We start from the raw sequence: 144,179 nt of genomic DNA, 5'->3' as shown, positions 1-144,179 counted from the left end.
TATTCACAAGGCCTCACTAATGAAAAGTGTGTGTGTGTGTGTGTGTGTGTGTGTGTGTGTGTGTGTGTGTGTGTGTTTAAGTTGATTTTCACAAAAGAGAACAGGTGAATCAACTTGAAAAGAAATCTAAAGTGAATGGCAAGTGGACATAAAAATCATAATGGATGCTTATCCACCAGCTCATGAACTCCCGGTCTGTTGTCCAAAAAGAGCCCGCCCACCTCCTGCTTCATGTTCCTACATGTTTCCCGCTCTACCTCCTTGTTCCCGGAGATGTCCTCTATTCCTCCTTTGTTCTGTCCAACTTCTGTTTTACTCTCGCTTCTCTTCCCTGTAACCTCTGTCATTCTTCAGCAGACTCTTGCTCTGTGCCCTGACCTTGCCCGTGTCCTTTCAGATCAGAGCTCCTTGAACTTCTCCCTGACCCTGAGTCCTGTCCTGGCTTTATTCTTGTCCTAAGGAGCTGCTTGCCAGAGGGCTCCCTGGCAGCCTCGTCTGAAAACTGGGGGCAGTGTCAGCACGGTGAACAGCCTGATCCGTGCACATAAGCCCTTTATGGACAGCGTCTTCCCAGAGGTGGGAAGCGTGAGTCAATTTTGAACTTGAACATTTTGCATGGTTTCCAAATGTCCTGAATGTATTCTCCTGTCTCATGCGATTATCACTTTGCGGCATGCTGCTGGCTACCTAAATCCCATGCAAATCGCTTGGAAAATGTAGGCTCAGTGAAAGACATGCTCCCCCATGTGCAATTAGAACCAAGCATTATTTCCTACAACCTAGCTCTAAGAAATGAAAAAGGGGGGGCTTTATTATTTTTAATATTAATAGCAACTATTAACCGTTAATTTAGCCTAAATCATCTGCAAGGGAAATCTGTGCTGCTTGCCTGTTAGATGAGTGGAGGGCATGATAATATGCTGTTGTGTGCTATGTGGCATACTCGGTTGCTAGGTTACCCGGAGCATCAGGAATTCAGGGAACAATGTACTTATATCTTTTTCAATTTTGAAAAATAAAATAGGTATTGACATAAAATACAGTGTGGCACTGAAGTAATTTTGTAGTGGAGAGATCAGAGGAAGGGGGCCTTTCATCTCAGTGACAGCAGTTTACTCCTCGTGGTGACTTACTGAGGGCAGTGACAGGACAGCACAACAGGATGTCGGTCTCTGCAAGAATGCTTGTGGTCCTGTACCCCAGCAACTGCTCCTTGAGTCAGGCTCCCCCAAGCCATCCAGCAGCTGCTGTTCTGAGCTGTGTCAACTGGTCCTACAGAAACCCATGACAGGCCCAGTGATGTATGGGCCTGCAAGGGAACAGCCAAGCCTTTCATGTTCAGAACAAATATGACAGATCCGGCTAAGGTCCTCGGCCGGCTGGGGCCATGCCGAGAGATTTTTTTTTTTAAATGATTATTATTATTATCACCTTCCTACTCAGAGATAATGTCATAATTTACAGTCAGGCATTGTGTGACCCCGATGATTGATGCCACTTGGACATGAATGGGTGGGGTTAATAATGGTCTTTCCGCGGGGCCCAGCGTGGGAGGAAGCGCTCTCAGAAAGGCGCCTTCGCTTTGATATTCTGCTCAAGACAGGAAGGTGGACTTCTGGGAGCCAACGCTCCATCATGCTCTCCTTCTGAAAGCATCCCCTGGGCCCCGGTGAAAACCAGGGGTGGGGAAAACTCAGAGCTCTTTGCTGTTCGCTCCAGAAGTACTTTTGATTTTGTTTAACCTTCAGCAGTGAATGTCACCATAGAAGCTCCGCTGAGATGTGCAGCCTTAATTCTCTGATGAAACAAATACCCTTGGAAGGCGTATATCAAGACTCCAGACGAGGAATCTGCCCCATTCCAAATTGCCCCATTCATTAGGAACCCAAATTAGAGTGGGTTGCTTCCATGTTTTTCAATCTATTCATTATGCCATTATATCGAATGGCTGCAGTTGGACATTGGGCTAAATGCTGAAAGGCAGTCAACAATGATTAAGAGGTTGTTTTTTTGTTGTTGTTTATTTTAAAAAATGATTAAGATAAGACTCTAATCTTTAAAGTGACTAAATCCAATTGGGGGTGCTATAATAAATTTCTAAAAAAAAAAAAGGCAGAATGAGGGAGATTAGCATTCATTTTATACCTCTGTGGGAAGTACTTCAATGCAATTTTGCAAAACTTAAAGAAATTGAAGTTGAAGCCTAAGTGATGTTAAGTACGCTGTCCAAGATCACACTATTAGTGGGAAATCAGGATTCTAACCCAGATCTCTCTGACTCTTTCCCCTGCTCTATAAATCAGTTGAAAGATAGCAGTAAATGATGAGAATCCTTTTTCAAAATCTACTATAAAGTACCACAGAAGTTAAAAAAAGAAACTATGCCTTCGGCTAAAGCCATCAGAGAAGTTTCTGAGGAAAGAATGGTGAAAATGTGGACCTTGAGAGATAAGAGAATTTTGACAGATGGAGAAGAACATATCTAGCTCCATAAAAATCAAGTTGTGAGCCATTTTTCTGTTTGGAGAGTCACTACACCTTTGTTTCTACCACTGACAAAAAGGAGAACTACTCTTTAAAATGACTAAAAGTGGACAGCTCATGCTATTAAGTAGCAACATTCATTTTTCTCAAACACTGCAGTTCACCTGTCCCTCTGAAACACATTATTAAGCTATCACCATATAAGCATCATTCATCTTGAATTTCCTTTTTAACTTTATATCTACTTCCATAATACCTTTCTTCCAAAGGCCCTACCACACTTTAAAAACAAATGATATTATTTGCCTTCTTGAGTAGGCCCTGAGCATTCCTGGTGCTAGGCTGGATTTAGATATCCTAGACCCCAGTTCCCCGGATCATGGGTGCAAGACATCTCCATCAAGTCTTGTTGCGGTGAGAGGGCATCTGCTGTCGGCCAAGTCTCTGTTACCTGGGTCCCGATTTGAGCTGGGCATGTGAAGCTGAGCAGCCATGGGGGCAGGAGATCTCCTTCAGCAGGGGTGAGGGTTCAGGCCCCTGCAAACTTGGGGGGGTGAAGGTCTGTGCCCCACCTCTGTTGACCCCCAAGTTCTCTCCTGATGGCCCCTGTGCGACTGTGCCTGTCTTAGGTTGTTCCTTCCCTGAGGAATCTTACCCGTCTCTGGCTAACCAGCCATCCTCCAGGGCCAAGCAGGGTGATGTGAAGTTTAGTTCTGTCTCCTTGGTCGCCTATGCCCCCATGGCCTCCGCGCCCAGCACCTGTCTTGGGATCCCCTCGCCTGCTGGCAGGGTCCCAGCACTGATCACATATCTTGTGGAACCCAGGTTTCTTCTCCAGGGAGGCCCAGCTCACCCCACTGGGCGAGAGACACATCCATGGTACCAGCCATCATGAGGTTTCACCCTTGGCATGAACAGAAGCTCAGGCAATAGCTGTGGACAATTGGATTGTGAGAAGCAGGTCCCTCTTGGCTAAAAGGGCAAGCGGGGCCAATTTAGAATGCTCAGGTGCCTTCCCAGGGGGCCCTCTACATAGTGGAAGGGATTAAACCCTTTCATGTCCTTTTAAAATTGCTGCCAGACATTCAAAGAATTAGTTTGTAAGTTTGTTTGGGGTAATTATATAATATGCTGTTGTAATTCTAAAATATCTAGAGATGTGTTACGTTTGTCTCCAAGCACCAAACAGATGATTCCCCCCACCCCATGGGTGTGAGGAATTATTATATGTAATGGGGGTGATCCAAGTCTGGGAAAATTTTTAATGACAGTGTAGAATAATATCATGTAAGGATATTCTTTGTTCCAGTCCATGGCAATACCCTTTCAAACTGGCTGTCTATTTCTTTTTGTATAGACAAGGTCTTGGTTACATTTTCTGCACTCTACCACGGGCAAGTAGTGATAGTAGTGACACCCTTTCTTTGGTGTCCACACAAGCCAGAAACCTCTCTTTAATTTTACACACAAAGGGGCATTGTTTTGATTTTGTGTCATACAAAAGGGAAGCTGGGTGGAGACCCCTGTGTATTTATACTTTCTTGCCCCCCCCCCCATGGACCTCCTGGATAACCAAGGTGTTTGGTATTATTGGTGACTACGTTAGTCAGGGGATCAGCCTATATGAGTGGTCTTACCCATGAAGAGTCAGGAGCATAAGTCCAAAATACTTACCCTCTTGTCCCGGGTAAAATTACCTTACATCTGATGATTGCTACTCAAGAAGGCAAATAATCCTCTCCACTAATAATTACAGGGTAAAACAAGATGGTTGTTAGAATATTAAATTTGACAGTAAAATAGTAGTCAAGTTTTCAGACTAATTTAAATTGGCCAACCAAAATAAGCAAATACTCTAGAAAAATCAATTGTACTGGACAAAAAAGCTGTTACTAAAGTGTTAACTAAAATTTTTATTGGTAGTTCATCTCATGGTAAAATTGCATAACATATAATGAACCTAAAGCAGTCACATTTTAGTGCAAAAAAGTAAAATTTAAAAGCTATCAAGATTACAGCATAAAATTTCCAAAAGCCTCCCAATATTTAAACCAAAAAAGGGGGGATAGTAGAAGAATATCATGTAAGGAAAAATATCCTGCAAATAAATTACATCTAGAAAATTTTTACTTTAGAAAATTAACTTTCATTTGTAATGCTAACAGCAAGTCACCCAGGTAAAACATACATGGTGTCAAAACAAGCCAAAGGAAAATCATTTGGGCAAAAAAATGAAAAAGGATCGCAAATCAAATTCATAGAAAATGTTCCTTTATTAACTTTTGGTCGAGAGTGTGTTTGTATGTTTTCAGAGAACAGCTCCGAGACATGTGGATTCCTGCGATAGAGGGGAATTGACAGGAGTGCTCCAGCCATGAAGTCAGGGGAGAGACAGTCCAGAGATGGAAGACGCTGACGATGCCTTGCCATACTAGCAGTCAGCAGATGTGCGTCACTGCAGATTGCCCAGGACCAAACCGGAGAGGGTCGGACCTGCAATACCGCCGTTTGTCCACCATCCAGAACTGAAGTATCATTGCTGTTATGAACACATTAACAACTGTTGGACATAGAAACCGGGACTCAAAAGAACTGTTGGCCCAGAAAGAAACTCACTACAGACTGATTCATTTGCCTCTCAGCATAACCATTATTGCTTGTCTCATTTTCAGTTCCTATAAGTGTATTCCTAGTATCACATGAGCTCACTCATCTAGGGGAAAAGATGAACAACATAGACTGAAGAACAAGAATAGCATCCATCAGACTGTCAGACCTCAGAGGGAAAGTAGGGGAGGGTGGGGACAAGGGAGATAGATCAACCAAAGGACTTGTGTGCTTGCATATGAGCCTAACCAATGATCACGGACAACAGGGGGAGGGGGGCTTGTGTCGGGGGGGGATTGGGAAGGGAACGGGGGGAGGGGGTTGAGGACAAATATGTGATACCTTAATCAATAAAGTAATTAAAAAAAATGATATTATTACTATTTTACTGGCAATGACACTGAATTGTATCTACGGTGTCTAACACTCTGTCCCTGGAATTATCAAAATCTACTGGTGATAACAATTATTCTTTATGAACAGAAAAACAGAAATGCAGTGAGCAGCAAGCTTTCCTAAGTAATGAGAGGAGGCAGAATTGATTTACAAATACACAGTAGGTGTGCAGTAAATAGTGAATAAAATCCACTCTAGCAACATATCAACATCCTCAAAAGCAATTTAGCGAGGGTCCTACGGCTTTCAATTCTGAATCTATCAAGCTTGTCAACTTTCCACCAGAGCCAACACAGAAAAGCCCAAATTCACCAGCCTGGCATCCATGGTCCCTCCATAATTTGACCCTATTCTTAGACCTACATTTCCCAAAGTCTATATCCTGTGTGACTCTGGGTAAGTTGACCACATGAGAGTTTCATGGGATTTGGAAGCCAAAAGTAAAATGGGAGTAATTATGTTCCAGAAGGCAGTCAATGTAGGAGCCTTCTGCAGAGTGCTCACTGTCAAGGTTAAAGGCAGTGATAACTGCAGCTTTCTTTTTTTCATTAATTCTCACTTGAGGATATTTTCCCATTGATTTTTTTAGAGAAAGTGGAAGGGACGGGGAGAGACAGAGAGAGAGAAACATCGATGTGATGTGATATAGACACATTGATTAGTTGCTCCTCCATGCATCCCGACCAGGGACATGCCCTTGACCGGAATCAAACCCAGGACCCTTCAGTGCACAGGCCAATGCTCTATCCACTGAGCCAAACTGGCTAGGGTGATAACTGCAGCTTTCAATGCAACATTTGTCTTTGCTCTCAGCCTCTTTATATTCAGCTTCTCTGCTCAATTGCCAGCCCTGCTGACCTTCAGGCCCCAAAAGCAGAAGAGATCTTCCATTCACTCCTTCCCCAGCTCCCAACATTATGTGAAGTCCAATCCCTACAATAAATCTTGTATTTCATATAACTTTTAGTGTGTCTCCTTACCTAATCAAACCCAAGCAAAAACACTAACCTACATACCCTGACCATCTTTATATCCCACTCCTACTTTCACACACCGTACCTCAAAGAGAACTTGTCATCCCAATCCATTCTATTACTTCCCCATTCCTTCCTTCCCTACTTCTGAGATAATAATAATAATAGGCAATACTCACATAGAACTTACTATGTCCTAAAAAGTGCTCTAAGTGCCTCCCATATTAACTTACTTAATCCTCACAGCAACCCTACAAGATAGGTACTATTGCTACCCTGATTTTAGAGATTAAGAAAGTGAGACTCAGAAACATTAAAATGAAATTGCCAAATATTTCACAACCGGTAAGTAGTAGCACTAGGATTTGAACCCAGTCAATCTGGTTCCAGAATTCCTGCCTTTTGTGACTATTCTATGCTGCCTCTTGCCTTTCATATAGCCTCTGCATAAAGGATATGGTGTTAACAATTACAAAGTCTCAGTGGTTTTACACATGAAGTTTATTTCTCATTCACCCAAAATCAAATGAGGTCTCCTCCTTACCATCTGGCCCCCAAAAGATTGCTATCTCAGAGAAAGAAATGGCCACAGAATTTTGCAGGACTTAAAATTAAGGGTCACGCCTACAAATTCCTTACATCTCTTCCACTCACATTCCAGAGGGGCTCCCTCTGCATCCCCCTGGTGTCTGGCTTTTACCTGAGCCTCTCCCTAAAACTACCAGCCATTCTTTTAACCACCCTGGAGTCCTCTCCCATGCATTGGACCAAATGAAATAATAAAGCTTTTTGCAGGGGGAAAAAAACAAACACATTATTTATCTTAACTTTATAGTTGATCAAATTTTAAAAAGAACCTGAATGTTTTAAAGGCAGTTGATTATGCCACTTTAGAGTGAAAAATTATGGGCCCTTGCCCCAGCTCTTCTAGAACCCTCCATCCCCCTCCTCCTTTCTAGACTTTTATCCTGTAGTTCTGCTTCTCTGTTGTCATCCCAGCTATTCCCTTGCCTCTCCTTGGTGGAATCTGTGTCCTAGTTTCCATGTCTTTTTCTATCTTAGTTATGCCTTCATTTTGTTAGCGCTTTCATAAGTAGCTTCTATAAAAGGATGCTTTGGAAGCAAATTTTCTGAGATCTTGTATGCAAAATGTGTTTGTTTTTCTGTGTACTTAATTTATAGCTTGAATGTCTATAGAATTCTAAGCTTCCATTGTTGCTATTAAGAAGTTTGATGCCATTATAATTTTTGATCCTTTATAGATGAGCTACTTTTCTCTCCTACATTTTAAAGAATCTTTTTATATTCTTATTGTCCTAAAATTTCCCCATGGGTTGTATTGGTGTAGATCCTTTGTCAACAACCTTCATGCTGGGCACTCAGTGGGTTCTTTGAATGTGGAAATATATGTCCTTTAGTTCTGGAAAATTTTCTTACATAATTTCTTTTTAAAAAAATATATATATTCCATTGATTTTTTTACAGAGAGGAAGAGAGAGGGATAGAAAGTTAGAAACATTGATTAGCTGCCTCCTGTACCACTCCCCTCCCCACTGGGGACGTGCAACCAAGGTACATGCCCTTGACCGGAATCGAACCAGGGACCCTTGAGTCCGTAGGCTAACGCCCTATCCACTGAGCCAAACTGGTTAGAGCTCTTACACAATTTCTTTGTTCATTTTCCCCATTGCCTTTCTGAATATTTGTTGCATAAGATATTGGCCTTTCCAGATTGGTCTTCTAATATTCTTATCTTTTCTCACCTTTTGTCCATGTATTTTTCTTTTTCTTCTGCTTTATGGAAAATAGCATTAATTCCTAAACTTTTGATTTTTTTTTATTTTGGCTATCTTATGCTTAATTTCCAAGAGCTCTTTTGTTTTCTAAATGTTCTTTTTGTGTCATCTTGTTCTTGATTCACAGATACAGTATGTTTCCTCAGCTTTCTAAAGATTTTATTAATGGCTTTGAGGTTGGAGAAGGGTGCATTTCTTCTGTTTCCTGTCTTATCTATATTTTCTTTTGAGTTGTTTTGATTTTCTTTTTCTCTCTCTCCTCTGTCTTGCCTTTTGGGGGTTACCTTCAGATATCTGCTGAGTTGTTGCCCATTCACACTGAAGAGTGAAACACTAAAAAGTTATTTGGAAACTGGGTAAGGTGAAATTTGTCAGTTGGTGGATTTCACTGCTGGGTACAGACATCACCCTTTAGATGAGTGATTTAGATCAGTTTCTGTAGAGAGAGATAGGTACTCTATGACAGTTCAGAACCTCCAGAGACAACTCCACTTTCCTACAGTAAGCTGCTTCTTCTTCTTCTTCTTTTTTTTTTAAAAGAAAAAGGTCTTTCTTTTTTAAGAAATATATTTTATTGATTTTTTTACAGAGAAAAAGGGAGAGAGATAGAGAGAAATATCGATGAGAGAGAAACATCGATCAGCTGCCTTCTGTACACCCCCTACTGGGGATGTGCCTGCAACTAAGGAACATGCCCTTGACCGGAATCAAACCTGGTCCCTTCAGTCCACAGGCCAACGCTCTATCCACTGAGCCAAACCAGTTAGGGCTATAAGTTGCTTCTTACAGCCAAGCAGTTCAAGATCAGAGAGTATTACCATTCAGTATGAAGGCTCTCATTTAGATCTGTTTTCAATCTAGTACCTTACATTCCACCATTCACATTAGTCTCTTCAGTTCAATTTTTTTTATTAAATAAAACTCCTACTTTACATTAACACTGAAGAGGGAAAGAGGAACAAGGAGTTCTAGCTTCTTGTTATAGGAATGTTTAAACAATTCCCCTGCTTTCAATTCCATGATTTACTCCTGTCTTCAATTATACCAACTTTCTGAGTCCAAGACTCTCTGAGCAAAATGTGACTTGTTTCTCGTTGCCATTACCATTTGTAGGCCCTTAGAGTCAATTTTCCACCTCTGCCAATGTTTTCATCCATTTCTATCTTCTAAAAAAGCTTTGCTCTGCTGTTGTATAATCTCCCATTCTGGTTATGCTTGTCAGTCCATATCTTTCTAATTCCTTTATTCTCATTTTAGTCATATTTCAAGAGAGTACAAGATATATATGTGTGTACAATTCACTATGTTTAACCAGCCAGTATTTTTTTTTTCAGGTACATACATTCTTTACTTCAATGGAGTATGAACTCCTTGAAGGCAGGTACCAAAGTTTATTCTGCCTTATATCTCCCCTGGGGCCTTGCATGTAGAGGCTCTCGATAAAATGTCTCTTTTATTAAAGAGTTAGAAAAGTATCTGAAATTCTATCCAGAAGCTCACAAAACCTACTTCACTTCAAGGCATTTGAACATTTTTTAAGAATAAAATGTTTAGACATAAACATTCTGTTTAGATTTTTAGATTTGCTAGAAAAATGTCTTTCACTCAACTTCTACTATTTAACTAGAAACCCAGAACAGCATGATTTATAGTAAAATAAGAGGCAAAGATCTCGGCTTATCTCAAAATATCAAAGATAAAGCCAGCCAGAATTTCAGGAGAAATATAATTCTTACTTGACAGGACAAATGTAGTTCCCTCCATAAAGGATTCCACTCTCAATCTTTAGGTTTCTATTGGCATCCTCCTGTTGTAATTGGAATGTCCCTGCCATCAAAAAACTTAGAAGATGGTGACCCAATATCTCTGTGGTGTGTGTTTTTTTTAACAATGGTATGAATATTGACTGCTTATACAATTAGGAATGATATAGTGCACACAAAATAAGACATAATGATTTAAAAGAGTAAAGTATAACTGCACATTTTCTATGACACACAAAAAGACTATTTCCAAATCATTAAGATTTTCTTCATAGCTTCTCGTGTGTGTGTGTGTGTGTGTGTGTGTGTGTGTGTGTGTGTGTGATTTTTTAAATTACACTTCCCCATAGGGGCATGATTTTAAGCTGAGATTTTTCAAATATGTTATTTTAACTGCTGCTGTTTAGTTTTATGTATTTTAATTGAACTTTTAAATTTTGTTCTGGCACCCTATGGAGTATTAACCACAAAGGATACAATTTTATAATTGAAAAAAATAAATTCCAAAATAATGTGCTAAATAAGTTAGATAACTATGTTAGAGATGGACTTCCAAGAGATATATGGATATAAATGTTAGTGCCTGTGTGAATCTTTTCATAATAATAGTAAAATTAAAGTCTAAACTACTTTTTTAAAAGCATTATAGTCTTAAACTAATTGAGCTACAAGGTTTTTTAAGTAATAATTTCACAAGCATCGTAACATTATTGTTCGTTCACAATCATTGTGGAACTACTGTATGATGATACTATGCTTGCACTAGAAAAAAAGAAATGGCCCCCAAAAAGTGATTTGCTTTCATGGAGTTTGTGATCAAAAGACAGACACACAAACAGTTGCAAAACAATGTGCAAACTGCTAGAGCATGGATAGGTGTGCAGTTCTACAGGAGCTGAAACAGAAACGAGGGAACCCTTGAGTTGAGACTTCCAATACAGTTAAACATTATCTATCAAGGTTAACAGCTGTGGTGGACATTCCAGAGCGGGGAATACAAGTGTGCAGAGCACAGAACAAGAAACCATTCAGTGTAGCTGGGAAACAATGAGAGGTGGTGAAAGAAGGAGCTAGAAAGGTAGGCAGGGGCCAGACTAAGGAGCTTGGACAGTGGGCAATGGGAAATATTTAAGATTTTATGTAATGAAGTAACAGATTCAAATCCATATTTTAGAGAAGTCACAAAGATGTGAAGGATGAATTGCAAGGAGATAAAAAATAGAGTTGGTTGCACTGCCCAAGAAAGAAATGATAAGGGCCTGAACTAAGACATTGCCAGAGAGGCTAGAGGGCATATCTAAGAGATGGAATTGAGAGAAATTGGTGACATACTAGATAAAGGGCAGGAGGAGTTGAGGATGACTGTGACAATTCTGGCTTGGGTGCCCATGTAGACGCTCCCATTTGCTGAGATAACATATAAAGAGAAGGTGGTGAGTAAGAGATAACGTATGGAGTTCAGAATTAGATCTGTTCTGCTTAATGTGGTCAAGCCCAGGTAGAGATTCCAGTAGATGGTTGGCTGTGTGTTCTGGCCATGATCTACCTCTATGACTGCCTCATTTCCTCCCATTTTACCTGCACTCCAGTCATGCTAACATTCCCCTGTCATTGGGACAGTCAGGTTGGTTCCGGCCCTAGGGCTGCTGGGCTTCTTGTTCCTTACTGGAGGAGACCTTGCATGTTTCTATTCAAAGCGTTCCCAGAAAGGCTTTCCTTGCCACCTGATATGAAATAACCTCCAACCCTGACATCACTCTTTAGCCCCACCCCGTTTTCTTTTCCTTTATAACAGTTATGACTGCCTGAAATTACATCATTCATGTATTCACCTTCTTGCTTTTTCACTATTTGCTCTAATAGAATCTTCATATGGCAGTATCTTAGTTACACAACACAGAAAGGAACATTATATGAAATGTGGTTCTTTCACATAACTCTTTCACTGCTCTCTAAATTTGTTCAATCTATCCATGCTAGCATCCCAAACTATAACTGTTATATTAAAATTTAAATAATAAAAAAGAGATGGAAAATCCTTACCTGTAAGACAGGTACTTTTACTTTTTGTGGGTAAAAAAGCAGGAGAGGGGGAGAGGGGGAGAGGGGACCTATTCTCTAGTTAACTAAGATTTCTTTCTCCAATATATTAAATATATATTTTTAATTGATTTCAGAGAGGAAGGGAGAGGGAGGGAGAGATAGAAACATCAATGATGAGAGAGAATCATCAATCAGCTGCTTCCTGCACACCCCCCACTGGGGACTGAGCCCGCAACCCAGGCACGTGCCCCTGACCAGAATTGAACCCTGGACCCTTCATTCCGCAGGCTGACGATCCATCCACCGAGCCAAATCAGGTAGGGTGATTTCTCCAATACATTAATCAAACATCAACTCAGCATCTACTAAGGGTATGACACTATAAAAACCGTGTATGCAAACTATCGTGGTTTCTTTTTTCAAGGAGCTTACAATAAAACTGGGCAGATGGTATATGTGTATAATACCTAGGGTGAGGTAGTATTTGCTAAGTCCCATAAAAGATAATAAAAAATCACATAGATGTTTACAATAAATTGGGACCTCTCTCAGAGGAGAAAAGCCTGTGTAAATTAGGTGGCATTTTCATTGAAGATAACAGAGAAAGGTATAAAAGGATGTGAAATTTGAAAAGCACAAGGCAAAGGGTTTTGGGGAGAAATAAAAGATGAAACTGGAAAGGTATTTTGGGGTCAAATCTGGAGCAGGGCTTGAATCTTAAAGAGAGTTGGAAATGTTTGGAAAAACTGCTGTGTGGGATGAGCAGTGAGTCAGCAAGAGATGAATAAAAGAAGTGCTGAGCAGAAATGACAGCTTGGTTAAAAGGAAAAGAGCGTGAATTTGTGGCAGACTCAATCAGCACAGCTTTCTCTAGCAGCACTCTGCAGCCCAGCAAGGAAGCAATTGGAAGATCAAGGTCAGAGAGGAATTTTAGGCAATAAGCAAAGGCACAGCTGAGTTGGCTAGTCATGGGAAGCAGGGTAGACAGGAACGAAAGGAAGTTAGAAATAAGCTAACAGACCACAGGAATAAAAGGGCAGAGGCAGGGTTGTGATGAAAGTGAAGATCAGAGTCAGTATGACTCTATAACAAATTAAAAGTGACTAACATTAAAGAGATTATGACAAGAGTTGGAGATTGTGAAGACAGATGATGAAACCCAAGGATGGAATTGGGGATCATTAGTATAAAGAAGGTAAGGAAGCATGGAGTCATTCACATGATAATAAGTGACAAACAAGTTAAATTCATTTAGCATAAGAAAAAAAGTACCATGGGGTTTATGATAGACTAGTGTTCCCATTGCAGGAAAAATTCTGCAACAGGGTTTCCTGCTGCACTCTACCCCGCCCCGCCTGCTCTCCTCCCTTGTCCCCCACCCCGCCTTCTCCGCCAGCCCCCCTGCTTTTCTCCCTTCTCTCCTGGCCCTGCCTTTGCTCCTCCCTTCTCCCCTGTCCCGCCTTCTCCACCAGCCCGCCCGCTCTCCTTCCTTCTCCCCCGGCCCCGCCTGCTCTCCTCCCTTGTTCCCCGCCCCGCCTTCTCCGCCAGCCCCCCTGCTTTTCTCCCTTCTCTCCTGGCCCTGCCTCCGCTCCTTCCTTCTCCCCCGGCCCCACCTCCACTCCTCCGCCCCGCCTTCTCCGCCAGCCCGCCCACTCTCCTTCCTTCTCCCTCAGCCCTGCCTCCGTTCCTCCCTTCTTCTCCCGCCGGCTTGCTTGCTTCTCCACAGCTTTGCTCCCTTCTGCAACTCTTGGCTTCTTTCTACGCTGTCTTGATATGCAAATTAGCCGCCATTTTTGTTGGGGTAATTTGCGTACTCGTCCTGATTGGTTGGTGGGCGTGGCTTGGGCATAACGAAGGTGCGGTCAATTTGCATATTTGTCTATTATTAGATAGGATACCATAGCATCAAGGATGGAGGAAGGTTGGTGTGAAATAGCTGTAAAGAGGAGAGATTGCTGAATTTCAAGCCAGAGCAATACTCTAGAATTGGCAATGGAGAACAGAGGATGTTAACCCTTTCCTTTGTCCTCTATGTTGGTGATAAAGAAAGGGAAAAGGCTGAACTGGGAGGAATTTCATGGAAAGTAACAACATTAATGAGAAAGCCAGGTTCACTTGTAAAAGACTGGCAAAAAAAAAAAAAAAAAAAAAAAGCAGCAGTGAGAAAGAAACAAGATATAGGAAAGTTTCATGAAAATAGAGAGGAAATCACGGTGTATAACCATAGGACCTATACCACAAAAAGGCAAAGGTCATGTCTAGGACTGATTAGGGTTATTCACAGATATTCTGATTCACAAAGCAGATATAAACACGGACTTGCTTTGACCAAGTACTAGTAAATGAGACCAAATGACATGTGTCACTTCTGGCGGAAACTTTATAAGCTGGTACACATTTTCTTGGCCTAAGGCAATCTAGAAGCATGTGTTATAAAGGAGCTCCAGTCATCTGGGTCCCTGAGTGGCTCTGAAAAGCAGAGCCCCTTGTCAACCTATGACATACACGTTGCATGAGTAAAAAATAAATGTTGATGTGAGCAACTGAGACTTAGGGGATGTTTGTTTCTACAGTCTATCTGTCCTGAATGATATACAACCCACGTAACTAACCAAGAAGCTTTTCTAGAAAGAGTTTGAGATATGTTATCCTCATGAGTCTCATAAAATGCAACAGTATTTAAAAATCACAACATTTTCATCAAGATAGAAAGAACTATGAGAGTTTAGGCAAGGATACTCCCATATTAGGATACCCTAGTGCTCACTGATAGTTTAAGACCAGCAGCAGCCCCTGGGACCCTCTCTCTCCTCCTCTAAACCCACAGCTACTCCAGTCTATTAGCACCATTAAGCCACAGAAAACAGGGATAAGGCAGGTAAAAAAGAGTCATTTTGGGGGAAAGACCTAGTCTGAGCTAGAGATGAAGGAGATAGCAGAAGGAAACAGTTTGTGCCTGGATGGTGTACAGAAAACAGACAAGAAGTTAGCAAGAAGTTGGTATAAAGGCTCACTAGACATAGAATCTAGAATCTCAAAATGAAAAAGGTAATTAGAGCTCATCTAACCAATATTTCACAATTTGGCAGTGATTAGAAGGCAGAATTTGGAGACTAGAGGATTTCAGGAACTGATAGGATCTACCAACTTCAATATCAGATGGGTAATCAGCTATTTGTTTTTGCTTTTGTTTCTATCTTTATTTAGTTTTCACAGACTGAGAGACATGCTGAGCAAGATTTATCTTGCCTATAATGGTTTCAGTTATACCTGCCAACACCTATAGAAAATTTTAGCCATTTACAACATTTTAATTTTTTTAATAGGATGTGAAGGATTTTGTCTCCTAAATCAAAGAAGCTCTGTCTATCTGTCTGTCTGTCTACCTATCTATCTATCTATCTTCCTTTTTTCATTTTTAATCAACTTTTTTAGGCCTCCTCTAATTTCTAGGCTCATGACCCTGGCTCATCTACCTCACAGCGTACATGTTTGGTGAGGTGTCAGTTTCTTCCTGCTACAGGATGACTCCAGTGGAACGTGGCAGACTCTCAAGCAGGATAGTCTCACTCAGCTTGCATTTATGGCTTATAATATATGATAAAGTAATGACTTCATGACACTGTTATTCCTTTTCTTGGGTTCTCAAAGGAGAGCTGGCTCAACTGAATGACTAGCTTATTTTGTCTCACAATAGGTCATCCTGACCCTTAGAAACAGAATTGAAGAGAGGAGGGAGCACCATGCAATTGTCACACCATTAGTGCTAGCCCTGGAAATGCAATGATACAGAAGTTCAGAGATGCAAAATAGACTGCTGGAAAGGTTGGCTACTTTCTTAGATCTGACAAGGATAATTCCAGAGCCTATGGCTTCTAATAAAAAGGTTTCAAATTGGCAGCATTTAGGTACATATGTTATTGACAATTTTCTTTAGGTTACACTTAAGGCTCTCAGGAGTTAACACTACAAGCCACAGTCCAGAAGATAAAAATGAGACTCATTTATGTATTTCAGTGAGATGTGCATCAATGAGATAAAAGAAAGTTGATAGAAAGGGAAAATTTTGCATTTGAATATTCTGAATAAATACCGCATATCTATTATTGTTACCATTGGGTTATTTTTCATTTATTTAGAATTTTCGAAGCTGAGCACTATACCAAAGGGTTTATTTTGTTAACTATACATTTTTTTTTTATAAATGAGTGGGGTCTGCCATCTTAATTATATAGAATAATATTTCTTCTCCATTTTCATTTAAATTCTGTTTAAGCCAGGCATAAGGTTCTACTTCCATGTAAACAAATTATATTAATGTAGCTTTGACAACTCAGCCACTTGTATTCAGAATAGGCCTAAATGAGGCGTATGTGCTGCCAACTTAGGAAAAACTTTCATTTGGAAATTATGACTTTGAATAGATAAGATTTTTTCCAACTCTTACATAACGCTTGTTTTTGACATGCAATCACTTACTATATGCATTTTTGTAATACATGGGCTACAGTTAAGTGTTGCCCAGACAAGAAATTACAGTGGACAATAATTTGTCAGAATGCTGCCCATAGTATGGAATCTTTTCTCTTTTATTATCAGTTCAAAATATGTACCAAGAAGGCTTTGGGCATGCAAACTAAGCAATAATTTCAGCTCTTCCATTAAAAAAAGAAGGGCAAAAAGGCCACCCAGGAATTCCAGGACATAATTATGTAGCAAGACACAAATATTCTACTTTTTTTCACGTGGAAATACAACTGCTTTGTTACCTTCCTCCTCTTGCTGCATTAGAAGAATAAAATACAAGCATTTTCTTTCTTCTCCAAAGAAAATTTAAAAATTAAACCCTACATGAATTTGAGGAAGAAGAACAACTCCTGCAGTTGATTCTAGTTCTAAACTTTATGGGCCATCAAGTTCTATTGAGAAAGAAAATGAAGAAGTAACTTCTTAAAGAGTGAAGGGATGGACTGGAAGGAAGCGTGAAGGGCAGTTTTCCCCAGATTGTCTCCAGACACCAGAGGCCTGATCCTAAACCAGTTAGCTTTGAGGGAAAGTATCTGGAGACAGTAGGGGGAATTCAAGAGCTCCTGCTTACAGGCTTGCCAGAATGCACTAGACTGTGAAGGGAGAAAAAGCCTTCACTGCCAACCACCCAGACTCAGGACACTCAAGCCAGATGGCTTGTATTAGTGTCCGATTGCTGCTGTAACAAATTGCCACAAACACAGTAGATTTTCTTATAGTTCTGGAAGTCATAAGTCCCAAATAAGTCTTTCAGGGCTAAAAGCAGGGCATCAGCTGGGCCAGTCTCTTTGGAGGTTCTAAGGGAGAATCTGTTCCTTACATATTCAAGCTTCCAGAGGCTGGTCTTCCTTGTCTCATGGCCTTGCATCACATTGCCTTTTCTCTCCCTGCTCTGTCATCACACTACCTTTCACCTTTCACCTTCCACCCTCCCTATTATAAGGACTCTTACGATTATATTTAGGGCCCACTTAGCTAATCCAGGATAACCTCCCATCATAAGATCTTTAACTCAATTCCATCTACAAGGCTTCTTTTGCCATTTAGGGCAACAGTCACAGGTCCCTGGGATTAGGATGTCCATATCTATGAAAGGCCACTATTCAACCTACCACACTACCCAGGTGGTTGCTCCATCTTCTGGTGCCTGAAAACACTGCACTCTCTCTTACACACCTCTCTCAGTGACAGCCTTGCTGAAGTGATGTCTGCCTGTGTTAAAAGACCTCTTGGTTTTTTCCATATTTCCCCATAGCCACCCTCAAATACACACACTGCTCTAGGACACTTGTAGGCTCCATGTACAGAGAACTGGGACATATTTATAGAGTGGTAGAGGAGAGCTTACATCCCATATGTGTCAAGGAGCAGAGAACACTGACCACTGATATGATAGCACTGGACACTTGTTGGGGTGAAAAGTCCATTTCAACCCCCTTAATCTCGGGAATGATGTTTAATAATGAGGCCAACTTTGACTGATAGTGGAATTATAAGAGAAACATCCTAGCCTCCAGGATCTCCCTAGTCTATTAGTTTGGGATTTATTTAAATACCTGCAATGTATTTAACTGGAATAATTCATGTGGTCCAGAGGGAGAAAAAAGAGTTCTTTTTCTGTAGTTGGTCATAGAAAAACTAAACACTTTAATGCCCACCCAGACCAGTTACTGGCATTATTGCACATTAGGTTTGGTCAGCCCAGCAGCAGGGTAAAGCTAGTCACAGACACCCATGGGCTCTAATTCCTTTCTAGTCGGGGGAGCAACACCTTGCTCCTTACCTTGGAAAGATATGAATTTAAATCACAAGTGAGGTGCCATTCCAATAATACCAGATCCTTTAAAGGCGCAACACTCAAGAAAGATATGGAAAAGGGTTATATTTGAAGACAATACATAGCACAAACATCTTAAAGTAAATTTTATTAGGTTTTTAAAGATAATTATAGATGATAATGGGTATGTGGAATAATGGATAGTCTCAGAGGACGACAAAGCTGTATTGCATGTGAAGGGCTTCAGTAACTCCGTAAACAGTGGAAGTGTAGGCCCAGCAGTTTATGAACAGCCAATGTATTTAAAGAAGAAATTCAGCTTCATATTGAAGTTGATATAATCTACTGATATTCAATTCTCAGTACTGATCTTAATTGATTTCCATATTTTAGTAAATGCAAGCAAATAAAATGCCTTAGAACCTCAGAGATACTATTATAGAAGAAAAGTATTTTTGTTCTTATTACTAGGTTATTGTGATAGCTTTTCATTCATTCATTCATTCATTCAACAAATCTGCACTGAGTGCCTGCTCTCGTGATAAATGTTGTGGGGATATAAGTAATGGTAATTATTTGATCATCTATGGCTTTACACTTTACATAGCACTTTTTCAGATGCTATTCCACTTCATAGCTCTAAATACTCTGTGAGGTAGGTGTTTTTACCATTAACTTCTGGATGGGCAAACAAACGGCTCTCATAATCAAGTATCTTCTCTAAGAACACAAAGTCCTGGGAAACTGACAGAGCTACAACTTAATCTCAATTTTTCTGTCTCCAGAGTTACTACACTGTATCATGATGTGCTCCCTGCCTTCTGAAATAGTTCTGTCTTCAAGGGGTCTTACACATAAATAATTGCTATACAATGTAAGAAGTTGTCTATGCCACAGTCTCAAGAATGTGCACGTATATTCCCGGGCTCCTGGCTATCCCAGAAATTACATTTGCTGGAGAATTACCTTTTTCCTGTGCCTCTCCTCAAACCAAAAGTTAACTACCTTTTTAACTTTCATCTAAAGTTTTATCTCTCGGTTAACAGCCATTTTCCACAATGGAGCACAGCTTTGAATGAGTTCACAAAACTTACTGCCTATATTACAACGAAGAAAGAACAGTGCAGCTTCGCTGAGCTCCAGATACTAGGCAGCATATGCCTCCCTGCCAGGTGAGAGAATTCACTACTGCGCACCCAGCTTTGCAGCAGACAAGGTTTGGAACGCACCTCGGCGATGTTCAAATGCCTTTGAATCAGACTTTTGTGGGCTCTGATGAGTAATCAAAATTCAAGTGCTAAATTCATGAGTGGTCAGCTTCTGCAATGCACTGAGTGTGCTGAGGAAGCTGAGAGCAGAGAGAAACCAGAGCCAATGGAGAGACACGGAGAAGTCGTCATGGAACAGGCTGCCTTAACGCTGAGGGCCGATGTCTACGCCCGCATCCAGAGGCAGACTGTGCAGAAGAGATTGCAAGAGGAGCAAATGTCATGAGCAAAGGTGTGAACAGGTGCTGGGTTTGTTCTGGATTCACTCTAGGCCGGGAGAGAGTAACGCAGGAGAAAATAACGGAGATGGATTACACTGTGTTCACTAGCAGTAGGAGTTACTGAAAGTTTAAGAGTAGGATGATGACGTTGCCTTTAGAAATGTACTCAAGAAAGCACATTTGGTAGAAATGCGGGATGGATTTAAATTCCCACATGGGAGCTTTCCCAGTCTTCCTTTTTCTCACTAACAAATATAGAGATTAAAAATAGCAGATACAGTCCTGGCTACACTTGGAAAATGACCTAGACCTGGCTAAGTAGACCTAAAGGGAAGTCTCCTAAGAGTTATCCGGGAAAGTTTTTCTCCTCTGATAAGAAAGACACATCAGGAGAAATTTCTCCCCACTCCCTTCCTGCTGTTAAATGCTCTTCTGTGAGGACCTGAGGCTTGGAGCTGCTGCAGCCATACTGGGACCCTGGAGAGAAAGTCAAGGGAGTCACAGGATGCCAATCCAGAGCCCGGACGTTGCTGAACTATTAAAGCAACCCGGGAGCCTTCTTGAAATGGGAGGAAAAATCAGTCACTGTCATTGAAGCTACTTTTGGTTTGTTTTTCTGTTAGTTTCAGCCCAAAGCAACCCGATACCAGAGGTCACCACAATGATGCTGGTGAAAGGTCATAACTGTCAGGAAGGATGGTGTCAATTGATCGGAAAGGAACAGGATACATACATGATAAACACATGAGTTAAAATAAAAATCCTATGGACTGATTGGCAACATTGTATACAAGTTCTCTCATAGTAAAACTAGTTATCCTCAACTCATAAAAGATGAGTTTTATTTTTAACCTTGGCGAATAAAATTAATGTGTATAAATGTGTGGCTAAGGACACCTGAGTACAACCAAGTCTAACCCAAATGTTAACCCAGGTGGCAGACTTGGAATATGATCATTACCAAGAAAGTTGTAATTTAATCAATGGTATTATATCTGTGTAGATTTTAAAATTGTTCATAAATTGAAGTACATGGCCAGGAGTCTACCTGGGAAAGCCAGAGAAAAATGAACCAGTGTTTACCCAGCACTATCTGAAGAAAGGGTCCCTAAATGGAGCCTGCAGGAAGATTTAGGGCCAAACTTGGAAATGTTGACCTCACCGAACAATTGACATTCTTTGGGCATTGTTTGGGGAAAGAGGAGACAGTTGGCCTTCTACTCTAATGAACTAAATCAGTTCTCCCAAACTTCAACTGATTAAATGCAGAGAATGAGATAAAGAAAGTGAATAAAACTTAGCCCATAGTCTTTGGACTGATTACTACAGAATGGTGATATCAGTAACACATAGGAAATTCTACAAGGAGAAAAAAATGGGTTGAAATGTTTCATTTGGTTTGGGCCATGTCAAGTTTTAAGAGCAAGTAAAAATACAAATGTATAGATCTCTGGAATGTGCCTGGAAACGCAAGTCTGGAGCTCATGGAGAAATACTGATTAAAGATAGACCAGTTTTACTTGAGGCTATGAAATCAGTCAAATTGCAAAAAAAAAAAAAAGACAGAAAACTAAGGGGGGACAATGCTCATGATTGGTGAATATCTGCCATGTGTTGTGTACACATTAAGGATTACATATGTTACCAAATTTAATCTCACAACAACAGTATAAGGAAATAATTACAAAATCCACTTATAGGAGAGCAAACGGGTTCAGAGAACTTATGCATCACCCCAAGGTACAGGGGTAGCACCATCAGGATTTCTGCCATGAAAAAACAGAAGCTTTTGTACCTTCCTCTTTCAGATGCACATGGTAAAACATGTAGTTGTAAAATTGCTAAAAAGCATTCTCACAGGACTCAATGCATAAACATAAACTCTGTATGAATAGTGTAGAAAAGGTATTATTCTCCCAATTTTACATTTGGGGAAACATGCAGGAGATTATACAAAACCACTCAGTGAATTATGAACCCAGCACTAACATTCAAAAAATGTTATTGTCTCTACCATATATGGGGAATGAAAACTACTAAGAGCCCAGGTACCCTCAATAAATTTATAATCTAGTTGGAGAGATGATAGATATAGATATAGAAATAGATATAGATATGAAAACTAAGAGTACAATACCATATAGTATAGGGTAGACTATTGGATCAAATATTCACATTTTAAAAAATATTTTTCTTCCCAACAAATCACTCTTGCTTTTAGATTGTTCTCCATAAGTAATTCACCAAAGACCAAGATGTTTAATAATAAACTTCTCCAAGCAAGTATATTCAAATCTATATTATTTTCTCATGCAATATTTCACAATAGTCTAGTACATTGATAAAATCATGAAGTTTTTGCTTTTACCCATGCCATATTTACTTACCTAATTATGCCTATTTACTCTTATGTCATCAATCGATCATTGATTCAACAAGTCAGGTGATATGCACCTAAAGTGTGTTAGACACTGTGCGTGGCACTGGAGATGGGAAGACGAGAGGAGCATTGTTCTCACTACCAAACGGCTCACAATATTACAGGGAGAACACAATCTCGACGGTTACAAAATTGCTCACCAAAGACACACTCCACAGTTTACAGCAAAGGTATATTTCCACTAAACTCATCTCAACATGCTAAAAACAAAAAAGGAATTTATTTGATCAAAGAAAATTTCAGATTTCTGATTATAATTAAGATTAGTGAGATGCTAAATGAAATTATCCCCATTGCTGAAAACTAAATTTTGGGGGGGTATACTTTCCTCCAGATTGTAATAAAAATGTATGTAAGGAAAAAAAAACTTGCCATCTTTATTCAATATTTTGAATTAATCCTTAAACATAGTAATATATTTTCTGATTGAAATACATCAGAAAATAACTTTTAAGGATAGAAACAGGCATTCAAATGTGTATAAATGTGAGACAAGAAAAAATTTGAAATGAAGAAGTTAAAAAAATAGTTGACCATGTTATTTAGCCACAAGAAAGAAGGAAATCCTGCCATTTGGCACAACATAGATGAAACTTGAGGGCATGATGCTAAGTAAAACCAGTCAAACAAAGAAAGACAAAAACTGTATGATCCTGCTTATATGTGGAATCTAAAGCAGCCAAACTCATAGAATCAGAGAGTAGAATGGTGGGTACCAGGAGCTGAGGGGTGGGGGAAATGGGGAGATTTTGGTCAAAGGATAAAAGCTTCTAGTTCTAAGATGAATAAGTTCTGGGGATCTAAGGTGCAGCATGGTATCTATAGTTAACAATACTCTATTGCATATTTTAAAGTTGCTATGAAAATAGATCTTAAATGTTCTCACCACATTAAAGAAATGGTAATTATGTGATGTGATGAGGTGTTAATTAACACTACATTGGCAATCATTTTGCAATATATAAGTGTATCAGATCAAAAGGTTGCAAACCTTAAACATACACAATGTTTTATGTCATGTCTCAATAAAGTCGGGGGAAGAAAATAGATGAACAAAAAACAACAAAAACATTTTAAAGGAGTCAAGAATGTCAAAGATCATATAAGAGCAGGATATTGTGAATATATTCATCATGCAAATATTAAAAGCTGTAGCTAAGTGCCGCAAGTTATTGATAAATACTCTAGAGATATTTCACACCAAATGTGGCCATCTTTACAATTGAAGAAAAATTCTTTTAAAACTCTCATAATGGGAGTCCATAGAGTAACAAGAAAACAATGTTTCATCATCAAGTCATGACACACTTGCAAATTAGTTCTAGCACAATTTTTGTTTCTTTTGAAGAGAAAATACCCATGAGGCCTCTAATGTAGATGTTTGAAACATTTATACAATAAAATAACATGATAAATATTTCTTCTCCTCTCCTCTGTCATTAGACTGACTGCCTTCAACATCTTATTGGTTGAGTCAGTTCAAAATAGGTATAAAGAAATCTGATAAATAATTATTCACTCTAAGAGAAGACAACAGCAGAAAAGAAAAATATATTCTTTTCCAAAACATATGGAAATGAATCACTAAAGGTGCAGTTTAAGGAAACAATAGAGGACATCTCTATCTAGACACCTTCAGGGTGCCCATATGTCATGCTCACATATATAACCACATTTTATGCAAATAAACAAGTACTGCCTCCTCCAAAAATTATAAAAGGCTGAAAATAATAGGAGTAATAATAAGCTGTCTCTATACCACCACACTTAGAAAGAACCAGAGAGAAAAAAATGAGTCAACATGATTATGACTGCTATATTTCTTGAATTTCCTAGAACAGTTCAACAATAAGTATTCTGCTTATTGTTGTAAAAAGAAAAAGAAAGTAAAAATGTCAGTATGTTGGCTGGTTTCCCAGACAACCTCTCATATCTGGAAGGAATATAGAACATTCTCAGTTAAACAGGTAACATTAGTGAAGGTATCTAAACACTAAAAAAAAAAAAAAAAAAAAAAAAAAATCTGCCCTAACTAGTTTGGCTCAGTGGATAGAGCGTCAGCCTTCAGACTGAAAGGTCCCAGGTTCAATTCCTGTCAAGGGCATGTACCTTGGTTGCGGGCACATCTCCAGTGTGAGGTGTGCAGGAGGCAGCTGATTGATGTTTCTCTCTTGTCGATGTTTCTAACTCTCTATCCCTCTCCCTTCCTCTCTGTAAAAAAATCAATAAAAAATATATTTTTAAAAAATATCTAACAAAGTAATTTTCATCTTTATTTGTAACTAGAGACCCAGTGCATGGAATTCGTGCACTCGGGGGTGGGGGGCGGTTTTTCTCCATCCTGGCCTGTGCCCTCTCACAGTGCAGGAGCCCCACAATCGATCTCCCCAAATAGATAGGCCCCGCCCACCCATCCAGGGCTCCTTGATGGATTGCCCCAAAGAGGTAGGCCGGAGTCGGGGGTCCCACCTCTGAGGCTCCATGCAGAGCCGCCAGGACCAGCCTTGGTGCAGCACACATAGCGAGCGTCAAGTCCCCGCCCACCCGCTCTCGCCTCGCTGCGCACACAGCCCTGCTCACCCACGTACGTCCGCTGTGCATGCAGCCTCCTCGTGATGGATTGTTATGGAGTGAGGGCATCACAGTGTGAGGGCATCATGGCATGAGGGCATGATGACCACATAGGCTTTTCTTAGTATAGATATCCATTATTGGCATGCAAAGCTATCTGGCTTTATTATACGCTAAAGTTATGTTTCACAGCTGTGTTTCTGTAGTTGTGAAATTTAGCCCTCTGTTAGCATGTTAACTGTTTACATTTTAGCTATGAAATAGGATTTTGTTTTTAGCTAGCTAGCAAGAGAACTTTTGTTATATCAGTTTCAGAAACTGTCAAATCAGAAAGAACAGCTTTAAATATGTCAAAATGTACCTTGCTTTTTCTCATGTGATAATATCTGCCTTGTAATAATTAGTAAAGTTGAACAGTTAAATTACTCTATCATTTTTTCCATAAAAATTTCTCTTATGTTTTGAATAAAGAAAATATCTAATCTGAAGAAAATGACATAGGGTCATCGCTGCTTCTGCATCGATAAAGTACACAGAAAATTCTCTCTTCTGAAGCAAAGTTCCTATGTGTATGAGCACAAACAAATATTTTGCTAAGGAGCAAAACCGACCCATGTGTAGTTTAACGTGGGTAGCAATATCCATGTGCAAATCATGATTTAACTTGCTTGACAGGGCTATTTAGAGAATCTAGGGCAGGGATACTCAAAAGCAGGTCCCTAGATCATCACCTAGGAGCTGTTCAGAAATGCTGAATCTCAGGCCCCACCCCGGAGCTGCATTTTAACAGCCTTAGAGGATTCACATTCACATTGCATTTGAGAAGCACCAGTCTACTGCTAGATATTTTCAGCAATATGCAAGCTGACCTTCATAGACATTAATGAGCCTAAGTTGGTCACATACACACCAGGTTATTTGTGTTCAGATTTGTGTCATTGTTAGTGTAGCACATTTGGAAGCTGTATACTTATTTCCCTGACATTCCATCCCTGACACTATATTTGGAAATTTCCCTTCTGGACTTGGTTAGACTCACAAAATCAGTGTCATTACTTTATAGTTTCATCCCCTTTTGGACCCAACGCAGCTTTTCATGCTGATTTTATTCACAAAACTAAACCAAATAACATTGGGCTCTTTCCAAAATTAAATCCATTTTTAAATATAAATATTTGCTCTCCTTGGGAGCAATAAAAAAAGGTTGGGCTATAAACCGTGAAAACCTGAAGCTAATTCTATTTTAAATGTTTGAACAATGGCAGTGTATTGTAATCACGGACAGCGAGAGACTCCTTTAAAAAGGATAACTCTCTGTTATGCGTACTATTGAGTTTGGGCATTTGTGTTTTTAAAACTGAGCACCCCACCAAAGAAGACTTAATTAACAGGATGACCTGATGAAAATCTAAGTGGTGTTTTTTTATTGCCCCTTCAGCAAGAAGATACCCTGAGGTCTCCCAATCCGGGAGTAGGTATTTTTTGTAAAGGAAGGAAAACGTTTCCAGATTGCGGAAACAAACATATATTTGCATTGTTATGGTCTGGACCATTTGATTAACAAACAAGCTCTATTGTCAGAGAAAGGAGTGGAGTGGGTCCTTTGTTTGGGGCCTGGGAAAGGGAAGGTTGCTCACCCCTGTGGGTGAATCCCCTGGGTTGAATGTGGGACAGTGGATGTCCTCTAGCTCGGCAGTTGACTGGTGGGTCCTTGGGTGGTGCCTGCACTCAAATGTCGGGCACTAAGATCGGAGTCCTAAGGAAATCACCCTCATTCGAAAGAGCACCCTGGCCTGGAGCTCTGCCCAGTGCAGTGTGGCGACAGGAAACAATCCCAAAATAGTCCCACACAACATGGGGCACAAGTTTTCCTGGGCAGAGTGGTCAGGGGAGTCCTTTGAGGACTCTGTATTCCCACAGAATTCTTGGATAATCCAGAAGAGGGGAAGGGGTGCTCTGAGGGTGTGATATTAAGGTTTATGCCATTCAAAAAAAAAAATAAAATTCAAGCCAATTCTGACTCAACTCAGACATATAAAACAAAACAACAGTGCCTGCAACCCGAGTGTTGTAGAGTAGATCATAACCTGTGCCATTTACTTTATGGCCATACCTAGTAAATGACAAAACAGAAGGAAGCCAGATAGACAGGGGCAGGACCATAATGGAACCAGGGACCCCAGCGGGGCAGAGTTACTAGGACAACCCAGTGAAAGAGTTCGCTAGCTAGCTTAATTAGGAAGGTTTAGGGAATGGGGAGGGTCCAGGGGAGAGGAATACTAGTACACAGATGGGGACTTGAAGATGCTTGTCTTACTTGTACAGAGGATAGAGAAATGCCACAGGCAGATGGAAACATTTCTGGCCTGAGCAATTAAAACAGCCATAAACCAAGGACAGGGGTATCTCTGACCTGAGCAATTAAAGGGACCATAAGTTAGACCAAAAGTAGCCCTCACCTGAGCCGCTGGGAGAGCTATAAGATATCTCTGCCAACACAACTGGGATAAAACCATAAGATAAATCAAAAGTGACTCCAACCCAAACAGATAAGATGACCAAACGAGGAAAAGTGCGGATATGGGGGGTCGTGGGACCTGATTACAGGGCCAAGGCCCCACGGTAGAAAGGATGGTCTCCAAAATATGTAAGGCCTCTGGACAAAGAAAGCAGCAGTCACCCTTCTTAGAGGCCCCTCTGTCACTCTAGGAGGGACCGAGTCTTAGGATTAGGAACTTAGAGGACACCTTTCTAAGGTGGCCCCTCTGCCCCTCTGTGCCAAGAGGGACAGAGGTTTAGGCTTAGAATTTAGAAGTAAGGTTTTAGAGGTAGTATTTGCTTGCAATAAAGTTTCTGTACTTTTCACCTACCACCTTTTGTGAGAGTGACTTTCTTGCAGAGGTGTGCCCAGCAATCAGTGTTTACTGCACTGGAGCATGGGACTCGGGGAATGGGAAACGAGGAAAGGCAGAGATGGCTGACGGCAGCCATCGCCAGTTTGCCACGCCCTAGCCTAGTGACGCCCTGAGACCCCGCCCCACCCTGAGACCCTGCCCCGTACATTCTACAAACCCGCCCAGGCTCCACACTGTGGCTTCATTCTTCGAATCCATCTGGACATGGACCCGGGAAAGAAATCACCCCACTCAATAAAACAACCCGAATCAGCAGCGGGGCAGGGAAGGAAGGGTGTGTGCAGGAGACAAACTTTAAAATATATGGATGTTGCTAAGACAGGCAGCTTGCACAAAACCAATCACAAGGCATTTGAGGCATATAAACCAATCCCAAGGATGTGGCTCAGGCAGAATTCTTTGAAAGGACCAATCAGGAGCTTGCAAGGCATGTATCTGCCCCTAGATTAAAAAGCATGCACTTCCTTTCTCCTCTCTCTCCCCCTGGCACTGGGTTCCTGACTCTCCTGTGGCAGGGGATATGCTCTCCTGTGCATAAGCCACGTGGGACTCTACGCATAATGGGCTTTACTATGAATAGCTTGGATGCTGAACTACACCTGACTGCCACATGGAACGGAAGCTCTGGAACCTGGCCTGCTTTTGGAACCCCAGCTGCACCCTTTCCGGGACTGGCTTCTCTCAATAAACTTTGCTTCCACTAACTGTTTTTGTCTGGGAATCCATTCTCCCGTTTGGTGAGACAATGAACTTGAACTCAAACACCCACATGTTGGCTTCATAAAGACGTTGTATAAAGACTCTCACAGGCAGCAGTTGTCAGGATGGTTAGTTTTGTGAATAACCACTTTAGAAGTCCATTACTGTGGAGAACAGAGTGAAGTAGCGTAAACCTGATCTGTGGTGTGAGGGTCTGTTGGCCACGTGAGAGAAATGTAGCCCAGGGAATAGGGAACATGTGCTATCCCTATTCAGTCTGTTAACTGCATTCACCGAGCTCCTTCTGCAGTATAGACGCCGTGTGAGTCACTAAGACTGCAAGGAAAATACCTACTGTTCTGGAATTCATGTTATTGAAGAGAAAAAGATACATAAATATGCACTCTAACATGTGGTGTCAATGGAAGAAGGAAAGTACAGTAGCTACGTTTTAAGGTCAGACAAATCTAACCAAGTGATCCTGGGCAAGGAACATAAAACCTCAGAATCTCATCCTTATCAGTAATACAGCAATGTAGCACGTAGGCACTCAGATGGCATTATTGTTGTTAAAGTATATCATAATGGAGTGATATATTAATTCTATCTGTAGGATCATAAAAGGCTTCATCAAGAAATACGTTTGAATTTTATCCTGCAGGGCAAGTGGAGGGGAACAGCGTTCCAGGCAGAGGGGACAGCTTGGATAAAGTCACACGAGAATTAAAGTACCTGGTCCATCCAAGGGTGAAAGAGGGTTTAAATACAATCACAATAAAAGGTTTGGGAAGGAGTCTGAAATAGTGATGAAAATGTAACACAGAGATATTGTGCAGCCACAGAACCTTAAGCAATGGGGGACTCAAACGTTAAAAACCAAGGATCACAATCAGATATATAGTCCAGAAGGATAACATGGTGCCATGCAGAGGCTGGACTAAGACATTCTGTAGGGTAGGGCATCTAGGACAGGAAATCTCTGATTAAACCAAATAAATATACCAAGGAAACCTTGTGTAGCAGACGGGGAGGCGAAACAATCTATTTCATCACTTTCTTTCTCCCTCATTTAAACAGAAACATACCCACAAACAGGTGTATTTAAGGGCTGTTCATATAACCCCTGTGTCTCAGTCTCCCCATCCACAAAAAGGGCACACTAATAGAATGTGTTAAGGATTAAATGGGTTGATACCTGGAAAGTGTCTGGCACATAGTTATTATCTTGCTCTTTCTTATCATATTAACCCTTTCCTTTTCCCCTGATTTAATCACTGTCCCCTTCCCATTGTCAACTCCTTTTATGTCACCAAAATTCCAGCTGTAAATCTGTAGACCTAAAAGTTCAAGGTGTTCCACTTTGATCTAATTCAATACATTTTAACTGGCTGCCTCTTATGTTAGAAGAATTTCCAGACATGGTAGGAGACAATCCTTATATAAACGGAATTATCTTCTTTCCCTGCAGTAAGATCACATTCTACTAGGAGGAGGAGGCGAAGTGCTTAATTCAGTAAAATGCAGTATAGAATAAAGCAAAAGATGATGAGAGGTTACAATCAAATGGAAAGGCACTTTGCTGGGAGTCAGCAGACCCATGTTCTAATTTAGGATCCCACACTAGTGGCCAAATTTCCTGGGCAAGTTATTGAAGGTGGCTAGGCAGAGCGGCGTGATGGTTAAGCCTTTGTGTCTGGAGCCAGAGTGGTTAGATGACCATCTGACTCCACCATTTACTCACTGTGTAGCTCTGGACCGGCTGCCTTACCTGTCTGCACCTCTGTGGTTCAAGTTATAAAATGAAGATGACAATAATAATATCCACTTCCTGCAGCTGCTATCTAGATCAAATGAATTAAAACATATGAAGTTCTTAGAACACTGACTGGCACCAAGAAAGTACCATAAAGTGAGCTAGTGACAATTTTTCTGAACCTCAGTATCCTTTACTATAAAATAAGGACAATAATTTTCCTTGCCAACCTATCTTATAAGGTTGTTGGGAGATAATTTGCATAAAATAAGAATTTATGTGGAAGTGTTTTATAAATGGTTGAGTATAATACACAAATGATATAATAAGCCCTACATTTGAACAAATGTACAACTAATCATATTGTACAAGTAGAACATGAACTAAAATCATTAGGTAATAGATCATTCCTTCTCAGAGTGTCCTTTAGCCATCTTGCAAATGGGAACTTCACCTGGAGCCCCTCCTAAAGGCATCAGAACTAGAATGAAACCTTGCTGCAATTCTAATCAATGAAAATTGGGGCCAATGTGGAAAATAACAGACGTGTTGTTGGGTGCTTTTAATAGCCAATTGAATAGGTTGTCTTAGTGGATGAACCTATAGGCATTGATGGTCACATTTTTGAGAGGATGTTAGAGTAAACACAGAAAATTCAATCACTTTAAAATGTTATCCACTTGGGATGTCTGTTGACATTTTGCAAAGCAAAGCATAAATGTACTTAAACGGATGAGTAAAACATTAAAATAAAATAAAAATCAGCCTATGTTTTCTCCTAGCACCTTTTCAAATGCCACAGAGAACTTTACACAAGCCCCACCTCTCCATCTGATTCCTAGGGGGCAATGGTGTTCCTCAGAGCACGAAAGCAGCCAGGCCAGGTACTGCTGAGTCACCCCTGCTCCAGGCTTCCCTTGCTGGGGAATGCAGCACACAGGCCTTGAGATGTCATCACTCTAACTTACGATAAGGCACTCACGGGTGCTGCTCTACAGGACAGAGAACCAACGTTTACATAGCCAGAACCACTGATTTCCATGACGCTACTGAAACACGCCTGAACACAATCTAATTTAAAAGACGGTGTCTGGGAGAGAAAAGGCTTGACTGGCTTCATCCACAATCATGCAATGGGTGGTCATTTGAAAGAGAGATCTTTTCATTTTTTAACCAACGGTAAGCTTCCTTTTCATCAGAAGTCACAGCCGTGGGACTAAGAAAGCACCAACCTATCTGCAGCGCGAAGTACAGAGACGACCTTCCCTGGAGAGAGGACTACTGCCTGGGAAGTTCCGGACTGAGGACCTTCACAGGCCAGCACGCCTCAGCAGGGACATGGTCACTCGGTCAGGTGGCAGCAGTGATGAGTGCATGCTTATCAATGATCTGATTAAAGGGCTACAAACTAGCTCATTGGGTAAGAAATGGCCACTTTCCCAAAATCTTCAAGCACACCAGGAAACTGAAGCTTACATGTGTCGTAACTAACGTAGGCAGGAAAATGGCAGGTGCTTCCAGCCACGCAGCTTGGCACGATTAATGAAAAAGCAAACTCTGTAACAAGCAAAGCGTATGGCTCAACCTTCACATCGTAAGTAGCCACATGTTTACTGCATTGCACTTTTATAAGTGAGAAAACTGTGGTGCAGATAAGGTAGGACTTTTCCCCCCAATGTCTCACAGAGCCCTTCCTTAGCAAAGTTAAAATGTGGCGCCATATCCCCTCTATAACCTTTATTTAAGAATGTATCCAACGTGATTTTTGAGCGCTTACGTGGCTAACTATTCCTTCAGCTGACGAGTTAGATGAGACTTTTGTTTCCAGGGTTACTTGCCGGACAGTGATGTTGGTTATTAGAACCAAAACTGAGGATGACAAGTCAAGTCTAGCCTGTTGCAGCTGGACACCATTTTAAGTGAGAAAAACAGCCTGTTTTAGGCGCAGAACTCGAACCAGAAGCAGCACTCCTTTCCTCACAACACCGGCATCGCGCGGCCTAGCTGGAAATGTTCCCAACCACACCCAGAACACAGCCATTCTAGGAACGTGTGTTTACTTCTCTCCTTCCCATCTTGCATGTTAATACCGTTAGTCCCCCCTTACCGTTGAGGGATAAGTTCCAAGTCCCCCCATGGATGCCTGAAACCACAAGTAGTACTGAACCCTAGACACACTATAATTTTTCCTATACACACCTATGATAAAATTTAATTTAGAAATTAGGCACAGTAGAGATTAACGATAACTAATAATAAAACAGAGCAGCTCTCACTGTGATAAAAGTTATGTGACTGTGGTCTCTTGCTCTCTCTCTCTCAAAATGTCGGGTGGGACTCACCTTTTCTCTGACAGGACGTACTTCACGGTTTCCCTTCAGCATATCCGAATTGCCAGCCTCACTAGTTTGGTGTTTGGGGCGATTACAAAGTAAAATAAGGGCTCCTTTAACACAAACACTTCGACACCTCACAGCCGATCTGATCACCCAGAAGCTTACTGAGTGACCAACAGTGAGCGCCAAGCCCGAGCGCACACAGGTGGAGGCACTGGACAGAGGGATGATTCACGTTCTGGGCGGGGCCGAGCTGGACGCCCTGAGGTTTCATCTCGCTATTCAGAACAGCGAGCAATCTAAAGCCTATAAATTGTTTACTTCTCAACTTTTCCATTTTTTACTTTTGGACTACGGTTTCTTGAGGGTAACTGATACGGCAGAAAGCGGGATCGCAGATAATGGGGGCTCCTGTACTGAGGCAGCTGCTCAAATAGCCACAAGAGGGCTAGAGATGTGTTAGATAAACAAGTGAGGCTCTGAGTAGTTAGAGGATTCGCACATTCTGAGACATCCATTAAGAAATGCTTATATGCCTATAGGCTTACTCTGTTCCTGAACTTAGCACCTGCTCTGTACAGCTCAGCTGTGAGCTTCTCGGGGTCCCCGTGAGAAACAAGCAAGAGAAAACCAAATAAGAAAGAACGGATTCCTTGAGGGCTGACCGTCCAGGCCAGGATTTGGAATTACTCTGAATCCTCCGGAGTGTTGAGAACCTCTAGCCTGGTGATGTAAGTAGTCAGCAGGTGTGTGGGAGCTCAGCCTGCTAGGAAAGCTCAACCTGGACTTCAAAGAGCAAAGGTCAATCTTTCAATGGTGTTTAGAAAATATTTAGAAACAAACCATGGCTTTACACTTGGAAATATACAGATGCTCAAACAGGTAGAAATCAGCTACAGCCCTAACCGGTTTGGCTCAGTGGATAGAGCGTCGGCCTGCAGACTAAAAGGTCCCAGGTTCGATTCCGGTCAAGGGCATGTACCTTGGTTGCGGGCACATCCCCAGTAGGAGGTGTGCAGGAGGCAGCTGATCGATGTTTCTCTCTCATCAATGTTTCTAACTCTCTATCCCTCTCCCTTCCTCTCTGTAAAAAATCAATAAAACATATTTTTTTAAAAAGAAATCAGCTACAGACATATAAATGCATACATTCCAGTCATCAGTATCTCTAGTCAGTCTCTCCTATTGTGCAACTAAATTAGTTGCAGGGCAACTTCCAAATGACTATGAACATGTGTGTTTTTTTTAATAACTTTGACTGGGTAGGATTTACCTACCTCAACACTACACAGTATTTAACATCAAATTAGAGATTTAGCCTCTAGGGGAAAACTGAACACATTTATCAATATAATACAACAACCATTCACAGAAGATCCAGACTGTACATGACAACACTGGACAGCAATGAGTGAGTCTCTGGAATCAGGATACCATACATCAGAAGCAACTCAATGGCCTACAACTGCTAAAAGGATAAACAATCTGTGAGATGTCCATGCAATGCAATACTGCTCAGCAGTCAACAGAAATAAACTATTGATACACCCAACAAAAGCACACACACACACACACACACACACACACACACACACATACAGCAACATACTGTATGATTCCATTTATATGACATCTGGAAAAGGCAAAACTATAGAGCTATAGGGGATGGAGAAAAGACTAGTAAATTCCAGGGTTTAGGATTATGTGGGAGTTGACTACAAAGGGCAAAGGTTGACTTCAAAGGATAGCACAAAGAAATACGGAGAGGAGGCCCTGACTGGTTTGGCTCAGTGGATAGAGCATCAGCCTGCGGACTGAAGGGTCCCAGGTTCGATTCCGGTCAAGAGCATGTACCTTGGTTGCAGGCACATCCCCAGTAGGGGGTGTGCAGGAGGCAGCTAATTGATGTTTCTCTCTCGTTGATGTTTCTCGCTCTCTATCCCTCTCCCTTCCTCTCTGTAAAAAAATCAATAAAATATATTTTAAAAAATAAAATGGACTTTAAAAAAAGAAATGTGGAGAGGAAGAGGTGGCAGAACTGCTGTTTCCTGTGATTACATGAATCTATGCATTGGTAAAACTCATAGAATTGTATACCCCCAAAAAATGAATTTCTCTATATGTAAATTAAAGATTATACAAAAGTGTAAAAGCTTCATTATTTCTTTTTCTCATGTATTTAGAAAGAGAATTGTCTTTTGAATATTTCTATTACATTCTTATTATTTCAAGAACTTAGCTTCAATGTTACATTTTCTATAAAAACTTTCCCATACTTCTCTGTTATCTCCTCTTACTAATTTTTTTAAGGAAATAAACACTGCACATAGGGCTAAAACCCATATGGTTAAAGGGTCCCTTTGTTCCATCATGAAGTTGGCATGTATCCTTCCCTAACATCTTTTTATACTTTTCCTGCATAGTTATGTATTTGCATTATTTTTAGCTTTTAAAAAATTTTACATTAATAGACATTAATATTACATTAATATTGCATGGCTTTTGGCAACCTGCTTTTTTCACCCAACTTTGCTTTCCAAACAGTCCATTCGTTGTTAACTGCTGCAGAATATTTCACTGTAGAACTATGCCACTATCCCTGACATTGAACTGCACCCCTTTAGCAGGTCTGGAGCCACCATTCGCCCCCTCCCCCTGTCCCCCCACTTCTCTCTCTCCCTGATACTAAGTAGACCTAATGCTGTCTGATCTCATCTTCAATTCTTCGCGGTTTAAGGAGCTGTGTAGCCTTGATGTACAAGACAAATACACACTGTAGCTCTGGGCTTACAAAATCATCTATCATCATCCTGCATGTGGACGTGACCAGTACAATGTGTGTTTCAGAGAAATTAATCTGGTGTTTAGGAGGAGAGAGGCATTTCAAAATCAGTCTGCGTGCAGAACCTTCCTGCAGACCCTGCAGAGGCATTTGTGACGCCATTTGCCCCTGCCCAGCGAGCCTCAAACTTGACCTTCGAGACGATTTCAAGGGTAGTGCCCGTCTCCCTTTCTCTCGCCGGTTCCAAGGGCGCGCGTAGGCCTCCTTCTGAGAAACCGCTACACGGGACCAAAGCTCGAGGAACTGCACGTCTAGGCGCGCAGACGCGGCGGGGAGACGCGAGAGGGCGCGGGCGGTGAACAAGAAGGGGGGGGGGCCGGGGAGGTCAGGTGGGGGGGTGGTGGGGGTGGGGGAGGGAAGGAGGCGGGGAAAGAGGGAGGAGGAGATGGAGGGGGGAGGAAGATCATCTGCATATGCATGAGGCGCCCGGCACTGCCCTCTTCCCCGCAGCTGCTGTGGCGGGAGCGGAGGAGGGAGGGGGTGGGGAGAGGGAGGGAGACCTGCGGCGGGGGCGGGCGGCTGGAGCTCCGGCTGCGGCAGACTCGGGTGTGCGGAACCGAAGAGGTGGTTTGCATGGCGCGTGCGGATTGGCTGGTGGCCGGGGGCTGGGTCTGACAGACGGCACCTGAATGGTTTAACGGAGGAAATTACAGGACTCATTTGGCCAAAGGAAACCTTCGAGGGCCAGGTCTGCGCAATTTGAAGCCTGGCCGCGAGGGGGCGCGATGTCCCATCTTTGTTCTTGCTAATGGCTCCTTTCCCTCCTCCCCTCGCCTCCCCTCCCCGCCCCTCCCCTTCCCTTCCCCCACCCCTGTCCCTGCCCCCACCCGCACACACAGACACACGCAGAAAGTGCAGCGAAACCCTGTGATCCAGTCAACTGGCTCTGCCCCGTCTATTAAGAAAGATGAACACTCCTTTCTCTTCCATCTCCTTCATGGGAGAACACTTTTCATTTCAGATTATCACGCCAATAAATATTCTTCGAGAAATAAAAAAGGCACTTTGCCAAAAGATAAGAGAATATATATGAAACGTGTGGGTTATAGAGAAAGACAATACAGTAGGCAAGGGAATAGGCACACATATGTAAATACGCACATAATCACCCTGAGACCGCAAAACCTGGGGGAGGGGTGTATAGACAGGATAGTGGGAGAGAACACACACTCACATGGTGCTCACAGGCTGCACACACGCCCCCACATCATCCCGAGGCACACACCCACTGACCAGCACACCACCACACACACACACACACACACACACACACACACACACACTCACAGGCCCCAGAAAAGCATCCAAACGAATTCACACGCTGTGGAAAGACAGCTGAGAAAATATATGAGAATTTAAATGGCTCATCCCCACCCCCTCCAAAAAATTCTCAAGCTGAATGATTGTATTTGCATAATACTAATATATGCAGGAAGCCGACACGGGCAAAAAAAATAAAAATGGCTCCATTTGAGGCGCACACCAGAGAATGCGTGTATCCACACACGCGCGACTGTGGGCAGGACACACCCACCGCCTGTGTCCTCCGCCCACGGGCACAAGCAGAAGACAGATGCCATCCACAGCGCTCGGAACAGTTTTCCAGAAAACATCAACGCGAGAAAAACGTAAAGAAACCCACCGTGCTCAGCCACGGAAGCACCGTTAGTGAACCCAGGTTGTCTAAACACATCCAGACACACATACGCGCACGCGTGAACACACACACACACACACACACACACACACACACACACACACGAGAGTTGGGTTCAAAGAAATAATGGATGCACAATAGGTACCTGAGAGATAGAGTGTGTCATCAGCTTAAACAGTACTTTGAAATTACTTTCCCCTGAAGAATGCTTTCTGGGATGTACCTGAAAAATCATACCTAAGAAAAAGAAAACACTTTATTCTATTCTGCTTTCCCTTTTTGTCTCCCCGCCCCCCCCCTTTTCTTTTTTTCTTTATTTTTTTCTTAAGTCAGGATAGAGGGAGAATCCCCTTTTCCCAAAGAACAGTAGCCCCTGTTTATGTTTTGAGAGCTCCTGAGATTTCCAGTTGATTTCCCAGGAGGAAGGTGCTGGGTGGGGAGCGTCTCCCAGCCAGGCGGCTCCACAAAAGGCATTATTACACATTCCAAATAACAAGGGCTGTCTATATATTTACAAATCTGTTCAAATATTTAACCTCTTAACTTGCTAAATATCTCCCTTTCTCTTCCTTTAGCGCTCTCCCCTCTCCCCCTTTCTGCCCCATCTCTCCCTTCCTTTTCCTTTCTCTTTCCAAAAGGGGTGCGCACGGGAAGTGCCCTTCTGGGGTCCGCATGGTGGCCAGGGGCTCTGGGCTTTACCTGACCTTATTTGAATGCCAAATTCGTTTCCAGGCCATTGCTTCTTTGCCAGCCAATAGGTTCGGTTGGAATCACCAGGGCTACCGTTTTTTTAGAGAAGTTTTGATGTTGCCTCTCAGTTTTGGAACTGCCACCCAAAGGCATTCCCTAAATAGGAGGGATGTCCCTGACCCTTTCGAGTTTCCATTCCCCCCAACCTGTGAAGATTCCCTCCGCGTTGCACCTCCTGCCTATCAAGGGACCAGCAGAGGGGCAACTGCATACCTGAGGACCTCTTAAAGGCAGCCCGGAGGTTTCCGCAGTGATTTGGAGACCCAACCAAGGCCAGGGATGAGGCGCCCGCCTACTGCAGGAACCAATTTGGAATGCCACCGTTGAGAATTTCTTACTTCCCAACTCTTCCTTAGTGGGGCTAATACACCCCTTCCGAGGGCCACTGTAAAATGTGCAGATGGAGAGCAGTGGGCCTTGAATGAAGCAAACGCATTAGCGTAATCCCAAATGGAAGTGTTCTCACTGGGACGCATAAAGGGAAAAGTTGTGCAGGAGCACAGCGGGCGGGAAAGGAGCAGGCGGCCCGCTGCGGGCACGGGCGCTGCCCACGCCATGCCCTCCAGGCAGGGGGCTGGGTGGGCTTCCCGTCGAGGGACCCACCAGCGCCCTAACCCGGGGTTGTTCAGGCCTCGCCCTGGACTCTACTGCGACGCAGTGTGAGATGCCCTGAAGGGGGCTGCCCCCATGCCATTCTGGGGGCTTCTTAAAGAATGGCAAGGAAAACCCGGTCCCTCTAGAGCTGGCACACAAAGGGACATTTCCCCTTGGTACGTTTCTTTTGGCTTCAATGATAACTTTATTTATGCATTTGCTGAGGGGTGACACGGAAAGTAAAACTGCAGCTTGGCCAGATGGGTGTGTGTCCGTGTCAGATTTGTCCCATCTTCCCTCGTGGTTCAGCTTCCACATCTGTCCTCCCGAGCCGCCCTCTCCACCAGGGTCCGGAGAGCACCTTAGAAAAGCCGGCCCTCTCCGGGGGCCTCGCCTTCAGCACCCTCGAATTGGGGTTACACTACTGTGGCCCCGGAACTCCTCGGCCCCGGGACCTGCCGGTCGCGGACCCCCCCGAGGTGCTGAGACACGCGGGTCTGCGTGGGGGCGGCCTTTGCCCGCTGCTGCCTGGGCTGGCCGGCCGCGCCCAGCCTCGGGCCAGGGCATAGGAGGGGAGGGAGTGGCTGCAGTGCAGGTTTGAAAGAGGTTTGCTGGAAACTTTTACAAATGCCGAGTAAGAGAAGGAAGGCGAAGTGATTTAGAAAAGAAACAATGTTTACTCCTTGTCCCACGCCAAACCCGAGAGGAAAAGCCTTGGCACTGGCTGTCAGGCGGTGTTTTCTGTAAAATGCTACCTATTGGCCTGACCGTGCGATGGTCAGGACCTCCCTCCCTTCCTGCACAAACTCCTTAGGAACACTGCGGGCAGTGTAAGAGTTTTTCAGGTGTGTGTGTGGTTTTTTTTTTTTCCTGATCGGGAAGAGATTCATCCACAGACATCCTCTTAATCGGAGGAGGAACGGAGGCTGCTTGCCGTGCGTCCTTCCTCTCAGTAATGCGCGCCACACAATTAGAAGCATTTTAAGCAATCAAGGCCGTTCTGAGAGAGGGGGTGTTGGACATGGGTTTTCTATAGCCTCAGAACTGTAATTCGGGAGAAAATCTAAAGTTACATATGTATCACTTCTTTACATAAAATAAATATACAATCCAAGTGTCTTCTGTTCGTTCCTTCCCCCCCTCTCTCTCTCTCTCTCTCTCTCTCTCTCTCTCTCTCTCTCTCTCTCTCTCTCTCGATGGCCCCTCCCCCATCGCCTGCGTTCCTTTTGGACATTCATAACAGAAGTGTAATGCTCCCATGGAGAAAAGGGACTTAGGATCCCTAAAAAGTTCTTCTGAGACCAAGTGAGGGTCGGGGTGGGGCTGGCCCAGCCTTTCCCCGGCTCCTGGCTGTTGTGGCTGCTGACTTCCACCCGCGGAGGGAGGGGGGAAGCAGAGAAGTGATTCCCAGGGATGGAGGGACCCCATTCCTGGAGTCTCAGGGGCCACAGGGGTGGGGTGGGGTGGGGGTGGGGAGTCAGCAGCGTCGGACTGAGGAGGGGAACTCCGGTCCCTGGAGGCCAGTCGGGACAGCTGCAAGCACAGGCGTTCATCTTGGGAGTTAGGGGTGCAGAAAAAGAGCAAAGAGGATGTTTTGGATGGGGGTCAGGGGGTAAATAAATTAGGTACATGTTTCCCAGCAGGACGGGGAAAGTATACATTTTTTTAAAAAAAAGGTAAAACAAAAAAATTGACCTCCAACCATGTCCTTTAGAAGCAGCAGGAATGCTCAGCTCGGGCGCCACTTCTCGCCCCCACCGGCGAGCGCGGGCGGGGAAGGCCCGGACCAGGGCCCAGAGCGAGTGGCGGACCCCGGCGCCTCTTCCCCTTCCCACCGAGCTCGCCCCTCCCGGCGCTGCGATTTGGGAGGCAGTTTTATCCTCCCGGCCCCTCAGGAGACAGCTGAGTAGCCCCGGTCCGGAAAAAGCAAAAGCAAAGTTGGCACAACTTCTAGGAAGCCTCCCTGGGGCCATGGGTCCCGAGCCTTCCATCCCTTCGGCCACGCGGACCGAAGTTCCCAGGAAGTGAGCTGCGCTCAAAGCCACACTCCCGGAACCTGAACGGGGCGTGGAGGGCGTGGAGGGCGGAGAGGAGTGGTTCGCGGAGCCGAACCCTGGGCCCAGAGTGGCAGGGTCTGTGCTCCGCTGAGCGGCCTCCAGCTGCCTCCGGGGGCGGACAGCCTCCACAGTGGGAAGGAACCACCCGGCAGGAACCCCCTTCAGAGCCCAGGGCTCAGGTCCAAACAGCATTCCCTGCTCAGAGCTGCCAAGGGTAGAGGGCGGACGCAGACGTGGGGAGGGTTCTGGTCTCAGACTTGCTCCTGGTGTCTCAGAACAGCAGTTCCGGAGGAGGCCCCAATGCTGAAATCCACGTCTGGGTTTCTCAAGTGGGAGCCACAGACCAGGTGCCACGCCTGCAGAGGCCGAGGCTGAGCCAGGGCCGCTCCCTCCCGGGCGATCCTTCATGAAGGTTCTTGTACACAGCCACGACACAATCGCAGTGTTAAAATCCTTCCTAATAGCACCTAATTTATTTCCTATTTGTTCTGCTTGTTTGTATCTGATTCATGAACTGAAACCATTGGATTTTTAACAAATTGAACAATTTAACATTCAAAGTGTTTCTATTTTCAAATAATCTTCCCTGAAAAGTAATGTTGAAATTTCTTCTTGAATTTAAAGCTTCATGAAAATTGCTTCCAAAATTCTTCGAAAAAAATATACTGTATTTGTATACAATTGAGTTAGAAATGGGTGACATTTAAAAATGTATAGATATTAAGAATATTTACACTAATGAGGTTTCCTGATTTAATAAATATATTGATATAAGCATTTCTGAATTTAATTCCTCCTTTTGCTGCATACTAATGGCTTAATAGGTTGGGTTAGAGGTCAAATACATGTTATTGAAAAGCAATGGTACCCTTTTTTAAAAAAATATATTTTATTGATTTCAGAGAGGAAGGGAGAGGGAAAGATAGAAACATCAATGATGAGAGAGAATCATCGATCAACTGCCTCCTGCACACCCCACACTGGGGATCAGATTGAGCTTGTAACCTGGGCATGTGCCCTTGACTGGAATCAAACCTGGGACCCTTCAGTCCATAGGCCGATGCTGTATCCACTGAGCCAACCAGCTAGGGCACAATGGTACCCTTTTAAAAGTTAAATTTCTCCTTTAAATCTGTGCTTTTCATATAGCAGTCAAAAGTTTAGTACACATTTGTATACGCATAGAATATTTCTGTGCTATAAACTAGCTGGTGAACTAGATTGTCTTTTCTCTGGGTGTCAGCTTTGTTAATGTTGAAGACTGGTCTAAGTCATCTATAGTTCAAAAATTGTAGTTTTAGGAAATACTTTACTTCAAATAATACAGTATTAAAATAAAAACATTTCCTTACTATTTTATACAATTCATCTATGCCATATTTTAACTATGTAATATTCTATGTCTTACCTATCTAGGAAGACTTCCTAACCTGATCATTCCTTACAGTCTAAATAAGGGTCCGTGAATATACAGGAATGATATAAAGAATTGTCTGTCTTTATGCATATATCTACTTTTGTATAAATGAGATCTTATCTTTCACTAGATTTTTTCCAATGAGATTCATGATTTTTAAAAGTGTAAGAACCATTGACCTATACTGGATGCATTCATTCATAAGCAAAAACACAACCCCAACAATCATGACATTTACATTCCTTTGCATGGATGAAACAGTTGGTTCTTAAAGTATTTAAAGGCACCCAATACTATGTGAACTTCTTCAACAGAATTCCGTTTAGTGTAGGAAATGAAGATCTCAGGAATGGTGTTATCTTATAATATTTTTATGCCCCTAAAAAGAGTTAAAATTTTCCTCCAGCTAATGAAATTGGTGAATTACTACCTTTGATAATGTTATAACTTTCTTCGGAAGACTGTTCATTTCAGCTATTATAAAAAATCAAGAACCATGCAGAGAATATGCTCTCCGATAGTGTCCTTGAAGTTGTCTTTTTCTCTAGTAAGAATCTTCTGTTTTCTCCCTACTCTACCCAGTCCCACCTCTAGTCTCAATCCCAGTCCCGACGTAGGCCCCTTCTTCCAGGCTGACACTGAGTTTATTTAGTCTGGGCAACATTTTCAGCAATCATTAGCAGATTACAACAATGAATTTTATTATTATTATTATTTAAGGCCCCAAGTTGGTGAAATTAATTTCCATTTTGACAATCACAAGACTCCCCTCGGAAATATCATTGAGTGTACAAGCCATAGACAGAGCAAGTGTAGGTACTCCATCATCTGAATGGGGCTGGGTTATGTTTTCAATTGGAACAAGGTATTAAGTGATTAAATTGTGCCACCAGACATAGCACTTCTATCAAGCCCTTCTCTATCCAAATAGGCACAAGGATAGTCAATCCCTGGCCCTGAAAGTCTCCAAGGAAAACTTGGAAAGCTTTAGGAAATCATGTCTGCAATGAAAGCACTGGCATTTTTCTTCTCATCACTGAATAAAGGCTGAATACCATTTTTGAAACTTTACCTTTTTTTATTTCAATAAGCTGCTTAAGGCCCTCTTGCATTCATTGACAGGATTTTTGGCATCATTATGCTGCACTAGCCTACAGCCATTTAATTGTTAAATGTTAACAGATTACAAGTGGACTTAACAGAGGCACATTCAGAATTCCAGACACCATTGTCTTAATTCTTACCACAGCCAGTATTCACGTAGGACAGGCCAAAACCAAATTTGGGTACCATATTTGCCTGATTTTTTGTTCACAGTTAGAACACTGGTAAGTTTTCATCTTATTCCTATCAGCACACCTGGTGCATGGCTGAGAATTAGTGAATTAATAAATGAATAAATATTTTTCATTTATTTATTTAATAGAGTACTCAATGTCTGTTTGACTTTGGAACCATGGGAGAAGTGGCAGTTATTTATTATTCATTGATTTATTTATTTCAGAGAAGGAGAGGGAAAGAGAAATAGAAACATCAAGGATGAGAATCATTGATTGGCTACGCTCCCTACTAGGGATGGAGCCCGCAACCCGGGTATGCGCACTTGACTGGAATGGAACCCGGGACCCTTCAGTTGGCAGGCCGATGCTCTATCCACTGAGACAAACTGGCTAAGGCAGTGACCTGTAATTTTAAATAAGGTATCTAATGTAGGTCTTCATTTGTTCATTGTTCTTAACATTCAATGGATACTTCCTAATTATTCATGTCCTTTAACTGTAGTTCCTCTCTTCAGTTGCCTTTTATGTTTCTGAAATTCATGTTAGTTGAGATTTGGCCCCCAAGATTAATCCCTTCTTCTTTGCATTTCTGTAGTATTTCCATTTATTTTCCCTATATGTTTTACTTTCTTTAAAATTTCTTTAATTTTATTTTTCAACCAATTGATTTTGTAGTCTGATAATCACATTTTAAAATACCAAGAAAACTTATTTGACCTATAATTTTTTCATAGCATCCTATTTGTTTTTATAGCAGCCTATTCTTATTTCATAGAGGCATTGTTTTCTAGTCTTTTGGTGGTATGAACTAGAATTTGTAAGGATTTTGGTGGTGTTGTTCCTGAATTATGTTTCCCTCCGCGTGTTACTGAATCCCCTGTTCATTGTTCTTTATGATAGCTTTTCTTGGCCTTTCACATTCATGCTGGTGGCTTTTGTCAAGTAAGTAGAGGTACTTGGTTTCTGTTTATAACTAGGAAATAGTACTAGTAAATTGGCTGACTGGTAGCTCTTTGAACACAGGTAGGGTCTTATTGACTGACAGTCCAACTATCAAAGTGTGGTTGGCTAGCTGGCCATTTTATTGAAGACCACATGCTTGCCATAATGTAGAGGTTGTTCTGGGGTGCCAATCCCTGCACCAGCTTCCCTGAACCAATGTTGGCAATTTCTCTAGAGGTCCTTCATTCTATTTGTCTGGGAAATGGTAAAATGCCTTTCCTCTATACACTGTAGCAGGGTGATCATTTCATGCACAATTATATAGCTGTTTTTAGTCACGTTTTTTCTTGCATCCCCTCTCACACCTGGTATTGCAGAATTCTGAGACTCCCAGGTTCCACAGGTTAGTCACCTCTGCTATATTCTGGGTAGTAACTGCTTTTTCCTTGGTTCATCAGTTGCCACTCCTCCATACATTTTTCAACTTGTAGACCTTTTCAGAATCTCTCTTTTGCTCTTACTCTTCTTATGTTCCTTGTTCCATACCTTTAAAGATTTTTTTTTTAATTCATGTTTTTGGAATGTCAGACTGCCATATTGAACCAGAAGCTATGTTTTTAAAAAATTTTAAGCCTTTTTAAATTGCTTATACTTATTTCATGCTACAACTGATTTATTGCTTTTTACTGGCAGTTTCTTCTTAATCATGAACCTGAGTTTAATTCACAGTATAAACTGAAAAGAATTTAAGTTCTAAGATACAGTCTTTAATGATTTGAACAAAAGATAACTCTTTTCAAACTTGTGCCTCAATAATGTGAAATGGATATAAAATGTTTATTTTTAGGGGATCCTACGTTAGTGTTAAGAGCCTAGAAAAGATAATGTTGGATTTACTGAAATTTATTATACCCCACATCTTTTTTTATTTTATTTTTTAAAAATATATTTTATTGATATTTTACAGAGAGGAAGGGAGAGGGATAGAGAGTTAGAAACATCGATCAGCTGCCTCCTGCACACCCCACACTGGGGATGTGCCCGCAACCAAGGCACATGCCCCTGACCGGAATCGAACCCGGGACCCTTCAGTCTGCAGGCTGAAGCTCTATCCACTGAGCCAAACCAGTTAGGGCTACCCCACATCTTTTTAATAGCTGTTTGAAGAAACGAGAAAATCCTACTTGTAGCAAACGCACACACACCAACAGTTGGCATTCCATTACTAGATGTAAGTTTGCTTACCAACAAATAGAGAATCTTAGATACTTCCTCAAAAGTATCTTCAGCATACTCACAATAGTCACACTATTACACTTGGTATTGCAAATGATACACAATCTTTGGCCCTAATTCATCCATTTACCTGATTGATCAACTCCCCAGGGGCTGTGGTCATGTCTGTTTTTCACCACTGCATCTCCAGTGCCCAGCACAGCTCTTGTACATTATGGTCAACTGATACACAGATCAAGTAGATGCTGAATGAACCATGTGTCCAGACAAAGTTCTGAAACTGACACTCAGGTCTGGGAGATTAGATGTATTAGGAATAAGACTCTACAGCATGTGATAAATGTCCTATGGAGTCACTTGAGCAAGTACAATGCAGGCATTCAAAAAGGGAATGATTGCTCTAAGTCAGGATGGTTGCAACATCCAGTAGAAAATGAGTGATAGGATTTTGATGGGTAAAAATGAGAAGAGAAAGCTTTACATGGCATAAAGGTTTAAGCCAAAATAATATCCAGCTTATAAAATGTTTGCATTCACTCAATATACTTGATTTTAAAACAAATGCCTAATTTACATAATTCAAAAGTAATAATTTCATAAAAAGGCACTGAAGGCAGATCAGATTTTCTTTCTTAGATCAACTCTATGAAGTTACTGAATGGACATTTAGACATCATCTTGGTATATAAAACCACATTATTTTTTTACTAGAGGCCCAATGCACGAAACTCATGCAGGGGCTCTGCCCTCGCAGCCACGGCGGCTTGCCTCGGCCTTCGCAGCACCAGCTTCATCCGGAAGGTCGTTCGGCTATCTGGTCTAATTAGCATATTATGCTTTTATTATTATAGGTTGTTGACAGTATTACAGATGTTTCCCATTTTCTCCCTTTCTGACCCCTTCCCACCCACCCCCAGCCTCACCCCAGCTCTTCCCCATGCTATTGTCTGTGTCCATGGTAAAACCAACATTCTTGAGGCAAAGTTTAAGAGTTTCATACCTTCTCTGCTTGGCCTTGGAACTAAATTAAAATATAAACCAATTCAATATGTAAATGTCCCTTACTTATGTTGGTTGTCTCCTTTGGAAATAAGGACAGATATCTGTCATTCCTGATTGGGCAATTTCGGCTTGTAACTCTTAGATATTCTTAATAAAAATAGAATGCCTGGATATCTCACTATTCTGTTTACAAATACCCAGATGCTTGGACTCTAATAAATTAAACCACAAAGTGGATCAGGCAGAACTAAACAAATCTGGGTGAAATTCCTCAATAGAGAGCACTGCCGGAGACAGCTTGTGACACTCAGCGTGGTCGGTACACACACTTGAAACTGTTACTTGGGAGCACCCTTCAGAGCAAGTCAAATCCTGGTAAGAGAAAGCAGCATGTCAAAAAAGACAGGGATATACAGGATGATTTGGAGAAGGAATGTAAGCAAGGAAAGAAGGGAAGGAAATAATTGAACAAATGATAAAGCAATAAAGTAGTCAAGTACTCTAAAGTTCTTTACTTGGATTAGTTCATGTAAGGAGAAAAGAGAAGGAAAGCAGAGAAAGGGGAAAATAGATTTATGTTCCTAGAAATTTCTGATTTTAAAATGACATATAATCTTTCCACTGTTGTTCTTGAGGAAGTATGATAAACTGGGCTCAGTCTTACCATATGGTGGCCCTGAGCTTTTGGATCTTGTCAGAACTCAGTCTTGCTTCATATCTTACATTATAAAAGAGGTACTTACAGGTGTTCCCTAGAAATTCCACCAAGAGAGCAAGAAAGCGAGAAATTCTAAGTGCCTTTAAATTTGGGGGTGATAGGCACTCAAATTTTATATTAATAAATTTCAATGCAAATTCTAAATGTCTTATGCATGAAAACTGGAATATGTTGCTTTAAAAAAATATTTCCAACTTGTTAAGTCCTCTTCTAAAATGCTACCCCATGCTCTTAAATAGAATGAATGATCAACAACCTGGTGATAAAAAGCACACTGGTAACATAAGTCTTGGAAATGTAGACTCCCCTCAGCTCTGGCAAGAATCTGAGGTAACCACACAGACCAAGGTTTTCCAGACACTCTTAATGTTGCCAGCTACTCACATACTAGAGACCTGCTAAATACCCTGCTCCGTCCCCGAATTGGTCATGCCTTTGAACTGACATATGGATTTAGCTTTGTTCTGATTTAAGATTGCTTCTCCCTAATAAACTAGCTGAGATCTACAACCCTAGTGCTAATAAATAAAGTGTTTTGCTAGTGAGAGCCATGTGCTACTCAGGATGCATCTCGGCAGTGCATACTCATTTTAAAAGGCAGAATCATACATGTGCTTTATTGGAATCCCACATCAGAAGGCAATGTCTAAACCACCTGGTCATTTCAGATTTTAAAAATGATGCCATATTTTTCCTGTTTTACATAGCAGGGCTCACTGTTGCTCTAAAACAGGGGTCCTCAAACTTTTAAAACAGGGGGCCAGTTCACTGTCCCTCAGACCGTTGGAGGGCCAGACTATAGTTTAAAAAAAAACTATGAACAAATTCCTATGCACACTGCACATATCTTATTTTGAAGTATAAAAACAAAACGGCAAAAACACCCGCATGTGGCCCGCGGGCTGTAGTTTGAGGACGCCTGCTCTAAAACATGCAAATCAAAGTCCGGCAAAATAATGCTAGCTAATGGCAAAGCAGAAAAAAAAGCATTAAACCTGCTTTTACAATGTTTCAACCCCTCTCAAAAGCATCTTTATTTATTTTTAAATATATTTTTATTGATTTCAGAGAGGAAGGGAGAGGGAGACAGAAACATCAATGATGAGAGACTCATTGATCAGCTGCTTCCTGCACACCCCCTACTGGGGATTGAGCCCACAACCCAGGCATGTGCCCTTGATTGGAATAGAACCTGCAACCCTTTAGTCCACAGGCCAATGCTCTATCCACTGAGCCAAACTGGCTAGCGAAAGCATCAACTTTTTAAACAGTAGTCCCTGTGTGTGCCTCAAAGGGACTAAAATATCATTTTCTCATCTCTCATAAGGTATCTAAGCCACCTTGAACACCTTTACACATATTTTCCACTCCCCATATGCCCACAACCACCCATATAACAAATTAAGCGATCAATTGTCATCAGTTTTTTAGATCAATAGTTTTTAATTCTAGCAAATCCAAATAACAACAGAAGGCATCTTTGAAGCTGGCAGCATTGCCGCAGTTACACCCATGTGTGAGTACTGTGTTTGAGGCACGCAGGTCTCAGAACAGCGGCTCTGCTGCCGTTAGCCAGGGCGTGTCTCCGGGCAGGAACGTTCCAGGCCCCCGCGTGTAAAGGAGCGATACCTGGGAAGATTATGCGAGCATTTGCAGGTTGTGCATAGTACTAAAAGCTCTGCTGAATCGTTCCACTGCTGCTCTAGTCAGTAACAAATTGAAGCACTTTATAAAATGTGTAGCTCTTCAATAATTTTGAATCACTTTAAAGTGCTCATGCTCCAAAGCATAAAGTCTTTCTTAACCACTGCAAATGTGTAAAAGGCACACCGTCAAAATGACAGTAATCAACTCCTTCAATTTTAGGTGTGAAATTGTTCTGTGTTTTTTTTTTTCTCTTTGTTTTTGTTGTTCACCAAGTGCAAAAAAAAAAAATAAATAAATAAAGAGAAAGAAATGGTCATAAGGACACAGTGTACAAAGTCTTCATTTTTCAACAGCACCAAGTAATCAGAATTCTAAAAAAAAGTTCTCACATGAAAAAAAAAATTGATTTGAGATAAGATACCCTGAAGGGTATGTGTACGTGTGTGTTACATCAGCCCAGGATCCTAAATGAACAACTGAAAGAAGCCATTCCGTAGGTGCAGAGACGGTGGCGAATGCAGTTGTTGGGAATGCCCTTGAAATAACATGTACCATGTTGCCGGGGAAAGTAAAAGGGATGGCAAAGGAAACGGATTATGCACTTTATAGTGTCTGAGATTCTTTTTGAGTTAAAGTTTCCTATGGTTTATACTACTACGTGAACAGTGCTAAAACACTGTCACATTGACACCATTTTCTAATTTGCTTTTGTCTTTAAATTATTGAAACAATCTCATCCAGATTAGGTCCTTCTAGCTAATGGAACTTATCAACCCTGGTTTAAACTCATTCACAACCAAACCAAATAAAACCACTTATTTTCTAAATAAAGGGGTCTCACTAGGCTAATGCAATTATGTCTTCTATTGCCTGGGACAGTTGGGAAATTACCTTAGAAACATTCTATGTACACTTTCAGCACAACTCAAATTTAGTTAATTTGAAAGCATGCATAGTGAACATATCCTTACAAATTGAAGGCTGCGGTGACACACATCTCTTCTGCTCACAGCTCTAGCTCACATTGGTTGAGAGAGCTAGTCACAGGGCCCTGCCTAACTCCGAGAGCTGGGAAGTGTGGGGAGCACTTATATATTTGGGAAACAGTAAATATCTCTGCCACGGTTTCTACCCAAAACAGCAGGTACATCCCACTGTTCATACTTTCAAGTCTAAGGTGACAATTCTTTATCAAACAGAGCATGGGGGTACACTTTATTGCCCCTTCCTATACCTGTGTAGTTGATGTAACTAGATTTTTTTCTCCTCTAAACAAGAACTCAAATTATAAGGGCAAAACACAAGCAAGCTGTTATTCTTTTGAGTCCAGTGTGCATCGGCACTGAATGTTTGCATCCCTCCCACTTGTCCATTCATGTTGAAATCCTAACCCCCAATGTGAAGGTATGAATGGGCAAGGGCCTTTGTGAAGTTATTAGATGATGAAGGCGGAGGCTTCATGAATGGGATTAGTTCCCTTGTAACAGAGACCCCAGAGCTCTCACTCCCTCTCTGCCATGTGAAGACAGCAGAGAAGGACAGTCTGCAATACCAGAATATGGCCATGCGGGCACCCTGACCTTGGACTTCCAGTCTCCAGGGCCACCTGAAACAAATTCCTGCTGTTTATATGTAAGGAATCCAGCCTATGATATTCTAGCAGCTCAAACGAACTGAGCCACAGTGGGAAAGAAACATTCCTCTAGTGGAAGGATATGGCTTCTTTCCGCTGTGCTGAAACACACCGATGGTGAAGGAGATGAAGCGGTTCCAACAGCCTGTGGCCCTGAGCAAATGTGGCGCATCCTTGTCCAATCAGAGGAAGAGTAGCCTGGCCCTTCGGCACAAGAGCAGGTGAGAAGCCCTGCAGCCCTGGAGAGAAGGCCCTCAATTCCTCTCTCTGCAGGAGCCTGCCGAGTTAGCCCTTATTCTTAACTAGAAGCTAAGTCGCTAAACCAGACAACCTTCCATTCCTGTGAAGACAGACAACTAAAGTCAACAACGTATGCTTCATATATGGCACTGGGCCCTTAATTTCAATACTGATAACCCAGCTGCTTCCCACAGCTTTGTATTTATGGCTTACATACTTCAATTAATTTAAGGCACATTTCAATGACAAAGAAACTCCCTTTACAAAGTATCTGGCTTTAGGCCTCAGAACCCAAAATAGATCAACAGGGAACAATCACCCAGCCAAAAAACACATCACCTTTCCTTGATCAAAAAAGAGACCACTGATTTGACAAGGCCAAGTTGATGTAGAATTACTAGCATGAATTGATTCTTTTATAAACTTCTTCCAATGAAGAGAACTGTCCCTATCATATACCCAGAGAAATGCAGATTAGTCTGCAAAAAGAAATGAAACACACCAAGAGGTTGGAGGAAATTGAGGAAAAAAGTCGGTAACATCTGGTTAGTTTTTATTCAAACATTGGAAAAGTAATCCTTGATACCTTGCAGTTCAAGGCATTAGGTGGGCCGAGAAAAGCCTCCATTCCCGGGGAGGGACTACCCCCATGGGTGTCAATATATATTGCTGGGTATGAAACATAACTGCAAATGTATGTATGTTTTCATGTGTGCGCGTGCACAATCACAAATCTCATAGCTCTGTCCACTGCCCACTGAGAGGGTCTGGGAACAATGACAGTCCAAAAGCAATAAACACACCTGAATGCTCAGCTCAAAGTTTTAAAATACCATTCTCCACTAAAAGAAACCAGGTTTCTTAGAGAAATGGCACATTCCCGATTAGGTAAAGTGCAAGATGAAGTCTGAGATGTCTTACTGTGCCAGAAAGTAAAGAAGTTCTCAAGAAATGATGAAGATATGTCAAAAGGTCATTGAGAAAACTTCCAATGGCAAAATGTGGGAAAATTTGAGCATCAAAATAATAATAGTAACAAAAAATGACCCATTTACTAAACATGATTTCATATGATATAAATTAATCAATTGTAAGTTTGGTGAGAACCAAGATATTTACAATTTCAAGGCACCTCTCCAAAAAAGGTTATTACAAAAGGATGAAGAACATTTTTATAGTGGCAGACACCACCTTAGTCAAGGGATTAAAGTGAACATTATCAGTAATTATGTGCCAGAACCCAAAATAGATCAACAGGGAACAATAAGAAAAATAGGTGTCACTTCTGTGGCAATCTTGCCCAAGTTAAATAACCTGAATGTACTCATAAGGAATCATCAGGAAAATCCAAACTGAGGGTCTGAGGGTCATCCTTTAAAAAAATGGCCTAAAGTCTTTAAAATGGTTAATGCCATGAAAGCCAAGAACAAATCAAGGAGCTATTTCCAACTGAAGGGCTGCAATAGACATGATTCTGCACTGGATTATAGTAAAGGCCATCATTGGGACAACTGGCAAAACTCAACTGTGGTCTACACTTAGATGGAAGTCATGTATCAGTATCAAATACCTGATTCTGACAGATGTATTGTGATTATACAGGAGGATGTCCTAGTAAGAACACACTAAAGTATTATGGAGTTAAGGGGCATTTTGCAAGCATAGTTGAGCAAAGTTTTTAAGAAGTCCTTTGTACTGTACTTAAAATTTAGTTGTAAGTTTAAGATAGCTTCAAAATAACTAATGATAATGTTATTAATTTTTTAAGGACTTGCTGTAAAAGAGTTAAGTTCTAGGAATATATTAGGAAAAACTCAGTTCTTGCCCCCTGGTGCTTATAGTCTAACAGGGAAAACAAGAGCTGAACAAGTAATTTTAAGTGCAACAGAAGCTGTTTAACTGTAGAGATTGAACAAGGCCCCCAGAGAAGGTGATCTTGATGCTCAAGCTGTAATGATGCATAGGATTAGCTAGGTGATAGATGTGTACGAGTATGTGTGTCTGTGGCGGGAAGGGTGGGGGGCGGCATGGGGATTTTGGATTTTGCCATTAGGATAATCGCTAGTATGATATGTGTCCAAAAACAATTAGATATGCAAATAAAGTGATCATTGATGATGTCAACCATCAATACCAAAGGACTTTAAAAGTATGGATACCAATAGTTTAAACTCAATAGTTAAAATAAGTTTACTGATATAATTATTGCTAAAGTGTGTAAATTTTGAAAGAAAAAAATGTTATAACACCTTGATTTTAAATAGTTCCCTCTCGCAAATTGAACGTATTTTCACTTATCCAACTTCTGAAACATTGATGTTAGGATGTGGTTTAACACTACTATTTTACACTTGGGGAAATTGAGGCAAATGACTTGCCAAATTCACATAATTTTTAAGGTATAGGGCAGGACTATGTCTTTAATTAATTTTTTAAAATGTTTTTACTGACTTCAGAAAGAGGAAGGGAGAGGGAATGATAGATAAGAGAAACATTGATTGGCTGCTTCCTGTCCTGACTGGGCATTGAACTGGTGACCTCCTGGTGCATGGGAAAATGCTCAACCAACTGAACCACACAGGCTGGGCCTTAATTTTTTTTTTCCAAATAGTTTACTTTCAATATTATTTTGTATTGGTTTCAGATGTATGAAACAGTGACCAGACAATCATATACTTTACAAAATGTCCCCCCTGATATTTCTAGTACTCACATGGCACCATATACAGTGATCACAAGAGGCCCGGTGCATGAATTCATGCACTGGAGGGGGGGGGGGTCCCTCAGCCTGGCCTGCTCCCTCTCACAGTTCAGGAGCCCTCAGGGGCAGTAGGTGATCCGGTGATTAGGTGAAAGCGATGCCCCCAATCACACCTCTGCTGCTGCCACTGCCGGCAGCGCAAGCATCGGCCGGCCCTGGTTACCTGAGCCTCGGGTGGCCCTGGACGGCTGGGCAGCTGCCATTGGAGGCTTGCCTGTGCCTTGGGCCAGCCCTGGGCAGCTGGGGGGCTAAAGGGACTGGGGGACCCGGAGGCAGGCGCCTGGCAGGGCTGAGGCGACTGGGCGCCGCCATCTTGTGGCTGTGGGCACTACCATCTTTGAGGGCGGGGCAGTCAATTAGCATATTCCCTCCTTATTGGCTGTGAGCATTGCCACCTTTTGTGACAGTGTGAGGGTCAATTAGCATATTCACTCTTTATTAGATAGGATTATTGACTACTAGAGGCCCAGTGCACAAATTCGTGCACAGGTGGGGTCCGGCCGGCCCACCCTGATGGGGGCCTATCAGAATGAGCACGTGGTGGGTAGGGGCCGCGGGAGGTTTGGGGGGGGGGTGATGGGGCCCCAATCAGGCTGGTTGGCTGCCACAGTGCGTGTCATAGCAAGTGGTCATTCCGGTCGCTTGGCTTTTGTATACTAGTATATAAGTAGATACTAGACCCCAGTGCATGGATTCATGCACTGGTGGGGTCCCTTGGCATGGCCTGCAGGGACTGGGCCCAAACCGGCTGACATCATCCAAGGGGTCCTGGATTGAGAAAGGGTGCAGGCTAGGCCAAGGGACCCCACCGGTGCACGATCGGGGCCGGGGAGGGACCGCCGAAGGGCTCCAGGGTGTGTCCAGCCCATCTTGCCCAGTCCTGTTGGCTGGACCCCAGCAGCAAGCTAACCTACCGGTTGGAGCATCTGCCTCCTGATGGTCAGTGCGCATCATAGCGACTAGTCGAATGGTCGGACACTTAGCATATTAGGCTTTTATTATATAGGATTCCCTATGCCAGTGGTCGGCAAACTCATTAGTCAACAGAGCCAAATATCAACAGTACAACGATTGAAATTTCTTTTGAGAGCCAAGTTTTTAAAACTTAAACTTCTTCTAACGCCACTTCTTCAAAATAGACTCGCCCAGGCCATGGTATTTTGTGGAAGAGCCACACTCAAGGGGCCACAGATATGTAATTATGCATATAAAATTAGGTTAAAACTCACCGACCACTGCCCTATGCTATACTTTACACCCCATGACTATGTTGTAATTGCCAATTTGTACCTTGTCCTTAACTTTTAAACTCCTACCCCAATGTTATTTTAATTACTTTCATTGAAATTGTCAGTCATATTATCATGGCATAAAAAATAAAATACCTTATGTTCTTTTCATTGCAAAACAAATATATTTACAAAATGTATGAACAGTACCGAGAACTCACTACAAAGATATACTTACTTGGTCTAATCAGTGTCAACTTGATTTGCTTTTTCCCACTAAAACCTCAGTCTTGTGTCCCAGCCCTTACTTTTTGTTGATTATTCTATTTCTAGAGAATTTCAGACCTGTCCCTTTGCAATTCACTCTCAAACATAAATGAGCTCCCACTACAATGATTCTTAACCTATTTTTAGTGATAGATCTCTGTGAAAATTACGAACCACTTCCTAAAAATATTCACATGGAACATTTGCATGACATTTTGAATTTGCTGAGCACTCTCCCTTCTCAAGGTCATTCATGTACTCCAGATTATGAAGCCCTGATCTTCTATGTGTCAGTCACTGATTATCCCAAATTTATTTTATAGACAACCCTACATGGAAGGTTCCGTTATCCTCACCGCACAGCAGAGCAAACTGGGCCACATTAAGTAGTACAGCTGGGATTTGAATCAATGTGTCTTACCTTCTAGGTCCTTTCACTTACATAGTCTTACCTACAAAATAGCCTCCAACCCCACTCCCCCACCTAAACCTAATCTCACATTGGGGCTTAATCCATCTAATCAGCTTCTTCCACATGCCAAATTTTTTATCCGTTTTCCCATTCATCCAAGAAAAAATAAAGCCTAGGAAAGCTCTAAACCCCTTGGGAGGCTTACAGAATTGTTTCTTTAGGTACCCTCTTGCTATGAGGTTCTGGAGGCAGCTTCCTAAAAACCAGCCCACCTCCTAGGGCTACGGGAAGCTATTTTTAGAAGTTTACTAGTGAGGAAGGTTCCTTTGTCCACAGCTTCTGTAACTGTCATGCTGATGATAAAATGGAATGTGGCTGGACAAGGCTTTCAAAGTTCTCAGCCTCCTTCTGGCCCACTTACCTCTTGGGTGACAATGTATCCTCATCTCCAGAACTATTCCTGTGCCTTTGTCATCCTCTCAGCACTACACAGAAAATGAACTAGATGGCAGTCAGACAGAATATTGGAATAACTGGTTACATATAACTGAGACTCAGGCAGGTGAAAACATTACTTCAACCAGGCAGTTACTTTGTAAAGATCTGTATGTCTAAATGTGAAATAAAAATAGTGCCTTCTTGTACTTCTATATACCAGCAGCCAGATGGACAAATTTATTATTGTAAACTAATTGATTATTGGAGCAGACGGGAGACAGAGTTAAAGTCCCATTAGATGAATTAAACATGGGCACATTCAGGTTTTATGGTTCCTAAAATATAAACAATTAAGTGACCCCTTTTAAAAAATATGTAATTATGCATATAAAATTAGGTTAAAACTAAAGAGTAACTTAAAAGCCACATAAAATCACAATTATTACAACACTGAAAACACACAGATGTCAGAAAATTCAGAAAAATAACGAATTTTTATTAGGTGACACATCTCTGGCCCAGCATCTCATGACATGATGCTGGATGAGTCCACAGCAGGAGTTAGGTATATTCTAGAAGCCCGTCCTATATGTGACAGAAATACACATCAGCATACCTCACAACATTGAATGGCATGCATCTGTAATTCAGCTTCCCCTTAGCTGCATTCCCAGCCTCTCCAATGCCATCCAACCAAAGGGAAGAATGAGTTTGAATCAGCCATCTTAAGCAACTGCAAATTCTGCAGAAAATGTTAATTGGAAGAGATCAAAGAAAACAACTGCTATGCCTTTCTTCATTTTGCCTTGTAGCAAATAATTATCTTCTGAGACCATCACATAGCGTTTGCCTTGGGCTGACTGTGGACTCTGCTGTTAAGTCTGCCTCTCTGCAGAACAGAACTTCCTCTGAACCCCATCTCTAGGCTCCTCCAGCTTTGTTTCTGGATAAATGTATGCTCTATACGCTTAGTGTTTTCCGCTTTGTTTCATTAGCAACGACAAAGATAAACAAGAGTTTTAGGAAAGAGACTGAGATAGACCATCTATTTTTTCCCCTTTGTCTTATGAATGAGTAACCTTGCTCAAAGAAAGTTTATGTTTATAATCCAGATCCCCAGACTTCTACAACAGTGGTTCAAATAGTGTTTCATACTGCTATCCCCATATCTATGATTCCAGAATATATCTTTTCCTTTCAATATTACTCCAACTGCTAAGTCTGAATTCCTCCTTTATGACTCTTAACATTAACAGTATTGATAACTTCTAGTATCTTGCTTTCTTAACATTGACACATTCAGCTACACAAATTCCAATTTGTAAGGCAGCTTTTGTCCTTCATAAAGTTTTCTCTAAAAAGCAAATTTGGATTAATCCTTAACAAAGCATTTACCACACTATAAGGTAACCATGTCTCTCAACTAGTTGAGCCACTTTAGGGCAAAACTCTCTTGTTAACATTTAAATGCATAGCACACGTCATAGTGGCAAAAAGTAACCACTAAATGTTTGCTGGGAAAACTGATGCACATTTGAATGAAGGATACACATCAGTAAAACTACACTTAGTTTACAGAGGTATGACCATCGATGAGAACACTGGGAACTTTGCCTTACTTTGTTAATTAACTTACCACACAAGGCATTACCACACAAGGCAATAGCAGTTATAGGAGTTGATGGAGGTTTAAAGTACTTCCCATAAACTCTAAAGGTTAGTAGTCATGGAACTTCTACCTCTTATAATCTAGGAAGAAAACACCCCAGCTCACTCCAACCTAAAACAAAAACCCATGATGAACCATTTTGGGTTCCATTATGAACAGATTCCTACCAATTTCACCTTCTGAACCCATTACCCTGAGGGGCTGCCTTACTCTCCAGGGTCTTTGGTTTTCCTCACTGATAAGAAAAAAATTGATGGGTTCTTTTCTTGGATTCAGAACTTTGGAAGGTCCCAGCATTTCCTTTTACCACTGGATGCCAGATGAGACTGGGAAATCTTTGCTTTTATTTTACTTGGTTGTTGTGCTTTTATTTCCTTTGCTCAAGGATGCCAGAAAGTATCAGGAACCCATCTAGACTTTTAAAAATATGTCGAGGTAGATTTAAGAGAAACACCATGAAGCAAGTCTTTTGGCTCTACACAGCAGGAGGAGCACATTTCTGAAAAGAGCTTTAGGGAATTGAGTTGGTAGAGGCTGTGTGGCTCTCAGATTTTTTTATTTCAGGGCCCAATAAACAATATTTTATTGTAGTATAGTAGTAGACCAAATCTACTATTAGCATCACTTCAAAGCAAGATATTTTAAAATCACACTCCACAAACAACCTTAGAATAAAGAACACTCCTTTCCATTGCATCAATTTAGCTTCATGAAAACATGTCTTATTCTCATCTTGCTACAGAAGAGCAAATACTCTATTACATTCAGCTCTGTTCTAACTCACTGAGCATTCCTGGAGGCTAGTATTTACATAACTTTAATAACCTGTAGATAAACTTCACATGTATTTTTAAAATAAACCTTTGTCTTTTAGAATAGCTTTAGATTTACAGAGAAATTGCATAGTTCAGAGCTCTATATACCCCATACCCAGTTGCTCCTGTCAACATCTAACATTAGTATGGCACCTTTATCACAAATAATAAACGAATACTTCATTAAGATTTCCTTAGTTTTTACCTACTGTCCCTTTTCTCTTTCTGGATGCCACTAGGGACACCACATTACAAATCACTGTCTCCCCTAGTCTCCTCTAGGATGTTTCTCAGAACTGCCCTCTCCCTTTTTTTATATTCTTAAAAGTTCTGAGAATACCACCTATTTTATGAGATGCCTCTCAACTGCTATTTTTCTGACATTTCCCTCATGATTAGGCTGATGCTAAGGGTTTGGGTGGAGAACCGCTGAGGGAAAGTGGCATTCTCATCACATTCTAGTATTAACATAACTTACTGCTGAGGTTAATCTTGATTACTTGACTGAGGTGATGTTTATCAGGTTTCTCCACTGTAAGCTTAGCTATCTCCCCCGGCCCCCTGTTCCATACTGTACTCTTGATAAGAAAGTCACCGTGCATGTATTACTAGCCTGAGTAGTATTTGATTGTACACATATACCAATGTACTTATCTATTCTACTACTGATGGATGCCTGGGTGGTTTCCAGTCTGGGGCTATTATGAATAAAGCTGCTGTAAACTTAAGAGTTTAAGTCCTTTTTTTTTTTAAGCTTTATTGTTCAGATTACAGATGTTGCTCTTTTTTCCCCATAGGTCCCCCCCACCGGGTTCCCACCCCACCCCAGGCCTTCATGCCTCCCTCCCCCCCCCCCCACTGTCCTTGTCCATAGGTGTAAGCTCTTTGTCCAATCTCTTCCCGCATCCACACACCCCCTTCCCCAGAGAATTGTCAGTCTGTTCCCTTACCACGCCCCTAATTCTATTACATTCACCAGTTTGTTCTGTTCATATTTCCTATTCACTTGATTTTTAGATTCACTTGTTGATAGATATGTATTCGCTGTCACTTTGTTGTTCATAATTTTTTATCTTTATCTTTTTCTTCTTCCTCCTCTTCTTAAAGAATACCCTTCAGCATTTCATATAATACTGGTTTGGTGGTGATGAACTCCTTTAGCTTTTTCTTGTCTGTGAAGCTATTATGTGACCTTCAATTCTAAATGATAGCTTTGCTGGGTAGAATAATCTTGGTTGTAGGTTCTTGCTATTCATCCCTTTGAATATTTCGTGCCACCCCCTTCTGGCCTGCATAGTTTCTGCTGAGAAATCAGCTGACATTCATATGCATACTCCCTTGTAGGTAACTGCTTTTCTTTTGCTGCTTTTAAGATTCTCTCTTTGTCTTTTGCCCTTGGCATTTAAATTATGATGTGTTTTGGTGTGGTCCTCTTTGGGTTCCTCTTGTTTGGGGTTCTGTGAGCTTCCTGGACTTGTAAGTCTATTTCTTTCACCAGGTAGAAGCTTTCTGTCATTTCTTCAAATAGGTTTTCAGTATCTTGTTCTCTCTCTTCTTCTGGCACCCCCATAATTCAGATGTTGGTATGCTTGAAGTTGTCCCAGAGGCTCCTTACACTACCTTCATATTTTTGGATTCTTTTTTCTTTTCTGGTTGGGTGTTTTTACTTTTAGCCATTCTTTGACCCATTAAAGAAAGGCCCATTCAACACGAACAGTTTGTAGCTAAAAGGAGTCCCTTAGTAAGAGAAAACAAGCATATGTACAAGCTATATCTGTTTTTTCTTATGAAGAAAACAATAAATACGTAAAAATGTTTACCACTTTAAAGAAGAGAAAGATTGACATTAGCCTTTTGACCATCCTTAGTGTCCATGTCAGGGTATTCATGGCATATAACCAGCTCAGTTATAAACCCAAGGTACAGACATGAGATGCATGGGAGTTAAAAGATGAGACTATGTGACTACTTGAGACTTTGGGTTCAAGCTCTAAGATCATAAGTGTGTTTAAGTCTCATTCTTTAAGCCGCTTAAAGCTCTGTGAATACACAAGATGATCCACATTAAAAAATCACTTGGTTTTATTTTGCTGAATAGAGCCATAGACCATGATAGACCATTTTCAATTATGAGATGGCTCAGAAAGTATGTATGAATTCAGAGAATGCTGAGACCCTATATTTTGTAGTACTGAGAATTTAATCTTTCATTAGAAAGAATAAAATCTAACCAGTGAATTTCCAATTATAGATTTCATAATGAATTCTAGTTATTGCTTCCTGGACCTATCAATTCCATTAATAGATGAATATCTTTTCTGAATCATAACTCAAAAAAAGAAATGTCAGTATTGTATCAATGATATTTATATTAGAAATAATAAGACAATGAACCCATTCTACTTTGATGCACTGGTCATTTATACACAATTGGAATTCTGGGGAAAATATCAAAGATAATCAATATGTATACAGATATTAGGATAAAATTATATGCTTTTCATTTCAGACAAGGGTAGAAGGGAGAATAAAGTTCTGATTTTTAAAGTGCAATGGGCAGGGGCGGGGAGGAGAAATGAACAAATTACCAAATAAAATTCCATAAATCATACAAAATGAGATTATCAGGATTCCTAGTTAATTTGGAAAAATATATAATAAAAGTAACTCTCCATTGAAGCATAGTATGTTGATTAGAGTCTGACATAAAAAATAAAATAATTCTACTAAATTCTAATTTAGGCTATTAAAATATTTGGAATCATTTTGCAATACATACATAAATCAAATCATTATGTTGTACACCTAAAACGAATACAATGTTATAGGTCAATTATATCTCAATTAAAAATATTATTTGGTTTATATAAAGTACAAACCCTTTTACACATAAAGTATATAACTCTTGGCACAAAGACATCATGCATAAATAAACCAGTTAGCAGTTGCAACAATCATTTCTCTTTGCTTTGAAAGGTTAAAAAAACTAAACCAAATCAATTAGTTAATGCTCAGCTTGTGTAAAATCAGTGTACTTAGGAAAATTCAAATTTAAAAAGAGTAAATCAATAGTATTTTTAGAAATACATGTTATTCTACCTAATAATGAATTCTATGCCTCCCCGTCCCATAAATCCATTGTACAATCTTTGGAACTCAAAATAATAACTTTAATAATTTTTAAAATGCAGTTGTTGGGTTTTTTTTGGTATTTTTAAAAACTGATTTTAAAGAGAGAGGGAAAGAGAGGGAAAGAGAAAAACATTGATGTAAAGGAGAAAATCCATTGGCTGCCTCCTGCATGCTCCCTACGGGGGGATCAAGCCCAAAACCTGGGCATGTGCCCTGACCAGGAATTGATCCAGTTCCCTTTGGTGCACAGGATGATGTTCAACCAACTGAGCCACACCAACCAGGCCTAAAATATAGTTCTTTAATAAAATGGTCATATCAGGTGAGATTCTTTTCAAGTCTAATATGGGAAAACTTTTACATACAAAGTTTTACTGATGCTAATATAACTCAAAAATATATATGGAATGCTTCTTTGGAAATACACATGAAGTATTATTACGCTATAGTCACACTTCATTTTCAACCAGAGTTTTATCCAACTTAAGCACTATTATTCAGTCTTTTAAAATATCAACTACTTGTAAAACATTTAATCTACACCAAAATGCAGGAATTTGCTGTACTGAGATTATTCAAGTCAAAGTGAATCACAAGCCTTGAAAGTAATTCCAAAAGAAGTTTCAAAATTGCTTTCAATAGTAAGTAACAACAGCATTGAACACAATATATAGCCTCTAAAGACAGTTATATGAAAGAATATTTATAAACTCTACTATTTGTTAGAAAAAACAAACCTGTTTATTTTACATTCATTTCCTTTATAACTGTAACCCTTCATTTGGGTTTTAGATGTAAAAAGCATGAAAAAGAATTTTACTTTTATTTTTTCACTAGAGGCCCGATGCACGGATTCGTGCACTGGTGGGGTTCCTCAGCCTGGCCTGCAGGGATTGGGCCAAAACTGGCAGCCTGACATCCCCTGAGGGGTCCCAGAGTGCAAGAGGGCACTCTGCAAAGTTGCTGTCGCTTGGCAACTCCTGCATTAAGCAACTTCCCCCTGGTGGTCAGTGTACGTCATAGCTACTGGCCTGTTGGCCAGTCAGCCCATCAGCCGGTCACTTAGGCTTTTATATATATAGATTGTGTTTAAATTTTTCAATTAAATCACCTCAATTTCTGAACTATAAAATAAAAATTTAACATTTCTAATTCTGGACACAAATGTAAAACAAGTCCTATTTAACATGGATTTAAACAAATCTAAAGATTCTGATTTTTTGAAAATGACAGAAATTTTCATTTGGGAGAAATCAACTAAGTATAAAATATGACTATTCTCACATGGGCAACACAAATAAATTGCTTGATCTAATAAATTCTCAAAATGCATTTTAATCTCATTCCAAAAAGAAAGAAAATTTCTAGACACAAAGACATCTCATTCAATAATGTTTTAACATACATTCAGCAACTTAAAATATAAGGATCCAGTATTTTCATCTTTTATAATCTCAATATATTATATATTTAATATATAATATATACAATACATACAGGTAGTCAGCAGGATTACAAAGTAATTTTTTAAAAGTCTGATCAATATAGATAAATATTTTTAGATTATTAAAAAGAAATATTTAGGATCATAAAATAAAATAAAATATGGGAGTTCCAAACCTAACAGCAAGATTACAAATGTTCATATAGCCAGTCATTTTAAAAGATCCCTCAAGTTGGATAGAATACATTTAAAATAATACTCTTGCTACTTTCAAGCAGCAGTACTTGCAGATATTAAGCATGTACATCTCCATTAAATTTAAAATTACTATGCAGCTTTCTTTACTGTAATATACAGTAGCTATTTCTTCCTTTCTGTTGGGTTTTTTTGTTATTGTTGTTTGAAGAGTGACTAATAAATTACCAACAGAAACAACTTTAGCTCCTTAATCTCCTCTAAAACATGGCTCAGTTTGAAGAATGTTCTACAGGCAGCCACATGAATATTAACAGTACCTTAATACCACTAAGAACAATCGATAACTGGAGTCATATGAAAAGTTTCAGACTGCTTTAGAGGTTTCTGTAAACCAAGGTAAACAGAAGTATTACTCTTGCAGATAGCCCTCTCTCACATCAGTTAACACAAGGAGTTAAAACTTCCAATGCCACAGTATAGCACTTAATCTATTGAGTAATTTTACATATAATATCATTAATTCACCCTGAGAATACAGAGGAAGCATTTCAAACAAGATATTCTGATATGTTTCTTTTTTCCTTTGTATTTGCTTTCTTCTGTTTTTTGTTTTTTGTTTGTCAGCCCTTCAAGGGCACAGATATTTGAATCCCAAGTGTGACTTGGATATCCTTTTATGTTAACTGAGATTCATGCCACAGTGAGATACTGGTGATAGAAAAGCCCAAAAAGGCTTGTAGAAAAGAGACACGCAGCAATCCACCAGGTTAGAAAAGACAGAAGTCCTCGAAAGAGCAGAGGAGTGAAAATGTTTTTTAAGCTGCTCAATGCCACTGTTATCTGTGTAACAGTTACCTTCACCTTCCCATCAGCAGATGGTAATTCAGAGTAAACAGAATTGGATGGCAGACTATTATCCACTGGCAAGGTAGAGATAGATTCTGGATAAATGCCCCAGGAATGATGACCTAGAAAATTCAAGACACAAATAAAACTTGAAGAATTACTAATTCCAAAGCTTCATATTAAAAATAATAAACTAACTTATATTTGAAATTAAATTATTTTATGTTAAATATAAAGTAAAATAATAATCTTTCAACATACCTAGTAAAATAGTCATTTAACTTGATCAGACTGTAATCTGATCTCATCAGTAAAAGTATATATAAAAGCTACTAGTATAATTTACTTTTAATAGGTGCACTAAAATCTTCTAAAATAATAAAAAAATTTCCTTATGTAATATCTGAATCAACTATCTCTACTGAAGTGACAGAGACAGACTCAATAACTTCTTAGAAATCTTTTCTTCCACTAGAATATCAGAATAAATTTCTTCTCAGAAACTATCTGTGATTTCAGTGTGAAAGACTATTAATAGCTTCCAGAAATTTTTTCATCATATACTTTTCAATGTTGAATAGGATATGAATCACATAATTTACAATTGAGCTACTCCTTTATGTTCCATAGATTCCTAAAGGACAATTCCATCTATCATCAGCTCTACAGTACCTATTAAGTCCACTCAAATAATACTTTTAGTTCCTTTAGCTTCTTAACCTCCCTCCCACTGGCACCAAGGAAAATGATCAATACAATAATAGATACTTCCTGAATAACAACACACAGAGACATGATGCCTTAGTTAACAGACTTTTAGGATAACTGTTCTTCCATGGAGAAATCTCTACTCTTTCAACATAAGTTATATATAAAGTAGAACTCACAAAAGGGTTCTATAATTCATATAAGTTTATAAGTACCTTGCAATAATTTAAATATTAGGCACTAACATTTTAGGCACTAACAAAACCTTAAAAAGTCCTTTTATAACATCAAATAAGATCAACAGTGCTCATTCAAGTTATTCAATAAATTTGGGAACTAACCTTTGGTAATCAATTTTTATAAGTAAAGCATAACATAAAACCATATGGGCTTGAGTTTTCAACATGAGAAATTAACTTCTAAAACTAAAAGTTTTCCATGTTTCCTATTCAAACTTTTCAAGAGAGGAATAATTTTAAGATGCATATCCCCTTGTGGGTAACAAGAAGCATTATTAACCACAGGTGGAAAGTACAACATGTTCCCAGTTGCCAGGGCACACCTACCTAGTGTTTTTAAAAGCAGAGTTGTGTGAAGCAGCATCACCAGAGGTGCCACGTACTGCAGTGCAATGACACAGAGGTAATAAAAGACCCGAGCCACCTACAACCAACAACATTCTTCAGTGTCTAATATGGCTGACATGTTATGAGTGAATTAAACTTTCAAATAACTGTCAAACCGAATTGTTTAAGAGATAAGAAATCCTTTCATGGAAACGAAGCTAAATGGTAATAAGTTTGTACTTCATTATAAATGTCCCCAAACTGACTTCAGAAAGGCTCAGTTTGAAGATAAGTTTCTTTAAATGTGAAAATATTAAAATAGTTTCCTTTAAAAAGTTCTTAGTGATTAATATAAATTGGAGAAAATAACCACAAAAATTTAAATAGTATATATTCACTTACATTTCCAATATAAAACAAAATAAGCAATCTCTAAAGTCAGATACCTAAAAAAATAACTAAATAATAGTAACAGGCAGAGTCATCCATGAGCAAAACCCCTTTATAAATAAAAGCATCAACTCCCTATCCTATATGAACATATTTGACTAAGGTCAAATAATTATAGACTATGAGAATATATAAAAGGACAAACAGAAAAATGTGGAATGTTGATAAACACTCCTGATTTATAAATGAAGTAAAAAACAAGGGCTCTAACACCAAATCTAAAAAAAAAAAAAGACATGACCAAGCTAGATGTCCAGTCCACTATAATGCTTGAGGGATTCCTAGCAATTTCCTCCTCTGGAATCCCCATTAAGTTAAATATATTACATTTCATGATCAATTTTTGGAATAATGTTAAAACAAAATATATGTAGTCACTAAAATTATTTCCTACCCTTTAATTCATAAAGGCTTGATAATATATTGTAATGTCTTTCAAATCAATTAGAGGATCTCATTTTAGCAATAGTAGACATACCACAGCTTTACACCACACTACTGTAAGGTGCTTAAAACACTTAAGGCAGGAAGAGGAATTAAGACCTTTCTTACATGGAACAGACTAATGAAGCTCAGAGGGAAGGGGGTTGGCAGTGGGAAGAGATTAACCAAAGAACTTATATGCATTGCCCATGAACACAGACAATAGGATGGTGAAGGCCTGGGGCAAGGCGGGAACTGGGTGGTGAAGACCAAGGGGGAGAAAAAAATCATATTTTTAAAAAAGACCCTTTCTTCTAATGCCAAAATCAGATCAAAGTCTCTTGATGTCTATATAAAATCATCCCATTTATTTACAATAAAAATATTATAAAATTACAATCTATTAAAAGAAACAAAATTATTTTTTTCTTATAACACAGTATTTGCTATTTTTCATTTTAACTACAGTATAAAACTTACCATTTTCTGTAGCTCCACTGTACTTATTCGGCCTGCTTCTTTCTTCATCTGATCCACACATTTCTGGGCTAAGTTTAAGTAAGCTTGCAGGTGACTGCGCATCATGGCCAACCGTAAAACACACAGCAGGATTATTACCCAGAGTCGCAGAGTATCAAATGTAGCTTCTGTCATTCTACAGATCAAAAAGTTGACATGGTGCTCTCAAAGATCATATTATGCTAGCATGTTAGTTATGTGTTAATGTTCACCATAACCTATAGTTAGAAACCTACACTTAGCTACAGTTGGAGATACAAAGCAAAAGTATCCCACTCTGCCATAGACTTGCCTATATAACATAGTACTTTCACTGGCATAACAAAACCAGATAGATGAATGTTTCATGAAAGTAAAGTAGGAACAGATATCTAAAGGAAGAAAGAAAGTAGAGTAGTACTTAGGATCCTTTTCTCTATCTATACTTCTCCATGGAAAAAAAATTGACTGTGAAATAAAAAGAAAGAGGAGTTGGATGCTCTTAAAAGAAAGAAGGAAAGCACTGGAGACTGTGGAACTATTGAAGTCTACAGTTGTCCATGTGGAAAACAATACAGTATTTAATAAATAGAACAAGCACAGACTCTGTTTTGTATGCTAACAATTGTAAACCTACTTTTGCTCCTTCCTGTATTGTGGCTAGAAGATGCAAGGCCATCCACAGCCCTGCACCTTCCAGGGGGCCTATAGACAACACTGCTCTCGGGAGCTGTGCAACAAGGGGGCTTCACTGATAGCATCCTGAAGACAGCTATTACACAGACTTGGAGGGTGACAGATAATGGGAATGAAGGGAATAGAATAAAGCAGTGAATCAAAAAAATATTTGCTCAGTTTATGAGTTCAGGATTTATAATAATAGTGATTAAGTAGTACTTCTAACTCAGATTATTTAACTAACCTCATAAAGATTTGGTAAGTTGATATAATGGGTTATCTCGAGAAGAAGCTTGAGCTGGGATAAAATACCTAAGTAAAGAACAGGCAGAAGACATTTCTCCAAATTCCTGAAGTCATTGTAGGTTTCACTGTATATGTTGTATGTTCACTTTTGGTTTACTTCTTATGAGGTCACTGGCACACACAAATGACCACATTTTATATTTTTGATGCTAAATAAGAACACATGGATGGATTGAAATACATTTCTGGGTTGAAACTGCATTATAACCATTTTGCTTCTGACTACACATAAAGACCTTTCCATAAACCGTTTAGTCCATGTAATAGGAGAAAAACCTGTCACTTGCATTCTTCTTCATCACATTTTCTTTGATGGATGGGCAGCCATTCTTTCTCAATCTACCACATGGACTTTGAATTTTAAGCAAAAATTAAAAATCACCTCTGGGGGAAAAAAATCACCTCTGTCTAATCATCCTATATAATAAGACTAGGTGGCGTCGAGCAATGTCATCACAAGATGGCCGTCACAAGATAGCTGGCAGGGGAGGCCAGTTGGGGACAACCAGGCCTGCAGAGAGGGCAGTTGGGGGCGACCAGGATGGCAGGGCAGGGAAGTTGGGGGTGAGATCAGGCCGGCAGGGGAGGGCAGTTGGAGGCAAGATTAGGCTGGCAGGGGAGGGCAGTTGGAGGTGAGATCAGGCTGACAGGGGAGGGCAGTTGGGGGCAAGATCAGGCCTGCAGGGAGGGTAGTTGGGGGTGATCAGGCTGGCAGGGGAAAGCAGTTGGGGGCAATCAGGCTGTCAGGGGAGCAGTTAGATGTCAATCAGGCCGGCAGGGGAGCAGTTAGGGGGCAATCAGGCTGGCAGGCAGGCGAGTGGTTAGGAGCTAGCGGTTCCAGATTGCGAGAGTGATGTCCAACTCTCACGGGGTCAGGCCTAAATTGGCAGTTGGACACCCCCCAAGGGGCCCCAGATTGGAGAGAGTGCAGGCTGGGCTGAGGGACACCAGCCCCCCCATGCACAAATTTCGTGCACTGGGCCTCTAGTTTAATATAATGGTCTAACAAATAGAGAACAGGATGGAGCAGAGACAAGGCTGTAATTTTGTTTGAATTGCTTATGAAATGGATCAGAAATGGGGATGGAACAAAGGAAACAAAGATATAGAAAGACAATACTAGATCTTTATATAAAACAAATTTTTCCTATAATTTAATATACACACAAGGCAAAATTATTTATCTCCATTTCCTTTAAGCATAGTACTTGCTACTAACCTGCACAAAGTTTAGTTAGGGTAAAAGTGGGAAATGAATGTTGGTAAGTGCTGAGTGCTTTATATATAACAAATCTTGACTGAATAACCTTAGCCAAATTATTTAATTTCTGAGTCCATTACTTCATCTATAAAATGAGATGAGAACAGCAATCACACACAGAATTACTGTAAGAATAAATGAGATAAAATATGTAAAGTACCAACACCTAGCATACTAACTGGTGTATGATGGATACATCATGAATGCTGGTTTCCTATTTTCCTAATTAAACTAAAGCAAATATAAAATCAGAGAATATAATAATAGGAGTATAAAATCCAAAGTCTATGACCAAACTTCAAAGAAAGACGGGGAATGCTTTCAGCATCAAAGACATTAGTTAGAAGTATTTCTGAGATTTTGTCTAGAGCCCTAGGATTCTCAGGATATACACTTCCCCACCCCCAAATACAAACAAAGTTTATTTAGAAAGTCACAAAGGCAGAAGTGAACTGTGGAAGAAGTGAGCCAGCTGGGCTACATGGGCTCAGGAAACAAGTTCAGAGACAAAAGAAGGGCCCTTAAGTTTAAGGTAAGGTGACCAGGCGTACCGCTTTTGGCGGGACAGTCTCGATTTTTAACAATTTGTCCCATGTCCCACGGCGTTTTAAAAAAGTCCCGATTTTTGGAAAGAATGCACGACAAGCTAGGGAACGGCGGGAGAACGGGAAGGGAATATACGGTTTTTGGCGGCCATGTGGCTTAAAATTTAGCCAGGATATGACTTTTATATTATTTTTGTTAATTTTATAATGTTAAACTTTAATAATAACAAATAATGGTTGAGAACTGATTATCAAGAACTGCTTATCAAAGTTCGCATTGTTGATCAGTTGTTAGAATTCGACCACCATTGTTTGGACTTAATGAACAATGGCATTTTTTGGGATTGGCAACGACGAAAACATTTTGTAACTGTCTCTCAGACGATACACATCATACTGCGTTCTAGTAAGCTAGTTAAACAAGTGATGTCATTACAAATCAGCTATTCAGATAATTTAGGTAAGTAATTTATTTATTTATTTCATAAATCCATAAATTTTCTTGAATTTAGCACACAGCACTCGTATTATTTATATTTTATAGTGGCGGCAAAAAGTCTAGTGCCGGCCTTGAAAGTGACACTTACAACTTACGTTACGGCAAATTCAGAGGAAAAATAATACAAGTTAGTATTGTTATTATTTAGAAAGAAATATAGGATTAAAATAAATTTTAAAATATAGTTACTTTATAACAATCAAATTAATTTAATTTATAAACTAACAATATGTTCATGTAATTATGTACCTACTTACTGTGTTTTTAAGCAATATGTATATAATTTTAAATTATTTTTTTTAGATTTTTAACATAATGAGTAAGAAAAGAGGATGCAAATTCAACAATGATCTAAGAAGTGAATTTCCTTTTATTAAAAAAACCAAAAGCGATTACAAATAGACCAAATTTCTAATCAAGAACCCCGCCCCCCCCCCGGGCCGAAACCGGTTTGGCTCAGTGGATAGAGCGTCGGCCTGCAGATTCAAGGGTCCCAGGTTCGATTCCGGTCAAGGGCATGTACCTTGGTTGCGGGCACATCCCCAGTAGGGGGTGTGCAAGAGGCAGCTGGTCGATGTTTCTCTCTCATCGAGGTTTCTAACTCTCTATCCCTCTCTCTTCCTCTCTGTAAAAAATCAATAAAATATATTTTTTTTAAAAAAAAGACACCCTCCCCCCGCCCCCCCCGTCAATTGTGTCCCGCTTTACCAATGTTAAAATCTGGTCACCTTAGTTTAAGAGAAAGAAAGACATAGGCAACTCAAAGAAAGGGGAAAGTTTCAGGCATGCTAGAGGGAGGGAGGGAAGAAGGGAAGGAGGGAGGCGAGGAGAGAAAGAGAGGAGAGGGAGAGAGAGACCCCCTTTTAAATACTTTTTTACCATTAAGGCTTAATTGTGTGTAGGGAAAAACATTCTAACCTTTACTGGTACTTCCCTAATTCAATAAGATTAACTTTTAATAAACATTGTGGGCCTGGCTGGGGGGCTCTGTTGATTGGAGCATCGTCCCATATAACAAAAGGTTTCAGGTTCGATTGCTGATCAGGGCACATACCTAGTTTGGGGGTTCAATTCCAGGTCAGGGTGCAGACAAGAGGCAACCGATCAATGTTTCTCTCTCACATCAACATTTCTATCTCTCTCTCTAAAAATAAAAAAATAAATAAAAAAAAGTTATGCTCATCACTGATTATATACTCTAAGACAAATCCTGGATCTAAAAGTATACATAACATAAAATGCACACTGTGGAGTCAATGACTAGTCAAAATTTTCTATTTTAATTTTGATGAGGCAAAGCACTGAAGGGAATATTTATTAAGCACTTATTTCCAGCTGGTTGCATTACATGTGTTCTTTCATTTAATTCCAATGATAACTTTGTGAGGTGGATACTATTATCTTCATTTTCCAGATGGGGAAACAGAGGCTCAGTGAAGTTAAATAATCTCCCTCAAGTGACAGTTTTAGTGAAAATCAGAACTGGGGTTTAAACCAGCTCTGTATGAATCTTTCTATTACTCTAACATCATTTCGCAAGGCTAATGAGTTAACATATCAAGTACATTTATTAATGCCCTTTAGTAAATTATTTCTATGTTTCCTTACCATCTTCTTCTGTTAAAATATGGCTAAGTGGAGAGATATGACCTAATATTAGATAATAATGTCAAGGCATTATTTAAAATTTTGATATATAGGGAAATGTCCTTATTTTTTAGAGGTACACACTAAAGTACATAGGAATAAAAATGTTATGCCTCTAATATACTTGAAAAACTACATAAAACAAAACAAAAAAAGGGTGAAGCAAATATGGAAAATGTTATAACTACTATGGGGGCTTTATATATGAATTTCCATTTATACTTATTTTTTCCTCCATAATTTTCACAATCAAAACAATAAAAGAATTGCACAAAGTATCTTTAAAACAGGCACAATGACAATAGAAAAATATCAGATAATTTGACAATAACTGAAAAAGCAGGAAAAACTTGTAAGTATTAAAAAATAATGTTAATGCAGGGTAATAATCATCCACATTCATTAATAAAGTTCACAAAGAGTTAAATGAGGACTTGAGGCTTCACTTTTATAACACATTTTTAGCATTTCTATTTTATTTTAAAAATAGTGTCCTAATATTCTCCTTAAAAAATTTAAATACAGCATATAACATTTTTTATTATATAATGAAACAAAAATTAGCCCTCAAATACCCGTACTTACAAAGGGACACTTTCTTTACCCAATGGCGGGTTCATAATGTAGTCTTTGGTGATTGGTTTTACCCAGAGCAGAACCATAAATAAAGGTGCCAAGAAGTTGATATGAAGCAATGTTCTGAAAGTATGTAAGAAATAAACATAAAAATCCAGAAACAAAATACACTAATAAACTACAGAAACTTGGAACTTACATAACAAAAGTCAAAACTTATTTACAGTATTCTACATATTTAAGGTGCTACTATCACCATTATTTCATATTTATCATTAGCATTTAACACTGATTTGAACCCTTGCAAAACTACTTCATTGTTTTAATTTTTCAGATAAGAACATTTAGATCCATGAAAGTTAAAGGACTTGCTCATAGCAATTATTACATGTCAATGGCAGATCTAGCATTAAAATCTAAATCTGTTCACTTCTATTGTAGTGTTAGAAACCCCTCCTATCTCCCTGATTTAATACACAGGTACTTAAATGATTCTCTAACTTTACATAATCAATGAATTCAAAGATTTTTCAGTATACAGGAGTCATCGTTTGATACTTTTCAGTGTAGCTAAAACAACATGCCTCATTATTTACAATTAAGATATAGACTAGCAAGGTCCATAATATTAGAAGGCATACAGTAGATGGAACCTATTGCAACAACTTAGGAAACTTTCAATATATAATGATCATATATATTGTTCTAATTATGTTGTAAAAATCATAAATAATTTATAAGTTTTCTTCTTGGATATTATAAGAATACATAAAATAAATTTCCCTATCCTTCACTAACCAAAGAAATTTATATTACTCCTAATAAGGCAATATACTTTAACAGAGCAAAAGGTTTCAGGTATGAGCTATACCTTCATTAAGTGTTGTCCCAAATGTGTACCCTACAGAGTTACATGACTAGTAGGGGTTTCTCTTATTTTAGAAAAAAAGAGAAATCCTTCCGATTATTTTATTGCCATGTATTACTTTCATTATCAACCACAGTGAAGGGCTAAACCGGAAGGCTTAAAACACACACACACACACACACACACACACACACACACACACACACACACACAGAGCTGGGAACCATGAACACAGCTGGGAACCATGAACACCACACACACACACACACACACACACACACACACACACACACACACACGGCTGGGAACCATGAACACCTGACAGGGAAAGGTGGAACTCTGGTTCTAAGCTCTGGCATTAAAACAGGTACTAGTGCTTGGCCATGGGGGTGAGGAGAACACTGCTCTTTGTGCCAGTCATGCTACTCTCACAACAAAATGGGCTTGACCACACCCTTGTATCAGGCAGAGTGCTACAACACAATGTGGGGGCTACAATAAACTGAAAACAAGACTCTAAATCACTAAAGTGAAAAATCTTAAAAAGAAGCCACGTTTTAAAAGGAAACTAAAATGTGCCTCCACCACCACTTCAAAACACCACTAAATGTTTTTAATGTTTTTATAAAGTGATTCTCTCATCTCACAGGCTGGGTAACCCTTCGGGTGTGGGGAAGAAAGCAGCAGTATTAGGTATGCAGTGTTGCTAGGGAACACTCTAGTATTAAGGAGCAGCCCACAGCGGTTTCAGTAGCTGGTGAAGGACTCCCCTCCACCCACCCTTTCAGCTTATTTAAATCATAACACTGGGGTTAGTGGACTGAAGTGTGTGTGTAGAGAAGGGGGGAGAACCAGGTTTTGTTTTAAAAGAAGCCATTAGACAGACTGAATGGTGGGAGAAAGGCAGGAAGTAGCCAAGAGCATACTGAGTAAAAGGAGGAAAAAGAGGGATGAAGGAGTGTACAATGGTAGGTGAGAATAAGTGAACATACACACATATCTAAAAAAATGGAGGTAAGGAAAAAAACAAAAGACTGTCAAAATTAAAATAAAGAAAATGACATAGGTAAGAGAGATAGTAATATAAAAACACTACAGAATCAGCAATATTAAAGTATGGGTTTTTAAAGAGCAGAAATGTTAGGAAATGATCATTCAGAAACTTAATGACTATAAATACATATATCAAAAAGACTATTCTCAACTCAGGCTTCTCTCACAAAACAAAAAGATGAGGAGGGAACCTGGCTGTGGCTATGAGCTGGATCTATAAACCTGTCATTCTGCTAAGGTGTCTGCATCAACAACAAAAATTTATGATAACTACAAAGAATATAGTAAATGGGCTTTGAAGTATATATATATGTTTTCAAATATGGTATCTCCATTTTGAGAACTAAAATAAAATTTGATAGTTAAAAGTAGTCTATGATATTTGACATTGTACAGTACTAACAATCCCAAAATAAAACAATGCATCCTTCTAACAAGAGTTGTACAAACACCTGTTATGTATACATATTTTACTTTTAAAATTTAAAATTTTCTTTTTAAAATTAAATTTAAATAACACTGTTTATATACAATTTAAATAAAATATTCCATAGATCCTCAGTTCAGTTGTAGAAATTACAATATCAAAAACTGTCCTGGGTTAAAAAGTTAACATAAATAATGACATTTCCATTCTAGCAGGTAAAACAATTTAGCAATTGATTTTATATTTTTTAAAGCCAGGACTTAAAATTTGGAAGTGAATAAAATAAACTTGCTAATAGTAGAAAGAGGAAGTAGTGTGACATCAAATTAATTTTCAATATAAAATGTATGATTTCATTACAATAATATACCTTCATTAAGATGGAAAACATATATTTATCTGCATGTGCTTATGTACATTTTCCGCTTACTGTGTAATTTTTTCTGTTGCCAAATTCAGGGCATCCAGATGCATTTGAGCCAGCCGTAATCCAGGAAATGTCAAAAAAGCCCCAATGAGTGAACAGAAAATAGCCAGGAAAAATTTGAAAGTAAGTTTTGAAACAGGACCCCTAAAAATAAAATTTTTAAAAATCTGATAAATTTTTAAAGTTACCTTTCTAGGAATTTTTCTTTCTTCTAATCAATCATTTAAAAAACACAATAATAGTAATACACAAAGAGTGAACTTCTACAAAAGGACTGCACTTATCCAAATATCCATAGTAGAATTTAGTGAACTATAACTAAACCAGACATCTCTTTAGCCACATTTGAACAGTCCAACCTACATATTCAACATAGAATTTGATATGTAACATGTAAATATTCTATGAAAGATACTAATTTTATACAAATGTAAAAATTAAAAGAGTATTTCTAAAAGTGACAGTCCTATTTAAAACTCTTTCACTGGTTACAAATAAAGAACCACTCATAATAAATCTATTCTACTAAAAATGGAAAAATTTAAGTGATGCTTAATTAAAAAAAAAAAAAAAGAACTTACTGAGATTCTAAACCTTGCTTTTCAAGAAACTGCATCGCACTGTCTGAAAAATTTGTAAATCCTGTAGGGGAAAAATATTATTCTTACCACTGAAGTAAAATACAGAATCTTTCTTTGGAAATAAAATGCTAGAAAACAGAGCATCTTAAACTTTGAAGTGACTAGTTTAGCTCTTTCATGTGCTAATTAGCATGCCATAAATGCAATAAAATTTGGTTATTAGCAGGAACAGTCTTTGAAAACATCCTTTTGATATTTGTTCATTCCATGAATGTGCATAAAATTTGCATTAAGGTTTGCATCTGTGTTTATGTAAGTAAACTTTAGCATTACAGAAACTCATTTAATTATAAGGAAAAAGTGGGGAAAGAGTGCATGTCTGAAGAAAGGTAACAAAAAACTTAGCTAAAACAAAAGAAGAAGGAAGATCTTACTTAATAACAATAAAGATCAGTTATTTAGAACATTGCAAAATATGCACCTCTAATTTTAAAAACTTATCTGATGTAAAACTTACTTGAATATTGAAGTAAAAGATAGTAACACTAGATAAAGCAAAACTGATTTTTAAAGTTGTATGAATTACCTGTTTCGAGTCCAAATTCCAGATAATTTTCTGTTACAATCAAGACTGCCATTGCTTTCACGAAGAAAAAAAATCCAAAGGTAACACAGACTGATCTTTCACCACCATCTTTTACTTTAAAATAGTGTGTAGTTAATGAAAATAGAACTTTGCTGCAGAAGGAAAAGTTCAGGAAAAACCACAAATAACTTTGCGGGAGTCAGACACAACCATCTTTACAGGACTTGAATTCCAGTAAATTTTGACTACATTTTTATTTTATTTTATTCTACAACATGCTTATCTATGAGGTGCTCTTTGGAAGGAAATGAAAAACAAAAACACAACACAGTGAAAATTGGAAGTCTTCTAAGATATAGGTCATAAAAAAATGAAGCAAATCTAAGTGAAACCCATAACATTTAAGTGCACATACACAGATTAAGTTGCAATTAGGAAGAGAATGTATTTCTAGTTTGTCTGACTCAAATTTTACTAGGAGATTAGTAGAGTAATTTTATGACATAGGTTCTCAGTGACATGAAAAGCCAAGGTAGAGGTTATATTAGGGAACTATCTTTTATTGGGCATGTTTATTAAGTAGTTTAGATTTAGACTGAACGCACAAACACAAGTCATAGGAATCAACTGTAAATCACCCAGTAACTCAAAATCTGAGAATTTCTAATACCCACTGGTAAGCTGTGATACAAAACTAAATATCTGCTTCACCATTTCACAGTATGATTAAACAAAAACAAATTCCAGTTGAAAAAAACAGCCAAAGGTTCAATTAAAAATATTAAAACATTTTCATTTTATATGAAAATATTAAAGATATCATTTTATCTGAACTCCCTCTCACTAACTGATCAAGATCCGATTGATAGGTGATCCAAACTAGAACCCAGATTTCTATTATACTAAATTGTTCTCCTTGAAGGCATAAACCCACCAAACCAAATAAGGTGCTTGGCAAAAAAAAATATAGAAAGCATTTTTTACCTACCACAGTATGTCGAGCATGGAAAATAACGACAACTGTCATGTAGTACTTGTTAAGTGCTAGGCATTACCAATTAACTCATTTTATCCCCACATTAGCCAGCTATTACTACTTTTATAAATTAAAAAAAAAAAAAATCTCTGTCACAGACAGGTTAAGTAATTGGCCCATGAACACTCAGCTAGTTTAGAGGCGGTAGGGATTTCTAGGCCATCTGGATGCAGTCTATTCACTTACCAATCCTATATAATAAAAGGCCAGCAACCACAAGCATAACGACTAGAACAACCGCTTGACCAGTTGCCATGAGGTACATTGACCACCTCTTGGTCCCTATCCCCTTCTCCCCAGCCGGCAGGCTCTGATCAAAGCATGGTGAACAGTGAACCACAGCGAACGGAGGTGAGTGGCGGTGGGACGGGGTGGGACTGGCGATTGGGCAGAAGATGGCCCTGACCACAGGCTAGGCCTAGGGACCCTACCTAAGCACGATTTCATGCGCTGGGCCTCTACCAAAGTGTATGCAGCACGCAAGTAATGTGATAGTTTAGCAGTCACAGGCAATCTATATATATAAAAGCCTAAGCGACCAAACAACTGAATGACTGGTAGACCTGTCACTATGACACACACTGACCACCAGGGGGCAGATGCTCAACACAGGAGCTACCCCCTGGTGGTCAGTGTGCTCCCACAGCCAACCTCCCATGGCTAGCCAACCTCCCGCAGTCCCTCCTCCCCGGCCAGCCGACCCCGATTAGCCCCGATCACCAGCCAGGCTGAGGAACCCCACCTGTGCACGAATTCGTGCACTAGGCCTCTAGTCTTTTATAAAGAGAGCTGCCATGGCAGAATTAAACAGCTCTAACAGATTGAAGAATCCTTATTCAGGAATGGCTGGGCAAGGATAAGGACTTTTGGCTTACTCCTTAAAAGAAAGCTGTCCTGCCCTGGCAGGTATGGCTCACTTGGTGGGGGCATTGTCCTGTGCACCAAATGATTGCTGTTCAATGCCCAGTCAGAGCAGTGCAGGAGGCAGCGGAACTATGTTGCACTCTCACATCAATGTTTCCCTTCTCTCCCTTCCTTTCTCTCTAAAAATCAATAAACTATTCTTAAAAAAGAGTGGCGGGGGGGAGAGGAGGGAAGCTGTACCTTAACAACAGCCCTATTTAAAAAAACGGTGGATACAGTTATTCCCATTCTCTATTAGATACTACTTAGGATACTGGATATAAATCTAGAGTCAAGGCTGCTTCTGGCTACAGCACCTACCCTAAATGAGAAGATCTGAAGGTATTAAAGTAGATGACTTTTTGGCATTTTTCACATCAAACTTAAAAATGGAAATAAATCACTAAGAGAATTCACACGCCATAATATCAAGGATTCTTGTCTCTTATTCACTGCTACATTTAGAGCACCAAGAAGAGTTGTCCGGCACTCAAAAGGTATTCAACCAATCGGTGAATAAATTTTGCCATAGAAATAATGTTTTACACTGTTCAGTTTAGATAAGCTGAAATATCACTAACTGTATGCTTTAATGGCAAATAGATCTTTTGAAGAATAGTATCAAAAACAGTACTGTTTCCCCGGGACAATGTACTCAAAGAAGAAAACAATATAGAAACAGTTTTAGTCTGAGATCTGTATTTAGCTATTGGTAATAACAAAAATTTAAATTATTTTCCACTCATGGTTTTAAATTTAAAGGATTTCTGGGTTTTATAAAGGCAAAGGCTTTGATGAATAGTTCCCCCTTTAAAATGTCAACAACAACAACAACAAAAAAGTATAGGAATAGCTCATCTTTACCCACTTATTACTGGGGAAACTCAGAACAGTATGTGATGAGAAGTATCTTCATTAACCTTTAATCAAGTACCTCATTTTTCAGTGAGTATCATCCCTTTACCTGCCTTTCCCTGTTCTCACCTCAGTTAATTTCACTCTAGCTAAGCTTCGTATCACACAAATCTCTCTGCTTTTTTTCAAATACTATGATCTAAGATAAATACTTTCTCAAATTTGATACATAATTACTTATTAGCAGTAACATTATGTTCCTTGAAAAAAATATGGTCTTGTATGCTACATTATAGACCAAATGAACTTTCATGGGCTAATCTTGCTCACCCTGCCCCCTGTCCAGGGTCATTTATAGCATTATTTCTCTCTCTCTCTAAAAAAAAATAAAAATAAATAAATAAAAAGATTTTATTTCTAAGCATTTTAGAATACAATCTACATGTAAGTTGGAGATAGTATCTAAAAACTGCTGTACTAGGAAGTGGTTTCAACTTTTAAATCTATCTCTTTATAGACTATTATAATATTACTTATAATGCTTCATTTTATAAAATACCTCATTTGCCTCTAAGACAAGACAAAACCAGACAATGAAAAGCTAGATATAACCTCTGAACTTTTTGATTAAAAAGACCTCTGCATGTTTTCATATTTGCTATAATGAATGAAAATGCTTTAGGATGCATATAACCAAACACACATATTAGAGCTTCAGCATTCACCTTCTGAAGACATTTACCAGGTATGTTACTTTCATTCTAAATGTTTTCTTACATATTTACCATAACTCAGGTTAAATATATATATATATACACACACACACACACATATATATAGCCATTATTTTGAATAAATTACTTGTTTAGTATAAGAAATAAACAAACAAATGTCATTGATTTATAATTATTACTGCCACCAAATATTCAGCACCTTAACACAAGGTTATCTTGCTCAGTTTAACTCTGCAGTACTCTGGATATAGAACAATACAGAAATCTGAAACTCTACTGAAGTTAAAAGGCTAATCGGCATAGTATACATTTTCCCTAAACATATTTGTGAGTCTTCTTCCTATCTTGGCTAAAAGCTACTAAATAATTTATAAGCAATAAAAGTATACTGCATCACTGCAGAAGTTGGCATGATTCTGTAATATTAAGCTTAAGTAGAATTGTCAAATTAATAGAGTATCAATTTTAATTAGAACGATTAATGGGGGTTTAACAAAGTACATTTACTTTCCATGTCATTTTAAGCTGCAATGAGAATTTTTAAAAACTTCCACAACTTAATCATTGCATTCACACTACCACTATTTTTTCTCTTTTTCTATGAGAATATAATTCATTTCAGAGTTTCTGCATTTTTGCTCTCACATCAAATACAAACACTATAGTTGGTTAAAGTACTTAAAAGATTTCCAAGGAAAAAAAATTATGAAGACTATATATCCAAACAGGAATCTCTCTGACAGTACTCAAAAGTCTCCAGGTAAGAGAGAGAAAGCAGGACCTGTTCCACCATCGGTGCAAATTCAACCCATTAACCTAGTGAAAATATATGAATTATGATGACAGAAGCCAGCTGTGTGTGAGTAGACAGGAAAAAAGGTTGCAAAGCATTAATCTAAAATATCTTGTATAATCTAAGCTTTTGGAAGTTTTCTGGTTAACCAAGGTAATAAACACATTGTATTTTAAATTTACATTATAATTTATATTTTAGCAGTTAGTAAGAAGAAAAACTACAAAGTTAAGAGTTCTCTGCTTGCCGAAACCGGTTTGGCTCAGTGGATAGAGCGTTGGCCTGTGGACTGAAGGGTCCCGGGTTCAATTCCGGTCAAGGGCATGTACCTTGGTTGTGGGCACATCCCCAGTAGGGGGTGTACAAGAGGCAGCTGATCGATGTTTCTAACTCTCTATCCCTCTCTCTTCCTCTCTGTAAAAAATCAATAAAAAAAAAATATATTTAAAAAAAAAAAAAAGAGTTCTCTGCTTAAACTTTCTAATTTCTCTTCATAGGTGAAACATATATGAGTCTATTACACAATCATTTAAAAAATTAAACAATTTTAAAAGTATAATCTCATTTTATTTATGATTAATAAGGGATATTAATCATTCCCATGAAAGTTGAAGCCAGGTTAAATGTGAAAAATATGAAAGCAAATAACAAAGAAAAAAAAACATGTGAGTTTTAAATAAAATACTACTGAAACTTTTTCCCTTGCAAATGGTTGTTATAATGATGTAGAGAATCTATTTTTGAGCACCAAGTTTTCTAAGAAAGCAAGTTAAGAATAATTTTACAAGTCTTAAAAGAAACTTCATCTAACTTTCAACATTCAAGATAGAATTTATGAAACATAAACACTGGTAAGAAGAGTGGTAATAAGAATCTAGAATACAGATGCTCAAACTTCTCCCTTCAGGATATTCTAAATCCCATGTTCCTAACTTATTTCTTCTCCAAAACTTAATAATAAAAGAAATAAAACTGGCGATTCCTTTTACTAGTAGTATCAAACACAACAGATCCATCTCTTTCTTGGCATTATAAAGAAGAACTAGTACAAACTGGGAGACTAAGGAAAAAGAAACTAAAAAACAAAATATAAAAACTCCAGAACCACAATGAACCACTTTTTGAGATCTGGCTATGATCTCTCTCAATGCCTGAAGGCTCCAAGTACAGGTTGGAAAAAAACTGCTTCATATTTTACTGAAAATGGATACTGGAATCCAAAAGTGAAAAATTTCCCATTCATTTAGTTACACTAAAGAGCAAAATAACATATTTAGCCAAAACTGATATCAAACAACCAAAATGAAAATTTTCAAAGATTACACCCACTACCAAGCTTTGTTGCCATAGAAATGAATTATAAAATATGTTAACACTACCCTGGCCATGGTTAGAGCATCGGCCTGTGCACCGAAGGTTCTTAGGTTCGATTCCTGGTCAAGAGCATGTATCTGGGTTGCAGGTTCCATACCTGGCCCTGGTCTGGGAGCATGCAGGAAGCAGCCAAATGATGTGTCTCCCTCACATCAATATTTCTCTCTTTCTCCACCCCTCTCCCTTCCTCCTTTCCACTTTCTCTAAATATCAATAAAAAACTAGCCTAGGCTAATGATGTGGCAATCAGCTGCTAAAATAGTTGCTGCTAGTATTAGTGGAGAAATGGTGCGCCTGCGCGTAAGAGAAATGCATGCAACATGATTATAGTAATAAGTCATTAGCAAACATTGTAGTTGGTTATTCATAATTATGTATAGCCCTAACCAGTTTGGCTCAGTGGATAGAGCATCGGCCTATGGGCTGAAAGCACTTCCTACTATAATTTATTTGCCAAGTACATCATATTGTAGTGTGACAGAGTTATAAAGAAAGCATTCTCTTGCCCAGCTGGTGTGGCTCAGTGGTTGAGTGTAGACCTACTAACCGGGTCAAATTCGATTCCCGGTCAGGGCACATGTCTGGGTTGCACATCCCACACTATCTCCTCTCTCCCTTCCTCTCTGAAATCAATACTAAAAGTATATTTAAAAAAAAAGAAAGCATTCTCTAGATTTAGACTGCCTGGCTGAATCTTGGTTCAACTCTTACTATGTGATCCTCTGAGTGAAGTTAATTTTTTACCTTCCTTATTTTCAGTTTCTTCATTTGTAAGAGTACAACTAATACATCCACCACCTCAGAGGGCTGTTCGGAAAATTAAAGATGCCTTTCTAGTTTTTAGCAATAACTTGATGTTTTTGATATAACTGAATAAAACACCAAACTACAAATATCAAAAATATGGGAATGTACTCAAGGACAAAAAAGCTAAATTAATTTTTACTATGGATACAATTCTTAATTGTGTTTAAATCTTTAAACTTTCCCATGAAAATGTTATCTATGAGGTACAAGATTCTACAAAACGCAGCAGTGTGGGTATAAAATGAAAACACATGTAGGAGTTGACCTCTATATAAGTAGAAATTGGACTTCTAACTCTCCATTACTTTCCTGTGCAGCCAGGTAAACAAACTCCACTCTGACTCCAGCAGAAGCCTATGATTAGCCCCTGAAGAAACTGAATCCGAGGTACAGCAGAGTTTAGATTGAGGCAACTGTACTCAAAACAGAAAAATTAAGTGAAAGACAACCTACTCAGAGGCATATTCACCTTTGAAACATGCACACAGGCTTGTACACTCCAGGCAGGAGATTACTCTCCTCTACAGACATTAGCTTCAGCATCACCAAGTCATTCTTCAGTGAAGCTCACCAAACCCTACTTGCACAGAGTTCCCAAACTGTTTTTAGTGTCTGACTCTTAAATATGAAAGGAAAGCCAAGAATCCCCAGACATGATAGCAGGGGTTAGAAAACTTTTTCTGTAAAGGACCAGATAGTCAATATTTTAGGCTTTGTGGGCCACATACAGTCTCTGTATGTAGCATAGTCTTCTATTTTTAATTTTCCAAAACAACCCTTGAAAATTTTAAAATCCATTCTCAGCTCCACAGCTATAAAAAAAACAGAACGCAGCGCACATACAGAAAGCAGTAAGTTATTCACACAGAAAAGTAAACTACATCTGAAATACCATAGAAATAGATTTCAAAATAAAATTTCTCTAAGACTTATTTCCTTTGAATGTTTCTTCATAAATTGTCCACAATTGCCAAGTAAATTAGACTGATTTTTGCTTTTTATATATAAACTAGAGGCCCGGTGCACGAAATTCGTGCACGGAGGGGGGTTGTCCCTCAGCCCAGCCTGTACCCTCTCCAATCTGGGACCCCTCAAGGGATGTCCGACTGCCCATTTAAGCCCCATCCCACCGGGATCGGGCCTAAACGGGCAGTCGAACATCCCTCTCACAATCCAGGACTGCTGGCTCCCAACTGCTTGCCTGCCTGCCTTCCTGATTGCCCCTAACCGCTTCTGCCTGCCAGCCTGATCACCCCCTAACCACTCCCCTACCAGCCTGTTTGCCCCCAACTTCCCTCCTCTGCCGGCCTGGTCACCCCTAACTGCCTTCTCCTGCAGGGTTGATCACCTCCAACTGCCCTCCCTTGCAGGCCTGGTCCCTCCCAACTGCCCTCCCTTGCAGGCCAGGTGACTCCCAACTGCCCTCTCCTGCTGGCCATCTTGTGGTGGCCATCCTGTGTCCACATGGGGGCAGGATCTTTGACCACATGGGGGCAGCTATATTGTGTGTTGCAGTGATGATCAATCTGCATATTACTCTTTTATTAGATAGGATAGAGGCCTGGTACAGGGGTAGGGGCCAGCTGGTTTGCCTGAAGGGTGTCCCTGATCAGGGTGGGGTTCCCTTGGGACGTGGGGCGGCCTGAGCGAGGGGCCTGTGGTGGTTTGCAGGCGGGCCACGCCCCCTGGCAACGCAAGCGGAGGCCCTGGTATCTGGAATTTATTTTCCTTCTACAATTGAAACTTTGTAGCCTGGAGCAGAGCCAAGCCTGGGGCTCCCTCCGAGGCCCGCAGCCATTTGTGTTGGGGTTATAATTGAAACTTTGTTGCCTTAAGCGGGTGGGCCCGGCCAGGGTGTGTGGAAAGCTTTGCTTCCCCTGTTGCCACCACAACCCTGGCCTGCTCTCTCAAACTCCATTCTGCCGCCATTTGTTTGAATTTGTTTACCTTCTATAATTGAAACTTTGTAGCTTGAGTGGAGGCTTAGGCCTGCAACTGCTGGCAGAAAGCTAGGCTTCCTCTATTACCTAGGAAACCTTGCTCTCTGTGGCTGTAGCCATCTTGGTTTGGGTTAATTTGCATACTCGCTCTGATTAGATGGTGGGTGTGGCTTCTGGGTGTGTCGGAGGTATGGTCAATTTGCATATTTGTCTATTATTAGATAGGATACAACCTGATCATATAAATAATATTTGATAATATACCAAAATAAGCCTTCTATATTTACAGATGATGTATAACCAAAAACACTTACTAGGTAAAATCATGGCATTTATCTATTTTTGTCTTAGTGGGAATAATGGGCAAGTACCTTCACTATGAGTAAACTCCCCCCCATCTTTATCCTTCTATTATTATTTTCATAGATCATTCTGTAGATTTTCATAAAGAATATTACATTAGCCCTAACTGGTTTGGTTCAGTGGATAGAGCGTCGGCCTGTGGACTGAAGGGCCCCAGGTTCGATTCCGGTCAAGGGCATGTACCTTGGTTGCGGGAACATCCCCAGTGGGGGGTGTGCAGGAGGCAGCTGATCGATGTTTCTAACTTTCTATCCCTCTCCCTTCCTCTCTGTAAAAAAATCAATAAAATATATTTAAAACAAAAAGAATATTATACTAGTGAACTAGAGGCCAGATGCACAAAATTCATGCAAGAGGTGCTGCCCTCACAGCCACAGCGGCTTGCCTCGGCCCTCGCAGCCCCGGCTTCATCTGGAAGGTTGTTCAGCTGTCCCGTCTAATTGGCATATTATGCTTTTATTATTATATTCAAAATTACATATACAAATAAAGTTATTTTCTCTTTATTTAATAATTTATTCCCTTATTAGCCCTTCAGTCCTAGTTGAATGTACTGCCTACTTAAGTGCTAAGTTATTTTGCTTTATATTATAAAATCTCAATCCTTAAAGTAAACAGAATATTAGGGGTAAGATAAATTTTTTTTCTGCTATATGTATGATATTTTTAAAGTTCTAATTTAATATCAACTTTTTTTGCAATTGGAATTTGGTCATAATTTCTAGATGCAAATACAAAAACTACAATAGAAAAGAAACCATGGATAGTTAAAAAGATTACTCAGTAGGAAGTATTTTAAATATATTTATCTTCAAGGTGGGAATAAGAGCTTTCAAATGATAAAAAGGCTTAACTTTAGTTCTGAAATGGCAAATCTCTCTCAAATCTAGGATAACAAAATATACTTATCAAGCTACTAATATGTTTTAACTTAATTTGTGTTTCACATTGCTGTAAAGACCCTATTCTTGTATTAAGAAAATGTCTTCTATCCCTAGCCGGTTTGGCTCAGTGGATAGAGCTTCAGCTTGCAGACCAAAGGGTCCTGGGTTTGATTCCGGTCATGGGCATGTATCTTGGTTGGAGGCTCCTCCCCGGCCCAGGCCCTGGTAGGGGCACATGCAGGAGGCAACCAATCGATGTGTTTCTCTCACATCGATATTTCTCTGTTTTTCCCTCTCTCTTCCCTTCTCTAAAAATCAATGGAAAAACATCCTTGGGTGAGGATTTAAAAAAAAAAGGAAAGAAAAAAGAAAATGTCTTCTGTACTTCAATATTTTGAAATTATTCAAGATAATTTATCAATGCTTTTTTGAGAAGGCAAGAGATCAAGCAAGATCATATTCTAAGAAATATTTTGTTGCCAATAGACAAATCAAACAGATAGTCTCCTAAGGAATAAACACAGAAATTTACAGAAGTTTCTCTTATTGTTTCAACTCAACTAAGTTATTTTCATGTAAACTGTTAAAAAAAAAAATCTTGTTTTTGCTACCTAACAATAAAAAAACACTGTTTTCCCATTCAAATGGTTAAACCTCCCCCACCTATTTTTCCATAAAAAAGGCAACTAAAATACCCAAAAAACATACTATGCATTCTCACTGCAAAGAAACCTAGAAACTATACCAAGAATCTGCTATAGTATGTACATTGAAAACTAACAATAAATACATCGATCCTATGACCGTTAAAAAAATGAAACAAAACAACCAACTTGGATAATTTTTAACTAAAATATTTTTTCATATTTTGAGATAAAGGTTTAATTAGTATATTTAGTTACAAAGAAAAGAAACCTAAAATTTTCTCAGAGATAAACTAAAAAGTACTATGCATAGGTAAAACTCATCCCTCAAGAAGCTTATAGCCAGCCAGCCTAAACCTAGCCAGACTATGGAGGAAATAATAGCTAAATATTTTAAAAGGGGCAATACACAGGCTTCCTTGAAAAATAAAAGGATCAAGGAAGTAAACACGCAAGCAAGCAAGCAAACAAAAAACCTATTATCTAATCTCCTGCATAAAGTGCAACAAAAGTTACTCTTAAACTTTTAGATTCAGAAGGAAAATGATAATTTCCAAGCTGAAATAAAAGTAATACTCAATTATAAACTAATAAACAGAAATATAGCCCTATCTCCCAACTAAGTTCCCTATATAATGCTAGGTTTCTGACCTGAAAGGTGAATTAATTTGGCAGCATTAATGTCACATATCTCTAAAAGTTTATAAAAAAAACAAAGCTTTGACACAAAGCTATATACAAATTTTCAAGACAAGTACCTTGGCTCAGATTCAATAGCTTTGACTCTGCTTCTTTCTCCTAGGAGACCTTAGTATCTTATGCAGTTCACTTCAGGGTGTAGTGTTGTGTTTTTCTTTTTAATCTAAAGCAGACTATTTTTGTGAAGTAAGAATACAGTAATTTAGAATATTTTAAGGAATTTAGAAAAAGTGACTTAAGTTTGCTGTTGTTGTCTATTTCCTACAGCAAACAAATAGAACACTTAAATTACAGACCTTTAGTTTACAAATCTACATACAGAATTGAATATTTAACACAGATAACCTTAGAATTTATTTCATTTTAAATCATTCACAACTTTTTGCTTTGTATAAAATTTTCATGTCTGGAAATCAATAGAAATTAAAATTTTAAAACACACCCTTAAAAACATATATAATAGGGCTTTGTACCTTAAACCATCCACATTGTAAAATACAAGCGCTGTGGAAATGTGACTAATGATCCAGTCCTTTAGCCAAATATAATAGGACTACTGAGAAGCTTTATCACTTTGTAGAATAGCTTTCTTCTCACTCAAATTCACGTAATTGATTCAATATTACTCTGTGATACAGCTTATTCATAAGAGAAGGTTCTTTTAAAAAACTGATTGTAGAGTATTTTAATTTTTAAAAGTTTTACTTCCACCACAAAATCTGTTTTCTTCAAAAACCACTTTTACCTTTTTATTTTTCCTTCATTCATAAATTAAAATATGCTTCACATTATAATATCAGCATCATTTCTCCAATGTCTAAGACTTCATGGGCCATCATCCTAAAAAGATAATTATTACAATTGCTCCATCCTCACTGTAAGGCTTTCTTTACTCTTTCATTACCTTTCCACACCACGTAACTTGGCATAAATGGAATTGGAACACAAAGACTTTGTCAAATAGATGGTAGAATTACAAATAGGTAGGAGAGTATCTGTTTGGGTTTAGAAGTAAGATTGGAAGCAGTGTGATAGCTAAGATGCATCAATTGAAGCAAAAAGCAGAGCTGATGACAAGAGGTGCTCTGTTTTATGTTTCAGAGTTCAAGATTTTAGGGTTATACATTTAAAAAAGTCATTCTCATGATTTTAGAGATTTCAAGGTTTTGTAAAAATTTTAATTGTTGTCATATATAAGTATGTCAAATACAACAAATGAGGGGGGGGGATAACCATGGAAATAAAAAAAAATATTTTCTCCATCACTTTTAAGTGAGCCAATTATTTAAGTTATGTATGTCTAATTTGGGGACCACTTTAACAAAGGACATTGTGCAGAGAATTTCTGAATCAACTGATGTATCTGTAACTCTGCAATTAAGTGAAGCTATTGTCCTATGTAATCAACGGAGACATGTGTTTGACTAATAAGTAGGCACATACTACAAGAAAGTAAAGAGAAGCCAGACAGGGTCACTGCAGCTAGACTGTGTTCATGGGCTATGAAAGGCTTACCAGATATGGTATAACTAAGATGAAAGATAGGCAATAAACAGACTCCTCCTTGGTGTTAATCTGGATATCTGGCATTTGATTCTGATTTCCTGCATGCCATGGAAGACACTAGGTCATTCTCTCACATGGTACAAGTTCAAAGAAAAATCACATACCCAAGCATAGACATGATTCTCCTTTCCTTCTTCCCTAACCCCTTTATGTAGGGTCAAAGTTGGCAGAAAATAGCCTGGATTCTAAAGCCCTTCAGCCTTTTCTGTCTTCTCTGGGATGGAGAGACAGGCAGCTACTAGATTCTGGCAGGGATGCTATTGTTTGGTGCCTTTCACAAGCGCACGGCTTAAAACTAAGCAGAGCCAGTTCAGTGCTGAAGATTGTGTTGGACCTTTGCTCTCACATTAAGCATTACTGAGTGAAATGAAAGATGAAATTTATTCACATAAACAATAATTGGAGTAACCAATTAAGTATATTTTTCTAATTTCTTGGTAAGTAGATATTAAGGGCTGTATATACATTAAATAAAACTGAGTATCAAGAATATGCATTTATATGTAAACATCATCTGACTAAAGGATATTTTCACATATATAATACTATAGAATTAAATAGTAATATTTTAAATGCTCCACTTTTAACTTGCTCTTGAAATTAGCACAACTGACAACAGCTTAATCAGTATTTCTACCCAGAACAATATATACTTGTGAAGATGTTGACTCTTAAGGCTTTGCTCTGGCTCTTTTGGTCTAAATTATACCTAAATCAATCCAAAAGAGTCAAGAGAGAAATAGCACAGTGGTGCTGAATGTCAAATCATATCATATAATTTAAATAAAATCCACTTACAGCTTTAAAATCAGGTTAGCAGTCTCTGGTTGAATATAAAAGATGTAAGACATGCATTTATACTGCTTAGTCCCAAATTCTAACTAAATGAACCATATAGGAAGGAGAGTAAAAATCCCCAAAAGCAAAGAATAGGAAAAAAGGTGACAAGAGAAAAGAGATTTCAACAAAATTTGGAAGACACTAAGTATATAGACAAACAATAACTTTTTTAGGTTTCAGCTTTCTTTGTTATGCTGGATCTACAATAGGAGGAACCTAGTAAAAAGACAATTCATTCAATTATATACCCAGGAAATTGGGAATTGAACACAGCGGGTACCTCTGAAGGCAGGGTTGAAGAATGGATGAAAACAGAATGATTGGCTGAACTGGACTTCCCAGATCTTTTGTTTCACCTAGTCACATAGTTTAGATCAGGGGTCCTCAAACTTTTTAAACAGGGGGCCAGTTCACTGTCCCTCAGACCGTTGGAGGGCCGGACTATAGTTTAAAAAAAAACTATGAACAAATTAGTATGCACACTGCACATATCTTATTTTGAAATAAAAAAACAAAACGGCAAAAACACCTGCATGTGGCCCGCGGGCTGTAGTTTGAGGACGCCTGGTTTAGATGATGGTCCTTCCCCAATTCTGGCAGAATCCAGAAGAACTAATGTTAAACCAGAAAAGATTGGGCTTGGGAGTACTAGACAGAACTTGGGGTTACAATGAAGAGCTGAAAACAAGGGAAGGTAGTATACAGACTCACATTTAAATTACTGTCTGCACACTGAATACTAAGTCTCTAAGTCTTCTTCCCTAATCAGCGACTACAACCACTGGCTGTCAGACATTCCCCCAAAGATAAGAAAATGCACAAATCTTTTCTGGAGAAAATGATAAGCTCAAGAACCTGCAGACACTGATATTTAGAGGTTCCTCCTAAGAATGCTGCCAGGCCCTGGCTGGGTTGCTCAGCTGGTTAGAGCCAAGGTTGCTAGTTTGATCCCTGGTCAGGGCACATACAATAATCAACTAATGAATGCATAACTAAGTGAAAAAAATGAATCAATACTCTCTCTCTCTCTCTCTCTCTCTCTCTCAAACCAATAAATAAAAATATTTTTTAAAGAAAAAAGATTGCTACCAGGTCTCCAATTCATCCAATAAAAATCCCACCAATCAATAAGCTCCCGCCACTTACAAAAAACTTCCAATATTTTCATACCACCCTCTTGAATATAAACAGGTACTCAAAGATCATAGCATAGTATGCTAATTAGACTGGACAGCCGAATGACTTCTGGATGAAGCTGCGGTGGTGGGGGACAAGGCAGAAGTGGTTAGAGGCGATCAGGCCAGCAGGGGAGGGTGGTCAGGGGCAATCAGGCTGGCAGGGGAGGGCAGTTAGTGGTGATCAGGCAGGCAGAGTGGTTAGGGGCAATCAGGCAGGCAGGCAAGTGGTTAGGGGTGATCAGGCAGGCAGCAAGCAGTTAAGGGTGATCAGGTAGGCAGGCAGAGTGGTTGGGGTGAGCAGGCAGGCAGGCAAGCAGTTAGGGGTGATCAGGCAGGCATCTAGAGTGGTTAGGGGCTATCAGGCAGGCAGGCAGAGTGATTAGAGAAATCAGGCAGGCAGGCAGAGTGGTTAGGGGCAATCAGGCAGAGTGGTTAGGGGCAATCAGGCAGGCAGGTGAGTGGTTAGGGGTAATCAGGTAGGCAGGCAAGTGGTTAGGGGCAATCAGGCAGGCAAGCGGTTAGGAGTCAGTGGTCCCAGATTACGAGAGGAATGTCTGACTGCCAGTTTAGACATCCCCAAGGGGTCCCGAATTGCGAGAGGGTGCAGGCTGAGCTGAGGGACCCCCTCACCTCAGTGCACAAATGTTGTGCACCGGGTCTCTAGTCTTTAACGTAAGTATGATTAAAATAAAAAGGGAGAGAGGGGAACTCAAAATAAACAATGCAAGGCTCAAGTTAAAATGTAAAATATGTTAATATCCTATATGATAAAGAGATAATATGCAAATTGACCGTCACATCCTCACACAAGATGGCCATCCCCATGTGGTCACAAGATGGCCTCCACAAGATGGCCAGCAGGGGAGGGCAGTTGTGGGTGATCAGGCCAGCAGGGGAAGGCAGTTGTGGGCAATCAGGCCATCAGGGGAGGGCAGTTAGGAGTGACTGGGCAGGGAGGGGAGGGCAGTTAGGGGTGACTGGGCAGGCAGGGGAGGGCAGTGGGGGCGACCAGGTCAGCAGGGGAGGGCAGTTGGGGGCAACCAGGCTGGAAGGGGAGGGAGGGCAGTTAGGGGTAACCGGACAGGCAAGGGAGGGCAGTTGGGGGTGACCAGGCCAGCAGGGGAGGGCAGTTGGGGCAATTGGGCCGGCAGGGGAGCAGTTAGGCATCGATCAGGCTGGCAGGGGAGTGGTTAGGGGTGATCAGGCTGGCAGGCAGAAGCGGTTAGGGGCAATCAGGCAGGCAGGCAGGCAGGCAGGCAAGCGGCTGAGAGCCAGCAGTCCTGGATTGTGAGAGGGATCCCAGATTGGAGAGGGTGCAGGCTGGGCTGAGGGACACGCTCCCCCACACTAGTGCACGAATTTTGTGCACCCGGCCTCTAGTCCTTAGAAGTAAAAAGATATTACACATCCATGACACATGAGTGCTATGGAAATGGAACACTCAAGAAAAAGCTCCCAATAATTAAAAAAATAAGAGTTGACACAAAAATTTCAACAGAAGGGTTAAAAAAGAAAATTAAGAGAAAAACCAAAAATATAGGATAAAATAGAAGGGGAGATAAGAAAATTAAAGAATCATTCAAAGAAATCAAACATCTGACTAAAAAAGAGTTTCTGAAAACAAACAAACAAACAAACAAACAAACAACAGAAAACAGAGAATCTTACCAAAGAGACAATATAAAGCTATGGATAAAAATAGCAGACTAATCACATCTGCTTACTTTTGTCCCCTCCCCAGTCCATACCAAAGTGATGGCAAAAGAATGTTTCTGTTTTTAAATACATAAATACAGTGAATGAATGAAAAAAAAAAAACAGTAAAATTTTGGAATCTAGAAAGCTGGCAGATAAGTGGAAAACAACTAGACAGAATGAAGAAGCTTAATCAGAAAGCCAAGATGCAATCTGATTTTACTTGCAGAACTCCCAGAAAGGATTGAGGAACTGATCAGATCGGGGTAAAAGTGTGAATGAATGTGTGTTGTTGGTGTTATTAGGAAAAAAGAACTACTAAAAGTAACTACTTTAAAAAAAAATAACCAGTTAAGATTTCCTCGCCTCAAAGAAGTCTGGAGATTTATGCTTTGGTGAGGATCTCTGGCCTATCCAGATCAGTGGTTGGCAAACTCATTGGTCAACAGAGCCAAATATCAACAGTACAGTGATTGAAATTTCTTTTGAGAGCCAAATTTTTTAAACTTAAACTTCTTCTAACGCCACTTCTTCAAAATAGACTCATCCAGGCCGTGGTATTTTGTGGAAGAGCCACACTCAAGGGGCCAAAGAGCTGCATGTGGCTCGCGAGCCGCAGTTTGCTGACCACGGATCCAGATGATTCAACAAATTCCTTCACATTTGCTCAGAGCTTCCATTCAGTCTTTTAGTGCCTCACACTTAAACAGGCAAATGTCACCAGATCTAAGAAGTCTTTAACATGAAAGACAGTAACCAAACCAAACAAGAACAACTTAGAGGGAAAAGATACTTGGCATAAAGGAAATCTTTACAAAATCTATCAGTATCTCAAATAGACACAAGACAATGTAATCATAAAACAAAGAGGATTCCATAAAGTAGGGGGAGGAGAAACAAAAAAAAGATCTTGAAAATTAAAAATTATAGCAGAAATTAAAAACTCAACTAAAGCACTGGGAAGGTTGAGAAAATCTCCCAGAAAATTACAAAATATATAAAAACGAAAACATAAACACACATGAGAAAACCAGTCTTAGACAACCAGTCTAGGAGGTAATAGGACACTATAATGCTTAGGTATAAATATTTTCATAGGTGTAAGTAAAACCCACTACTAATTTAAAAACAAAAAAAAGTCTGTTTACTTTCTGGAAACAGAAGGAAAGAAAAAAAAGGGAGAAAGGTGCAATAATATCTAAAATTAAAGAAATACCATTATCACTTAACATTTAAACTTATGGAAGAAATCCTAAAAGAAGTAAAGGTGGCTTGACATGAAACTCAGGAAAGGAAAGGCAGGCAACTGACATCTATCTTTCCTTGCATTTCAATTTTTTTAAACATTTACCTCTACTTCGAAATTTTTTCAGTTAAATAAAGAGGATTTCAACAAAGAAAACTTCTCTAATGATCTACATTCTTTTTTAAATAAGAGATGAGATCTAATGGTGTTAGCTACAAAAGGAAAACAAATTCATAAGTTGATATTAATTATGTTTTGAAGGATACATTGCAAAAGACAAAACAAGCAGGCACCAGACTAAGCTGATATTCATTTCCTGTGTGGGCTTCATAAAAGTGTAGTAGACTTCAGTTACTAGATACACAACTGTAGCAGCCACTGTGAAATCCACCAGCCACTGATATTCTGGAAAGTAATGCAACGCTGAAAAATAAAGGTTAAAAAAAAATTTTACTTAAACTTTCATAAACAGCTTAGAAAGGGTTTATCTATAATTAACTATAAACATATTAGACTTTATTCTATTTGGTGTTTTGCAATGTAAGGATTACAAATTTGAGAATCTAAAAATATAGGAAAGAGACCAAGAACGTTGGTATCCAAAACTAAATTTTAATACCACCTACATGAAATTAAAATAAACCTGAAATGATTACAAAAAATTAAATTGTTAAAAATATATGATTGTAAAATGAGTTGGTATTTTCTTAGCTGATTAGCTATATTTTACAGAAGTTATAAATCAAACTTATCTATAAAGAATCTAATCTATACTTTAGAACAGTGATTTTCAACCTTTTTCATCTCGTGGCACATACAAACTAATTACTAAAATTCTGCAGCATACCAAAAAAATGTATTTTTTGCTCATCTGACAAAAAAAATATATATAATTTTGATTCATTCACATAGGATGGCTATTGTCATGTTGGCTGTTGTTATTTCTTAATTTGACAATCTAAGGGAAAAGACTAAATAGGTATGGCATGTTTTAAAAATTCTTACAGCACACTATTTGAAAATCACTGCTTTAGAATACAACCTAATGTAGACTACTATAGCTTTTCTTATATTAATTTCTGTGAGGAATGCTAAACTTTATGTTATAGTTATTAATTGCACTAATGGAGGATTAGTAATTTTGAGTTACTGCAGGTTAAAATAATAAATTAATCTACTTTTTAGTAAGTTATCTGCTCCTGTAAGAAAAACTGATGAAATGCCTGTCAATTTTCTATAAAACCACACACTTTCAACAAACTATTCCATTCTTAAGGGTTTACATTAAAATTAGCATTCTCTGAAAGTATATATGATTCCCTCTCCCTTTTCATTTCAGATATGCTGGTTTACTTCTGCCAGAGTATAGTCCAAAATATCAACATCATTTTATAGAAGGCCTCCTAAAAATGTGGAAGTAAATCACATACATAAACATTAGTTTGTATGTTCTCACTGGAACATAATAAAATGACTTACATTGCTTTGGAAAATTTTTAGTTATAAAATGTAATACCTGAGGCTATTTTAAAATCACACTTTTATAGAAAAAGTATTTCAAAAATAGCACTCAAAGTAAGACTTATTTAAAATATCAAAGACAAACTAACCAAACTTACATCATCTCTATGAGGTAATAGCAAAAATTCCAAATCCTTTTATGATTGAGTAAATTTTTTATTTGGTTCAAGTTACTTTAATTGCTTTTTCTGGTGTGATGTTTAGCTTCTGAACATCAGCATAAAAAATTTACCCTAAAGTGGTTGCAGGATTCCTGCCCTCTTTCCCTCTCTAAAATTACGCAGTTAAGCCTTCTGAATTACTTTCTGGAAGAAGGACAAGGAAATGGATGAAACAGATAGACAGTTATCTGTTGTTAATTTTTATTAACAACAACTGAAGTGAGTCTTCTAATTCTCCATGTCTTCCCACAAGCACACAAGGTTACCTCCAGGGAACTGAACAGTAAACAGCCAAGTGACATTCAAATGTTCTTATGCTCCTTAAGAGGAACTTATAATGAATATATAATAGAAATTGAGAGATATTTTTAAGATAGTTATTCAGATACCAATAAGATATACACTGAGCAAAAGTACAAATTATACATATTCTTTGCTATATATTTAATCCAAGTATTATATTCTTCTTTTTGTATCTAATAATATAATTATATACCTCACCTTTTCATATGATACTGAAATCGAAAGAAAATTTAAGAGTTTATCAAGTCCAGTAATTTCCATTAAGCTCTTGAGTACCTAAAGTTCAGGTAAAAACAACTCTCTACTTTTACCTACACACACAAACATGCATTCACAAATAAATACATCAATATAAACATAAATAAAACATCTCCCTGTTATATTGATGAAGTGAAATGCTCTTGATATTTTGTGGCCAGTTGTTAAACTAGTAATATTTGCAATTAGTTCTCGAAACTGTATAACTAAACAAACCATTGATAAAACTGTGTGCTGAAGCCCATTACCCTAATTTCAATTTTTAAGTTCATTAATAACCTAGTTCTCACTGACTGTTTCTGCCACATTCAGTGTGCAATCCTGTCCAAGTTATTTAACCTCTATCTAATGATGGTTTTTTTTTGTGTTGTTTTCTTTTAAACTTTGGTAATATATACCTCACAGAATGTGAGGATGTTAATGAGGATGAGTTAGTATAGGTAAAGCACTTACAACAATGGCTGATAAATAAGGAATTTTAAGTAGTTATTAAAGCTAATTAGCTGATAATTATTTGATAAATGTTAGTTATTGGTAAAAGTGATAAAGTCTGCACTAGAAACCAGGATATGCATATATATTCTTGCATTTATACATGTGCGTGAACATTTTATGTAAGTAATAAGGATACACACAGGATAGTAAAACTAATGTGACAATTAATAAAAGAAGCCAAAGTGCTTTTAAATGTTTTAAATTATGCATGAAAAATAGTATAGAAGAAAAAAGGATGGCATAACCAGTCTTAATGCTACTAGGCAATTGACTTAAATTATTTTTCATTGACATTTTTGGGTCCTAGGACACCCTTTCCACATATAGACATAAAATCTTTGTAGATGTAGAATTAACTTTCAAATATACAGAAGCCACTTTAAATCACAAAATAATTTTAAATTTCATAGATGCTACATGAATCTGAAGATTTTTCTGGGATGTTAAGATTTAACACAAGAAGCAGGGCCAAATTATATAATGATATTTTTATTCAACACTACCAAAAAATATATTTTTTTAAAAATACAGGTTGCCCAGGTGGTATGGCTCAGCAGTTGAGCACGGACCTATGAGCCAGGAGGTCACAGTTTAATTCCTGGTCAGGGCACATGCCTGGGTTGCGGGCTCAATCCCCAGTAGGTGGCGTGCAGAAAGCAGCAGATCAATGATTCTTTCTCATCATTGATGTTTCTCTTTCTCCCTCTCCCTTCCTCTCTGAAATCAATAAAAAATATATAAAAAACCCCAAACAAATTATTTTAACTCCTCACGTAATATAAACCACTACTTCTCAAACCTGCTCAAAAATCAGAACCACTTCGAACATTTTTAAAAAGTACAAATTCCCAGGACCCACTTTATATTTACTGAATCTCTAACAGTAGATATGAGAATTCTTTATTTTTAAAGAGCTGCTCAAGTGATTCTGAGGTACAGTCTGGTTTGAAAGCCAGTGTTCTGATTATCACATTAGACGACTTTCTCTTCTAGGATTGAAATAATTTCAGTTTAAATTTAATATCACTATAGTTATTATACGTATAATTACTAGAGGCCCAGTGCACGAATTCGTGCACGGGTGGGGTCCCTCAGGGTGGCCTGTGGGGATTGGACCCCAGATCACACAACCCTGCCTGGCACCCTGCCTTGGCCTGGCACCGCTCCCTCACCTGCTCCACTAACCTGCCTGCAGGGCAATCGATCAGGGCCCCCCACCAAGCTCCCTCAGTGCCTGGGAGCCAGGAGGCAGCCTTGCCCCTGCTCACACCTGCTTTGGCCTGGCGCCGCCCGCTCACCTGCTCCACCATCCCACCACAGTCCCTCTCTCGTCGGGGCCCATTAGGGCCGGCAGTGCCTCCACTGCCAGTGCCACGTTGCCAATGCCCACCATGTCCCGCCCCGCCCCCTGGTGGTCAGCTCACATCATAGCAAGCAGTCAAACTCCTGGTCGAACAATTTGCATATTAGACTTTTATTATGTAGGATATACACTTGACATACACGGGAAAAAACTGAATGACTTATTCAGAGATACCCAATGGGTAAAAAGTAAATCTTGAAGAAGTAAAATGTTCTATTCCTAATCCAGTTTATTATTCTAAAATCACTTTCTTTTCTAATAAATGTGAGCATAAAGTTGAATTACTGCAAATATAGGTAATTCAATATAAATATACAAATGCATTTCTGTAAGCCACATTATAAGAAACAGACTAGGATAGATGGCAAAAACTCTAGAATTCGAAATAATGAACACTGATCTCAGCATGAACAAAAAATGTGTAACAAACTTGTATGAGTCAGCATCTGCTAAAAAATGGGAAAAATAATGCTTACTTATAAGTTAGGTGAAAAGAGAAATTCAATTCAAATGAAGTAATTTTTTAAAAAATATATATTTTATTGCTTTTTTACAGAGAGGAAGGGAGAGGGATAGAGAGCTAGAAACATCGATGGGAGAGAAACATCGATCAGCTGCCTCCTGCACACCCCCTACTGGGGAAGTGCCCGCAACCAAGGTACATGCCCTTGACCGGAATTGAACCCGGGACTCTTCAGTCCGCAGGCCGACGCTCCATCCACTGAGCCACACCGGTTAGGGCCAAATGAAGTCATTTTGAGCTTCTAAGTTCTGAGAAAGATTTCATGTTCTGAATAATTAACTTAGTGATTAGAAAAACATACTAAAAGTCTAGCCATAACAGATAAAATAAAAGTACTTTTACTAGCATAATATAAAACTGAGATTTACAGAACACTTTACTCGAGATTTCCCTTACCAAAGGTATCCATTTCTGTAACTGACTTTGTTTCTAGATGGAGGTCAATATCCTTTGGAATGGTTAGTGGTTTACTTTCAATGTGTCCATTATATTTCCTATAAAAATCATGCAAGTGAAACAAAAAAACAAACAAGTTACCTACATTATTATCCAAGTTTTGTATCAAACCAATTACAAATGCAGTTTGAAATTTCAGTGAAAAAGAAGCAGAATTTTTAATAACTCATCAAAATGAAGGTAAGGTTATAAGTTTTTAAAAGGGGAACTATAAAATATGAATGTAAATTATTATGTGAAAATACAGATTGTCAGGAAAAGGCACATTAGTGATGGAAATAAAATCTTAATTGCTAGTTTAGCATTTCACCCCATTTCTCTTACAGTCTCCTGGAGATTTAAAGACAACCTAACATCTTTTTAGGGACAAAGCAAAAGCAAGTGAAGACAAAATGCATTCTATTTGTAATTATACATGTATACACACACAGATATATAAGCAGATCTGTAGCTATAAACATGTCAGAGCTATAAAAATATATTAAGACTTATGTGCATGAGAAATTGAGAAACATGAAAGGTCAACTCAGTTGCTTTTACTAAGAATCACAAAAGGAGGAAACCACAGAAACCTTCAGGTGCACACATGTGTTATTCCCAAATTTAATTTTTAAAGATATATATTAAAAGTAATGAACTAAGTTTCAATAACATTAATTATAATACCAAGAAACAATTTTGCATTTATTCTCAAATAAGTATAAACTGGGAACATCTCAGTAAAAATATTAATTCATGTCAATAAATCAAATAATAATTGCTGCTAGGAACAAAGTGTCACTTGGTGTACTTTTTTGTAAATTTAAAGCATTTCAACATACAAAAACTACTGTAAAAATAATAAAATTACTGACTATAGGCATACAATAATAATTAAATATTTGTGAAATGAATACTATATTACATAACTAAATTTTACAAATGTTGAACATGGTAGCTCTATGAATAGGTAAAGTTGGAACAGTTAAAAATAAATGTAGAGAGAGAGAACCAAGATGGCGGCAAAGTTAAACAAATAAACTGCGCCGCGCACAACAATTTCAAAAATACAACTAAAAGACAAAGCGTCTACCACCCAGAACCACAGGAGAGCTGGCTGAATGGTAGATTTACAACTAAGAAGGAAAAAGAAAGAACAAACGCGGAAGGGCTGAGGTACGGAGGCGCGTGAATCGGGCTGGTGGCGGGCGAAGGGACGCGCGGCTTTTTTCCAACCCGTAGGGAGATAAGGTCCCGATCACTCTGAAATCCAGTTTCTGGGGACGCGCGGGGGACCCAGACACCTACGGGGAGAAGCTGGACTCTCGGCCATCGTGTTGAAAAGTGAGAGTGACTTTCTTGCAGAGGTGCGCCCAGCAATCAGTGTTTACTTCGCTGGAGCACGGGACGCGGGGACTTGGAAACGTGGAAAGGCAGAAAAGGCAGAAAAAGCAGACTTGCAGCCATTGCTGTTTGCCACGCCCTAGCCTAGTGATGCCCTGAGACCCCGCCCCACCCTGAGACCTGCCCCGCACATTCTACAAACCCGCCCAGGCTCCAAACAGCAGCTTTTGCATATAAATGGCCTGCCCTGTGGCAGCTTAACCAAATAAACTGCAGTTCCACTCAGACTGCTCCAAAACCAGTCAAGCAAGAGGAGAAAACTGCAGTTTTTGCTGTAACACCTGCTGAGTGGCCTCAGACAGTAGCTGACCTGCACCCCATTGGAGACCCAGAAACGAGGGCATCTAGTGGTCGGTGTGAGATGACACCAGATTTCAACCACGCGCATAAGGGACACTTTCAAGAGACAGACTCAGTGAGTGCCAAAGCCCTACTGGAACAAGTCCCAGCCCATAAACGTGTCTCCTGCACAGCAATTCTTCCTTTATAGACAAAGCGGGTCCTCACAGCCAATTGGCCTGGAGGAAAATTCCTCCCAGTGACACCAACAACAATCAAGACATAACTACACAAAGGAGGACCAAGATGGAGGCATAGGGTGGAAGCCTGATTGTTGCCTACCACAACAATTTTGAAACTACAACAGGAAAACAGAGCAGACACCATCCAGAACCACCGGAGGGCTGGCTGAGCAGATGCTCTACAACAAGAATAAAAGAAAGGGGTACGCGGGATGATGCTGATGCTGGTGAGCCAAAGATCACACTTTAAGAACTATGGCTCTGGCGACACAATGGCGGCCTGGAACGTGCTCGGCGCAGTTCCCCGGGCGGTCTCCAGCTGAGGGGACGGCTCCACTCGCTGCTGAGCACGGAGAGACGAGCCCCTGGGGGTCATGGGGTGGGAGACTCCGCGCTTGCTGACCTCCGAGTCATTCGAGAATCTCTGCGCCCCGGAAGCGGCCAGGTGCGCACGCTCGGCGACCGGCCACCGATGCAGACCCGAGCGCCGTCGCAGTGACCCCGGACCAGCCCGCCACCGCGCACTGGAGCTTCGCCGAGCCCGCTGCCCAGCGAGTTCCGCGGCAGCCACCCTGGAGCTTTGAGAAAATGGCCGGAGGAATTGCTGAGAAGGAATTGACCGATGAGAGTTGGGATCGGTAAGACGAGGCCCCGCTGGGTCCTGGATCCAGGAGTGCTTGCCCGGCGACTGGTCGCCGCTGCAGACCCAAGTGCCGCTGCAATGACCTCGGACCAGCTTGCCGCCGCGCACCAGAGCTTCGCCGAGCCCGCCGCCCAATGAATTCCGCGGCAGCCGCCCTGGAGCTTTGAGAAAATGGCCGAAGGAATTGCTGAGAGGGAACTGACCGACAGGAATTGGGATCAAGAAGACGAAGCCCCACTGGGTCCCGGGTCCAGGTGAGGCCGCGCGCCCCTGGGTCCGGGCGAGGCTGGGACCCAGGTCAGGGTGAGGCTGAGTCCTGGGTCCTGGTGAGGCTGCACGCCCCTGGGTCTGGGTGAAGCCGCACGCCACTGGGTCCGGGTGAGGCTGGGTCCCGGGACCGGGTGAGGCCGCGCGCCCCTGAGTCCGGGAGAGGCCGCGCCCCTGGGTCCGGGCGAGACCAAACCAGAGGGAGTCGGACCTGCATTACCACCATTTGTCCACCATCCAGAACTGAAAAGTCAGTGCTGACATGTACACATAAGGAACTGGTGGACATTGAAATTGGGTCTCAAAAGAACTGTTGGTCCAGAAAGAAACTCACTACAGACTGATTCATTTGCCTGTCAGCATAACTATTATTGCTCGTCTCACATTCGGTTTTTATAAGAATATTTCTAGTAACACATGATCTCACTCATCTAGGGGAAATGATGAACAACATAGACTGATGAACAAGAACAGACCCAGAAACAAGGAGGCATCGATAGGACTGTTGGGCCTCAGAGAGAGGGTAGGGGAAGGTGGGGGTAGGGGGGAGAGATCAACTAAAGGACTTGTGTGCATGCATACGAGACTAACCAATGGTTAAGGACAACAGGGGGGTGGGGGCATGTGTGGGGAGGGGTGTGGGATGGGAATGGGGGGATGAGGACAAATATGTGACACCTTAATCAATAAAAAAATTTAAAAAATAAATTAAATAAATAAATAAATGTAGAGTGTGGCAGGCTGGGAGACGACAAGGAGGTGAAAAGGGACATATGTAATACTTTCAACAATAAAGAATTAAAAAAGAAATGTAGAAACTAAAAATACCTGGATTAAAATCCTGACTCTTAGTAGGATTATAGGAATTTGCTCATTTAACATCTCTGATCAACAACTTACTCATTAGGTACAATATAAATTAATAGCATATATTCAGGAATGTGTAGATTAAGTTAAACTGTTTAAAAATTCTTTGGCAATTATAATATTAAGCAGGAATATTTTTTTTAAAAATAACTATTGGAATTCAAAGAAGGAGGGTTTACACTTAATCTTCTAATGAGCCTCAAGGTTTATTTGTAATTCATGTTTAAAGAATTTTTAGCCCGGCTGGTGTGGCTCAGTGGTTGAATATCGACCCATGAACCACAAGGTCCCCAATTTGATTCCTGGTTAGTGCACATGCCCGGGGTTGTGGACTTGATCCCTGGTGGGAGGCATGCAGGAGGCAGCCAATATATCTTTCTCTATTTCTCTCTCTTCCTCTCTCTCTAAAATCAATGAAGATATATTTAAAACATTAATAATAAATAATTCTTTTAAAATTTGGTGACGGTTTGTTCCCATTGACATTTTACAGCATTAGAATAACAGTTTCAAGTCCTAAGAAGTCCTCCCCATCTCCAACTGAGGAATCTAAAACTAAGGCCCATTCAGAAAGGCTAATTAACAAGCACTTTCTTTAAGAATGCTATTTAAATAGAGATATAAAATATTAAAGCTGAAAGGATTCTTCAAAATTAGTTTGGTCCTTCCATTTCACAGATGAGGCTGCTGTGGTCCATTCAGGTTAAGAGTTTTCTTTATAGCCGAAACCGGTTTGGCTCAGTGGATAGAGCGTCAGCCTGCAGACTCAAGGGTCCCAGGTTTGATTCCGGTCAAGGGCATGTACCTTGGTTGCGGGCACATCCCCAGTAGGGGGTGTGCAAGAGGCAGCTGATTGATGTTTCTCTTTCATTGATGTTTCTAACTCTCTATCCCTCTCTCTTCCTCTCTGTAAAAAATCAATAAAATATATTTAAAAAAAAGTTTTCTTATAAACTTTAAACATCAAAATAATAATTCAGCAGCTGAATGGCACCTAAAAAGTTATCTTGTCTACCCTTTAATGTAAAAAATGAGGAAACAGAAGTCAAAGCATATGAATTTGCCCAATATCAACATGACTGGTAGCAAAAGGTGGGAAGGAATTCAAAGTAACTGGTATCTTTAAATGACTTATAAAGACATGGATTATGGCTCTTCCCCATCAATCCCGACACTGAATTTTAATATGATGGCTATTTGTTTTCATTACTGAAACACAAAGAATATAGCTGACTATTCTTAAGAAAAATAATCACTTTTGTGCTTATATATTAGATTATCACTAAAGGGGTTTTCTTAGAGGGTGAGTCAATATTATTTTAGATCATGGATTTTGAGCTCAAACTTATCAACTGTTTATGGTGTAATTAGTAAATGTTCCTTTAACCAACGTACAAAAATGTACTTACATAAATTGTGTCAAATATTTAACACTTTACAAATTCAACAATATAACTTACCTATCTTTTTTGCTTTTTCCTTTTTGCTGCTTCCCTGCAAGTATTCTTAATTCTTCTTCTGTAGGATGTTGATACCATCTTAAACTAAGAAAAAGAAGAATCCTTTCAAATAAAGTAATTAAAATCACCAAAATTATTCATTTGTTCTATAAATATTTATTGAGTTTTCTATTTGTGGAGACACTGCTGGGGAAATTCAGGTGAAAACTCTAATCTGATACTAACAGATACTACTGCTTAAGCCTTAAAAGGATTTATTTAGATTCAAATCCAGCAAACGCCAAGCACTTACTAGATAGATGCCAGACCCTGAAGTGTTGTTTGTTGGTATATTTCTTACAACAATGTATTAACATATATTAAGATGATACAAGCTTACTATTAAAAGTAAATGGAGTAAACTGCAGGCAAGCTGCAGCAGCACATTAAACTTCTCCAAAGACCCCTTCATTTACACAAAAGGAACTAATAAAAAGAGAGTCCTTTGAGTGCTCCCCAAAATACAAGTGGTCTTTGCTTTGCTTTCCTTCCTTTAATTTAGTTGGAGAATTATCAAATTTTATGTGTATAGAAATTAAGAGTATATCGCTGTTATTTTAAAAACCCTTTACACTCCTTTCTCTCTCCGCCCGCCACCCAAGATCCGAAAGGAAAGAAGGCTAAGGGGAGGAAGGTAGTGCCAGCCCCTCCTGTCATGAAGCAGGAGGCCAAGAAGGTGGTAAATGCCGTGTTGAGAAAAGACTCAAAGAGTGTTGGCATTGGACAGGACATCCAGCCCCAAAGGGATCGCAACTGCTTTGTCAAATGGCCCCACTACATTTGGCTGCAGGGACAAAAGGCTATTCTCTGTTAAGTGTCTGAAAGGGCTTCCTGCCATTAACCAGTTCACTCAGGCCCTGGACCACCAAACAGCTACTCAACTGCTAAAACTGGCCCACCAGTACAGGCCAGAGACAAAGCAAGAGAAGCAGCAGAGACTGTTGGCAAGGGCTGAGAAGAAAGCTGCCAGCAAAGGGGATGTCCCCACCAAGAAGCCACCTGTCCTTCGAGCAGCGGTTAACACTGTCACCACACTGGTGGAGAACCAGAAGGCCCAGCTGGTAGTGATCACACACATTGTGGATCCCATCAGATGGTTGTCTTCCTGTCTGCCCTGTACCGTCCCTCTGGATACTCTCCTAAGTACATTCTGATCCCACCTTTAGTTATTTTTCCATAATGCAAATCTTACCAAGAAATATGCCTGTTTAAATCCTTTCTAAGACTCTTCACAGGGTGAAGCAGTAAGTAAAACAGCTAGACAAGGACTCTAACCAAGGTCCTATTGTCATAAAAGAGAAATAGTTTTGCTAGAGCTTGCAATTTTTCAATTACAAAAAAATCTGATTTTTAAAGTGAAATATGCCAATTAAAAAAATATTAGCAATTGCCTTGCTGTTTTTAAAAACACTGCAGAACTGACAATTTGAATAATGACTAGAAATTTGATGTTAGAAATTTTTTAGCTGTAATAATGTGATAATAGTAATTTTTAAAAAGCTCATATATTTTAGAGATGTATACTGAAATATCTATGAATGAAGTAATATTTGCTACAAATAATATGTTTGGAGGGGAGAAGAGATGAAAAAACTGACAACCAGCTATTAATTGTGATGAATACATAGGAGCTCATGATATTCATTATATAGTCATTATACTATTGTTTACTCTTTGTATATGTTGGGAATTTTCCATTGAAATTAAAACACATAAGGCCCAAATATGTTTAGGCTTTGTGACCTTCTGTTCCACAGCATTTCGCTACCTGCCACTTCACTGGATCCACCTTCAACAATTCCCCTTTTGAACAGGACAGTCTACCTAGACTAAATGACATTGTATTTCACAAAGTGTTTCATTCCTGGTGTTTTGGCATTCCTGGTTCTGCTTTTAAAATCCTATGCACCTATCTGGCAAACTCCACTTTTACCTTTTACTGTTTTAAGGCAGTCTTCCGGTGATAAAATAAAGAATATATCTGATTACTGTCCCCAGTTCTTAAGCCCTTGGGGTCATTGTGGTTCAGATAGTTGGGCATCCTCTGTGCACCAAAGGGTTGGAGGCTTGGTCTCCAGTGAAGACAATGCAGGAGGCAGCTGATCAATGTTTCACTCGCACATCCATATTTTTCTCTTTCTCTGAAGATCAATGAAAAAAATTTTTAAAAGCCCTTGGAATTTCCTTAGTAATAGAGGTGTCTTTGTTATGCTAATAAGGGGACTCACAGTTGCGTAACAGCTTCAGGTTGGAGGCCAGTTACCAGAAATAGCAGCTTTGGGGAAGAAAGGGAGCTAGAGATTAACTTCAATCATGCGGTTGATACCTATGTGACCAATCATACCTCTACAATCAAACATCACAAAATCTCTAGAAGCTGAAGTTCAGAGCAGCATCCTGGTAAGTCAACATCATGATGTGCCAGGAGGGTGACATACCCTGGCTCTTTCCCAAATGGAATCTATCTCTATATATAAAAGCCTAAGCGACCGGACGACTCGTCGACCAGTCGCTATGACGCACACTGACCACCAGGGGGCAGATGCTCAATGCAGGAGCTGCCCCCTGGTGGTCAGTGTACTCCCACAGGGGGAGTGCTGCTCAGCCAGAAGCTGGGCTCACGGCTGGTGAGTGCAGCTGTGGCGGTGGGAGCCTCTCCCAACTCCATGGCAGCACTACTGGCTACTCCCTGGCTGCCTGCTGCTTGGTGCACTACTCTATCCCCCGAGGGGTCCTGGATTGCGAGAGGGCGCAGGTCAGTCTGAGGGGACCCCCCCTCCCCGAGCACGAATCCATGCACCGGGCCCCCAGTACTATATGAACTGTAATACTATAGTACTATAGAACTGTAATCATAACTATAACACTTTACTAAGCACTAGTCATTTTAACAAACTACTTAATCTGAGGGGGTTGTGAAAATGCACCTATTTGTAGCCAATACCTGGTTGTCAGAAGTATGGATAGCCTGGGTATGCCAAGAACTTGCTGTGGATATCTCAAGCCTGGGTATTCTTACAGAGGATTTTGTCTTTGCTAACTCCAGTTAGTGAAAAAATTTAATCAGATCAGTTGGGTTAAAATGGAATATCCCACTGACTGAAAAAAATCTTGGAGTGAAGATTTTATGTACAGTTACTGGCAGTAAGTGCCCAAAAAGGATCACTGAACCAAAATGAATTCAGTTTTCCTTTTAAAGATTTTAAAACAAAACATATATTCTAACCAAAAAGTCCCTAAACTATAATTAACATGGGTTAGGAGGCACTTCCTGAAATTTCTACTGAAGTCCAGAATTTTAACTTACAATTGATTCTCATTATTTGCGTTAGTTATGTTCTATAAAGTTGCCACCAACAATGTACTTGAGAGCCTCTGGTCAATAACATTTCATCAACCAAGCCTATCTAATAAAGAGGTAATACGCAAATTGACCCTCACACCCTCGCACAAGATGGCCACCCCCATGTGGTCAAAGATGCCGCTCCCATGTGGTCAAAGATGGCTGCCACAAGATGGCTGGCAGGGAAGGGTAGTTGTGGACAATAAGGCCAGCAGGGAAGGGCAGTTAGGGGTGACCAGGCCTAAAGGGGAAGTTGGGGGTGACCGGGTTGGCAGGAGAGGGTAGTTGGGGGCGACTGGGCCAGCAGAGGAGGGCAGTTGGGGGCAATTGAGCCAGCAGGGGAGCAGTTAGGCATCAATCAGGCTAGCAAGGGAGTGGTTAGGGGTGATCAGGCTGGCAGGCAAAAGAGGTTGGGGCAATCAGGCAGGCAGGCAGGGGAGCAGTTGGGAGCCAGCAGTCCCAGATTATGAGAAGGATGTCCGACATCCCCCGAAGGGTCCTGGATTGGAGAGGGTGCAGGTTGGGCTGAGGGACCCCCCCCCCCACCCAGTGCACGAATTTCATGCACCGGGCCTCTAGTCAATACATAATCTTGTATGTGTGTTTATGTTTAAAGATACTTTATATATATTGTTAATTCATTAAGTTCACAGCCAACAGAGCTATAACTCATACCTCAACAAAGCTTATCTAATAATTGTAATCATAAGTATTGTATTTTCCTGAGTTCTATGAATATTTGCAGCAAATTTTCTCCATAGCACACATCATAGCTTTCTTCTGCTTGGGAACACTAAATGGCATTTCAGTACTATGCTTGGAAGCCATTTTTAATAGTAAAGTCATCAACAAAAAGCAAAAATGAAAAATGTGGCACTAAATAGACTACAAAAAGGACATATTTGTAGGACAAAAAGGACATGTTTATAATATGAGAGGGGAAACAGTAAGGCCTCACTTGCTGGGAAAATGAGCATAGGGCCATTCAAAATTTTCCCACTTTGCATGTCTGTGAACTATCTCCAAAGTATCACAGCTATGGATTTTGTGGTACTTCAATTAATACATTTTACAAATAAACTTTAATAAATAAGCAAATCACAAATATAGAATACACAAATGATAAGAACTGAATATATAACACTTAGAAAAACACTTAAGCAATAATTCAATTTAGAGACTAAAATTAGTTTTTTAGCTCTTAATATAAGAAAAGTTAGATTACTTAAAATCCTAGAATAATAAAATATTTTAAGACCCTTACATTTTCTAAGACCCATTTTCCTTTTAAATATACTCGTTTGTTTACTCTTATTTCTAATCTGGATTGCATTTATTTTATACTTCTTATTTGACAACTCAGGTCATCTTCATTAGTTCAAAGCTGGAATTTAAGGATGCTCTGTTGGGTACTCTTAGGGCCCCTTCTAGTCTGTTACTCTTATATTCATTCATTCATTGGACAAATATGGTCAAGTACTCTGCGAGGCAGTAGAGTATAACCACACACAATAAAGCCTAAGTCCATGCTTTGCTGATACTTATATTCCAGTTGGGGCAGAATTTAACCAATAAAAAATATGACAGCCTGGCTGGTGTGGCTTGATGGTTGGAGCATCCACCTATGAACCAGGAGGTCATGGTTCGATTCCGGTCAGGGCCCATGCCCAGGTTGTGGGCTCGATTCCTACCTAGCAGGGGTCATGCAGGAGACAGCCAATCAATGATTCTCATCATTGATGTTTCTATCCCTTCCTCTCTGAAATCATATTTATTTTAAAAATGTGACAAAAAATCATAAAGTGGGTACCACGCAAAAGAACCAAACAAGTGGTGTGAATGAGAGACACAAGGCTTAAATATTAGGTTAGAAAAACCTCTTTAAATGACATTTACCCAGAAAGCTAAGGATAAGAACAGAGGGGAAGAGCATTTCAAGCAGAAAACAGCATGCCCAAAAGCACAAAAGCATGAAAGAACACTGCAGTAACCAAAAGACCAAGAAGGCAGTAGCACCATGTGCAAGGAGAAACACATGAAGGAGGCTGAAAAGAAGATCATGCAAAACCTCCTGGGTCACGGTATGGAGTTTAGATTTTATGCTAAAGTAATGATCTCAAGGCAGGAGGAAAGGCTTGATTTGCATTTTAAGATCTCTTTTACTGCTCTGTGAATTAGAGGGAGGCTAGAAGAGCATAGAGAGATATTTTGGATATGAATCAACAGATCTTGCTGATAGACTTAAAGGCAGGGAGTGAAAAAAAGGAATTAAGGATTATGTCTACCATTTCCAGTTTGAGAAAGATGGTGGTACATTTTCTGAAATGGAGTAGAGCTGGAAGAAATAAAGAATTTAAGCATGCTGAACTTTAAGTACCTATGAGATATCAAGTGAAAATAGCAAGAGGGCAACTGTATATTAGTCTACAACTCAGAGACACTTTGATATCATTACATAATTGTGGTTTTTAAATCCATAGGAATTAATAAAATAGCCTAAGGAGAAAATAAAACATGGTAGAAGCTAAACAGTTAATAAGGAAGTGAGAAAGTAAAGTTTATAGAGACAATAAAGCAACTGACATAGAAGAGAGAAAAGGTCAAAGAAGCAAAGTCTGGGTGAAGGTTAGAAGAAATGGGGTACAGAGTACAAATGCAGGAACTGAGGCCTGACAGACAGGAAGGAACTTCCTTCATAGACAAAAATTAAAATATATAACATTAAAGAAAAGAAGGTTTGCATGTGTAACTACATTTGTGGGTTTGGTGCTGTGAAGATGAGAATAATTGGCTTTGGTTTTAAGAGCTTAGTGTGAGGCTGAGGCAAACAAGCATGTTTCAGGAGAAAGGATTTGGGGTGAAAAGTTGTCTATGAAGCAGAGCATACAAAGACTGCCAGGCCTCTGTACCCCATTTCTTCTAACCTTCACCCAGACTTTGCTTCTTTAACCTTTTCTCTCTTCTGTGTCAGTTGCTTTATTGTCTCTATAAACTTTACTTTCTCACTTCCTTATTAACTGTTTAGCTTCTACCATGTTTTATTTTCTCCTTAGGCTATCTTATTAATTCCTATGGATTTAAAAACCACAATTATGTAATGACATCAAAATGTCTGAGTTGTAGACTGTAATATAGTTACCCTCTTGCTATTTTCACTTGATATCTCATAGGTAATTTAGCCTCAGCCTCACACTAAGTGGCCATCTAAGGTCTGAGATCATGAATTCAAACTAAAACCTAGAAGTATAGCTGCATAATTTTTTCCCAATAGTTAGTACTTCTTACACAGTTTAATCTATAGCATATGATTCCCATCTATTATACTTTAACTTCAATTTTTAGTCTTCTCCTTTACTGTTAGTTGGTATGTCTATATCAGCAAAATTATTAGCAATATGTTTATTATTGCCACACTATGCTTTTCTAACAGGGGTTTGGAAGACAGATAAAACTTTATTACTTTAGATTCTATGTAGCAGTTAATAATGGCTACAAAAATATAATTAGAGAAAAATGCTTTATGCTACTACATTAGGCAAAAGGAACATGATGTACCCTGAAGGTAAACTATAAATGGAAAAAATTAGAAATATAACAAAATTTCAGTGATTATCTTTGGCTGATGAAAATATAGTCTATTACCTCCCCTTTTTCCTTTTATATCAATACTAGAGGCCCGATACACGAAATTTGTAAATGGGGAGGGGGGAGGGGCATCCCTCAGGACAGCCTGCACCCTCTCCAATCTGGGACCCCTCTCACAATCCAGGACTGCTGGCTCCCAACTGCTCACCTGCCTGCCTTCCTGATTGCCCCTAACCGATTCTGCCTGCCAGCCTAATCACTCCCTAACCACTCCCCTTTCAGACTGATTGATGCCTAACTGCTCCCCTGCCAGCCTGTTTGCCCATAACTGCCCTCCCCTGCAGGCCTGGTCAACCCTAACTGCCCTCCCCTGCAGGCCTGGTCCCCCCCAACTGCTCTCCCCTGCAGGCCTGGTCCCCCCCAACTGCTCTCCCCTGCAGGCCTGGGTCCACCCCAACTGCCCTTCCTGCAGGCCCGGTTGCCCCCAACTTCCCTCCTCTGCTGGCCTGGTCACCCCTAACTACCCTCCCCTGCTGGCCTGATCTTCCACAACTGCCCTCCCTTGCAGACCTGGTCCCTCCCCTGCTGGCCATCTTGTGGCAGCCACCTTGTGTCCACATGGGGGCAGCCATCTTTGACTGACAGTCAATTTGCACATTACTCTTTTATTAGATAGGATAGAGGCCTGGTGCATGGGTGGGGGCCGGCTGGTTTGCCCTGAAGGGAGTCCCGGATCAGGGTGGGGGTTCCCTTGGGGCATGGGGTGGCCTGGGCGAGGGGCCTGTGGTGGTCTGCAGGCTGGCCACACCCCCCGGAGACCCAAATGGAGGCCCTGGTATCTGGGATTTATTTATATTCTATAATTGAAACTTTGTAGCCTTCAGCAGAGGCCAGGGCAGGCCAGGAACTTGGCTTCCTCCATCACCGGGGAAACCCAAGCCTCCTGCTCGCTCTGTGGCCGCAGCCATTTTTGTTGGGATTTATTTATCTTCTATAATTGAAACTTTGTAGCCTTGAGTGGAGGCCTGGGCCTGCCAGGGTGTGCAGAAAGCTTGGTTTCCTCCATTGCCAGGGAAACCCAAGCCTCTTGCTCGCTCCGTGGCTGCAGCCAGCTTGGTTGGGTTAATTTGCATACTCACTCCTGATTGGCTGGTGGGTGTGGCTTGTGGGTGCAGCAGAGTGATGGTTAATTTGCATATTACTCTTTTATTAAATAGGAAGATATCTATCATATTCTACATCATAGACATGTATTGTTTTTACAATAAAAAGTTTTTTTAAAAATAAAAAGTGTTAGTTTCAGCAGCATATTGGAAAGATACAGAGATTAGCATGGCCCCTGTGCAAGGATGACAGGCAAATTTGTGAGGCGTTCCATATATTTTTTAAAAAATATTAATAGGATCTCACTAAAAAAGTGAACCTCTAGCCTTTTAGCTAAGTATGTATTTTATGACAATCACCTTGGTTATTCAGTGGCTTTTTTCACTTACATTCAGATGGTCAGTGTCTCAGATAATATTATACACCACAAACTTATTAAAATGCTTTTTCCATTATTTTCTGGTATAAAACTCTTAGATAAAATATGACCACAACTTTTCTTACTAAAGAAGTTCAATAACACTGAAAAAAAAATATGTATCAGAAAATATAGAATATATTGATCCATACCCTTTGAAGACTTTAAGCAACAATGTCATTTAAAGCAAACCACTTTAAAAATATTTCAGAAGTAAAGGTTTGAGAAATTTAGAATGGAAATCTGAACATGAACAAATATAGAAAGACTTAGTACTCAGAGCAAGCTAAAAAGCTTTCATACATAAATAATCATACAAAATTCTATTTCAGGGTATACACATAGATCATTAAGAAAGCTTTAGTCTCCACTCTAAATCTCCAAAATTTTGACAAGTAACAAAAAACAAAAACAAAAACTTAAGAGAAAATAGCACTTAACACTTAGAAAACCTTTCAGTACAAGCAGCTAAAATATTGTTTGTTATACACATACAGTCTCCTGTTAATAACTGGAAATTTTAATAGAACATCAATGACATTCTGGAACTGGAAGTTAATTAAGACAGCTAATGCAAGGAGAGCAAGGACTCAGGCATTCCATAAGGGTAGCAGCTGAAGGTTTAAACCTTTCCCTTAGGTCATAGGTCCCACCTACTGTGCATTTGAATAGTAGTTTTCTCTCACCAAAGGGAACTAGCATATTTGTGGGTCAGGCAACATGCAAAAGGGAACAGGCAGAAATAATTAGAGCAACTGAATAGGAAGGTGTTGTTACACCCTCTTTACCCAATTTTGGGTGAGACAAAAATCAGAATAAATCTGACCATACCATTTTCAATAAGGGACATATGAAGGGAAGGAGCACATCAAAGTGAGAGCCTAGGAAGGCAAAGGGGTAGAGAAAAATGCATAAGTTTGAGCTAAACAATCAGAAAAATGGAGAGCAGGTTCATCAAAGAAGCTATAAAGGAGAAAAAGCAAACCCTAGTCCTCATGCAAAACCCACTATTCAAATGTACAAAGAATGTAACCTATCACTTACCTCTCCATGAAAAGAGGGGCCAAGCAAACTTCAAAACAAAAAGGAACTTTAATTACAATAGAAAGTAGAATACTTTGGCTACAAATCAGTGGTATGCTGGACACTATAAACAACTAACATCTTTAGGGGATCTGAGCAACTGTTAAAACAAGTGTTCCTTATGTTAGGGAAAGCAGTTTACCCTAAGAGTACAGAAACACCAACTTCCCAGGAGTTTTCTTCTTTTGGGGGTGGGAGTGAGAAATAGGGCAATCTGAGAGCATTAGACTCCTTTGAGTTTTTCAAGATTACAGTTGAGATTTTCACACATTATTGGGATAAGACAGTGGTCGGCAAACTCATTAGTCAACAGAGCCAAATATCAACAGTACAACGATTGAAATTTCTTTTGAGAGCAAATTTTTTAAACTTAAACTTCTTCTAACGCCACTTCTTCAAAATAGACTCGCCCAGGTCATGGTATTTTGTGGAAGAGCCACAATCAAGGGGCCAAAGAGCCACATGTGGCTCGCGAGCCGCAGTTTGCCGACCATGGGGATAAGAGCACTTACTACTTAAGTTTTCATTTAAAGCAAGATTCCTTTAACAAAATCGGATAGTCATATAAAAAGGCATGAAAAAAAAAGGGAGAATTAATAATATATTCTAGAAGAAAAATATTTTCCTATTAAAAAAACTGAAATGTAATACAAAATATTTGTAATTTAACAAATTTAACCTCAAATGGTGAGAGGTATAATTTGAATAGATATTTCTTAAATTCTACTTCAATGTGTCTTTTAATTTAGCTTAAGACTAAAGGTGGCTATGTAGCCATAGAGAAGCCATAAGAATACAGTAAGTAAAGAGAAACCATATACTACTTATAACTTGAAGGATATCTTCTAAAAGCCAAGTACAGCTAGGAAAACAGGTAGAAAAAAAGAAAATCTTAAATATATTACTCTAGAATCTAACAACAGAAGTCACCGTGGTTGTAGAAAAGCTCACCTCTACTAAATACAAAGCTCTTTTCAAATATGTCAGTTCCCAGACAAGGTCTCGAGTGGTTGGGCATCCAAAAATCAAATCCATAGTACACTGTGTTAGACTTCTGGGGTAAAAAGCCTTGATCTGTTTCATTTTTCAGTATTTGAACGTGACTAAAGTTAAAATTTGTTTTCTCATTTGTAAAAATGGAAGGACTAGACACTCACCAATCCTGCATTTACTTTCTAGGTAAAAATGAAAACTATATTTCCCAGACTCCCTTGTACTTTGGCCTGAACTAGCCACAGGGCCTTAGCCTATGCAACGTGGGCAAAAATGATACATCTACTTCTAAGCTTAGCTCCTAGAATCTCCAGAAAGATCCATAGCCCACTCCCACTCTCTCGACTTGCCAACTGGCACAGCATCTAACAGAGGACTCTAAGGCAGCAGGAGGACAGTGGCACCACAAGACAGAAGTTTACAATCCCTAAGTCAGCACTTGAAGAATAGCTGAATCCTTAAAACACCATTTTGTGAAGGATCTACCTGGAGAGCTGCCCAACCCCTGATTCCCCCATTTGACCCTCACTCCTCTCTGAGAAAGCTGAGTGAGAAACTTTTATTAAACACTGAGATTTCTGAGGTCATAACACACCCCAAATATATCCCCTCCCCTCTTTATCTCAGAGTGTACAAATCCAAATGAGATAGAAGAAATACAAATATTATCAGGATGAAGTTTTATAACATGGCAAAGATAATACTAATGGAATTCAAGCCAGATTAAAGACTACACCGTTTTTAAAAAACTACAGATCTATAGCACTAATAACAACATATAAATCTTACCTAACAAGAGCCAGAAAACTAGTCAATTTTTTCATATTAAAAATCACCAGGCTGCTAATTTACAAGCAAAAATTGCTTATTTCTTCAAGGTATTTACTTCTTTTGGAAAATGGCAGGCTTACTGATTAAATCAAAATAATAGAGTCAAGTGCCACTTCAAACCCTCCATTCCAAAAGAGAAAGAGGTAGATGAGACATAGACAAAAATTAATTTATAGGATATAAAAAGAGAAGCTATAATGGTGAAAAATATGTAAACATTTATTCATAATTTGAAGATATTTACTACTGAAATAAATATTAAGATGATATATACAGAAGTTTCTTCTGTCAGACTCAATTAATTGAGTCATGTGGTTAATACACACATAGGTTAAGGTTAATACACATTTATTCACCCGAATAGCTCTATTAAACGGTTCTATTCAATATGGTAACTCCCAAGCCATCTTACACTATTCATAATTTAAAAGTCCTCACAAGCCTCTTCAATTAAATGCTTTAAGCATTTTATAGCCAATGAGAATGGCCTCAGGTATTTCTTTCATCAACTCAGCAGCATCATATGGTTTAAAATGCAAACTGTCATCTCTAATCAATAAATATTTATATAAGCAATCTATATAAGGAATTTTAGATTTTCTCAATATTAAGTTTCATAAAATTATCACAAAAGGTTGATAAAACAATAATTATCCCAAAATGGTAAAGTTAATTATCTTATTCAATGGAGTTAGAAAACAACATTTAGCAATTTGGTTTCATAACCCTAAAATTTTCAGAATTAACATTAAAGAAAGGTAGATGGTCTTAAAAACACAAAACAAAACAGGGAGGAAATGTGACTATAGAAGAAGAGTAACTATTACTAGAAAATTCTGATTGGCACCCTTAGAACCTATCTGGAATTTGAGAGAGCATTAATTAAATTTAATGTTTGCAAAAGTAAATCAAGAATATTAAAAAAATCAACTTCATGTTTATTTTTAAAGGTTGAACTCCTCAAATTAGTTTGTATATTTATGACACATACTTGTCAAAAAGTGAAGATTTAAAAATACATTAGTCTAATATTAACAAAGAGAAGAGAATCAGATTTTAAGTCTTTCAGTTTCTACCTGTGAATGTTTTATAGAAATAAATGAAAAAAGCAAGTTATGTACAAACATGGAAATTGTCTATAGAGTTAAATGGGATAAGACTACTAAGATCTTTACAGCCAAAAGAGAACTATAAGTTTCACTGGAGGCTCATCATAAACAGTCTAGAAATGTACAATGTATTTTATCTATTTTATTAATTCAGATTCCATTTATTTATATTAATAATAATTTGCTCAGCTGATGTTTACTTTTTCATGATCTAAGGCAAAGGGTTTTTGCTAAGCAAAGAAAAGTAAACAAGATTACACAAAGCATCACAAGTAATCTAGTTACAGATTGGTGGTGGGGAAGGTCTGTCCCACAGGCCATATAAGGCCCTTGCAATCATTTGGTCTGGCCCTACCCCAGGCATTAGGAGTGAGTTGATTAAATATCTGACCAAACAGAGCAGGCTAATTTTTAAGTTGATAATTTTGTATGGCCCGCAAATTATGTTATAAATATACAAATGGCCCTTAGCAGAAAAAAGGTTCCCCACCCCTGTTATAGATGACTAGGGGCCCGGTGCACGAAATTCGTGCACTGGGGTTGGGGGGTCCCTCAGCCCAACCTGCCCCCTCTCACATACTGGGTGCCCTCAGGGGATGTCCTACTGATGGCTTAGGCCCACTCCCCACGCTCCTTTGTGGGAGGCAACCGGGCTGATCAGGGGAAGGCACCAGCTCCATCACCCCGCTGCTGCAGCCACTGCCAGTCACCACAGCCACCAAGGTGTTTTCATCAACACGGACTCCAGTCCCTTCACCAAGAAAAAAACGACAACTTTCTTTAGGCATTTTTAAGATGTGTCTTTCATAGGATATGCATTTTTTTTTTTAGTCCTCACCTGAGGGTATGTTCCCATTGATTTTTAGAGAGTGTGGAAGAGAGAGGGAGAGACAGAGAGAAACATCAAAGTGAGAGGAACACTTTGATTGGTTGCCTCCTGTATGAGCCCTGACCATGTGCGCCAGGCTGGGGGGCATGCAGGAACCCCTGGTCCGCACGCAGCGGTGGCCGCCAGGGTCTCCACACACCCCAGAGGCCAACAACCAGCCCCCCATCGTGAGCACCAGGCTGGGGGCGTAGACCCAAACTGCCTCTTGATGCTGGAGCATTCCCAAGCGGCTGGGGGCACTATGGTGACACAGGATGTTCCCGCCCCGCCCCCAGCCCCTTGGCGCCTGCACCTATAGGCTCAAAGTGGCCAGGGGGTGTTCTGGGACCCTGCTGCTCAGGACCTAAGCAAGGGGCCTACAGGCTCGGACTGGCCTGGGTCCTGAGGATGTTTGCAGGACCCAGCCCCTTGGCGCCTGCACCTATAGGCTCCAAGTGGCCAGGGGGCATTCTGGACCCTGCCGCTCAGGACCTAAGCGCGGGCCTACAGGCTCTGAGCAGCCTGGGTCCGGAGGATGTTTACGGGACCCAGGCCGCTCAGCACCCACATATGCAAATTAACCGCCATCTTGTTCGCTCTGATTGGCTGTGGGCATAGCGGAGGTGCGGTCAATTTGCATGTTTGTCTATTATTAGGTTAGATTGATTTTTTTCACTTATAAATAGCTCCAATAGATACTTTCAAATTTACTAAAACTTCAGTCATTATTTATTTTGCTAATAAAATATACACTTTCAAATAGCTGATCTCATACTTTACACACACGTCAAAAAATTTTTAAGCAATCTGAATAACATTTTCTATATTTAAACACTAATATGGACAAAGTATAAGCATACAAAGAAAGAATATAAATAATTAAAACTAGAAAATAAATTCTATGGAGAAAATATAAGGGTTTTTTTGATAGAATGGTCCTGAATTAAAGGCTTATTATTTATCTTGCAGAACACAAAATCATTAGAAAAAGCTATCCATTGTTTCCTAACTTCAAAAGGTCTAAACAAAAGACTCAATAACAGAATTTGGTTATTTATTGGAGATGAGTAATTGGAGTAAAATTATAGTCATGGTACCAAAACTATAACTCACCTTTAAAAATTACATAGGATTTTGGCATGTATTTCTGTATGCAGTTTTCCTGATTTTGCCAAACTGTATCTCCTATCCTTCTTTACTTTTGATTTTATTGTTTTATTGTACAAATTTCATCAAGGCAACTTAGCTCCTTTTTAAAGGAATGAGGATAGTAGTAAGCTTATAGTGCAAGTAGACAAAATTAAATCCTACAAAATTCTTCACCCCCTCCTTGTTAAATTACAGTTCAAAATTCTCTGCAGTAAAAGAACCCCTAACTCACAGTAAACTCTCAACTGAGTCACTTAATTGTGGAAATATGTAAGCATGAGAGCAATTTATACTCTCATTCTTTTGTTGACAAACCTATAAAAAAGGTAACTAGAAAAGTTATGTGGTATTTTCAGTGGCCAGGACAAAAAGGGACGGGGGGGGGGGGGGGGGGGGGGGGAGGGGGGAGCAGTACTGAACTCTTGACCATGACCCTATTACCTGTGTGTTAAACTGATAAACTACTAATATCTCAAGAAAAATAAGGACGTTAGATTTTTCTCATAACTTTCCTTTGTCATGTTTTTAGAAAATAGAAATTAGCATTTAACTATCTAGGAAGTTAATCAGCCTGGTAAATTAAATAGAAATTTGAAAGTGCTACTCACACTCAGCCTATACTTGACTTACCTGCCATTACAGAGTAACCATCGAGCAAGAGAATAGTGAGGTATAATCTTCTGCATGAGGCTGGCCATCACCATGGTAACAACCAGCTGTATACCTATTACACCCTGTGTAAAAAAAAAAAATAAATTTAACAATAAATGAAGTTAGATTTGAGAACAAAATGGAAAACTTTCTATCCACTTTGAAAATGATACTCTAAGAAAGAGGAGTTGCTATTAAAATATGTATTATTCTGGCATTTAGGCATTCAAGACCACATATATTTAAACTTAAAACATGCAATCACATCTTATAATCCTCTATGAGTTACCCAAGTTTCACATCCAAGTAAACAAAAGTTAAATGAATTAGCATATACATTCAAAATCTATTCCCAAGAAATGTTCTCTATTATGTAAGGGTATCATAATGAAGTAAAATTAGTAATATTTTATCCTCCAAATTCACTGTTCAATACACATAAAATAGCAGCTTGCTGCGCTTTAAAAGCAGTATGCCTATTTTTTTTAAAAATATATTTTATTGATTTTTTACAGAGAGTAAGGGAGAGGGATAGAGAGTTAGAAACATCGATCAGCTGCCTCCTGCACACCCCCTACTGGGGATGTGCCTGCAACCAAGGTACATGCCCTTGACTGGAATCGAACCTGGGACCCTTGAATCCGAAGGCTGACGCTCTATCCACTGAGCCAAACTGGTCAGGGCGAGTATGCCTATTTTTTATTCTACAGTGGTAGTGAATGATTAAAGAGTATTAATTATATTAAGTGTGATATGTCAAGACTGGCCTAAAAGTCACTAGAAAAAAATTTTAATTCATGCTGTCATTACCAACTTCCAGTGAGTGGGCCTTCAACAACATCCAAAAATGCCTTAGTTTGGTCTCATCAGTCTCTCTCCTGTTCTCCATGATAGCTAAAATTCAAACCTTCTCTCTTCACACCTCCAACCTGCCCCAAACTAGTAACTCCTCAGTCAGCAGAGGACATGTATTTCACAGAGAAAATATACACCATTAAATGTGAAGTCTCACTTGCCACCAAGCTCACAATCACCTGTATCTACTCTAGATTTTTTTCCATACCCAACAGAAATAAGAGCATTCCCACACAAAGCAAATCCCCTACATCTGTGCTTCATATCCCATCCTCTCTTTGATTTTCAGGAACCTCAACCACTGAATAGCTTCCTTCCTGCATCTTCTTTAATCTCTCCTCTATTTAAATCCTTGCTATCATATCAGCACTGTAACACCTCTAAGTCTTTTTATCTTTCCAAAAAAATAATAATTTTCCTTTATAGTCCTCCTGTCTCCTCAGATTCACAACCACTTTTCAAAAGACTTATTCTCACTGCTTCTACTACATTCTCATACCTCCCCATAGTTACTTCATTCCATTCCATTGAAACACCTACCATCAAAATCACTTCACCTTGCCAAATTATATTTCCTTATCTTAAATCTCAGCAATTTCCCACACGGTCTTCCACATCCATTGCTTTACTCCCACCTTGATGATCAATTCTTTATACTCCCTTTTGGTACACTAGTGGCCCGGTGCACGAAGGCGGGGGGGGGGGGGGGGGGGGAGTGTCCTTCAGCCCGCCTGCACCGTCTCCAATCTGGGACCCCTCGGGGGATGTCCGACTGCCTGTTTAGGCCCGATCCCTGTGGGCCTAAACTGGCAGTCAGACATCCCTCTTGCAATCTGGGACCTCTGGTTCCTAACCGCTCACCTGCCTGCCTGCCTAATCACCCCTAACCACTCTGCCTGCCAGCCTGCTTGCCCCCAACTGGCCCCCCCTGCTGGCCTGCTTGCCCCCAACTGCCACCCCCCACCCCGCCAGCCTGATCACCCCTAACTGCCTCTGCCTCGGGCCCCGCCACCATGGCTTTGTCCAGAAGGACGTCCGGAAGGTCTCCCGGTCTAATTAGCATATTACCCTTTTATTAGTATAGATTTATTAGTATAGATTTGTTTTTAACATAAAGAATAAAGTCTTTCAAAAAATATCAGTCTAAGAAACAAGTAGAAAAAAAAAATCAAATTTCATTGTAACAAATTGTTCGATTGGTTGTTCATCATTGTAACAAATGTACTACTGTGGTGTAGGATGTCCATAGTGGGGAAGGTTTTGCACATGTAAAGACAGGGGTATATAGAAACTCCCTGTATTTTCCAATTTATTTTGCTGTAAACCTAAAACTGTTCTTAAAAATGAAGTTCATTAATTTAAAAAAAATCGAAGTTCTACATGTGGAATCAATATAAAAAATGTCAAATATTAACTAGAAAAAAACCATTTGTAACTCACATCACAAATAGATATTTTACTTACTAGATATAGTATAGAGTTCTCATCAATCAATTAGCAAAAATCCCAATGCCCAATTAAAAGAGAACAAATATGTACAAAGAGCTGTCAAAAAAAAAGTAAAAATGGCTCTTAAACAGGACTGTTTTTTAAATGTCTTTGAAATCTACCTCAACTATGGTGTTACTGTGGCTATTTTAATGCTTTAAATTCTACCAATGGGATTAAGGTTCAACCACTTTTATATTCACCTAACATCAAAGAGTACATTCTCACATTTTTTTTCTTTTACATCACTCAAATTGACTATGCTGAGGAAATAACATTTATTTTTAAAAATAGTATAATGTGATACTTATTAATTTTTTTATTGAATTTATTGGGGAATCACATAGGTTTCAGATGTACTATTTTATAATACATCAACTCTATATTGTACTGTGTATTCACTAGCTCAAGTCAAGTCTCCTATTTAGCACAATGACAATTAAAATAGGTCAAGGCACATAGTAGAGCACTTTACTATATATTGGCTAAAGAATGAATGAATGAATGGCATTACTACAAAAGAATCTGTCTTAACAGAATATGAAAAGCTAAGATTATCTAAGATTATCATACTAGGTAACAATAAATACATATATTAAGGCAATATTGCAACCCAATTTCAAATGAACAAAGGGTTATAGAAATTTAAAAATTTGGATATGAAAGTTTTATAGAGTAAATGAGACATAAGGTAGAAATTGAAATCACATAGATGGCAGAGTAAGAGAAAGGGAATTCGAGGCTAAATGACAAATGTGAACATACAGTAACCATGGAACAGCAAAAAGTCTAGTTCAACCAAAGCAGACTTTAGTATATGGCAAATAATTACAAAAAATAGAATAAAAAATTTTTAAATCGTTCAGTCTTTTTAAAAAATTTATTTTATTTTATTTTATTGATTTCGGAGAGGAAGAGATAGAAACATCAATGAGAGAGAATCACTGATCGGCTGCCTTCTGCATGCCCCCCACTCAGGATGGAGCCCAAAATCCAGGCATGTCCCCTGACTGGGAATTGAGCCTCTTGGTTCATAGATCAAAGCTCAACCACTACTCCAGGCTGGCCAGGCAGATTGTTGAGTCTTTAAAACCCAACAGGACACAGTTAGTGGATATGTTTAAAAAGATCACCTTGAAAACTTTCAAACAGGTAGGGGGAGGAGGACGAAATAATGCAAGTAACATATAAGGAAACTTGGAGCAATCTATTGATCAATTGAGAAAACCTAAGACTAAGGTAGAAGTGATTGAAACTAGTAGGAAGGAAAGAACAAAGATAAAATTCAGTCAAAAGAAAACCAATCAAACTTTGAGTGTGACTGAACATGAAGGAAAATTACTGTAGAATAAAACTGAGGAATGCCTCCAAGTTTATTTCAGGATGTTTTAGTTTGGGTGACTGACTGGTAGAATCCTAGAACCACTGACAGAATAGTTGTAGACTGAAGGAAACTCAAGGAAATAAACTAGGAAGACTCAGACAGGCTTTCCAAGGACAGGACCTTGGCTGAATCCTCAACTTTTCAGAATACACAGAAAACATGCTTTTTTTTTTTTTTTTTAATTTCTTTATTGATTAAGGTGTCACATATTTGTCCTCATCCCCCCATTCCCATCCCACCCCTCTCCCCACGCATGCCCCAATCCCCTGTTGAACTTAACCGTTGGATAGGCTTATATGCATGTATACAGGTCCTTTGGTTGAACTCTCCCCCTCCCCCCACCCTCCCCCTCAGAAAACATGCTTTGCTGGTACAATCAATCTACATGAGATAGACTGGCAATGATAAGGTAAGAGTTGTATTAATTTATAGTAAAACAAACTACCAAGTGGCTCAATGTTCAAATTCACTAAGTGTTCCATTCAGCCTGCTACTAATTTGATATTGAAAGTCAAATTAGTAGCAGGCTGAGAGGTGAGTAGTGATTTAGAGCAAACGGTAACTTGGAGAGGCATTTCATTCAGGCAGTACTGAAGTTTGAAGTCTAGAGCAGCAATTTTCAATCTTTTTCATTTCATGGCACACAAACTAATTACAAAAATTCTGTGGCACACCAAAAATTATATATTTTTTGGCCAATCTGAAAAAAAAGTATAATTTCCCTGACTAAACAGTCAGGTTTTGCATGTTTTAAAAATTCTTATGGCACACCAGTTGAAAATCACTGCTTTAGAGTGTAAAATATTCCCACCTCTAAATAGTTTTGGATAAATATGTTTAATTCTAGCTACTTAAACTGTTTTCCTAGACTTTCAACTAACAAAATTATTCTCCAATTGATACTCTTTTTTTAGACAAAAACCTATCTAAAAATTATTCTATCTTCTGATATGTAGATATCACTATATAGCTATAATATGATTAGGCATGGGAACCAATTTAAGTTCAAGATGAGAAGACAACTCATTTCTCTCCATCATGTACTGGTTTTATCAAATATTAAAGTGTTAACCACCCCTCACTGCCACCTACAAATAATATGTGATAAGTGATATCATAGAGGTCAGTGCCACTGTTATGGGAGCACTCCAAGAAAGCAAGTAATTAAATCTATGTGGGAGCCCGGCCAAGTGGCTCAGTGGTTGAGTGTCGCCTACTATGACCAGGAGGTCATGGTTTGATTCCTGGTCAGGGCATATGCCACACCTGGGTTTCTGGTTCGATCTCCAGTGGGGGGCATGCAGGATGTTTCATCATTGATGTTTCTCTCTCTCTCCCCCCGCCCCTCCCTTCCTCTCTGAAAACAATAAAAATCTATTTTAAAAATAGATAGATGATTGATCGATGATAGATGATAGATAGATAGATAGATAGATAGATCGATCGATCGATCTGCCTGGGAGAGCTGGGAATGTCTGGTTCAGAAGTGACATTTGAACTAAGCTTACGAGGTTAAAGAAGTAGCCCTCTGACAGACAGAAAAGGAAGATATGTTTAGACATATTTACTCAAAGAGAATAAATGACATGATCCAAAATAATGAGTGGTTCCACCTGGCCAGATTTTGGTTGAGTTCCACCCAATGGACTTTTATGCAGGTACTTAGAAATAAGTGATAATTAATTTCTCTAACACTATTTAAGATTGTAATATTAGTTATTAACTGGGTTGGGAAAGATTTTCTAGAAATATAATAATCAGAAACTATATTATTTCTACAGAAAAATATTTTTTAAATTCAATTTTTTCATATGTTGAAACTTACCAAAAATAAATAAGACTGACACAAAAGTACAGTTACAGTGTCCAAACAGTCTGGGTTAAAATTAATTCCACTAGCTGTATGACTTTGGATGAGTTATTCTAATCTCGCTGTGCCTCTATTCCTACAACTATAAAATATGATCCAGAAATTCCACTTTTGGGTATTTATCCAAAGAAATCCAAAACACTAATTTGAAAAGACATATGTACCCCTATGTTCACTGCAACATTATTTTTAATAGCCAAGATATGGAAGCAACCTAAGTGTCCAACAATAGATGATTAGATAAAGAAGATGTAGTATATATCCTATATAATAAAAGCCTAATATGCAAATTGCCCGGGCCGTCATTCGACTGGGCATTCGACCGCTCACTATGACTTGCAATGACCACCAGGGGGCAGCATGGAACATGGCGGGTGTTGGCGACATGGTGCTGGCAGCAGGCAGCAGTGGAGGCGCTGCGGGCCCAATGGGCCCCGATGAGAGCGGTACTGCGGCAGGATGGTGGAGCAGGTGAGCGGGCAGTGCCAGGCCAAGGCGGGTGTGAGCGGGGACCTGATTGCTCCACTGATCACCCCACAGGCGGCAACCAGTGGCAGCAGCGGGGGGTGGGGCCGCCACCTGGCTCCCAGACACTAAGGGAGCTGGAAGGGAGGGGGTGGGGGCCCTGGCCCCAATCAATCACCCTGCAGGTGGATGGTGGAGCAGGTGAGGGGGCAGTGCCAAGCCAAGGTGGGGTGCCAGATGGGGCTGCGGGGCTGCGGGGCTGCGAGGCTGGGGGCGCGAGCTGGGGCCCGATCTCCGCAGGCCACCCTGAGGGACCCCACCTGTGCACAAATTCGTACAGTGGGCCTTTGGTATACAATAAAATATTACTCAGCTATAAAAAAGAATGAAATTTTGCCATCTGTAAAAACGTAGATGGACTTAGAGGTATTATGTTAAGTGAAATAAATCAGACAAAAAAAGACAAATACCATATAGTAGAATCTAAAAAAAACCAAAATAAATGAACAAACAAAACAGAAACAAACTCACAGATAGAGAAAACATTTTATGGTTGCCAGAAGAGGGGTGAGGTAGTTAGGAAAATGGGTGAAAAAGGGGAAGAAATTAAGATGTACAAATTTCCAATTCTGAAAACAGTCACAAGGATGTAAAGTACAATCTAAAGAATAGAGTCAATAATATTGTAATAACTATGTATGGTATCAAATGGGTACTAGACTTATCGAGGTGGTCACTTTGTAAGTTATATAAATGACTAATCACTATATTATACACCTGACATTAATTAATATTGTATGTCAACTGTAAATGAAAACTAAATACTAAAATAAATTTTTTTTAAATCCAGAAGATAAAAAAGGTTTAAAAAATCCCAAGATTTAACCACTCATAAAGATTTAAATGAGTTAATATAAGTAGAGCAGATAAATTTTAATCACTAAGTAAATGTAGCTATTATTGTTATTGAGGAAAAAATTCAACTTCTTATCCATATGACATGCTTCTACTTATCCTTAAAAGCCTAGTCCAATCAATCCTTTAAGAAACTCTTCTTGATCTTAATATAAGTTGAATATTCCCTCTTTTTTTTGTTCCCTCAATGTACATTCAACTAAATGTGCATCAATAATATTCACAAATCCACATATTCAAAATCACAGAACCGTGAGTCAAACTATAGAGGTCATCTAGTTCTAGTTCAAGCAGACTGTTTATTCAAGGCACATATTTAATGTACTATCCAGTTCAAGCAATATGTTTATTGTACTTTTCCCAAAGTCACTTTTAAAGATACGCTTTATGAGCAGATTGATTTACATAACATCTAAATATTTTTTTAAATAAAACATTATAATCAGACATAAGGATCTTGAGTCTCAATATCCAAGTATCAAAAGCTGAAACTGTTTCAGGTTTATGTAAATCTTTTGTTTATGGCCAAAACATGAAAGATTTAATCTATTTTAACAATAGAATTACTAAGTCTGTTTTATGTAAGTAAAAGATATGAATGTAACACCAGGATATTCTGAGTGAATGAGCTGTATTCTCTCAAGAAATGTAGTAACTTAAAAAACTAAAAATATATGATACAAAAATGCAGTTTATTAAATAAAATATAGGCATATAGGCTGGAGATAGATACACACACACACACATACACACACATATTTTTTCATATTTGTTCCAATATCACCTTATTCTTGAGGCTTTCTCCAAATGCTCTATTTAAATGACTGTGCTTTATCTTTCTGTTGCATTAACCATGACTAACATATTATGTCTCATGTGATTACCATCAGATTGTCCCAATAAAACATAAGCCCCATAAAAGAACTATTTTATAAACAGTTATATTCCTGTTGTCAAAAACAATACCTGACATATAGATGGCTTTTAACAAATAATGAATAATTGAAGAAATACTTTTTAGATAAAGCACGATTTTTAAATGTTTGCTGAAACAAAAGGGACAACCATTGCAATTTAAAGCAAGAGAACGTTCATTTCCAGAACTGGCAATTTACAGACAAATTTATTTCTTCAAAGTTCCTTTGGGGCAAGTTGGGTTCATTCCTGATTTTGTAACATGGACAAAACTATTGCACAATAGTAAAAATACAATAAATTCTCTCTTAGAAATGAACACTTTAGACTATCTTCTGATTTTTCTAAAACCAATTAATTTTGCTTTGAGCTTTTATCTCAGAGCAAATAAAAGAACCAACTTATTTAGAAAGTGGACCAAAAACCAAAGTATAAACTGGGTCTTAGGAATTAACCTGAATCAACCAAAAACTAACCAAGAGAACTGTCTCTACTATTACTTGAACTAAGCCTCTTTTGGAAAGTAGTAAATGAGAGAAGTCAGAGGAAAAGCTAGAGAACTGAGAATAAATCTGAACCTCAGCCCTATGTGATTAACTGATAAAACCTGACCAAAATCCATCCTTCAAGCTACACATGTCCATTCACCAAAATAGACTACATTCTGGACCATAAATCACACCTTAACAAACTTCAAAGAAATCACAGAATGTCTGTTCTCAAATCACAATGGAACTAAAGTGTAAATCAGTAACAGAAAGATAACTGGAAATCCCAAAATATGTGGAGATCAAATATTTCTAAATAACCCATGGTTCAAAGAGAAATCTCAAGAAAAATTAAAAATATTTTGAACAAAACAAAAAAAACCCTCCACAATTTATCAAAATTGATAGGATGCAGCCCAGCTGGTGTGGGTCAGTGGTTGCGCAATGTTCCAGTCACCAGGAGATGGTCAGTTCGATTCCTGGTCAGGGCACATGCCTGGGTTGCAGGCTAGATCCCCAGTAGGAGGCTTGCAGGAGGCAGCGGATCGATGTTTCTCTCTCTGTCTCTCCCTACCTCTCTCTGAAATCAATAAAAACATATATTTTTTAAAAGTTTTAAAATTTATGGGATACAGCAAAAGCAGTGCTTAGAGGGAAATTTATAACATTGAAAGCATATATTAGAAAACATTTAGAATCAATCACCTAAGGTTCCACATTAGGGAATTAGTAAAAGAGCAAATTAAATCCAAAGTAAGCAGAAGAAAAGAAATAATATGAATTAGAGCAAAATTCAATGAAACTGAAAGCAGGACACCTACAGAGAAAAATTAATGAAACCAAAAGCTAGTTTTTCAAAAAGATCAATGAAATCAATAAGCCTACAGCCAGAGTAACTAAGATAAAAAGGAAAGACACAAATTACTAATATCAGAAATGAAAGGAGACATCAGAGATCCCATGGACATGAGAAGTCTCATAAGGAACATAAAGAACAACTCTATGCCCACAAATTTTATAACCTAGGTAAAATGGACCAATTTCTTGAAAGATACAATTTGCCAATAATAACAAAAGAAGTAGGCAATCTGAATAGGTCTCTATCTATTAAAGAAATTGAATCAATAATAAGTAACCTTCCAATGGGTTCACTGATGAATTCTACCAAACATTTAAGGAAGAAATTTTACAATCTCTTTCAGAGGATAGAAGCAGAGGGAATACTTCCTAACCAATTCTATGAGGCCAGCATTACCCTAATACCAAAACTAGATGAAGACATAATAAGGGGGAAAAAAACCCCACACAACTACAGACCAACATCTCTCATGAATATAAATGCAAAAAATCCTAAACAAAATATTAATCCAACAACATATAAAAAAAGTATACACCACAACTAAGTGATATTTATTCCAGGTATGTGAGACTAGTTCAACATTCAAAATTCAATTAAAATAATCCACCACATCAAGAAACGTAACATGTCTGATTACCAATAAGCACAAAAACCTCTAATACCTTCAACAAAGTTTCTAATATCTACAGTACAGTTCTCTTAAAGTGTGGTTTAAGGACCATCAGTTTCAGGCTTAACTGTAAAACTCATTAAAAATAAGAATCTAAAACTCCACCCTCGAATAACAGGATCTAGATAAGCCTTTTTATCAAGCATCATAGGTGAATCCTAAAAAAACTCAAATTTGAGAACTAGTGCCCTAACCCACTTTTTAAAAAATATATATTTTATTGATTTTTTTTTACCGAGAGGAAGGGAGAGGGATAGAAAGCCAGAAACATCGATGAGAGAGAAACATCGACCAGCTGCCTCCTGCACACCCTCTACCGGGGATGTGCTCGAAACCAAGGTACATGCCCTTGACCGGAATCGAACCTGGGACCTTTCAGTCTGAAGGCCGAGGCTCTATCCACTGAGTCAAACCGGTTTCGGCGCTAACCCACTTTTTAAAATGCAGCTGAAGTCACCGACTACCACTACCCCATCTCCAGTTAGAATTAAATTCTTTCCTCTGTACTCTTTGAGCACATTACATGTATTTCCCTTTAATATTTACCACATTCTCTTTCCAACACCCTCATCACCTCCCAAAAGGAAAACTTTCTCATAAACTTTAAGGCAGAGGTTTACAGCCATTTTACCCCAACAGACCATAGCTCAATCCCAGCAGTAAAAGTTACCACAGGATGCTGTAAACATAAAACAAGCCATGAGATACCTGCAATTCCAAGAGTTAGTTCTCATCTACTTTTCTCCCACAAACCAGCCTAAATGGTGAAAAGGTCTATTTGATTAAAGTTGGTTTGTAAGTTACAAAAAGAAAAACAATAAAACATATAGTTTTATTCCTTTAGTAAACTGTCTACAGACTATCCATTTTCTCAACATGAAACAAATTTTTTTTTGTCTGTAATATAATTCTATTGTCATCTGCTGACAAAAGGAGAAGCTTATTACATGCACAGGCATTTATTGAATTTTGATCTACATAATGAATCAGAGAATAAGAGAACAGGATGAGTTTCTATCTATTAAAACAAAAATAAAATCAAGGTGTCCCAAGGCTTTATTTTCTATTTGGAGTAGCATTTAAGATAGTTGTCAAACATACGAACAAATATTCCAACTATTACCTACCTGATATATTAAAAAAAAAAAAAGAATGGTTAAAAAATATCAAACTTGGGAAATCAACATGAAGGAAAAAAGTGAAAATCAGACTAAGCCTTATTTAATAAAAAACATGTACTTATTCTGAAAAAGTCCTGAGTGAAGTCAAAGAATCATAAATTAGGTGTTCTAATTCCTATCAAGACCCATTTCTCTTATCTAAGAGGAAAATGGAACTCTTATATAAGTTGGGTAATTTTTCCAAATTCATATAACTAATGATGGGCAGAATCTGGGTCTTATGAATTCAAGTACTGCATCGTTTCCATATCATTTCAATCACTACAAAAGTTTTCAATTCAATCAAGCTGAATCCTAAATAAATTCAACCCTTGTCAACTTCCTTTAACCTTTTGCACTCGGATGTTGTCGAGTATGACTCGACACGGTTAGCATCGGTAGCAGCTCGAGAAAAAAGCAAGCGAGTGCAAAGGGTTAATGGCTAAATCCTTTCTTATGAAGGATTCCAAGCATTAATCACAAGTACACATACAGACATTATCAATTTCATATCTGGGAAAGCTTAAGTGGAGTTAAGTACATTAATTTAGAAATATAAGCAATACCTGAATGGAGAAAGTCAGCTACCTGGCTGCTGGTGACATTCTCCAGGTGAGATTCTCTTAAGTTACATTTTGAGAAACAGCATGCGTTTGTTTACCTTAGCAAAGCTACCTTTTTTTAGCATCACAGAATACTGAGAGTAAGTTCACGTTCAGCTTCTCTGTGATTATTATGAATTCAAGGATTTCATTACACTCTATCTTAACTGTTAAGACCAAGGAGTCAAAACAGCTTAAACTTAAGAAATGATCTGAATTTTAATACAGACTATGCCAACTATTGTTAGTTTAGGTAAACCGTTGCCTATTTTTAAACCTCAGATTCTTCCTTCAGTAAAATTGGTGGTGGTGGTGTGTGTGTGGGGGGGGGGTAGTAATTATTATCTTTGGCTCCTTCCAGTTTGACTCTTCGCTTTCACTAATTTTATTGATACTAAAGAAAAAATAATACTGTATTATTCATTGAGGTTAACACACACACACACACACACACACACACACACTGCCCAAAAAAGTCAGAAGTTAGTAGTCATAGCATAGTAGAGTGTGCTAGGAACCACATTATCTGGAGTTTCTTTTGTTTCACATTCAGTTAAGGCTCTAAAAGTCATTCAAAAGTCAATCATCATATACAATAGCTGAACAATGTCAATATTTAGTCCTGAAAAGGTATGGCAAACTGAAACTAAATTCCAAGAAAGAATCCCTTCCGGATGAGGACTTGAAATCTTTTATGTGGTCAAGAAACTGACAATGTTGAATTTTACTGGACCCCTGTGACATTGGAAAACAGCAAAGGTTAAGAAATTCACCCACCCTTACCCCACCCTTTTGTATTCTGGAAATGACTTACTGCAAAGAACCACTAGTCCCCATAAGACTTGGGTAAAGCTAACAGAAGACCCCCTTTTTTACATATGACAAGGCCAGACATAAACCTGCAAATTCACATTCTTTGCTTCATAAATGACTAGCTGAACTGCCTGCCCCTGTAGATCAATTGGAATAAAATGTTGGTTACCCCAATTCTGCTTAAGATCCTTCCCTCAGTTCCCTGAACTTTGGCCCACCCTCAGACGGAAACAGTATACCACTCCCTTAACTCCTTTACAGATAGGCTGATTTGAGGGTAAAACAATCTCTGATCTACGATCAGGCCATCAACCCTTTCATCTCACTTCTGCACACCTCCTTCTTTTTAGCCTTGTTTCCTCCTCTCTATGAAAGAAAAACCCCTCTTGCCTAACTTTTGAAACTTGCAGAGTTTAGGCATTCTCCCTATTGCAATAGGCTCTTCCCCCACACCCTTGCAGTATTCCTTTCGAGTTCAGTCTTTCCTTACTAAGTCTGGATTTTTTTATTATTATTATTATTTGGCACGTTTTCCAATTCCAAAAGGGCTGGGTTGGAAAAGGTAAGAGCTGACCTTGCCGTTTCTTTAAATGACAGGCGTTCATCCTCTACCTGGGGATCCGTAGTGTCCGCCAGAAAACGGTGCTAAAGGCATTTCTAAGATCTGAAGTTCTGGCCACTGCCCTGCAGCTAAGGACAGGCGGAGAGGATCAGCCAGGCAAGGTCAATGCTGGGACCACCTGAAACCAACCAACCGGGCAAGGTCAACTCTGGGACCACGCGCCGACCACTGTGAATGGGCCACGGACAACTGTGGCTACTGCTCCGTACTCCTGGACAGAACGCGCGGCCAGGCCGGGCAGAAGGTGATTTCTCCGGGGCCCAGGCGCTCCGGCGCCTGCAAGGTAGGTGGGTCTCGCCCTGCGGTTCATCCCATGGCTCCCGCCCACTCCATCCTCGGCGGGGCACCCGACCGGCTCCCTTCCCAGGACTGACCTCCGGGCCCTTCCATCCCGCTGGTGTTACTCCAGCCCTCCCAGAAGCACTCACCATGGCGCCAAGCACAGGTACCGGCCCTGGAGTCACCGCAACCGGCCAGGACCTCGCCTCCCTATCCTGCAGCCGGGAACCTCTGGACTCTAACGAGGCAGAGGGTCTTCCGGCTCTCCCGGAAGTGCTGCCCGCGCGGGACAGGAAGTCCCGCCCCTCTCCTGAGCGGCGTCGACCCCACGCCACGCAGAGGTGAGGAAACGCAAGACGTCCTCCACAGCCTCTTCCGAGGCGCTAGGGTAGAGGCGGGGGCGGGGCTGACCTTGAGAGCGCGCGGGGGGCAGGGGGAGGCGCAGGCGCAGAGCAGGTAGGTGGGTGAGCGGGCGGCTCCCCGCGGTGGCGCCTGCGAGGGTGTGAGGCAGGTCGGGGGGTTTGGGCAGGAGCGCATCCTTACTCTGGGAGGTGATGGAGGCGCAGGCGGGTGAGTGGGGTAGGAGCCGACCCCAGACCCAGCGGATGAAGGGAGGGATGGAACCTCGGGCGGTGTTCGGGCTGAGGCCGCACAGTAATTGCCTGGGCTCAGCTACGCCCTTTCGCTTTTTACCTTCCAGGTTTGGGGCCGGCTCTCTTTGGAGACTGGACGGATCGTAAGACACCTGTGCCTCCGTCATCTTCGCTCCTGGCATGAGTGGTCCTCCAGCCCTACCTTTCTCCAGGGCAGTGGCATTTGAGCTGAGAAGTTGCCTCCCTCTTCAGAGAGACCAACTGAAGCCAGAAGAAATCTACCAACAGCAGAGAAACCAGGAAGAGAATTCTGCCTGTTCAATACATTACAACATGAACGGTTTCCTTCTAGTTTAAAATATATATATATCATCAGTTCTAAGAAAGTAAAAACTCCTATATACCTCTTAAGTTTGTGTGTGTGCTTTTTCTCTCTCCCCCAAATCTGTACCCATCAACTCTCTTGGTCTTTTTCTTTGGCTCTAATGAGACAGCATTGGAGGCAGGCTTGAAATGGATATACAGAGGACCTTTATTCCGGAAATTAATCTCACAACTTGGAGATCTTCGCTTAAGTCGAGACTGCCTGCAGTTTCATCTACGGGCTCTCTCCTTGCCATAAGGTCTAGTTTTGTCACAAAGCTGGAATTGAGGGAAACTAAGAAGCTTGCAGAAGTTAAGGAGGTTGGGTAGGCAGAGGTGGCTATAGATGTTATATTTCACCCTCATCAAACTACTTGGAAAGCATGATATCCAAGCTATACATACATGGTCGAAAGACCCTGGGAATCAGAGATCTGAGCCATCCAAAAGAAGCATGCACAGGACGGTTGATTTATACTAGAAAGGGGGCTAGAGATGAGTGTATGGGTTGGGTTAGGCCAGGGTTATGTTTTGTGGGTGGAGAAATAGCATAACAATCAGGAATCCTAAGTACTAACCTTGGAAAGAGTTGGGGGCAGGGAGCTGCAAAAATTGTTTGTGAAACTTCTTGCTGTGGAGGGATCCAGCACTTCCCCGAGGGTCCCGCTTTGCTGCAGAGGGGCAAAGCTGTAAAGAGGCAAGCCCCAGGGCATCTGCACGTGGTGAGTGTGGTAGGTAGATTGGAGTCCTCGGCCTGCGAGTCTGTGGGAAGCAGCTGCTATCCTTGAAGAAGAAAAGTTGCAGAAGGAAAATGGCTATCAGACTGTCAGTGATGACACATTTTGTGAAGCCTTACTCTCATTTCTGACACTGGTTCTTACAACTGTCCTAAACCTGGCAGCCTCATTGAGGTTCACAAAGTATATCCTACCTGCCAGTAAGACTGGAATTATTACCAGGATGGGATCCATTCCTGCTAGAGTATACCAATCAGTCATTATTTATTATTTTCTTATTATTTTTAATAGATTAGGAGTTTTTATGTTTCTTACTCGGAGTATGGCAAGTTGATAACCCTTAGTTAATATTCTTTAATGCTCTTATTTTTATTTTTTAAAGAGTAGAATGCATACATTGTATGTTCTAAGATAGCATTTCCTAGTTTTAAAAAATATTCTACAGACTAATGTTTTGTATGGGTTACATGCCTTGTAGTAGAGGGTTTACCTATTTCCATTACTTAAAGTAGATGAGAATCTTTGACAAAGATACAAAGAAAGAAGAATTATGAAAGGGGAAAATGATGTGGATGATCGAGATTAAAAAGAAATTTGGTAGTTTTGGGCAGGGGAGTTAGGAGTCCAATCTTTGGTAAAAGTCTTGTTTGCTTACTATTACGCCTTTGAGATGAGGGCTTCCTGAGTGAGAAGCATTCTCAAATACTCCTTAAGAACTTTAACAGAAAGTTACCTCCTCCTCCAACACCCAAACTGACCTGAACACCCACACCTGCCTGAACAATTTCAATCATTAAAACTTATCACTTTCCCAAGTCTTGCTCCATAATCTTGGCAAAATGTTTTCCTGATGAGCTCCTCCTTCTAAGAAATTCCACTACTTTTTCTTACCTTAATATATATGATTATTATATGCTTTCTTGTACAGTGCTTTTGTAATCCCCCCCACCATGTATATTTTCCTAATTAGGCATAAACCTCTGATAAGCTGGAAACTTCTTGTTGTATTGTCCATCTCTCCCCCTTAAAAATCCCATTTAAATAAATATTATGGACAAAAATGTTAGTTGTAGCAACAATTAGGTAAAAATTTAAGAACAGCCCTAACTGGTTTGGCTCAGTGGATAGAGCGTCGGCCTGCAGACTCAAGGGTCCCAGGTTCGATTCCAGTCAAGGGCATGGACCTTGATTGCAGGCACATCTCCAGTAGGAGGTGTGCAGGAGGCAGCTGATCGATGTTTCTCTCTCATCGATGTTTCTACCTCTCTATCCCTCTCCCTTCCTTTCTGTAAAAAAATCAATAAAGCATATTTTTAAAATAAATAAATAAAAATTTAAGAACAATTAAAGATTGGTCAAACTCTATCATTTAGTGAAATATACTATAGTGTGTTGTTTTTTTAAAAAAGCCAATAGACTAGTCTTTCTAATAGAAAATGTTTATTTTCTAAATTAAAAGAGCAGGATGCAAAATTGTGACCAGTATGATTGCTTTGATGTGAAAAAAAAAATCCTAAGCATGGAACAAAGGGTGAAAAAGGAAGTAACCAAAGTATATCAATTACCACTTCTGGAATTACCATTTTATAAGGGGGCAATTTTTAAAATTTTTCTTTTACTTAAGAATAGTTAAAGGAGCTTTTTAAAAAAATTTATGTCTTGTAACATACATCTATATTACTCTCATATTCCTAATTTGGGACAAGCTACCATGTTCTTCAGAAGCATATTGTAACCCTTTAATAATTCAGTAGCATAGCCTTCCTCTAAACCTTCCCTGTTTTACACATTACCATAGTTTTATCTAGGACTATACCATCTATCTGATTAATTGATGTAATAATTCCTGCAATTTACACAAATTATGCAATGCCATTTTGAGTTTCAAAAGGAATAAATGGATTTATTCATTTTACATTAACATGACAAATAAGGAAACTATATGCCTTTTTTATTGTCTAAAGTTTTACATATGTCTCCTTTTCCCCAATTGACCCCCACCGCCCCAGTGTTTGGATCCATTGATTATGCTAATATGCATGCATACAAGTCCTTTGGTTGCTCTCTAACCCCCCCCCCCACCCAGCTCCCCAAAACTATATGCCTTTTAATGGAAAAACATACATCTCCTATTTAAAAATCTTGCCAAAAAAATTGAACCTGATACTAGGAAATATAGAGAACATGTTAAACAGTATGGCTAAACAATCAGTAAAATCCAATCTATAGAAAATCATGGGACAAGTTACCTTCAACCAATAGGTTGCAGGAGAGGAAGAAAGAAGACAGAGAAAATCGTAGATTAAAAGAGGCTTACTTAATTAAACCTGACTGACGTGGCTCAGTGGTTGAGCATCTACCTATAAACCAGAAAGCCAAGGTTTGATTCCTGTCAGGGCTCAATCCCCAGTGTGTGTGTGTGTGTGTGTGTGTGTGTGTGTGTGTGTGTGTGTGTGTGTGTTGGGGGGAGGAGGGGCAAGGGCCGTGCAGGAGGCAGCCAATCAATGATTCTCGTTATTGATGTTTCTATCTCTCTCTCCCTCTCCCTTCCTCTCTGAAATCAATAAAAATATATTTTTTAAAAAGAGGCTTACTTAAAAGACATAAAGTAATGTGTGAACTTCTATTAGTTAACTATTGCTGTATAATACATTAACACCAAAAATGTTTACCTCACAGTTTCTGAGAGTCAGGAATCCAGGAGTGGCTTAGCTAGGTGTTCTGGCCCAGGGTCTTCTGAGTCTGCAGTCAAGCTGTTGGCTGGGTTGCAGTCTAATGAAGGTGATAAAAGATCCAATTCCAAGATGGGTCACTCACAGGACTTCCCCAGTTTCTTTACAACATGGCACCTGGCTTTCCCCAGAACAAGTGATCCAAGAGAGAGAAGTCAAAATCACTCAAACTGCTATATCATTACTTCTGTATACTATTAGTCCCACAGATGATCCCTGATACAGTGTGGCAGGGAACAGCAAAGCACAAATACCAGGAGGCTGGCTACTACAATTTGGCCTTCAAAGATTCATATTCTTCTCATATGCAAAACACACTTATTCTCTCCCAACCTTCTCCAAAACAGTCATCCCATTACATTAGCTAAAAGTCTAGAAATTGAAATTGAATCCAGATATGGATGAAGCTTTTCAGGTGTACTTCCTTAAGCTCAGCTCCTTGAATTGAATTCCTCTTCATAAGAGGACCTATAAACTAAAGACATGCAGTATTTGCTTAAGGGTAATTCTCCAAGGCTCCTAACTCTGCTTTCCAGTCTTTTGGATCCACCCACTGAATCATCCTTGCTTCTCCATGTTTTTAGCTGTGTCGTTCTCTGCCTGCAGCAGCTTGGATGTCCAAAGCCTGTTTTCATTTGGTTCTCTGTCCTTCCCAGTCCAGGCTGGCCAACAGCCTACTATACATAATTCTGTTTTAAAAGTCTCTTATAAACTTTGTGGGTCGCCTGTGAATTTTATTTCAGTTCACATCATTAAAGCAACACTCATAAATGTCTTCCCTATAAACCCTTTTCTACCTTGGTCTTGTCATGCACCACACCCTTAAACTTCTTAGAAGTCCTATGATTTGATTAAAATTGTGAGGCACACCCTTTATGTCTAATTGAAAATATGCTGAGTTACCATATTAGATCTTTTTAGGACCTAAAGGGACCTTTTTAGGTCCATATTTTCCTGTTAGTGCCCTGAATTTGTTCTTTGTTCTGACCCGTTTCCTAATTTTATATCTGTCACCTGGAGAGGCTGGAAATCTTCAAATATCACAAGTTCTGGCTCCTTTTGACCATCCTTTAACTTATCTCTCTCCTTATCATTTACCATAAGAAACAGGAAGACACCAGGTGACATCTTTAACATTCTGGCTGGAAATCTCCTTAGCTAGATCACCCAGTTCGTTAAGCATATTTTCTACTTTGCACATAATTGCAGGTGACAAATTTGCTACACTGTATGCCCGCTCAATTTCCAGTAAGACTATTCTAATCTGTTAAGACCTCATCTGCAGCCTCTTCAATGTTATCATGTGTCTGCAATTTCTTTAAGGCTCTCAAACTCTTTACCACTTTCCTCCATATCCTTCTCCCTCTGCCCTCTGCCATTTCCAAAGCCACTCTTACATTGTAGGTTTTTGTTATGTCACCATGTCACTTTTAAGTATCAAAAACTTTATTAACTTCCTATTGCTTTCTAACAAATACAACAGTGGAAAAAAATTGCAAGTCTACGGACATGGATGAATCTAACAATGATAAACAACAAAGCAATTAACAAAATATTACAGTAGGATTCCACTTCTATAAAGAACCTGCTATGGTCCTAACCGGTTTGGCTCAGTGGATAGAGCGTCGGCCTGTGGACTGAAAGGTTCCAGGTTTGATTCAGGTCAAGGGCATGTACCTTGGTTGCAGGCACATCCCCAGTAGGGGCTGTGCAGAAGGCAACTGATCGATGTTTCTCTCTCTTCGATGTTTCTAGCTCTCTATCCCTCTCCCTTCCTCTCTGTAAAAAATCAATAAAATATATTTTAAAAAAAGAACCTGCGCTGAAGATAAAAAAATATCTTGCTTAAGGGTGGGGACATAAGTAAATCTATAAATTAAAGCAAAGGAATGATAATCACAGAATCAAACTAGTGATTTTCTCTAGCTGCAGAAGGAAGGGAATCAAATAAGGAAAAAGCCCACAAGGGGTGTAAAAGTAGTATAATTAGACATGTTATTTTAACTGGAACAATTCCAGTTTGCCTAGTTTCCTGGTATAGTAATTGCATTCTTTCACTATCAAAAGTGTACCGGTTTGGATAATAAGTTTTATGTTTATTCTTTTTTAAAGTAACTTTCCCCCTTTTTAATCTGGATAGAAGGCATATGGATTTTCATTGTCCAGTTCTTCCTTATACCACACAGGCATTTTCCAAATATTAACTTGAAACTAGCCAATATTTAATAATATAATTTAAAACTTTAGTGACAACACAGTGAAAAAATAAATCTGCTCTGTATACAGGATAAATGTAAATAGGATTTGAATGAAATCCTCATCTGGGTGGATGTGGAGATAGATAACATACTATGCGTCTGGCACTGTGGTAAGCCCTTTACAAATATTACTTCATCTTCACAGCAAGATTTTTAGATAGGTATATCTCCATTTTACACATGAAGATTCTGAGGCACAAAAAAAGTATCCGTAATTTAGCCAAAGTCATACTGTAAGTGACAGAGCAAAATTTGAACTCAAGCAATGTGACACCAGTCTACATGTTCTTTACCATAATTCCAAAGTACATAATAGACATTCTTAATCTTTTTTATGGCATTGATCCCCTTGGCAGTCTGATAAAGCCTAGAAAGCCCTTTTTTATTATCATGTTTTAAATGCATGAAATATGCATAAGATTATAAATGAAACCAATTATACTAAAATACAGTAATCAAGATATTCTATAAAAGTGTGCTATACATATTCTTCTTTTTAAGTTGTTATACATATGCTTCTTTATTTTTTATGTATCAAATAAAATATATCAGAGGATTTAATAATATTTATAGTTTTTAAGTGGTAAACATCAGTTGCATCATGAGATTTCTACAACTATAGTAATGTGGCAGGAAAATATCTGTGATTTTTATTGGTGAAAAAGTCAGCAGTACTTCTAACAACACTGTGGTCTATTATTTTTGTTCACAATCGAAAGAAATATTAAATTTCACTTCGAGGTTAGCAAAAATTAAAATTCACAACCCTTTTTTATGACCTTAATTCATAGACTTTCTGACACATATTTTACTTCATAGAGGTTATATTCTCCACCCCCACCCCTCCCACTTCCTGGTTTGGAATTACACTCAAAGTGAGGTATACAAATAAATTAGTTTATTAGAAATAAATATTTATCCATGTGGTGTATTCGAGTGGGGGATGAGAAACAGGAATGTGTAAGAATGAAGAGGTATGCAGATAGATAATGGGAAGCTGCTTTAGAGCATTTTATTTGGTTCCAAATATTTACATTGCACATGCAATTATTCATAAAAGAATTCATTATTGATACCACAGTGCATTGCAGTATACTATTTGTCAATACCTATAGCAATGCAACAATAAAAAAAAATTCAAATAGCTGAACACCTTTTAAAAGTTTCATTGGGCTAAAGGAAAAATATCTGACAAGTTTTTTATTTGCCTTTCTCATGATTTGATGTCCCAGCAGAGCAACTGGGGAACCTAATTCTGACCAACAAGGAGGAATTGCTTGGTTAATTGGAAGTGACAGAAACCTTGGGAGAAAACAACCACATACCAAGGATAATTATAAGAAGGTAACATGGGCCCTAAAGGATAGTGTCAAGAAATCTGAAGCCCCCAAATGAGGTGAGACTTGCAAAAAAAAATGCTAAGACAGGACAAAGAACGGGCTTTTTAAAATTCTGTTCAGAGTTGGATGATGATCAAGGAAGGGAAAAGCCCTCTTGCAGTTTCTAGTATAAGGTTAGAGCTGACAGAAAGCAGAGCTCCCTAAATATTATATTGCTTCATTCTCTACAAAGGAAACTTAAATGACGTGACATAGTAGAAAGAACTACGTGTTTTTGTGGGATCAGGCAGACCTGGGTTTCATTCTGTTTTTCAACACTTAGTAGTTATATTACCCTGGGTCTTCTTCTTCTCATCTGTAAAATGGAAATAACTGTATCTTTCTCAGAGGATTGTTCTGAGTAATGGAAGTATGGAAGTAACACATTTCAAAACACTGAGCCAGGTTCACAGTAGTGACTCAATAAATAGCAACTTAATAGCAACTCAAAAGAGTAGTATAAACACTGACAAGAAGCAATACTCTTGCCCTAACTGGTTTGGTTCATTGGATAGAGCGTCGTCTTGCAGACTGAAGGGTCCCTGGTTCAATTCCGGTCGAGAGCATGTACCTTGGTTGCAGGCACATCCCTAATAGGAGGTGTGCAGGAGGCAGCTGATCGATGTTTCTCTCTCAAAAAAAAAATCTGTAAAAAAATCGATTTTTTTACAGAAAGGAACTCACTCCCTTCCTTTCTGTAAAAAATCAATAAAATATATATTTTTTTAAAAAGAATCAATACTCTTTCAAAACAGGAGAAGAAATTCTAAGAAACCTAACAGTTCTAATTTAGATTATATCATCTGATGGGAGTGGCTTAAATTGAAGGCTTTGGGGGTGGGAGGTGGGGAGTACAAATGAGGCCTGAGAACAATTGTCTTCATCTTTAAGGAATGATGGGAAACAGAATAGGTGCTAAAACACCAAAAGTGAGCAAGTGTCAGTCTTCAGGGTGAATCAGGGTGAAAAGTGGAAATCTAAAACCGGCAACGATTTGCTTTTTGACAGTGATATTTTCTCCCATTGGTGTAGTATGCATTTGCTCAGGGAAGGGGGAATTTTTTTAAAAAAAGTAACTGAAATGTAGTAGACAGAATTTATCTGTACCCAACAGGCATTGACATTTTTCATCCTATACTTACAAGGTGGGGAAGAAAAGGGACTGGATGATAGATTGACTCCTGGATGGCAGGCAGCCTCTGCAGAGGTTTTTAGTGTAGAACCACAGTCTGGGCTAAAGTCTAGATCATCATATTTAGAATCATAACATTTTGGGATTCTAACCATGTAAGCAGAGTTCAACAAACTAATACCGATTTTTAAGTTTATTCACTCACTTAGGTGTCACAAATGAATGGAACATCTACTCTGTGTTCATGTCTTCGTTGGGCTTTAGAAACTCCAGGAAGGAAGGGTTGGAGGAAAATGTGCATGTTCAGCCTGGTGTATGTTTTTGAGAGCGCGATGGCTGTCTTCAAGCATCCAAAGTACCGCCCTGTGGGAAAAGGGCCACACTTCCTCAGGAGAGTCTCAGAGCCATCAAACTAGACCCATTGGTAGGACTTATTGTAAGCCTTTCAGTTCAATGTCAAAACACATACAGACTTGTTTTTAGGCCATTTCAGTTCACTGTCAAGAAACACTCACTACCTAATAGAACTGAGCAAAAAGTGAGTGAATTCCCAGTCACTTTGAAGGATTCAAGCATAAATTGTTGCCTACCCGATTGGACATTGTAGACGAGGTCCAAGCATCAGAAGTGTGCTCTTTGGTATGATTCCAGCTGTGTGAGAAGTTATTTTACCTCTCTGGGACTCAGCTCTCTGTAAAATGGCAAAGTTTGATTAAAGTGCCACCATATTCCTTTTGAGTTTTAAATTGTTTTGATTCTGCGGTAGTGTAATTACATTTCACTGTCTTTGTCAGATTTACATAATATTGGCCTTTTATCACTTGAAGTACATCTCACTATGCTTATGAGAATTAATTGAGATGCTTAAAAAGTATTTGTGAAAATGCAAAACACTAACTATAAGACATCATTTTAGTTCAACGTCATGGGCTATTAGGAAAATGTAAATTAGATTCCACTATATACCTATTAGAATGGCTAAAAAAAATACTGATTATACCAAGTGCTGACAAGATTCAGACCAACTATATCTCTCATACTTTGCTGATAGGAATAAAAATTGGTACATTTCTCCAAAATCTTTGGCAGTTTATTTTTATTTTTAAATTTTTTTTCACCATCAAAAACAGGATTCTTATTAATTATATGTTTTGTCCACTTTCTTCAACAAACCTATAATGAGCTACCAAGCATTTCATATCAACATTGACTGGTTGCCAAGGAGACTCCCCTGCCACTCTGTACAAGCTCATGTTTCTCATCTCTCATTCTGCTAAAAGGAGGGGAACACATGGGTCAAGGGCAAGATGCTTGGGAAATAGAGGCTATAAATGCAGCCTAACAATAAGAGATCTGAAGTGAACAATATGTTCTCTATTCCATCCGTTAGCAGCAAACGTACTTGCATTCAAATGATAAGACGTGAAGGTTTACAGGCAGAATACCAGCATCCAAGAACAGTCAGAAAATCCTTCCTTGCCAAATCCAAGGGAAAGGCCACGGGGAATCAACATCTACCTGCCAGGTCCAAATTTCTTCTATCCTTGGCTTCACTGGAGTCAGGAAGTCTCCCTAATGAGAGAAACTCTGCTATTCTGTATAAAATTGTTCTTTATAATAACCCCAATCAGCGGTAAGGACAGTTTCTTCACAGAGTTCCAAACTTTTGGACTTCTAGAAACTATCTGTTTCTCTTCCAGTACTGGGCCATTGATTCTTGCATAACATTCTGGACTGCTGGCTCTCCGAGGCTTTCATCCGTAACTCTGTGGTCAATATCATCAGTGTCACTGTCTGCTTCTTCATCCTCTCCATCCAAGGTTCCCCGAGTCAGGATCAAGTCAGCAGGGTCCCTCCCAGAAGATAAGCCGTCTGTAGCAGTTCCTGTGTCCAAGGCAACAAAGCCCATATCTTTCGGAAGGCATTCTAGTTGTTCCTTCTGCTGCTGGCTCTGTGCACGGGCCAGTGATTTATTCAGACGTTCGTATTCAGGACGCTACTCCCTTTCACATTCTTCCACAGCACTGGTGACTTGCCCAAAGAGTTCGTCTAAGCCTGTACCCAGAACAGCACACACACCTACCACCCTGAGGGAGCTGTAAAATTCATCTAACACCAAGCTCATTGAACGAGTCGGGTTACTGACAGATGTAGACTCTTGATTCAAGGCATCTTGGATAGCCTCAGAATCTTGCATCCATTCCTCTGCAAAGCTGTGATCAATGATGTCAGTTTTACTCATGAACGCAATGAAAGGAAGCTTGGTTTTGTACAAGATGCTGCAGGCATAGAGCATGTTGGACATGGAGGTCACTGGGCTGATACTTCTTGATGTGTCCATTACATAAATGACAATCGTTGGAAATGAGGATGCCAGGGCCTCTGTGATAATTGTCCTGGAAGCTGACCAGGTGAACACTTCAATCTGCCCAGGTGTGTCAATCAAGACATACCATTATTGGCAGGAAAGGGAACTTCATGCACAGCTGGGTCCAGATTGATCACATAAGGCGGAGAGCCTTGGCTATGCAGATGTCCTGTGAGCCTCTGTACGAAGGTGCTTTTCCCAGACCCCGCCATTCCCAACACCAACAGACACACTGGGGGCCGAGGACCCTGGGAAACCAGAGGCTTGGCTGCAGCCACGAGCGCTGCCATCTTCCTCTTGGCTCCGCCCACTCTGGCAGTATTTTTTGGTATAAAGTTAAGTATAACCTTACCATAGAATCAGTAATACAATTTCTGGATATTTAC

The 144,179-nt window shown here is 39.4% G+C and overlaps 1 protein-coding gene, 1 non-coding gene and 2 pseudogenes across 2 annotated transcripts; 2 read left to right on the top strand and 2 right to left on the bottom strand.

The window, feature by feature from the left end:
* Nucleotides 1–62,810: 62,810 nt before the first annotated feature.
* On the bottom strand, nt 62,811–132,545 carry TMEM161B (transmembrane protein 161B). Its single transcript, XM_008162011.3, has 12 exons — nt 132,381–132,545; nt 118,826–118,929; nt 103,674–103,757; nt 98,473–98,570; nt 93,719–93,875; nt 75,896–76,047; nt 75,310–75,370; nt 74,732–74,872; nt 71,963–72,076; nt 66,424–66,598; nt 65,071–65,167; nt 62,811–63,918 (listed from the first exon to the last, which is right to left on the bottom strand). The coding sequence occupies exons 1-12, from the start codon at nt 132,381–132,383 to the stop codon at nt 63,641–63,643; spliced, it is 1,464 nt and encodes a 487-aa protein (XP_008160233.2). The 5' UTR covers nt 132,384–132,545; the 3' UTR covers nt 62,811–63,640.
* Nucleotides 103,973–104,892, top strand: LOC103305280 (60S ribosomal protein L7a-like; annotated as a pseudogene).
* LOC114230199 (U6 spliceosomal RNA) lies at nt 111,923–112,024 on the top strand. Its single transcript, XR_003616061.1, has one exon. It is a non-coding gene; the product is annotated as a U6 spliceosomal RNA (small nuclear RNA).
* Nucleotides 132,546–143,106: 10,561 nt separating the features above from the next.
* On the bottom strand, nt 143,107–144,083 carry LOC103305364 (GPN-loop GTPase 1-like; annotated as a pseudogene).
* Between the last annotated feature and the right edge of the window lie 96 nt (nt 144,084–144,179).

Source organism: Eptesicus fuscus, chromosome 4 (assembly GCF_027574615.1).
Source record: "Eptesicus fuscus isolate TK198812 chromosome 4, DD_ASM_mEF_20220401, whole genome shotgun sequence".
Taxonomy (NCBI): domain Eukaryota; kingdom Metazoa; phylum Chordata; class Mammalia; order Chiroptera; family Vespertilionidae; genus Eptesicus; species Eptesicus fuscus.
This window is presented reverse-complemented; position numbering and strand designations above follow the sequence as displayed.

Coding starts and splice junctions, on each gene's coding strand:
- TMEM161B (XM_008162011.3), bottom strand. Junction 93,876..98,472: donor TACAGAAATGGATACCTTTG/GTAAGGGAAATC, acceptor TTTATTTTTCAG/CGTTGCATTACTTTCCAGAA. Junction 63,919..65,070: donor TCTGCTTTTAAAAACACTAG/GTAGGTGTGCCC, acceptor TGAATTTTCTAG/GTCATCATTCCTGGGGCATT.